The 141,019-nt window shown below is 38.6% G+C and overlaps 1 protein-coding gene across 1 annotated transcript; it reads left to right on the forward strand.

The window, feature by feature from the left end:
• The first annotated feature begins 60,025 nt into the window (after positions 1-60,025).
• RORB (RAR related orphan receptor B) lies at positions 60,026-106,462 on the forward strand. Its single transcript, XM_077134902.1, has 8 exons — positions 60,026-60,053; positions 68,946-69,347; positions 87,180-87,301; positions 88,638-88,770; positions 91,829-91,936; positions 93,449-93,559; positions 96,752-96,864; positions 106,055-106,462. The coding sequence occupies exons 1-8, from the start codon at positions 60,041-60,043 to the stop codon at positions 106,208-106,210; spliced, it is 1,158 nt and encodes a 385-aa protein (XP_076991017.1). The 5' UTR covers positions 60,026-60,040; the 3' UTR covers positions 106,211-106,462.
• Positions 106,463-141,019: the final 34,557 nt, after the last annotated feature.

Here is a 141,019-nt window from a genome sequence, read left to right on the forward strand (position 1 = left end):
CCATTTGCAAAAGTTTCCATAAAAGTACTTCATGCATTGTGATCCAAATCTCAAGCATTAACAGAGTATTAAGGGAAAAGACCATAGTCATCTGTATTTTTCACCATTGAGTCAGATAGAATAGTACCCCATCCAGACATAAACTACACCCCTTTCCTCTCTGTCTTCACCATCCCTGTCACCTCAACTATAAAAGGAGGAATGGGTGGGCCGCGGTGGCTCAGCGGGCAAAGTGCTTGCCTGCTATGCCGGAGGACCTCGGTTCGATTCCCGGCCCCAGCCCATGTAACAAAAACGGAGAAACAGAATACAATAAAACAAGAAAATGTTTAAAAATGTTTCCCTTTCTTCCTTCCTTCCTTCCTTCTATCCTTCCTTCCTTCTCTCTGTCTTTCCTTAAAAAAAAAAAAAAAAAAAAAAAAAAAAAAAAAAAAAAAGGAGGAATGAGGAAACTGGAAGTCCATTAGTCAAAATATTCTCTCCATTAATGTCTTTCATTGGAATGTTACAGCCCTTCAACATTGTTAGGCTTTATGAAAATGTTTAAAGTTAAAATATCAAAATAATCCTACCTCACATAATTGTTGGGAGGATTAAGTGAGACAGTTCATATTCATTTTTCTTATGTTTTCAAAGGATTTAATATCCTATTACTTTATTATCAGTATCATTTTTATTATCCAATCTATAGGACTATCGGACTATCAACAGTTTTGTATTTCTACAAGGGCTCCTTATATCATCCCCTCCCCCAAAAGAAATCTTCATCCTTTGTAAATCTTTAAAGTTTCCGAGAGTCCCTTCCTCAGTTAGCTGGAAGAAGTGGGAGAATGTAAGGCTAATAGACTCAATTAAATCAGGGAAGTAAAGAGCATTTCAATTATCAGCTTGATTCAAAAATCAGTCATCTGATATGACCTATATTTCTATGTGGGAATCCCAAGGAAAACCTAGAAGCATTTGCTTGAAGAAATTTGATCTGTGGATTGTTTTGGTTTCCCAAAAGCTGTTTCTTATTATTTTTTACTTGATGCAAGGCATGCCATCTATTCAAGAAGATCCTCAGGTCCTAGGGAAGCTTGGTTTGATGTCAAAGGTGGGAAAGCAGAGATTGGCTTGAGACAAAACAGATTTGGACCTTCATACTTCCTCCTTGGTTATTGAGCTCATGCAACCAAGACAGGAAAAGGGGAGGAATTCAGAGCCGGTGCCCTGGGAAGGACTATAAGGTAGAATCCCCCAGGCATGGCTTTCGGGCCCAGAAGCATGGTGAGCCTGGGGCCTTGGAGGATGACAGTGAGGAGCTCCTCGGACTATAGTTTGGAGGGCACCATCATTCCCAAAGCAATGTCACATATCAAATTTAGTTCAGCACGATATCCTCCCCTCATTCTGGAGCTCTGCTTTTAGTTTTAAGGAAAATTGTACCTCTCATGAAGAATAAAGACACAGCAGTCCTATTTTCAATCCTCTGAAACAGCATATTCCTCTCCCTGGGTGCATTGGTGCTTTTATTAAAATGCATTGCAAATATCTGTGTGTCCTTTGCAATGGAAGTGCCACAGAAGAAACACATTTTGACCAATTACAGAGCAAATGAGATGACTTGTCACAGGGCTTTTCAAGCCATTGTCATTTTATTTGTACAATCCAGGTTTTTAGTGACTCAGAAGGCTTTCAATATATTCATTAAACAAAAATGCTCTAATTTAAAGGGACAAATTCTACCTCTTTAATAATCCAACACATCATTTCTATTAAGGATTTTCCATTTCTTCTTACTCTCAATACTCTTTAACTGGAATCCAAATCTTCCAAACTCTTGTCACACCTTTTGCATGCTAAAATAGCTCAGTTTTGCTGAACAAAACAAAATAAAATAAAATTCAGCACTGGACAGCACTCTCCAACGCTACATGATTCAGGTGAAAAGCATTCCCTTTCCAAATGGCCTGCAGCATGTATTTATGTAAATTTTCTGAAAATAGAATGCCAACGAGATTACTGTGGGGTTTTTTTAGGTCATTATATCAGAAATAGGGAGAAATCACCCAATGATGATGAAAATTAGCAAAATGAATCTATGAAAGTAATGAACATTTTTTTCCTTAAGAAAATACAGTGTATTAAAAACGTTAGAGTAGTTTCAATGAGGATGATTTCCTAGACTTACTGAACTTTTAAAATCTAAATCTAAAATTTCATTTAGAAATATAAATACATATTTTAAATATTTGTGGTTTCCTCAGGATATTTACAGTGTCACAATTCTGTAGCTACAAAACATCATTTTGTCAAATATTAAAGATCATAAAGCTCAAAAAGTTCCTGCTATTACAGAAACCCTCCTCAAAGAACACATAAGATATCTCTCCCAGTTAGAGACATTACAGTGAGTGCACCGATATTCAGGTTTTTTGTGAAATGAAAATGTTGTTCCCAGGATGTATATATAACCAAGAGCTGTTGTATGAATAAAGTGTGTATCAACTACTACAATCACAATACTAGAAGCAGAAAATATCTCAATAGACCATTATAAAATGAAATATTATTTAAGTCCTATTTTTCTTGATTTTATTAATAGAAACAATAGCATGTTTGTCAACGTTTCAAGCTTCTAATATTTCTTATAAACCTTGTATTTTCCTCAGTTTTTCAGAATATGTGAGATCTATTTTACAACTTTTTATGATTGCTAAAAAGACTGTAGGCAGTGGGCGGTGTGATGATGGCTAGTGGCAGGATTCTTGCCTGCCATGCGGGAGACCCAGGTTTGATTCCCGGTGACTGCCCATGCCAAAAAAAAAAGACTGTATGCAGTGACATTAGGAATGAGTGTATATAGATTAGTTAAGTAAAAAGCTTTGTGTAGCCATAGGCAACGTTTATTAGAAATGTCAATGCTGTTTTAGCTAAAATAGTCATTGCAATGACTATTTACAAAGTGAGACCAATTCAAGAGTGTTAATTACATGTTAAAAAGTAATAAATAAATAAAAAAAAAAAAAAGTAATAAATATTTGCATTGTACTTTACGATCTCTGCAGATAAGTTAAATTCATAAGTTTGATGTATTACATTGACTAATATGTATAAAGAGACCATTCACAGATACTTGCCCCAAAATGTTTGCTATTTTTATAAGCCCCTACTCACTCTTGAAACAACCTGATGACTTCGAAAGTTATCTACAAAATTGAGAAATGTTAACTTTTTCTTTATAAATCATTGGAAAATATATCAGAGAAGTTACAAAGAAAAAAATTATATGCTGCATTTTTCAATAAATGAGACACTTTCAAAACTATAATGCAAATGCAAATTTCTCTTTCCTTGGCTATATATAAATAAAGTAAAACATCCAGCATAGTTGGCTGTATGTTTTCTTTGCCAAATGTTTAAATATTTGGAAATATTTGAAATTTGTATTCTACTTTTTCAGATCTCATGAAAGTATTTGATTAAGATCATCTTTTTTCGTTCTACTTGCCCCTACCCTATACGCTTTAAAGAGGAACAACATGTCATTTCAATAAAATAAAACTGCAATTGGTTTCTTTTCTGACTAATAAAATGGTGTTAACCTTATCACACTAAAATCTTTTCTTCCCAACATCTTTTTTGGAAATAATATAGAGAATAACAAACAAAATAAATACATTCCCTTAGGAGTTAGAATTATTTTGATGAAAGCTTTTGTCAGATAGTTTTATTCCTTCCACATCTTCTCACTTTCATACTTGTATCATTACATGCCATTATTTCTTAAATTAATAGAATCCTGCATACAGGCATATATGTGCTGAATGTGTAAATGAATATGTATTTGTCATCTCCACTGTATTTAAATTTGGATGATGCAGCCATAAAAAGCCTCCAGCATATTTGCATAATTAAGCATAATATTATGATAAACCATTTCGAAGAAAAAAGTTGGTCTTACAATCACAATATGTTTATTTTTTTAACCCCTAGAGTATATCTGTGAAAAAACCTGATTGGCTTTGCCTTCATGGAGGTGAAATGTTATTTTAATTAATCCTGTATTATGCCAAAAAAGAAGTAATAATATAATACATAAATATTAAACATGACTTCACAATTTGGGAGAGCAAGTATTTGCTATTCTGTCTAGTTTTTCATTCTGAAAAGAATTCCAAAGGGTGATATTTATTGTTACTCCAAAGTGTAAGTGACTACAGCTCATCATTTGTGGGCATACGTGTATATACACGTATATTTGTGTGTGTGTGTGTGTGTGCGTGCGTGTGTGTGTGAGAGGCAGAGAGAGAGAGAGAATTACAAATCTGTCTGTTTCCCAGGCTTAACCGTGGTTTGAGACATACATTTCAGTACATATTCCTTGATTAAATCTTATTTTCCCATCTAATTCTATCATCATGATTGTGATGGCTCTAAGCAAAAGGATCTTTTGAAAGGATATTACTTCAATTTTTTTATTTAATATTTAAAAAATAAACTTAGAAATGTATAAATTCTAAGAATCACAGTATAGTTGTAATTCAGAGATTCATAGCGAATGTTTGTTAGTTTTGAGAATTGAAAGAAAATTCATGAACAAAATCGAAAATAATTCAAGCTATAGAAAAACGTGTGCCTCCCAGTTCCTTCCCCAAGGTGATCCTGTAGTTACTGGTGCCATCGTGTGGCCGAGGTTGAAATCGACTGCAAAGTCAGCAAGTTTCCTAAAAGCAGCTCAATTACTGTTCAGCCAAATAAATAATTTTAAATATATATTGTCTAAATTAAACTAAATTCGAGACAAGCAATTTCACCAGTACTCAGGCTAATCATGTTTTCCTCAAGTTACAGACCTCTTTTAGAGTGATGATCTGTGCAGACAGATGCTCAAGAGAAATAATGAGTTACAACACTACACGGCAGCAATTACGCAGGGGGCAGGTTTTTTTTTATTTTTTCCTGTCCACTACGACGCTTGCTCCTTTCCTTAAAACAAACAAACAAAAAAAGGAACTAGCATTTCTAATCCCTAGAATTGGTGAATTTAGGTAGGCCAAAATGATGGCTCTACTATAATCTTCTCTTATGAGTAGCTGCTCTTTTCAAAGAGGGTGGATTTCTCTATTCATCATCTCACAACTGTATTTGAAAATATTACCAATGTTAAAAGCACTAAAAAGACTACATTTTATCCTATTTTTTAATTTAAATTGCCAATTATATTTTAATCAAATATCAAGTTTAGAGACCACCTGATATCACCCAGAGTTGACAAGTGTTTTGTCATTATTCCCTTTTCAGCTCACAGGAGTGAAAAAGTGAATTCATTCAACAACAACTTTGAATTTAAAGCAAAATGTTTTAAGAGAGTGCCTGCCTCTAGGACGGTAACGGTGACTTCTAAAATGCTGTGTTCCTGTGATTTGATAAAATGGAGATTTCTCCTAGAAAGGCTGAAGTGCCGAGTTTTTAGGGTAGGGGTGGTTGATGTTTACTAAGCCTCCTCCTTCATAGGAGAACTCAGAGGTATCTTCCAGTCAACACTGCAGGTCCCCACCTCTCCCTCCAGCTGTGGCTCTTACCTGGTCTTCACCTTTTAATATGTTGCACATTGCAGAGCCCTCTAGGGGACCTTCATTCCCTACCTAAGGACAGATTCCTAAATTCTAACATATCTCCACCTGGGATATCAGGGTTTAGTTAAAGCAGGTGTCCTAGAGGAACTCTTACTGTGCCCTGTGATACTATATGAAAAGCGCTCTCGCTCTCTATCGCTCCTTAATTCAGGCAGCCAAATTCAGTGGGATGGGGAACCACAGACAACATTATTTATATCAGTAATAGCCACCGGTTTTAAAGGACAGTGAGATTAAGGGAAATATTATTGTCAGATATGTTTCAAGATCAAAAATCACAGGAAATACACTCTTTATATAACTACAAAAGTGTCCTAAAGAAAGCACAGGCATGAAAACTATTTTTTTCTGAGCTTGGATGACTGAGGAAATCTGGGATGTGCCTGGCACTGCAGTACAGGCTATTTTTGGAGAGAGCCAAGTTACCTCTCATCGAGACAGATGCCCCACAGCGATAGCCGGTTATTGAACTGTTGGCATTGACAATTGATGAGGCGATGCTATCACCGCTTAAATACAGGTCACAGGAGGAAAAAAGGGTGATCTTGGGGGCAGCAAGATACAAACCCATCGGAATCACACTGCCATCGCCCCATAGTTAAATTAAAACCTGTAAGGAAAAACCCTTTGGAATATTTTTCCTTCTGTACTTAAGGGCAGTCTTGGGACTAATTAAGTTCAGCTGAAATCCCCTCCTTTCTAAGTACTTTGCACTTAATTACTTCATACATACCTTCATCCTTGTGTAACATGACAACATAAAGTCCCAAAATATATTCCCAATTTCCCTCTCAGGTATGTGGCACAAGGGATGGGAACATCTTGAATGAGGGGAAATGGCTTATTGAATCACTGTTCAAAAATTAGCAAATTGTAGCTGAATTTGAAAGAGCAGCTTTCACCCATCAGAATCTTTTAAAATATTTGTATTGTGATATCTTCATGTACCACACAGTCCATCCAAAATATATAATCAGTGGCTCACAATATCATCACATAGTGCTGTATTCATCACCGTCATCATTTTTAGAACATTTGCCACTTCAGAATCTTTTAATTTTAGATTACCAAGATCTCATGTCTTTTGTATTACATTGTTTTGCTGACTCAATCGGAAGCCCCACTTCCACAGCTTACAAAATGTATTAACTTGAGATAAGAGTATTGAAAATTGCACACGTTTCGATCACTGAGGAGGTTGGCAAGTTATTTTTTTTTTTGATGTGCTTTTTCCATATCTTAACTCTATTGGTCATACTTTTTTGAAGAAAGAATACGGTGCCATTTTGGACACAGTATTAACAGGGACAGTTTGCAAGGAATTTAAGCGTGACCTGTACCCATTTTGAAGAGTTGCACATCAGATGCCTGCGTGGGGCCAGTCAGCGCCTATGCATATAGGTCACGCCTGAATGGTACAAATGGATTTCCCCAGTAGTTTTTTGTTCTACTCAAAATGTCCTCAGTGCTTGAATTTATTCCACAGAAAGACAGGAAGACCCCTGAGCTTGAGGTGACAATCTTCAACCAAAGCCAAGCTTTTGTTGCTTTAAAAAGAAAAATGGACCTGGTAATTGCAGCAAATAGGGATAGAATATTCTCAGCGTGCTCTATATGACTGTGAGTGTTGACCTTAAAGCAAATTCAGTTAGCACAGGCTTGCTAATGACTTACCCTGGTTTAAAAGCTAGCAAAGGCAAAGCACTTGGCCAAAAAAAAAAAAAAAAAAAGAAACTGCCCAGTTATAGTCTGTTTTCCCCCTTCTTTTGGTGGCTTTTCTGAGCGGTACCCAACTGCCGGATTGATTGTCTCCATAGATTAACGTTAAAGAACTTGACTAACGAAACCCTTGACAGCTTCTGTGTGGGATGCGCAGGAAAGGGTAGGGAAGGCAGAGGAATTTCTGTCCTCGGGTGCTCTTGAAGCAATTTCTAAAACCACTGTGGAGTACAGCGAAAGAAACAGCAACTGCATCCCTAGGGGATAACTTGCCTGGACAGGGTATCAAAGCCGCAAGGGGAAATAAGGTCTGTGCTCAGTATAGGGTTTCAGTAAAGCTAGAGGCATCCTCTCAGAATGCGTGGGAGGCCCAGCCAGTATCCGAGCAGCATTTTAAGGGAACAGAGAAACCTTTATGATACCCACACCACCCCAGCAAGATGAAGACAATGTCCATTCTAGATTTTCACAGCTCTGATTGACTGCCTCCCCATTGTTCCTTTCCTGATCATCTGGCACCTCATTATCATACCCGAGGTGCCTCCTCCCCCAAAAGGGGCAAAGGCAGCTTTGATTCACATAGACATTTTTTGGCATGGGCAGGCAACGGGAATCGAACCCGGGTCTCCAGCATGGTAGGCAAGAACTCTGCCTCTGAGCCACCGTCACACCACTGTACACAGACTCTTTACACTTTCCTATATACTCTTTAACCTTGCAAAGAAACCCAGCACTGCCTCAGTTTCAGGAGTCCTCAGTAAGCACATGTTGAATAAAGAAAATACAACCTTATTTAGAGAGTTTATAAGGAAAAACCACAGACCAATATTCTGCCATGTTGTTTATGTCCATTTTAATATTTCCAGCTGGTTTCCTTGAATGCGTATCCTCAAATTACGTGCTCTCTTCCACTTCATAGCACAGACATTAGTCCTTTCATATTCTTATCTTTATTAATTTAAATGTACTGTTGTTACCAATTGCAAAAAAGTGGCAGTAAAGAGCTCCAAAAGAGAAATAAAAGTAAGCATGATATTGTGATAACCTGTATATTTGTTTAAACGTGAGGCATATAACGTTATCCACACTGTAGGGCGATGAGATTATTATAAAACAACAAAGCCTTACAAAGTCAGAGTTGGGCAACAATCTTCAGCTCTCTTGAACCTTGTGGCTTTCAGTAACTGAGACGTAGATTTATCATGTAAGACAGGAACTCAAAAGGAATGCAAGAATATTCCAAACTAGTCATACTCCTGACAACCCAAGCCAACAGTGATGTGCTTTTGACATAAAAGAGAGAAAGAAATCTTAAAATTCTAGTGATCCCTGAAATTATAAACAAGGGGAAGGAGATGGGGGACTCAATTGTTGTCAAGGAGCGTTGGCCTTACGGAGAGCCAAGCCACTGATTAGGGCTACGCACAGGTGGGAGTGAAGCCTGGGATTGGAGGGAGTGTAGGAATATGTGTTTACGAGGAGGAACGCTGAAGTAAACAACCCTAAGGAATTCAAATGACTCTAAGTATGTCCCTGGCCCTGTGAAAAATGGTTGAGTTGTGTCGAAATGAGTCTGGACCCCTCAACAAGCTGCAATGGCACAGAAGAATTAAAGTCTGTCTCAGTAACAAAAAGAACAACAAATCGAAACTACCTTTTTTATGCCTCTAAAAGAATCACTTTATTTATTTACAATAACCCCATAAAATAGAACTTATTATCCTCCCTTTACAAATGTGGGAACCGAGGTCAGCCACCGGGGGTGTTCCAGATATCTCAGCAGAAAACTCTTCCACTTGGAGGAGGCAGTTAGAAGATCAAGGAAGTCCCAGGACCTGTCAGAGCTGCATTTGCTTAGCAGCCACACTATTTGCTGGTGTTGGATGTGTATTAACAAATTAGCAGAGAAGTTGAGAAACTTCTTCGAAGTCAGCCAGGTCATACAGTACGCGGTAGAGCCTCAGTGGTCTAAGTGTGGGTCTGCCTGACATCAAAGCCTGGGATCTTTACCATTGTTTAAATTGTCTACAAAATTTTCTATCAGTAATCACTTTCATTTCCTATTTCAGCCTCCAGAAACGATTGTACATGCCTGGACATTTACTCAAGAGCAGAATAACTATGCCGAAAGGCCCAGTTTTTAAAAGTCTGGCTGTGGCAGCCCACTGGCAGTTGACACAGGAAAAAATAGAAGTCACAGTTTTTTGTCTACAAGTTAGGGTTTTACCTATTGCGATTTTGCATAGAATGAGAGTCAGAAGAAGAAGGGATAAAGAACAGACTCCCCCGTAGAACTGCACAAGGAATATCATATTCCACACAGTAGAAAGGACAAATTAGACAGAATTTGTAAGGATCAAATGAGATAATATATGGAAAAGCACTTTGTAAATGAAAATGCACTGTGAAATGTAAGCTGTCACAATAACATCGTCACCTAGGATTTCTGTGCCTCCATTCTTACTGAAATAATGGGTCTTCAAGGTCCCTCGAAGACAAACCAAAGGAGTGGGCTTCCAGAGAAATGAAATGTAAAGCTAATTGTGGCTGTTCAATAAATATTAAACAGGCTTTGTATTTGTGGGAAGCTCCAAGAACATGATTAAGTTGCAGGTGATGGTAAAGGAAACCAGCATGATCTTTAATTATAAAATACTTGTTAGATTTGATTCCAGTAAAATGCAATTACCTTGAGACTTCTGGTTATATCTCACAAGAGGTTATGTTCTCAAGATGAAAGCTTTTGTGGATGGATGTTAGACTCCATTGTTGAGACCATCTCTACTGTCCCGGCTCCTGTCTGTGACAGCTAATCACCATTAACTTGGCAAGCTTTGCAGGAATTCCCAGTTGTATGCCAGCCATTCTGTGGCCTGCCTTGAAGTATGGAAACATCACAGAAGTGGGGATAAGGGCAGCAGAGGCAGACCATAGTGTTAGCTAGGCTTAGGGAGGACAGGACTTAAAGGGAGTGCAAGATTTCATAATGGACAAAAGAGAGCTCAGTAGGAGGGGAAAAAAGTGGAATTGTCCTTGAATGTGTCTCCATGATTATAATGCAAGCATATTTTTTAAAGACTATCAAGGAAACCTCTGGACTTCACTTTGGAAAAGCCATCCATCAGTCTATAGAGCTTCATCTTAAATTGAAATTTTAAATCAGTGTATTTTTTTTTGAAACTGACTGTGGAAGCAATTTGTGGGCTAAGAAAATGTTATTTTGAAAGCCTTTCTTAGTTTCATGCTGGTAGAATTCCAAAAGCTTTTTATTAAGAACATTCTTATATAATAATAATGGCTAACACTTAACTACTATGTACCACATGACAAGTACTGACAAGTGCTTTATATATACAAACTCAATTCATCCATATAATAAACCCTTGGGGAAACTGAGGTACAGTCATGCTAAATAACTTGTCTATGGTTATTCAGCTTACAGTGCTAAGAATCAGGTTTTGTGTCTTGGACGCAGAATCCATACTCTTATCCACTGCACCTTTTTACCTCCCATTTTAGGATTTTAGAGGTTTCAGGTGTAGGTAGGTGACGAGAAACGTTGTGTGTGCGTTTCTATATATTCTGCCTAGGTAGGATGCTCGAGATGAAAGTATTTACACTGTAAAGCTACTGTTTGTGCCTTCTCACACACTGAAGCAATAGAACTTTGCTGGTTTCTTGCTCTCTGTGTTCTTTGGATTCTTCCTGTTCAGTTGGTTCTATAAATTGGATTTAGTTTCCTCTCTAATGTCTGTATGGTCTTGAAGAGTTGCATCTTCCTTTTAAGAATGACTGTGATGTCTTTTCCTTTGTCTTCCAAATTATGACTACCTTAAGTTATTATCAGTCTAAAGGGTTTAAATGCAAGATGACCATCGGTCTATTCTTAGGTATCTATCTGCCTGGTTTTATTTGCCTCCCCCTAAATTTGCTCCAGGGAGCAGTACCAGACATCACAGGGCATGAATCTTTAAGTGGAAAATTCTTCTCAATAGGCAAAGTAGTGTGCCTATTTCTATTTAGGAGAAGTTATGTGCTATGGACAAGACAATTGACCTTCCAAGTCAAAGCAAAACACTTCCTCTGGGAAGTTCTTTTAAAAGGTGGCACATATTCTGGATGTAAAGTGAGGTGGAGCCAACCCTCCGAAACCAAACAAATCTGGTTGAAGTTCTAGTTATCCTACTCTCCAGTTCTTTAACCTTAATGATCCTCAGTTTCCAAACCACAGGTGCAATGACACTGACTTTGCAGGTTTGTTGCAGAAACAGAATTAAAACCTGTATAAAGTCCCTGGTGTATGGTGATTGACTAATTAAAGTGCCAGGTAATAATTGGTCTCTGGACTGAGTGGACCCCTGTGACCCTTGCTGGGAGATGGCTCTGCAGCTCCCCAAACTCAACTCAAAGAACCTCAGGTAGCAGAACTGAAAGAAATCCCAAAATAGTATATGCCTAGCCAAATAAGGTACCAACCCCTCCCCCTCCCCAGTAATACAGATTATGAAACTGAGGACCTGAGAGGGTAAGTGTCTTGCTCTAGATCGAACATCTACAAGCAATGAAGATAGAACTGGTCCTTCTGAGGCTGTTTTTCTTTGTACTGCTCCTCTTTGTTCTGAATGTCTTATGCTCGTAGGGGTCAGCCAAGAGTAATCTGCCTTCTAAAGTTTTAAAACTTGTTTTCCAATCGCCACCAGAATTTTAAGATAAGTTACAGATTCTAAAAAGAGCCAGAAATCATCGAGGATGAGCACAGTTAAATTCATAGAGTATGACTAAGATACGAAGTGAACTTGTATGGGGCTCCTTTCTCTGCATTACTTAGTAAGGTATGTTCAGGTGCAGGGTGCAAAGGACTCTGGGAAGTCAGATTTGGCAACCAAGTGAACCAGATATATTACCGAATAGATTCTTGTAATTGTGTGCACCATAAAATTCTGTAAAAAAAAGGAAAAGAAAAAAAAAGAGCTAATTTTAAAGCTTTATTTGAAGTAGCAGATACTCTTGAAGATACCCTATCAATGCCATGTAAAACAGAGTTAGCTAAAATGGTGTAAGCCAGGGGTCCTTTCTATGCCATTTTCTTGCAGATTCTATTATGGCTGATTTTGGGGCTCTATCTTCTCCCCAAAGCATGCCCAACTCATTTGCATGAGTTCTGATGCCAATCAGCTCTTTTCTGGTTGATGTTCTGTTTCAGTGTGTCCTTCCTTATCCCTTTCCTTCTGCAGGTTCTGCCCCGCCTTTGGCTCACCAATCAGCAGTTGTTTGCATATGGACAGAGAGAGCTCACTGACCTTGGTTTTATCTATATGAATCATCCAGTTTATACACTGTATTCATTATATGTATATGTGTGTGTGCACAGATGTCATATGGCTGTTTAGATATTAAGTTTTTCTCTTTTGTGATTTTCTAATATTTATTCCATTATTTTTCATCTAATTTAATAAATAAATTCGCACTTAGTAAATAATAATTTTTAGTCTTACAAGAAATTTTCAATTTCTGAGGACTTTGGTAATTCAGATGTGGACATAGAACTTGAAACTGGGCTAATACGAAATGCTGGACAAAAGCACAGCTACTATTTATTTATTTAGACATCAATAATGATTTGCATATGCAGAGTGTACTTCACATGCTTTCCTTTTTTTAAAGTTCTTTCTGCTTCTTTTGTTTATTTGTTTTAAGTTGCTGGCAGCAACATTGAGCATTTTAAAAGAGCTGAATTTCCAAAGGCTCTCCTGGCTAAATCATAGACCAACCAAAATGAGCTGGAGAAGGTGGGTCATTCCTTTCCATGTGGTCTTATTAAAAGCAACAGTGTTACCATGCACAAAAAAATGGGTTGACATGCAAGATTAAAATATTGACGATAAATAAAACTTTTGGAAGAGAAGCTCCATTTGCCGAAGAATGTAAGTTACAATCCTTAATTTGAGCAACACTTTCATTGACTTTGTTTCCTACACATGTTACACTCACCTCTATGAAAGAGAATAACTTATAAAGCATGAACTGTAAGAATGGAAAGTACTAGATTTTTACTTCAATTTTTGCCGATCTTCTTTGGCCCTCTTCTATCAGTGGACAGCTATGTGTGTTCCCTTTGGGAAGCTTTATTTGTCCAGAGAACACTGGAGGACGTTTCAGAATCATTTTACAATGTTTTTATTTAGGAGGAGGGAGAATTCAGAAATGGCAAAGAAATGACAAAGAAATGACAAAAAGGAGTAGCCTTCAGCAAGTGTGTAACTGGAGTGGTAAGGAAGTCATCAGCAAGCTTACAACACAAAGAATTTCCAACTTACGCATGAAATACACTTTGAAGTTTTTCCTATGGCAATCTGCTAAGCTGCTGCTACGTCTTGCCAAGATTTACATGAATATTCCAGAAAGGGAAATTATTCTGGTGGTCTTCCTCCTTGATTAAGATTCAGAATCAGATTTCCAAGAATTACTGCTCAGCAAACATTGTCCTGGAGTATAACACCAAGACAGAAGTCTTTCTGGTCTCCTAATTCGTAGTAGCTATGGAAGATTGGAGAAAGAGTATTACCTCTCTTTTCTGTCACTGAAGCTCCCCCCAAATAATTCCATAAGGATTTATAAGGAATAAACCATTTTTCCAGGAAAGGAATCAAGACTACCAAAATACATTTATCAGGGATGACAGGTCCAGCAGCTAGTTGTATCTTTCTTTGCAGAATTGAGGAAATTGTTGGTCCCAAACGTTTCATAGAAAGCAGCCCAATCAAATGGAAAGAACATTCTGTTTATCAGTGTGCCCTTACCTTGGAGAACATACTGAAGTAAACCATTATTCAGTTACTTTGATTCTATAGTGGGAGTTTCTTTAATAGCACAAGTAGTAGAGAGGAAATTTTCTCTGTTAAGTCCACAAATAAGTAATGGAAAGGTGTGACTTTTTTGGAATCAGACACTCTATTGAATCTCCAGACGTGAAGTTTTGCCCCATCCAGCTGCTGAGAGGAGCTGAAGTGCAGATGAGGGAAGAGGCCTGACCCCTTCACTCTGCACTAAGGGCTGATTCCTGAGTAGTCTCTGGCCTTGGTAAGCACAGAACCTCAAAGACCCTGCGTAACTCCTCTGGGTCCCTAAGTGGAAGGATGTATTTACTAGCTTCTCTGTTCCTTATAAAAATTCACTGGCATCTTGAAAACCTCAGCCCATACTTTCTTTAAGATCCAGAACTCCTGAGAAAGGCTCCATGTGATCTCAGGCATTAAAAATATTTCCGTGACATGTAAAATGGGTACTGATAAAAGACTGGGGTCATGAAATCGGATCCAGGTCCACTTTTTCTTGAGCTGTAAACAAACATTTTCTATGTGCTCCACTCCTACGTCAGCTGATTAATAAAACTGAGCCTGGTTTCAGAGGGAATAGGGAAAGTGATCATTTACTAAGAAAACCAGGTTTGTTTTGTTTTTCATCCCTTATCCCAAGATCTTAAGACTGAAGGAAGGCTTCTATTAGCAAGTGAGATTTGCCAGAAATGAATTGATTGCCTTCCCAACCTCACCAAAATGATAGGAAATATTCTATCTGCTCAAGAGGGGAAAGTTTACAGACCTTAAGCCAAAATGCAAATGAATAAAGGTCATTAGCCATAAAACCTGAACCTAAATCCTCCTCATCAGGTAGTCCTCTCTCCCTACCAGTGTCGGATATCTGCTTCAGTGTATTCAAAGGCCCCAGTCTATGTAAATCTGCAATGAAATTCTGTCTTAATGAAGTGGTTTCCCCACTGAGAGCCAAAAGCCATTTGATATTGAATTCCTGCCTACCAGTAGGCTTTAGAACATGGGGCATTCCTCTGACGGATTATTCGATTATATGTTTTATGCCACTGTTTCTCTAGAGCTTTAGAATCTCAAAAGCACCTGCTCTATACTTTATACATGTGTAGATTGTTCTTTTACATTTTAAAAAATAGCGTTGTTATTTTAGTTCTTGGAGTCTGTACCCAAGAAGTGAAATAAAGCATTCTCACCCTTCAAAGAAAACTCTTGATTCCTTGGGTTTGTAGTGACAATATAAATATTCTATCATCTATTTCTGTGTCTATTTATATCGCTTCTTGAGCTTAACAGCATGGATGAAATATTGCATTCCATCAGAAGAAATAAAATCCAAAATATCATTATTCTTTCAGTGGAATGGGGGAAGTTTGTAACTGATGTGCTTAGTTAGTTAGGCTGTGACATTAATTTAGCCCTAAAATTAAGAACCTGTTAGCCATTCTAAGGTAATTTACCCCTTATTTGTCTCTAATATCAACTTCCAACAGATTTTTTCCTTTGTGTATAAAAAAAGAACTAACCAAGAGAGTAAATGGACCAGAGGAAGCCATCATCAATGTTAGCAAAATGGCTCAGAGCCCACGCCCCAGTAATAAGTAGTAAGGGCTGTCAGTGTCAATTAAAAATGTGAACAAATTATTAAAAATAAAGAATACCCAACAGAGGTTATATACTGGCAGCCTTCAGTACTAATATTCCTCAAAATAGTCTTTTGTTGGCCCTTACAGTGCTTTAAAAACACTTTGAATTAATTACCAACATTAAAAAATGGAAAGATATCACACAAAAATCTGGGTTCCCACTTGGGTTTTACATTCCTGCTTAGCAACAATCAGCTGGATCTGACGAGTCACTTTCAGGGGAGAGAGCATGTGCTTACAGGCTTACAACACCCCACAACACCCCACAAAACCCCATTGTCTTGTGCTTATCTCCCTGTGCCTTACCTGCTTATGCCACAGAAGGTACTTGAGCTTGCTACCCCCAAAATTTTCTATATGCATAGGATAAGTATTTGCAGTTACCATTTGAAAACATTCGTACTCGTTTGTTAATATCAAAATTAGCTTTGAAAGAAGGATAGAATTATGAGTACTGCTCTATGAAGGCATGAGAGCTTGTACCACCATTCCTCTCTTACAGCGAACTCTGCACGGGATGGATTATCTGTCCTAAAGGCTCTAACCACGTGTAAGACAGTAGTGAAGACCACAGTCTTGGCCCTAGTGTGACAAATGCGAGGGTGAGGGATGCATCTCTCCCTCTTGCCCCTCAGACTCTCTCTCCAGAAGCCTGAGAGGCCTGACATTCCAAGGGCCAACACCAACCTATTCCTAGATGTGAACCTAGGGTTCAGTTAAGTGCTTCTCTTTACAAATGTACTGTCGCTTCAGCAGCTGGTTTCTAAAGCAGCTCTTGGACTGAAGAGGACCTGACATACTCTAGGCCAGGTAATTCCAAAAGCTGCATATGGGTCAAGCATCTTCCCAGAGCATCCAGACAGAGCCTGAAAAGTCATTAGCTCGGTTTCCCCTATTCACTCATGGTAATTCTTCAGAACAGATGCTAATTTTACTCCCTTTCCAGAATTATTTGTGATCTTTTATTTGGGTCATGAATTCTACAAGAAATTATTTACTTTCTAAGAAATTGATTTTTTTTTCTAGGAAGCATTTTCAATCAAACAGACTTCCAAAAGTTACCCCCAAAGTTGATGTTCTATCAGTTATAGAAGATGATGAAACAAAACTACAAACCAGCTTTAACCCTCCTTCAGAACTCAGGTTGGAGTAAAGGCATTCGGTATGCCAGAAACATAGCATGTAAATAACAGATACGATTCCGCACTAAACCTCTCAACTTTCTGAGTCTCCCATGGGGGAATCTAGACACACCTAGCCATCTTTAGTACTGTGGGCCAGCTGCAAGTTAGAGATGCCTCTTCCTCTCTAAGGCAGAATTCAGCCTTAGCACAAACAGGTAGTGAACTCATTAGACAGCAGTTTTGATGGTGTGGCTCAAGTTTATGTAAATGTTGTCTTTACATTGACCTAGTACAAAATGAAACTTTCATGTCAGGACTCTACTGATGGTGAGGTAACATTTCAGTGGATTTAGCTTTTGCTTTCCCTCTATGTGCCAGTCTTGATTGTCATAAAGTTCTCTCCAATCTTGAAAACTTGACTGCACAGGTGGAGAGTTAAATAACTTTAATACCATTTAAATGGATCATTACTGATTGACTCAGTAGTGTGAATCGTGGAGATTATTTTTTCCCTATCCTTTGTGCAGTTTTACCAATTATGTCAGATTTGTTTTATTTGTTTTAGAATACAGCTGTGTCATTTCAGCAGCACTTGTGGACAGTCTTAGGGAGTGATTGAGAGGTTATTTTTTGCAGTCAGTCTGTCTGTGTTTATACCGGCTATATGACCTTGAACAAAATATGTATCCTCCCTGGACCTCCGTTTCCTCAGTCAACATGGGTATTATAATATAACAACTTCTAAAGTTGTTGTGAGGATTAAACGAGACAATTCGGGAAACAGAGTTTACTAGAGTTCTTGGCACATCATAAGCACTCATTTTAATGTTAGCTCTTATTATTTCTTCAGGAAGCATCTTAGTGTATGTCAGGCTGCTACAACAAATACCACACAATAGGTTGGCTTAAACAACAAGCATTTATTGTCTCAAGGTTTTGGAAGCTAAAAGTTGAAAATCAAGGCATTGTCAAGGCTATTCTTTCTTCCCAAATTCTGCAGCATTCTGGTGCTGGATCGCTGCAGTCCTTGGGGCTCCTTGGCTTGTATCTTTGTCTCCTGTCACATGGAGCTCTCTCTCTTATGTCTGCTTTTCTAATTTCTGCTGATTTGAGGCTTCTGTCTCCTCCCTGAGGCTTTCTCTGACTGCACCCTAATTTCTTCTACTTATGAGAGACTCTAGCAATAATTAAGGCCCACCCTGATTCAGTTGGGCCACATCTTAATTGAGAATAACATCTTTAAAAGGTCCTATTTGCACATGAGTTCACACCCATAGGAACATGGTATAAGGTGAAAAATATGTCTTTTCTTGGGGTACATAATTCAACCTATTACTGCGGTGTGCTTGGCTTTAAAGAGCACACTGGGACTCTCACAGTGCCGTCTATCACTTCGGAGAGGTAATCTATTGATTCCCTGTGTCAGGAGCCTACTGTTCTCCACATCAACTCAGTATTGCAGAGATCAGAAACCATTAAGAACACACTAAGCTAATCATTAGTTTATTCTATTTAAAGACATCACTCATTGGTAAAGAAGACAGATGGTGTGCAACAGCTCCAGTTTTCTCTTCAGCATTTACTTTCATAGACCCTCAAACCAACGGAATTAGAGCAAAAGCAGTTTAATGAGTCTGAGTGATGCCTTCAGAGTGGAATGACAGGTTGATGCCAATGAAAGCTTCTGGCACTGGGACTGGCTATCAATTGACGTAAAGTTGGGTTGTTTGGTATGAAACAGCCATGCACGAACTAATGTTATGAAAGCATTGAACATGATGATATACCAAGTGCTCTGGTGGATGGGGTCTCTGTTCCCTCTTCAAAACTCAGCGCTAATGCAGTGGTCCAATCGGAGACCTTCAGGATAACGAGAAATTCACCCACTGTCTATGCACCAGACATTTTGTGAAGGCTAATAAATATTATTTCGTTTAGGTATGTGACCATTTTATGCCCCCGCAAACAATCAATCAATCAATCAATAAATAAATAAATAAATAAAACAATATCCAGGATGTTGGCTACCAGATTTTCAACAAGGTCATAAATTATTCTGAGTTTACCAAGCTGAAGGTGTGTTACCTTTCAGTATTCTTCATATGTCTTCTCTTTCTTTTCTGAATTCTAAGTATTAGTGGGAGTGCAGGGAACAGCCATAGTCTACCCTTTGCCTTTTCTTAAACATTAGATTATGAAGAAGAATAGTCTCTTAGGTACTATATTGTCAATTAGTTCCTTCTTTTTACCTTAAGACGCTATTTGCATTTAGTTTTCAACTAAACTTTTAGCTTGTTATTATCATTCAATTTTCTCTACCCTAATATCCTCTCATGAGCATTTAGATATTTGACAAAAATCTACACAGCACTGTTTTCACAGAAAATATCAGCATTGATGGTGAACATGACTTACCAAAGTGTTAATGATCTACAAATGCCAATAGAATATAAAATTCTAGAAGTATCCGATAATATAGTATAAAGAACTGCACTTCATCTGTTGTGTTTGTATTACTGTTTCAGGAAAAATAAAATTGCATTTGAATAAATGTCTACAGATGGGGGTAGCAGGGAGTGGTATGATTCTTTGTGAAAGAAAAGGAAATATATTCGGATAGATTATGGTGGTGAAGACATGACTATTTACTTAGGTTAGATTGTATGCTGTGCGAATAAAACTATTTAAAAATGAAAAAAATTGTTTATGAAAGAACATGCCTGAGATTGTAGGGGCGTGTATGTTTTAGAATGTTTTATTTGGGGGATCTTTATTCCTAATTCTGTGCTCTACCACTCAACCTGGATGAAGTTGGAATCTTTTCTTTGAACTTGGCAAATGTTTTTATTCATGCTTTGACCATATAGTTGAATTTAAGAGTAGAGAAAAGATTGAGAGAGCTTCTCTAGTAATCTGTGCCAGTATCTCAGGAAGTTGGTCAGATTGAATAAAAATTTCAAATTTGGTTTAATCCTACAATTAACTGCATAGCCCACTCCTGTCCATGTCATGTAGGTGTGTCACTCAGTTTCTTTACCCTGTGCACCATACTAAAGGTCATGCACGATACCCAGTGAGCTCCTAACTAATCTGTCCAGTCTCTTGATACTAATGTTAGCCAGTACTGATGCGAGCTGGCAGATTGTTTAAATTTGGGTTTGAAGTTTTCCCATCAATAAAGTGAGCAATGACTTTATCTAAACAGGTAGTGGTGTGGTAAATGATAGGGATTCTTATAAATTAATAAAGATCAAATAATTAAAGAAGTCCGCTCAAAGTTGATTCACAGTGTTCTGAATCAGTGGTTTCAGGGTTGGGTGGGTGTTGATTGGAGCTTCAATGCTCAAATCAAATATTTCTCATATCATCTCTTTCCTGAACGCCTCCTAATGGAATTGACCAAATTTCATATTAAAAGTCACTATGGTGGGAGGTGCCACGATGGCTCAGTGGCAGAATTCTCACTGCTACTCTGGAGACCCAGGTTCAATTTCCCGTGTTTGCCCATGCAAAAAAAAAAAAAAAAAAGTAGCTATGTTATGAGAACTACTACTTCTTATCAAATGAGAGAATTTGGGTAGTTTTTCTTTTTTGAATGATTCAATAATTGCCAGACCATGGATGAAGCTTGAATCTCCTTCTGCCTATTTTGTGTGATGTTCTCTAGTTTTCAAGCCTATGCTTCAACTCCATCTTAATGCTAAGTATAGCAATTAGCCTACAGCCTAACAAACTACACCAAAATGTTGGGACTTTTTAAAAAACAAACAAACATGTATTATTTATCATGATTCCGTGAGTCAGCTAGGTGGTTCTTCTGGGCTGAGCCAGTTTGGCTCGGCTGGGGATGCCCGGTCCAGGAAAGCCTTACTCACATTACTGGAAGTTGGCAGGATGGCTGGTCAAGGACGCCTCAGCTGGGATGGCTTATCCTTCAGTAGACTAGCCGGGCCCCATCGCATATGGTCTTAGGAGTCCAAAGAGCAAGAAGGTTTAGGAGACAACTTTGAAAATATGTAATACAGTCAGGGTCTAAAGTAGCAAGATCTATACCAGACCTAAGCAGATCTTTCCTGCTAGCATAATGTGGGCAAGTCTCTCACTTTCAGTGAGACTCAATTTCCTCACCTGAAAATTGAGGGATTTGGGCTAAGCTCCCACCTGGCTTTATCATTCCATAACTTTGAAACATCCAAGACATGTATCAATACAAAAATTGATTCTATGTTTCAGTAAACTTATGGATATATTGCCCTAAGAGAAAAATATTGACCTTGCTGAGCTCAGGTCAATCAATTTTGATGTTTGCCTCAAAGAAATTTTCTCTACACTGAAAATAATGCTTTTAAGAGCCAAAGCTAGTGATGGAAATGAGTCTACCCTCCCTCTTAATAAGTGCCATTATATGCAGTATAATGTTATTACAGATCATCATTCATTATGGTTGGGTATTCTTTGATTTAGAACAAGGGAATTATACTCTTAATCCATCATTCAGTTAACTCTTATTCTGAGGAAAGATAAAAAACATTTCTCATTCTTTTCAGCCCATTAGTACATGAAATAGTATATTCATTACATAAGACTGAGCTTTTAAGCTATCAATGGAATCTTGTTTGGCCAGCTAAAGTACATGTATTACCTGGTTGTATGGGTACAATGTGACTCCAGGCAAGATATCTTTTAATTCTCGGAGGAAAGCAGTTGTATATTTCTCTGGCCTGCTTCCACTGTTAACGTTTCTTATTTCTTTTTGTTTTCCTCTGCATTTGGCTCTGTCTGTTAGATTAAATTTTTTTAAAAAAGGGATCCAGAAAGAAGTGAAGGCTTTCTGTGCATTCTTGGCAAAAGAATGGTTCTAGCCATAGTTTTCCTTTAAGTTGAAATAGGATGTTAATATTTATAGAGCAATACAGCTAAGACTTGTTGAGCATCCAATTACGGAGCACCTCAAAAACATCATTGTCAAAAACTTGTCCATGTTTGAGGTCACAGTATTCCTTGGAATCATTTAGATTCAATCTAAGGATTTGGCAATTTTTCAAATCAACATGAAGAACAGTAAATGAAATTAAGAACATGGGAAATTTCAGTGGTGTAATGAAAGAATCTGCTAGCCCAACAAAACTCTGACTGGCTTTCTCTGTCTCTCTCTACTATTTCTTGCATTACTGAAATACAACTATACAGGTTTTCTCCCCATGGCTTAGAGTTCTCTCCTCAAGCACAGTCCCCAAGATTCAGTGATAAGAGCCCAGATCTGGAACTGGATTCAAATTCTAGCCCTGTCACTTACTTATTATGGGATCTTGGGCAAGTCACTTTGTAGGCCTCACTTTTCTCATTCTTAAAATGGTGTCAAGTCCTATCCTACCAGACATTCATGAGAATCAAAAGTCATGTATGGTAAAAAAAAAAGTCATGTATGGTACAGAATGCATCTAGCCAAGTGCCGAGTGCTCGGTAAGTACTAGTTTTCCTTTTCGTGCATTTCTTTTTCATTTCCACATCTATAAAAACCAAATTTAGGCGGGCCGCGGTGGCTCAGCGGGCAAAGTGCTTGCCTGCTATGCCGGAGGACCTCGGTTCGATTCCCGGCCCCAGCCCATGTACCAAAAACGGAGAAACAGAATATAATAAAACAAGAAAATGTTTAAAATGATGTTTCCCTTTCTTCCTTCCTTCCTTCCTTCTATCCTTCCTTCCTTCTCTCTGTCTTTCCTTTAAAAAAAAAAAAAAAAAAAAAAAAAACCAAATTTAAAAAGGAAAGGCAGGGTGGGCAGGGTAGGGCAGGGCAAGGCAAGGAACATAGGAAGAAAGTCTCACAAGGGTCTTCTTTCATGCCCTCGTGCATCCCCTGCTCTCTCCTACCTCAAGAACTGGCTCAGCCGCACTCCTCCCCATATGGCAACAGCGGACGTTCCACAGATAGATATTTGCTAACTGCCGAGACTAACTTGGGTCTTCAGCTGTACACTCCCTATCCCTTTTTGCCACAATGTGTGCACTTGCTATTAATTCATTCATTATAATTATTGGCTTCCTGTAGCAGATAAAAACATGAATTTTGGATGCCAACTGCCTAAATTTGAACTCCACCTCCTCCACTTCCTACCTGTGTAAGCTTGGGCAATTTAATAACTCAAATCACTTAATGCCTGAGTTTCTTTAACTGAAACACGAGGATAACAACAGCACTTACCTCAATGGAGCAATATCTATAAAGTATTTTAAATAATGCCTGGCACATAGTAAGCTCTAAGCAGTAGGAGTAGCAACTGTGATAGTAGTCATAGTAGTAGTAGTGGTGGTGGTGGTGGGAGCAGTAGTAATAATAGCAGTAGTAATAGTTGTGGTAGTAGCAGTAATAATAGTAGTAGTAATAGTTACGGTAGTAGTAATAGCAGCGGTAATAGTTGTGGTAGTAGCAGTAATAATGGTAGTAATAATAGTTGTGGTAGTAGCAGTAATAGTTGTGGTAATAGTCAGAGTAGTAGAAGTCATAGTACAGCAGTCCCTGTTGGACTGACAAGCATATCTCTTTTGATCAGCCGTCTGTCCCCAGTGCCTAGGTTTGCACCTGACACCTAGGAAGCTTTCAGATCTATTGTTGACAAGCTGATTACTTTTTGAATCAATTATCTGAGTTGTTCCAAAATGAAATATAAATTATTTCAGCAGTGATATACAATAGTATCTGCCAATTGCCTGAGTTCTATCCTGTGAGCCGGAATGGTTAGGAGTGTGTACGGATTCTACATGCTGTGTGACTTCGGGAACTTTACTCAACCTTTGTAACCTCCTACTTCCTCACGTGTGAAATGGAACTTGTCTTGAGGATTAAACATGATAATATATATAAAATGCTAAGTCTACTAATTGCACATATTTCCATGATTTACTGTCGTGTCAAGGAGACCGTTGGCCCATCCAGTTCAGTGTTCTGTCCTTCAGGGGGCTAATAAAGAGTGTTTTGTGGGAGTGTGTTATTTCTCTTTAGGAATTATTCATATTTTAAGTTTGGAAAGCTTCCTAATCTGAGCAATTTGACTGTTTTCAAGGAAATTTCAGAGTCCCCAGTAAAAATGGGGAACAATGAAAATGCCTTCTACCAAACATTAGCACTTTCTGGCTCCACTGAATTCTTGTAAAATGAACTTCTCAGATTCAGCCATCCTTACATTGCCTTTAGACAAGTGGCGTCCACCATGAACTGGGACCATGACCCCGTCCACATGTGAGTGAAGGGCTTTCCACTGTGTAGTCAGTGTCTATTCAGCAGGTGGTCTCTTCCTTCCTCCCTTCTTTAAGCTGGAGTCCCTTAGCTTAAAACTATCTTGGAAGAAAATACGAGTTCCACCCACTCTAGTGACAAAGACAAGAGAACTCCAGATTTATGTCAAATAACCTAAAGAAAACCATGCCATTGTAATTTACGTGGATTTAACATGACAGCTGATACTGAAGTGGACATAGATCATAACGTCCTGCTGACTTCTCTGATTATTCATTTCACTCCCCTAATGTGGTGTAGTTGAGATAATAAATATGTGCTTTCATGGACTTTGAAATTGCTTTTCACATAAAACATGCTTTTCTCAAAGCTGGATTTATCTCAATTCACTGACAGCTGGAAGCCAAATGTATTCACATTAAATTGTTTACATCATAGTAGATAGATTAAGTTCATTTCATTTATTTATGTACATCAAGTAGGAGGGACCCTGACTCCCATCTTTAATCAAATATGTTTCTGATCATGTCTAGTGCTTAAAATGTTACTAAGACACTATGTGTATTTGTGTGTGTGCACATGTCTGACCGTCATGTTTATCTGCTTTGACATTGTATCTTTTTTTTTTTGTATTTTATGTTTGGGTTTGTTAATTAGGAAGTGGATTACCATCTACAATGGACTGTATTTTGACATTTCTGAAACCGTCCATTGCCATCCCTGTTTGGTTTCCCTGGAGCCCTTGATCTCCTGCTTCAGCACTTATACGCAACTAGACAATAAATGGTGGCAAAACCCCAAGAATGACAAGGCAAGGACTCATTTTCTTGCTACAGAAAATATATTACCTGGAGTAGGAGCTTCAGCCTCACCTGGAAGCTAATTAGAAATGCAACTTTCAGGCCCCACCAAATACCTTCTGAATCAGAATCTGCATTTTACAAAGTGATTTATTTATACATTAAGGTTTGGAAGGCACTGACTTAGGAGGTTCCCCACAGCACCGGCCAGCTCCAATCCTCAGGCTCTTTGTAGTATCCACAGAGCATTATTGCAGAATTGGAGAGTGAAGAACAATATAGGGAAAAGCTTATTCTTTTATCACTCATTCCCTGGACCAAATTTCTGGGAATAGATGACAAAGACTGGTGGAAAATGGAGGGCCTCAAAGGGGAAAATGCTAACTACCTTTATATAACCTGAGAAACCAGACCAAGTGATGGTCAACAATGTGTCTCAACCAACAATGAATGTAGGAGGAGGCACTGCAAACCTATCGAGGACCTTCCAGAAGCCACAATTCAGGAATGAGGGGAGGTAGGAAACTAGAGAATACTATCAGAGACAGGCCTGAAAGGAACTTGGTGAACTTTGCTTTCTGTAGACTGTTTCCTGGGCTGATGGCATTCATAGTAGCTTTCTATCCAAGGTATCTTCAAAAGCCCACCCAACCTCTTGCTGTGACCAAATATAACCCTTTATCAATCCATAAGAACTCTCTGGCAATGTCATCATCCCATAAATACATCAGACACTTAGTTTAATTAAATTTAACAAAGATTTATTGATTGCAAGTGTCAAGCTCATAACCACTACTCAATTTAAAGAGGAAGAGGAGGAGGAGAAGAAGGAGAAGAACCTTCAAATAGCCAAAATAGGTGACTAAGTTCATTACTAAAGCCTTCCACATAGAATCAGGCTGGGCCTATTTTTATTTATGTAATCATTTCACTTTACATGGAATTCTAGCAAGCTTGGTTATCTGGTTTCCAACTCATTGTAACAAGAATTGATTCGGAGTGGATGGGAAGGAAGGAATAGGAGAGTGAGTATTTTTGCTAGAGGAAAATATGCTGATCCTGCCAGAGAGTCATAGGTTGTCAGCAAAGAAAGGTATAGAGACCTACAAATAAAGACTCAAGAACTCAAAAACCATACCTATCTGGAGCCTTTTTTTTGGGTAATACCAGCTTTTTTATATACCTCAAAACACCTGAGAGCCTGGATAAATTATGTCAAGGTAATGGGTCCCTGAAAGGGTGTTGAGCCTTCATGAAAAAGTTAAGTCATGTTTACAGTCTTAGATCTAAGGACTGTAAGTTATAAAAATGATTTAATATATTTTAGAGAAGACTCTCCATGCAAAGAGTCTCTAGTAGAAAAATCATGCTGCTTGAAAGAACAACCACAGCACTTTCAGGGAGTTCTCAAAAACCCAATCTCTCAAACATTTGGATAACTGAAGCTTTAGTGTGATTTTTAAAAGTATAAAATTTACTTGGTATAATGTGAACAGACTTAAAAAAAACACTATGATGGGCTCTAATTTATTTATTTATGTTTTTGTTTCTGTTTTTGCATGAGTGAGGCTTTGACACATTTATGAACGTTGAACAGCAGCTTGCTGTGACAAATCTAAGCACTCAAAGACCTCCATGCATACTTCTCATACTTCAGTCTCCCATTTTTAGGTTCTTGATTATCGCAATCAAATTTCAAGGAAGTTTCAAAGAAAAGAATCATGATCGTTATTTGCCTGATTCTTGAGGAATATTTTTAGATGGGGATATCAGGGTAAAATGTCTCATGGAAATTATACCTTGAGTGTATATATTATATGTATGTTGATATTATCACCCATATATCCTAGAGAGAGAGAGAGCATTTGGAATACAAATGAAAAAAGGCTCATAAAAATATACTGTAAACTTTTATAGTAAAAAAAGGAAATAGAATTTTTCTGTAGGAAATAGAATTACTTGTACCTTTACTTTCCCTTTATTTTCTCAACATTCTATGAAGTTTTTGCAAAGGTCATGTTCATGCTCATGCTCATATATGTATATATAATCCCAGTGTTTCTATTTGGGTGGGGACATAGGAGGGAGGGAACCAAGGAAGGAAGAAAGTGAAGAGTGAGGAAGGAAGAAAAGAAGGAAAGGAGGGAAGGACTGGGAGAAAGAAGAAAGTTGACTGTTGATCTCCCAGTTGCCATGTAGCCTGTCAACTTCGCTTCATTCCCCCCACACCAGCATCTCTTGCCCTTTTTATTTATAAAGGACTTCCCTGTCATTGCTGCTGATTATTCTACACACCTGGTCTCAGATGATGTCCTTTGGGGGTAGAAGATAAAAACCCAGATACTCAGGATGAAAATTAGTCTGAAGCCTCAAAGCTAACCCTGGGTACAGTTGAAGAATGAAGACCCTCCAGTGGTTGGGTCACTCCACTCCACTGGCAACCTAAGGCACCCTGTGTCTCTCTTCTGCTCCACAGTGCATTTCAGGTGACCTTCCCATTCGGAAACATGTCTAAGAACCAAAAACCAAGTCTCCTTGACTCGGAATGATGGTCACCCTTCCATCAGTTGGTACAAATTAGGACAAGCTGGAGAAAGAGACGGCTTTGGATACAGGTGAACTCTTGTCTGAGAAACCTTCCCCACAGCCCATTGCTCACCAAAGTGGGAAGGGTATGAGTCACCTAAGGCAGCAGTTTTAATTTTTTCTCTTCTCAATGTGCCCTTTCTTCGTATGCTGTTTAAGACTAAACTGTATGAAATGAGATTGACATTATGTAATTACTTGCCTTTTACACTGTGCTAACTTAATTTGCTTTTCATTCCCAGGTATTTAAGGGACCATTATTTTCCCATCAGGCTCTACTTTCTGCCAATTAAAGTATTAGATCGATGAGGTGGAGAGAGAATCTTGTTCGGCAACGTTTCAGGTGGTCATATTGAAAGCAATAGCTTTGAAGCCCTTTCCTTTTATTGAAGACAGAATTATTTTGCCACTTTACCAGTTTACGTAATGCCTTCTGAACATACATTTGCAAATAAAAATGGCTTAGCCATTATATAAGTTTTAGTTTACGTCTAACTACAAAGTAAATTTCTTCCTCGGGTAGATGGGGATTCAGGAGTTGGAGTTGTTTTGAAGATGTGTTAGCACTCTTGGGTGGACCTAAGTTACAATTAAAGCTTATTGTGAGGGGTTGGCCACAGTCCCACAGAGCTGTGCTGTTCCTCTGATTAGTCAGGAAAATGTCACCAGGCACCACATCCAAGCCCCATGGAGACTACTTCAATTGCATGATCAAAGATGATTCGAGTCCAGGTACACATGGGGTTTGAGTTGGCTTAGGGTGTGGTACTATGGCACTGAGGTCCTTCCATCTTATATCCTGAAATCCAGTCATTTCTTTTTCTGTCTGCCATTGTGGAAAACGTCTGTTCTTTAGAAGCGCAGGAAATCATAGCAATTGCCCAAGAACTATAGAAGGAGAAAGAGCCCAGGGCAAAGATAGAGGCATTTGTCAGCTCCAGAAGGCAATTTTTTTTTTAGAAAAGAGAAAGAATGAATCAAAAAAAGGACACCATAAGCAAAACCAGATAGCCTGTACCATTAAAAAATTAATAGACTCAAGTTCTGATAGCTCTGGAGCCAATGGATAGAGAGCTGCTTGTGCAATCATTGATTACAAAATATAATTATTGTCCATTATGGCTTTGTCAGACTTCATGGTTCTGCTTCTGGTCTGGAAAAGTTATCCCATGGGTCTTGAGCAGCGAGCGTACCACATGTTGTTTTACTTCTTTTCTTTTGGCATGGGCAGGCTCTGGGAATAGAACCCAGATCTCCAGCACAGGAAGCAAAAATTCTGCCTCTGAGCCACCATTGCACTGCAAACTAGGTTGTTTTGATTACCTTAATCCTGAGCTTGGAACACACAATGGCTCAAATGAATCCTTCTCCTCAGTGTTCTGAAAGAGTAGCCCTAGAGAATACAGAGCTGTTGCCTCTGAGAGTCTGCATCAGCGGTGAGCCCAAACTCACTCCAGGTCTGGATTTTTTACCCCCTCCCAGTTACCCGACCCCCCCATGCTTCCCCTGCCTGTTTGTAAGAGAAGTTAACTGTATAGCAGCTAGCCACATGTGGCTAAATTTAAGTTTAAAATAATTAAAATTAAACAAAATTGCAAACTTAGCGCTTCATTTGCATTAGCCATATTTTAAGTGGTCAAAGCCACATATGGGGCATGCAATGGTGGCACACTGGCAGAGTTCTCGCCAGCCATGCCAGAGACTGTGTTCGGTTCCCGGTGCCTGGCCATGTAAATAAAAAAATTAAAAAGAAACCGCTTGTGGCTACCATATTGGACACTGAAGATATAGAACATTTCCATCAATGCAGAAAGTTCTATTGGCCAACACCATAGAATTAGAAGCTGTTACTCTCTTGATATCTTCCCATCCATTTCCTTCCCCTCCCCCCCCAAAAAAATGCCCTAAGAACATGTGACCACTTTTTGACTTACAGTTGTGATTCTCAAACTTTATCACACATCAGAATCATCTGGAGAGCTTGTTCGTCATTTTTAAAGATGCATGCTTGATACCTTTTGGCACTATGTATTATTTTAGATAAAAGCAGCACAGGTAGGAATGCTGGTGGTGAGAGAATGACTTCTGGACTTGTGCTAGAGAAAGATTTGATGAAGTGTTTGGCCCTAAAGTGCTAATGATCACAGGGTACTCACCAGGAAGCCCAGTGGTGGTCTGCTCTTTGCAGCTGACCTTACTAACAGACTGCTCCATCCCAAAGTTATTTTGTGGGAACTGAGCCATGTACACAAAGGGGAAAAATATTAATGGTCCTCGAGTTATATAACACTTTTTTTATCTGAGGAACTCCTGTTTAATCAGCAATTCTTTTCCTTGTATCTGATTGTTTAATGCCTTGCCTTCTGTTTTGTTGAGAAGTTCTTTATGATGTTAATTGGTTACCTTTGTGCATGGTGGACATTTTTAAATTAAGAAAGTTATAGTGCTGTATCTATATAAAGCATTATTATTTACAACTATCATTGCTGATATAATTTAGTATACAAACAATAATATTTATAATGTTCTCCCCAAATAACAGGCAACTTGTTAGCTGGATAAGTAAGAAGTGTAAATGAGCACTGAGCCAGGCATTTAGTATGTGTCGGATAAGAGTTTATTGCTGAATTGGTCAGTAGGCATAATTTTCCCTGTCATGGAATTAAAGGGGGTAAGAACGAACTTGGGCGATATGGAGGAATTCCTGGCTTGTGGGACAGCTCATCTTGACACATGATCTGCCAAATCATCACAGTCTCAGGTATCCAACCCCTAAACTTGGGTGTCCCCAGTGGTGGTTCCCTGGGAGGACTCCAACCTCCAAGGATACGGAGAAGACGGGCAGCCAGGCAGCCTGAGGTTGTGGCTGTCTTCTGGCGTGTCGGCAGCAAACACAGTTACAGGCTGGACAGTTTTCATGCTTAGTAATGATTACCGTGTGCTAACAGCCTTCCGGGTTCCAAGCATGAGCTAACAATCACTTTAGAAAGACCATAGGATTTTATCTCGGTTTTACAGCAGCCCCATGAAGTGGGGATCACCAGTTTAACAGAAAGGGAAACTAAGATGCAGAGGGCTCAATGATTTGGGCGAGGGCTCACGTTTCTTAAGTGGACTGCTCAGAGCAGCACAGGTCCAAGGACCATGCTCCAAACCAGTGTTTCTCAGAGTGTGATCCCCAGCCCCCCGGGAGGCTGGCGAATTCCACCAGGCAAGCCTTTCACTAATTATTTCAGGTTCCCTTTTCAGTTTTTATAGTACATAGGTGAATGACAGTTCCAGAGATACGTTTTTACATAAGACTAAGGACTACTTCACTAGTACCTTACTTAGTGGATTGCCAGGAGTTATTAAAATGTTGGCATTCACTAACTAAAACTAACATGTCATAAAGAGCTTACAGGTGATTCTAATTCTCATTCTACTAAGATTTCAGGCTAGCACATCACACTGTTAAGTGGTACATGTGCAGGTACAGAGAGCTGTAAATCCATCAGAAAGTGGGAATGAGTGGGGTAGGAAGACCGTGAGGTTTTTTGCCTTGCTTTAGCGAGAGAAGAGTTTATTTCTTTGCCTGTGGACACAGCCAGAGCAGGCTGATATTAAGCCCAAAATGTTATTTTGTTTTACTCATATCCCTATAATTTACTTCGGATGAGATCCTTAAAAAAAAGTGCCCTGCCATTATTTTCTGAACCAATAATCTAGAATCTCAAATGAGGCAGGACATAGCCAATGCTGATGATTTTCTCTGTCTTAATTCTCCCATCATGTTTTGAGTAAATATTTGCATCCTTGCTGCTTTTAAGGCATTCTAATGGTTCTGCCTTTTTTCACGCCCTAAGCAATAGAAACTCAGCAAGGTCATTTAGTCTCCCTTCAGAAAATCAGAATAAGCACTTTCTGAAACATACCTAAGGCGGCTTGTCTTCCAGCACATCACCCATCAACCGCTTTTAGCAAACAAGAGATCATTTTTAGATTCCAAACATTAACTATTCTTGGACCCATTAGTTGCAAGGGCATGGGCAAATTGGGTTTTCACTCTATGAGCATTTCTGTCACTGAATCAAAAATATGTATTGCCCTTTATGTATTGAAATGTTCCTTCAGCATTCATGCCCTGCTCATCTAACATTTCAATGAGAGACAGCTCTTAAATTTCCACCACGTGACAATAATTCAAAGTTTATTTCTCCAAATCATCGAAAGTATCATTTGTCAGTAAACATGGTGGTGTTAAATAGCTATTATTTCTACTTGGTAATTTTATCTCAGCCCCTAGAAAAAAAAAAGTTGTCTAAATAGGGTAAAAAGAAAAGTCTTTTCTGACATTTATCACTGAAAATTCCCCAGGCTTGGTTGACGACCCAAAGCAGCTATATTTTGATAATGCTTTTCAAGCAGTTTGAAATAACTTTAATTTACCACTTAATAGTGCTTAAGACAGCAACTTAAACACCTCATAAGTACATAAACAAAATGTAAGTTAAATAGAAGTGCAGATGCCACTGCATTCACTAAATTATTTCCAAATTCAATAGTTTACCCTTTGTTCTGACAAAATAGGGTAAGGTCTCCAAGTTTGATATAGTAACCCTTTAATCCTAGGAGGCAAGGGAGAGAAATCAACATGAACATGTAGTTCTCTTTGTTCCTCCTGTCTCTCTTCAGGGAGCCCGAAGAGTTTAAATCTTTCATTCATTCCTGAAGTAATGATATTCAGCATGAAGTATAGCATAAGTATTAACAAATAAAAATAATAAGGATGAAAATACTCACCCAACCCAATGCCCAGGACCAAAAAATAGAAGGAGGGAATCCATGACAATTCTTTTCTCATCCAGAGATGCTGGTTTATGACAAATAATCAAATTTCATGAGGCTTAGGAGGATCATATATAGATTGTAGAACCAAAGACTCTGAACCTTTTAGTCAGTGCCCTCCTACAGACCAGCAGTGCCCCCAAGAGGAATGTTCTGGTGAATTGTAACCCCCATGACTGACATGCTCTGCTTTCCACAGTACGGGCAGCCTGTCCACCAAGGTAAACTCAGAATTGCCTCTAACAAGGAGATAACCCAGTGTCTGTCTGCTTCTTAGAAATAAAGAAGGGCTTGCTTAAGATCTGGTTTATTTTGGGTCGCAGAGATCATTGAGCCCTACTGAAATACCAGAACTGGAAACACAATAAGGAATACTTAGTGTTTAAACAGTAAAAAAAAAGTATGACTTTCTTGAAATATGTACTAATATCACTCACACTGGTGAACAAATCTATATATTTGTTCACACTGGTGAACAAATCTATATATTAAGAGCAATGGGCTTAAGTGACAAAACAGGCATGGATCCAACATTGGTAATTGTGTGCTCTAAGCCATGGTTCTCAGTCGTTAGTAGGCATTTGAATCAGCTGGCGGGATTCTTAAAACATAGATGATTATAATGTCCACCCCTAGAGTTTCTGATTTAGGAGGTCAGCGTGGACCAGAGAATTTGCATTTCTAACAAGTGCCAGGAGGAGGCGCTGCTGTTGCTGCTGCCCTTCCATGGGCCACTGTTGGGGAACCACTGCTCTAAGGTTCTGTTCCCTAATCCTTCTGTGCCTCAGTTTCTTCACTGATTACTTGACATAGAAGTACTAGACAATGCATTTAAAACGCTTAGACACAGTGCCTGATGCTTACTAAGTTCTCAAGCCACACTCTGTTATCAATGTTTAACTTGATGGACCTTGGAGCCTTCTGAAAACGAAAACTGGACAGCGCGTGACTTGATATTTTTGCTTTTGGTTGCTCCTTTGGATTTTCTGCCCTTAAATTTAAGTCAGACAGAACTTCTCTTTTTCACTCGACTTAGAAATGAAAGATTTTGCTCTTCGAGGATGCTAAATTTACATTTATTTCGGCAACGTGGGTATTCATTCTTCATTGGTTTCTCATTCTCTTCAATAAAATATTCAAGTTGTTGGCCGGCTGACTGTGCTGTAAGATGTCCTGGGATGAGTGAGGAAAAAGAACTGTACATGGTTCTACCTTGTAAGACACTTCAGGGACAACTATTTTGTTTTGTTTTGTTTCTTCCTTGCCACTGCAATTCTTGGGCTTCACACAGAGATAGTGCTGGCATTCTTGGATTTTTCTACATTTTTAAGTAAATTTACTGTATCTAGTGGTTAAGTAATCTCTTGGTGAATATATCCTAGGAAGATACAATTTAAGAAACTCAACTCTTGCTAGTTTTGGAGCAACGCCAAGTTGGTTTAGTGGTAATGAGACTGTACCTGAATTGTTTTTAACAGGATTGCCTGGTTCTCATGTAAATGAGAACCGGGAGACTGTACAGAAAGCAAAAACCAAAAACAAAGCAGACAGGAATCTAAGCAATAGTAATAAAAGAACAGATCCTAGAGATCTAGGGTTAAAAATCACTGATGTTTATGCTAGAGACCCAGGTTCAATTCCTGGTGCCTATTCATGCAAAAAAAAAAAAAATTGCTGATGATTATAAAAAGAAGCAGCTATTCTTTTTCTTGATGACCACAATGGAAAAAGATCAGGCTCTTGGGAGGTGGGAGTGGTTTTGCTAGATGCACTGGAGCTAGCATGGGTGAAGACTTTTTTGTTTGTTGGTTTTCCAGATTAATAGGTCATTTATTTCCTTTCTGGGGTCAGTAAATGGTTGGCTTCTCCTCATCCTTTGGTTTGACAATTTTCTCCAAGTTGCTGTTGCTGATATGACAAAACCCAGCATGGAAAGACCTCAGGTCCAGCACCATGGCCTTGACCTCCCTACAGACCGCCACATCCTGGTAGCACACAAGGTCCAGTAACTCATTACTTGGGACTCCTTGGAGACCTTGGTCACAGCACCCCTGTGTTCTGGGATACACATGGGTGTATAAAAACATAGGTCCCATGTGCAACTGCTTATAGCCATGTGTATTCTGATGTGAGACAGTAAAATGTATCCTGTAATGTTGCATATACAGCAACATGCAAACTTACTGCCATCTCCCATGGCCAGATAATAACTAGTAGCCTTCAACGCACACATCCTTCGAGAGGCGCTTATCCAGGGTCAACTTTCAAGTTAAGATCCTTTAGGAAAAAATTATTATGGCAGCTATCTCTGCATATGTTTTAAGAATGATGCCTCTGTCACTCTAGAGAATGATGTTCGTACTGGAAAGGGGTAGAGCAAGAGTCATTGAGAGAGAATTGAGGAGAGGGTTATTAGAGTGTAGCTTGCCACTTTAAATGAGCTCAAGTCTCCAGATGAGTGATGGACTCAGGGTCTACAGATGTTTCTTCTTTGAGGGCAATCTTTGATATTTCTGGAGAACTTGAAAAGCTTCCAGAAGTTTATAAATAAGAGAATGTCCCACATCGAAAAACAGGCAGACACTACAACACATTATTTACTATAACTAGAGCCACAGGACCCGGGAGGGAAAATGGTGTCACTGGTCATCTCGAGCTCACCAGAAGTTGAATAATGAAAACGAACCATACTTTTTGTTTGTTTTTTTTTATATAGGGTTTACTATACTGATAAGATCAATGGAACAACACATGCAGGGTATTTTCATTTAGGGAGGGCATATGTGCATACAGCAGCCATGTGGGCTGAGGGAATCATAATCAGTTCATCAGCAGGGAAATACTATGGTGAATCTGATGGTTTTGCAAAGTGCTAAACTTCCCATCATTGCACGTCGCCAAGCAGATGGTGAATGAGAACCAAGGAAATCTCTTCCTAAACAGGATTACCTGCCAGAAATTCCGTGAGGGGAGGTGCTTAATTCATTTCCTAGATTATTGTGTGCACTTAATAAATATGTACTTACTGAATGAAAGAATGCATGAATGTCAAAATTAAGGAAATGATTGGGTTTCATTCATTTCCCAATTTTATATCTTTTTTTTCTTAAATAGTTGGTATTTCTACTGAGTTAGGGTATGTTTAATATCAAGAATACTCAACAAACTTTTTATGCAAATTAAAAATTACTTATTCCTAGAAATCTATCTTATGTGTTTTATCTAATATGTCATAGGATGGAAGAAATCTATTTCATATGATTCTGTGAAGTCATCACTTTCATTTCTTTAAGGTTTAAAATCTTAAGTGTTGGAAGGTGATTAGGGAATGTGTTAGTAAATGAGCAAACAGGAGTCAGGATTTCTGCCACTTGAATTTGGGTTCTCCCTAGTAATGTCATATAATAAGAAAATTGCTAGGTTTCTTCCCATTCTATTGTCTATATAGCTTTCTCTTACAAACACCAAAAAATAGGAGCCCTATAGGGAAAATGCTTGGAAATGTGAATCGTTTTTATAATATGGGTTTGAACCAAAGTTAAAATATTTACAAACTCAGTCACCAGAATAATTGAGCTACTGATTAGAGAAAAATCACTGCTCTACACTGCACCAAAATTAACTGCTAAGGTTTCTTAATCACTGGTACAAGATAAGCTCTCAATAACAGAAATGATGCGTTCACAAAACTGCAAATAGTACAAACCAGTCTGTTAGCTTTCTGGAGATACTCTTTTGTATAAGTGTGACCATATTAAATATATATTTAATTTGACTCAGTGCCGTTCAAATATCTCATTTTTCAGGTACAGTTTTGACAAGACAGAAATGAAGTCATGATTAGAGAAACCTTCTCAGTGCTTATTTTTAAATTTTTTTATTAGAGAAGTTGTGTATTTACAGAACAATCATGCATAAGATGCAGGATTCCGTTATATTCCCCTGCCACGAACACCTTGCACTGTTGTGGTATATATATTTGTTGCAGTTGATGAAAGCACATTTTTGTGATTGTACAATTAACTACAACCCACGGTTTAACTTAGGGTTCAGTTCGTGTTGTGTAATTCCATGAATTTTTTTTTTAATTTTTATTCTAGTACCATATATATCATCTGAAATTTCCCCTTTTAACCACTTTCAAATATATAATTCAGTGCTGGTAATTATGTTCACAATAATGTGTTACCATCACCATCATCCATTATAAAAACTTTCCATCATCCCAAGTAGAAACACTGTACCTTTTAAGCCTTAATTCCCTTGCATATTATGCTAGTTTGAATCTGTTATGTTCCCCAGGAAAGACCATGTTCTTTTAATTAATTCTTGTGGGAGCAGACCTATTGTGGGTGGGACCTTTTGGTTGGGCTATTTCAGTTGAGATATGACCCAGTCCATTAAGGTGGGACTTAATCCTTTATTAAATTCCTTCATGAAAGGATAAAAGGCAATAAAAGCCCAGAGAGCTGAGAGAGAAATGTCCTGGGAGAAACAAGCAAAGACCCACAAGAGTTGAGAGAGAAAACCACTGAAACCAGAACTCAGAACCTAGGAGAGAAGGACCAACAGACCTCGCCATGTGCCTTCCCATGTGACAGAGGAATCCCAGATACCCTCAGCCTTTCTTCAGAGAAGGTATCCTCTGGTTGATGCCTTAATTTGGACATTTTTTCATGCCCTTAGAATTGTAATTTGTAACCTAATAAATCCCCAATGTTAAAAGCCAGTCCATTTCTGGTATATTGCATTTTGGCAGCTTTAGCAAACCGAAACACATAGTAATTTTGTTGATAATGCCTTGCAAAATCAAAGGCCATGAGAACAGGGAATATGTCCCCCTCATATCCCACTGTGCTCTCATCTTCCATAATTTCAGGCAATTAAATGTTTGTTGCAAGTATACTGTATACCAGAATTTTGGCTTAAATGTTTTCACCTACTTTATTTGATTTAATCCTCATAAAAGTACATAAAATAGTAACTATTTTTCTTATTTTACAAATAAGAAAATAGTGGTTCTGAGTGGTTAAGCTACGTGATAAAATTGCACAGCTAGAGAAGCTTGGAAACAGAATCCTGTTCCAATTCTGACATGCCCTTGCTCTTTTCTCTGTCTCATACTCCAGCTGTAGATGCTAAGGTATTTATAAGCATTTGGTTATTCTGATTCTTTACTCAAATGATAAAGTGATGAAGGAATATACAGCTGCTACTTAAAGACTTTAGGAGAATCGTTTTCCCAGTGGTTTGGAATCAAAATACAACTACTGGTGCATATGTAAATAATAGCTAACATTTACTGAATATTTGCCTTGCCCCAGACCCTCAGGGCTTCATATGCATTTCCTCATTTATTTCTCAAACAGCTAAACAGAATTCTACAAGATGTCCTCATCTCAATTTCACAAGAAGAGAGGGAACTGAAGCACAGGGGCGTTAAGTAACTTGCCCTAAATCATTATACTTTATAAATAGTAAAGCTCAGGTTTGTGTTCATGCACTAAAACTCTGAAATAGTGGTTGTTGCCTGGAAGCTGTTTAGTCCTCCAGGGGATATTTGGAAACCTTTTTGGTTGTCACTGATGTGGGTTGCTGCTGGTACCTAGCGGGTAGAGGCCAAGGATACTCACCGTGTACAGAACAGTTTCCCACAAACAAGAATTATCTGCTCCAAATGTCGATGAGAAACCTTCTCTGGAACTTACCTTTTAGCACTTCTCTATACTTTCCTATCATTGAATTTGGGCAAGGTCATGGAAATAATGAATATTACATCTGGCTTTATTGATGATTAATTCTCAGCTGAATTTAACCTCACACTTCTCTCTCGTAGCAACAATGATTATAATATTCTGACAACAGTATATGATACTGCACATCAGAATCATCTGGGAATCTTCTGCAAAATAAAAACTGCCTAGGTCTCAGCCCCACCCCCAAAATATTACTGAATTGGTGTGGAGTAAATATAGGTCATGAGATGTTTTCTTAAAAGCTCCCCAAGTGAATTTAGTGTTCACTCAGATTTTGAGAAATGTGTAAGGAAAAAGAGCAGAAATTTTAAAAGTATGCCTTTCATTGTCCACTAAAGTAATATCATAATAATGGCTGGCAATTATTGCACGCTTATTCTATGCCCAGGTCTAGGATGAATACCTTACAACAGATATCGCACTTTAAATCCTTCAACACTTTTATCAGGTAGGTTTTATTAGCACTATTTTATAGATGACAAAACTGAGACAGCAGAAACAACTTGATTAGCACCTTACAGCCAGTGTGTGGCCCAGCAGCAATTATACCTAGTTCTTGCTCCTTCTGATTAGAAAGCCTGTGTGCAGAGCAGTGGTTCTCAAACATGAGTGTGCATTAGAGCCACTTAGGAGGCTCATGGAAACCCAGGTTGTTGGGCCCCACCCCGAGTTTTCGACTCAGGAGGTGTAGGGTGTGACCTGAGAATCTTTGTTTCTCACAAGTTCTTAGGTGATGCTACTAAAGTTCCTGGTCAGAGGCCCATACTTTGAGAACCACTGTGTTAGCATGGGATGATTTCCTTTATAGGAATCAAGCTAATTCTTTTTAATGGTGTGTCTTTTTTTTTGTATGCTGTATGGCGGGACCACATTTCATTCTTTTTCCATGCGAGTACCCCATTATTGCAGCACCATGTGTTGAATTTTTGTTTGTTTGTTGTCTTTTTTGGGGGGGGTGGGAGGGAAGTGCATGGACCGGAATCCAACTCAGGTCTGCTACGTGACAGGCAAGAATTCTACCACTGAATTACCCTTGTACCCCCTATAGCATGTTTTTTGATTAAAGAGTTTCCTCCTGCATTTCCCCCTGAATCTTTGGGGTAATTTTAGAGTCTTCCTGTCCCACTAACTTAATGTCTGGGGAACAGACCTAAGCACCGTGCTGGTGTGAAAAGGACCCAATAACTACTGCCCGCAGTGGAGTGGCACCAAGGGAGAGCCACGGGGGACAGAGATCAAGTCCCTTTTCACCTCGAAGCAGAAGGTATCTATCAGCAGGACAGAGAAAAGACCCAAACCAATGCAGCAATGAACAAAGGGCTGACAGAGACGTAATGTACTGAGGGAAAACAGGAGACCATGAGAAGTTGTGCTTATATTTAGAACCAGCTATAATTAAGTAAAGAACAGGAGCTTCTCTTCCTAACCTACCCCTCGTCTCCACTAAGGAGCAGCAACAAGCAAGCACACTGCAAAGATGGCCTTTCAATGTGAAACACAATTTAGAGGAAACAGTGGGAGAAGGCAATAAGATTTATTTAAGTTTCCCCAGAGTTGCAATCAATCAACCCTTGATAGATTCCAGGCATTTTATTGAACCCCTGTACTGGACAATGGGAGACATATGAAGAGGTGGTTTTATCCCTAAGAAGCTTACATCAAGGTGAAAAGTGAGCATAGAAATGAGATTAGTGAAGAACACCAGGACCAAAAGAAAAATAGGGACCCAGAGTAAGCAGAAATCAGTGTGAGCAAGGACAGCTTTGGGGAAGATTGAGAGGAAGCGGTCAGGGGATGCTTTGCAGAGGTAGGGGATGTTGAGTCGAGCAAGTGTTCAAGAATCAATAGGATGTGAGTAGTTGGAGCTCATTGGAGTGAGGACTTCAGGAGAAACAGAGAGGAGGGAACAGTGGCATGAGAAATGAAAAGACGTGGGTTGGCTAAAGTGAATGGATCACTTTGGCCTTGGATCACAGGATAAGTGCCTGAAGACAGAGGGGATAGATTGGGAGAAACCAGCCCAAGGAAGAGTTTGGATTTATCTCATGGTTGCTGGAGAGCTGAGTTCATGATAAGGAAAGTGATATGTTAAAAGTAAAGTTCTAGAAAAATCTCAAGAGAAGATCTCTTTCTTTCCTGAACATAAGCCAGATTCTCCTCATCTATGCATTCCTATTTCAAAACCTGCCCTTTGTTTTTAGGGTGATGAGTGTGCTTTGTGCATGAGGATGCTGCTAATTCTCATTTGGTTCCTATATCCTGGTCGGTCAGAGCAGGAGCTGGAATTTTTCCAAGGCTCAGGAAGCATGAAGAGCTGTAAGAGTCTGCCCTGAGATTTGGTTTTCAGCTCCTTATGAATTGTTCCTATAAATTCTGTTCCACACAAGTTAAATTTAATAATTTTTAAATAGTTCTCAGAGATCAATGCTGTCTCCGCATTTCAACTCTACCACATGAAACATTTGGTCTCCCCCAGATCTGTTTACTTCCTGCCTAAGGAAGTAAAAAAATGAGCTCATAAATGGCTTTCTTACTCACCCTTATTATCAAACGGTCTCCTAAGAATATTATTTCTAATAATATACAGAAAACTAACAATTACAGCAGAATGATATAAACTGGATTAAATCCATAGTTTTAAATACACACTGGACTGTGAGATGCATCATATTTAGTTCTAGTGCCTAGGACAAATAATAATTGTATTGTTATTAATTAATATAATTATTAATTAAGTATTAATTAATTAAATATCAACTAAATGGATGGATAATAAAGAGTCAACAGCCAAAATGCATGTCCAGTGGATAATCAAGGGCAGGCAAATTCCCGTTCAGCTGTATTGACTGAACTCCCAATATGAACCAGACCCTGTGCTGAGTACTTTTACATTTAATCCTCATACAACTCTAGTGGTTCGGCGTGATGATCTTCTTTTAGAAGTGGGCAACCTAAGGCACAGGAAAAGTTCGGTAACGTGCCCAAGAACTTGCACAGCAAATGGAGAGCGGTGCATGGATTCACAACCCGGTGAAACATTCCTCCAGTTTTCCTCAAAGTTATCCAATCATAAGAATTATCTGAGTGCGTATTACTATAGCTTCTCAGGCCCTCCTCTGAAAATTCTGCCTCAGTCAGTGGGGATCAGAAATCTGTATATTTAACTTTTGACTCGGGTGATTGTGAGAAACACTTGATGGGTTTTCAGTCTTAGCTGCCCCTTAGAACACTTCAGAGATGTTTAAAAATAGAGAGACCTTAGCCCCACGCAAGACAAATAAGCAAGGCTGGCAGGAGTCAATAGGCATCCGTATTTTTAAGCTCTCCAGCTTATTCCACTGGGTGTGAGTGCTGACAACGCTATGTCACCACCAGCCCTTCCCTTTGCCCTTCTCCCCATTGAAAGGCAGTCCTGTTGTAATGTAGGCCAGGAAAACGCGGAGACTTCTGCAAGAAGAAAGGAGTGAAAGGGAAGGAGATCAAGGACGCCTTCATGACAAAAGATTAATGAGAAGAAACCCGGAGCTGCTGAGGGTAGGGAAAGGTGAGGAGGTGAGGGGAAAGGTTCGGGATTCATCACTGAGGCACTTTATTAACTCTAAGCGAAAGCTAAATAAAGCTGACGCTCACGTGAGCATTTCACACTCACATAAAGGGCATCTTTCTACAACTTTCTATAGAAATCAAAGCAATTTTCATGTATTCTTATATTTATCCTTCGTAGTCGTGAGGGTCAAGGACCCAGAATTTCTCTCTGTGTGTCTTCATCACTCCCTGTTTTACAAGTGAGAACACTGAGGTACGCCGAGACTTCAGGTTTGGGGCCAGGGGACCTGCCTGGCATTAGGTCCCCAAACCGGCTCTGAGGTTTTTGCACCACTCCTGCTGTAAAGCCTTTCTGTTCTCTTTCCCTCTCTGAACTGTCCATGTGCTCTCTTCATTACTTCACAGACGGCTGTGATCCAGTATTTGAAAGAGCAGAAACATGGTAATATGGCATGCACTCTTTCATCACTGGGTCTCAGTAGAAGGGTCCTTTACAAATACTAAAGAAAAATTCTATTGTAATCACAGGGATGACTCTTGTTACGTGCTATCCGCATGTTGGATCTGTTTTCCCAACAGGATGAAAACAGAGAAATTTAAGTGCAGAAATGATCTACGCCTGTATTATTCTGGGGGAAAAGGCAAATGATGTGTGTGTGTGATTTAACAAATGCTGTATGCTTTAGTGACTCCACGGTAGCAAAAAGAACAAAAAAATTCACCCTCCTGTCTGCTTTGCCTGAGCAGTCTTTCACCCTTACTTAATGAAATGGAACAGTTGATGCCTTTAACTCCTCTTTCATTTAATCTCATTAATGCAGTCTGTTGGGATTCTGGTTGTGGGATAGCATAGGGCAGTCATCAGTTCTCTAGTGAAAAGAGTCACATTTTCCGGTTAGGACTTTTCCCTGCTACGTCAAAATGTGTGAGACCCAGCTCAAAACTAAAGCTGACGCCACTGGTGAGTTTTGCATTTTCTTTTCTCTTCTGACGTTTAGCTAGTATGAACTCCCCTCCAGGCAAGAAAAGAAGTGTTTACAAGCTCTTAGCAAAACAAATCAATGGTGAGGTATGGGGACAATAAAATATTTTCTAATGTGGAAATGCATATAATAAACAAGGCATTCAGGCTTAATTTTACACCAGAGAACATATTTAAATATAAATATCCATATCCTGATGTAACTCACCAGATGCATAAGTTTTTGAGATTAAATTCAAGTAAACATCCACCACATCACACAAATGTTAGGTTAAGAGTGTAGACATCCGTGTTGCAATTTTGTAGCTTTGATTTTAGTCACGGGCATTGCTATGATTATAATTAGTTAACCTTTATAATCTTAAAATAATGCAATTAGTTCATAAAATATTTTACCTGATATTTTTCACATGTAAGAAATTTATTTCCCACCAAAAATTATATTTGGTGGAATAATTATCAATGATGAAGTGAATTATGCTTGAGTTTTTCTTCTAAATATTTAATAAGTGGCATAGTTCCTAAACACCCATTGTCTCATAATATAGGCAGGTTTTGAACATTTGTCTTAAAAATACTTCAGTGTAAAATGGTGTATAATTTATTGTCATTCTTTGCTAATACAAGATAGCAAGGCATAACTGTTGGAAATCATTAAAATATGAGTTACCATAATTATTTCAGTTTCAAATACACTTATAATTTTTCACAAAATGTTTTTAATCAAACCCAAAAACCCTTCAAGTGTTATATAAAATCACAATTATATCCCTCCACAATGCTTAGAGATTCCTGATGCTTTATTTTAGAAAAGAATAGATGTCATTTCTAGAGAAGCTTATTCACCTATTTGAAAATATATGTTTTTAAAAACTTTATTGGTGAAATAAGCAATTACCAGCAGATTGCAGTTTTGACGTCAATGGAGTCTTTAAATAATTATTTGAACTAACTACTGACAGATTTACTCAAGGTATAGTGGCTATTGTTGTTTAGTAATTAATAACAACAGGCATCTTAACATCGATGCACTTAATCCTACTTCGGTCTGAATCGCGATTAGCAGAGACTCACAGGTGACTAAAAATGTTCCTTTCTCCCCTCATTTGATGTACAAAAATCCACACACTACACACACACACACAGACCCCATGAAATTATCTTCTGTTGTAAAATCACATAAAACACAGTGATTATAGAGACTTGAACAAACACCCATACACAACTCATTTTTTAAACGAACCTATGTTAACAATTTGCAAAGAGAGCAAGATATCTTTCTTTTCCTCTTAAATTTTAGTGGAATCCGGTGTAACCGTGTGATTATGAAAACCTTGTGATGACACTTCCTTTATCCAGTGTATGAACAGATGAGTAATAGAATAAAGAGAGAAAACAAATAAATAACAGGGAGGTACGGGGTTTTGGATGTTTTTTTATTTCTTATTTTTATTTTATTTATTCTTATTTTTTTTTTTGGAGTAATGAAAATGTTCAAAAACTGACTATGGTGATGAATGCACAACCATACGATGATACTGCAAACCATTAATTGTGCCCTTTGGATGATTGTATGGTATGGGAATATATCTCAATAAAATTTCATTAAAAACTTTTAGTGGAATTAAAAGGAATATTCTAAATTAAGGCTGAGGCCTTTTTTATTTGTTTGTTTCTGCAATAGAACACGTGGTGCTGTGCTTAGCAATTTCTGGCTTTCAGCAATGTCTTTTCCTCGAATATTTTCCTATAAATACAGCTCGGTTGCTTTAGAAGTAATCCAGACCTCTGAACAAATGACCCAAAAAAAGGCTTTTTTCTACCAATTCGATCCACCTGGCAGCATCAGAATGCCTTTGGTGCAAATCGGTATATAAGAAACATCTAAACCGATGCAAATGTACTATGATGATCATACATCTATGTGATGATATTAAGAATTACTGATTGCATATGTAGAATGGAATGATTTCTAAATGTTGTGTTAGTTAACTTTTTTTAATTAATAAAAAAAAAAAGAAACACAGCTAACAAATGGGTCAGTCATGAGCATGTCCATTCAAAAAGTTTCTGTAGATAGTTAAAAAGCAATTGTGAATGGTCCATGGTACACAAGCCGGTTCAAAAAGGAAGAAACTTGTTAAGATGGAATTTGAAAAACACTATATCTGCCCTTACTAATATTTATGGCAATTGTACAGAGAGCATTGCGGGCCGCATTGTTGGTAGAACTCCTTCCCCAGCTTACATAAACACTGAATAAAGCTGTTAGGGCTTACGTGCAGCATGCTGGATCTGATGAGCTCAAAAATAAGATAGCTCGGGTCCTATAATATTTAGGATTACTCTCATAATCTCTTTAGGGAAAGTGTGCAGTATCAGCAGAACAGGCGCTTCTTTCTTTGTGGAAGCTGTGCACTAATAATTCCGTATGTGTTAAGTGGCCAAGCCTCTGCCTCAGTCCCATTTTGATAAAGAGCCTTTGTGACATTCGGCATAAGGGTGACATTACAAAAGAGAGCTTCTAGAACTGACACCCTGAACTATCATTACACCGTAAAGTATTGTCTGATGCTGCTTGCAGATGAGAATATTTTTCTTTAAATTCTAGATGTGTCCATGTGTGTAGAAATGAACTAAATCCCAACATGCTTTTTTTGACCTCTGAATTGTTCATCTCTCTAGAGATGAAATAAGAACTAATTCAATTCTATAGTTTCTATTCATGTCAAGATTTAATGCAGGGCGGGCCACAGTGGCTCAGCAGGCAGAGTTCTCGCTTGCCATGCCAGAGACCCGGGTTCGATTCCAGGTACCTGCCCATGCAAAAAAAAAAAAAAAACATTTAATTCAGAAACCTTGGGAGTTGAATGACAAGTTTGCTAGAACATAGATGATATAATAATGTATTCCTCAGTGGAGAAACTGGGAGTATATTTGGTCATTGTGGTATCAAACATATATATATATAAACATATATATATATGTATCTATCTCAAAGTTTTTCCCGATAATCCAGAAAATTAGTTTCTAAGATCTGAGTTCTTATGGAAAGACCACTGGTTGCATTTAATGGCCAAGGTGTTCTCCTATACCTGGAAACTCCTTCATGTCATGCTTGTCTGTTTATACAAATTTTTCCCTAGGTCAACTCTCTGGTGACAAAGGAAGTCTTTGGGGCTTTGGTAATGCTTCCTTTTTTTCAATTACATAGCTTACTCTCTTTTTCTCTCCCTCCTCCCACGCCCCCCCCCACACACAGAGGAAATGTGCAGATATCTCACATATATCCTATAGTTTGTACATAATTATTTGCTAGATCAACAGATAAGGGCATATTAAAAATGAAAGCATTAATAAACATGACAAGTGACAACTAATCCTAATATTCAGTCCTTGGTCACCGGGGCAAATTTTAGGATGTGGTTTTAAGCATTTATTTGATGCCATGGTAGTTACTAGTGAGCTTGTTAAATGAAGTTTTTGTTCGATTAAGAAGAGAAGTGGTAATACAGCACTGATCTTATGTGGGCGTCTACTCAGTGTGGGGCAAAAATCCACCCAAATTTCTCCAGAAAATACGACACCTATCACTTTTGTTTTACAAGGCTTTTTTTTCAAAAGCAAAAGCATTGAAAATCAGATTCTGAGTTTTATATCTGAGAATATATCCTCACCCTTCTCCCTGTAGTCCTAACATCTCTCTTTTATAACACACTTACTTCAAGAGATTTAATGTTTTTTTATCCCCCACTAACTAGAAAGAAAGACACATGTTTTTTCTCATTTTCAAAGTTGCCGAACAAGTACTGAGAACTTCAGGCATGGTCTCTATAGCTTCTACCAGTGAAGCAAACAAGATATAGTATTGTGTGATCTCCCAAATAGTCAGGGTTTACTGTATGTGTGTATGCACACATTAATCAGTGCCCCAAACTTTTTGTTATTTAAATCCAAATGTGTGACTTACCGGATTTATTTTCATATTAATTGGGCATGTCTCTATGTTTTCAAGTATTCTTGATACACATAGTATCAGGAATTAATCTTAGAGCCCATCAAACAATAATACTAACCACATGAAATCACCAATATTGACTATTTTCATACAGTAAAAAATGGCAATTTCCTATTGCTCTACCTAACATATAAGGAGCATGGTGGTGTGATAACTCTAAAAGCATTCCACCATTACTTACTTTTCATTTAATCCCATCATCTAAATTCCCAAAATAAGTTTAGAGACCTAATCTGGAATTTTACTCCCACAAATTGGATTTCCTCTTTCAATATTCAGCACCCACGTTAAGCCTGCCCTCTTCCTGCATATTGACTACCTGAAGCTCTGCTCCCTTTGCCACCTCATCTACCAAACCTTCCCAGCCTGCCTCAGTTGAAATGAACATCCTCTTCTTCTGGCATCACTTAGTGTCAGGACAGTCTGTCTTGTATTCGGGCTACTTAGACGTGTGTGAAGGGCTGTCCGTCACTGTACTTTTTCCCCCTTTGGCATGGGCAGGCGCGGGAATTGAACCCAGGTCTCTGACATGGCAGGCAAAAACTGCCTGCTGAGCATGCCCTGTATTTATTTTGAAGACAGAAACTTTGGTTTGGTTTTTATCTGCGTGTTAAAGCAAATAAATGTTTGCTGAATCAAATTCGCTTGTTTTTAAAAGTACTACTTAACTTGCCTTTCTTGGGCTGTCTCGTATGCGCCTTCCTACCTCTATTAAAAAAGTAAACTTTGTGCCATTTGATTTTTTTTCTTTTTTACACGAGCAGGCACTGGCAATTGAACCCAGGTCTCTGGTATGGCAGGCAAGAACTCTGCCTGCTAATCCACCGTGGCCCCCATTTGATTTTTTAAACAGAAAAGCCTTGTTATTTTTTTCATCTTCCCCAACAAAATTTTTTTTCTCTCCTTTTGGATTTTTCGTACGGAAGTGAACTGTGCCTGGTCTCTCTGAGTCCTCCATGTGACCTGGTTTCTGGAGTTCCTGCCCCCACCTGTCCTTCAGCACAGGTGCTCAGACACAGGCACCAACTTCCTTTTGGAAGTTTTCACCGAAGGGAGTCTAAAGAAAGAGACTCAGAAAAAACTACCAAGGAACTAAAGCAAGACAAGGTTTCTTCACCAGAGCAAAACAACTGCTGTTTTTTCTTTGCCTAACTGGAAATATCAGCTATCAAATAGATGACACGGTTTCTCTTTTTATATAAAGTTCTTTTCACAGAGAGTTGGGGTTTGGAGGTAGACAATCTGAGAGTTATATTATATGGCAGATTGTCTTGTCTCTCTCTCTCTCTACCAGAACTTCTCGAACTTTGCCATGTGTTTGAATCACTGGGATATTGCTACAATGCAGATTTGAATTCTGTAGGTCTCAGATGGGACCTAACAGTCTGCATTTCTGCCAAGTGCCAGGTCATGCAGACACTTCTGGTGGTGGGATGACATTTAGAGTAGCAAGGAGCTCATTTCTGTTTCAAAACTGGCCAGACATCCCTACCTCCACCAAATGAAGTAAATTTTGTGCGGTTTGAGATGTATTTTTCTTTTCCTTTTTTTACTACACCCAGAAGAGGCTTTTTTACACTGAATATCCAGAGTGTAGCGGGGGCAACCTCAAGATTATGTCTTGGGTTTGAAGAAGGGAAAGGATGCACTCCCACGAGTGCTAGAAAGAGAAGAAGATACAGGCACTGCTGACAATCGTTAAATCTCCAAAGGAAACCTGGTACACTGGGTGTTAATTACAGTAATGCAAGATGTTTCTGGGAATACAGTGGCTTCTCTTTCTTCTGCCTTGTCAATTAATGACCAGAGTTTTTTGTTACTAACCCTTCAATGGTCCAACTGCTGTTTGAACAAAAGAAGATTGCCTAAAAGGAAACAGCAGAAACTACTCTTACAGAATCCAGCGAAGTTCTTATCTTCATGCCAGGGAAATTAAAAATTCCATCGGTTCTCAGAGTAGCCACAACTGTGAATGCCTCGTCATCACGGAACACTGCTTCATAAGCTTGGGTCTGGGCGAATGACTAAGGAATTTGTTAAAAAGTAAATGCGGCTTCACTTGGTCTTGGATGAGAGCTCATATTCTGCATTTTTAACATGCTCCCAGGTGATGGAGATGCTGCTGGCCTCTGGACCACCCTTTGGGTGGCGGTCACGGAAGGCAACGCTATCAACCTGCATGATGTCAGCTCCTACACACACATTATCTCATTATAATCAAACCTAGGCAAGACAAAATGCAATTAATAGGAATCCATTCATAAATTATGAATTAATGGTACTATGATTTATAAAAATGATTTACTAGGCTTCTGAGAGGGATAATTAACTTATTATCAGTAATTACTATTAATTATTACATTAATTGCTATCATTGTTACTTGTCGGTCTCATCCTCGGTTGTTCCATTACTCTGTAGAGAAGCAACTCCGTGGGGTTAACTGTTCATGTGTAAAAAATAAGCAAACTACTTTCATGAAAATCATACAAAATACGCTTTTGAAAAAATCTTTTTTTGCGATTATGGTATGGTAGTAAATCTTGTCTTACTCTAGGTCTCAATGATATATGGTTCAGGGAATTATTGTAATATAAAGTTCAATATTATCTTTGGAAAGTATCTATCAACTGAATGGAAAAGAAGTCCATCATCTGGAATATTACTGAGAAGCATTTGAGGCTGGAGGGAGCCCCAGATGCTAATAAATGTGTAGGCATTTGGTAGGAATTAGAGTACACTGAATTTCATGACAATATTTAGGTTTAGACAGGAAGCTGGGGTTAAGATGCTGTCTGCCCTGATGAGATATATTTGGATGCAAACCTGATTCAGTGTCAGAAATCTTTTAGAATCACAATTTAGCCTGATAGAGAGGCAAAAGCCTAAACTTACTTTTTTCCTGAGGGTCTCATTTTTCCACGCTTGAATCCCATCTTGGGGCAATTGCCTGACAAATCAAACTTACAGTGGAAGTAGGTCTCAAGAATCCCTGCTTCATCATAGGCCTTTATGTCTGCTGTTACATGACATTGGAAATTTTTTTCCTAATAGGAGAATATAATTATCAGTCTGCCAGTAAAAGAGGGAAAGAGTGCAAATGGGGATTTTAACAGGGATTTGTCACAGATGGTAAATGAGATACAATTTGGGTAGATGAGCTACAACTTGGGCTACTGAGACAATCTGCAAAAGGATTTAAAACCAAAATAGTTGCCTTTATTAGAAAGTCCTATATGTGTAAATTGTGCTTCACTCAGACAGGAGCTTTTCTTGATTGCCCACTTTTAGCATAACTGTAAAATCCTGGGAAACATAGGCCAACCAGGCAAGCCCGGTGCCCAGGAATCAGAGCTGCCGTACACTAAGAAGATGCTTCTTATTTCTTAGGGCAAAAAAAAAAAAAAAAAGTTGGAAAATAAAAGACATGAAAGTATAGCCCCAAGCCAAAGATCAGTAAGCATTGACAAAATTACTGCTCACACTAGGTATTTTCAGACCTAGCTTTGTCCCAGGGTTTTATTTCCTTTGCAGGTGGTTTACTGATACAGAGAATTCCTAGTAATACCTTGAGTCATTTAATTGCCTGATGTATTCTCTCTATCCCATATGAGGGAAGTCACTATGGCTTAAAGTCCCTTTTTCTAAATGGGAGTATGATCTCATGGCTATACTGAAAGAGAAAAGAAACAAAAGTTTACAATGATTGCTTTAAGAAGTTATAAGAATTCTCTAGTTAGCACCATAGAAAATATTTTGAAAAGAAGTATGGCAAAGGGGGTGCAAGGGTAGTTCAGCGGTAGAATTCTCGCCTGCATATGGGAGAGCCTGGTTCAATTCCTGGCCCATGCACTTCCCAAAACAAGCAAACAAACAAAAATTCAACAAATGGTGCTGCAATAATGGGATACTCACATGGAAAAAGAATGAAATGTAACCCTCACCATGCAGCATACAAAACAATAAAAAAAGAAATACTTCATGGTTCCTGTGTGGAAGGTACTTAAAACGTCCATAGTCGAAAACTGGCGAGATTGAGGTGAAGAATTAGAATCATGGGATAAGAGCCACGAAACAAAGTAAAAATATTTCCTCCAACCACAAAGCGCCTGCAAGCTCTGTTATTACTCTCATATTTTGAAGAGCTAAGGTATTTTAATGGATCAAAGCGATACATTTTCTAGTTAACTCATTAGTTTAGATTAGATTAGTTTATCTAACCTTAATACCCGCTGTCACCAGCAGGACTCTCAGGGAGCAGAACTAAAGATGTGTAGGTTTAGATAAGCAGGATGAATTGAAAATACGGTGGTGGCTTCCTGGGAAGTTGCGGCAAGAGACTCTAAGCAAGAGAGTAGGGAGAGAATTGCCAAGTAAAGGGAAACAAATTTTGACTACTCCCAAATTGTTGAATAGGACTTGCCTCTCTGCTATTAAATTAGCTGCATTTTTTAAATTCTTCTAATAGAAAATCAAAAATCAAATTATTTTAACTCTTTCATGACACTTTTTGACATTGTGAGAAGGCTCCTTCCTCCCATAGGCCACCCATACCCTTGCTTTCATAAACAAAATATTTCATCAGTACATAGAAGTTTAATTATAGTCTCCACAAAGGATTACCAGCAGAAAAGTGACAGGAATATATAAGATATTGAAAAAATGAGCACATCTCAAGCCATCTCTCGTTGTCTCCCAGAGAATGCCATTGTTGAATTAGTCCATGAGTCGAGTAAAAGTACAAATTTGAGCTCCCCTACTCAGTTTTTTTTTTCCCTGTCACCTTCGTTGTCACAGCTGGTAGAGCCCAAGGACAAAGCCTCCCTCGATGTTCAGTTTGAAGCCATGAGAAATAACATGTCACTAGATCTGTATTCTCCGCAAGACAGGTCCGTAGGAGGCTTTCACAGGTATAATGGCAGGACATTTAGAAATGGCAAATACTGGAGCAATATTGTGACCTTGTGTCCTAATCAGTGTCTGATACACTCTGTCTTGAAGATACGCTTTATGAAACACATAGTATGAACAAGACAATTGCAACTCAGTAACGGTTTGTTTTAAATGAGAGAAAAGGAGAAACTTGGTACTTCATTTCAGTTTGTCTTCAGCTATAGTAAACCTCAGACTATCTATTCTGCCATAATAGGTAAAAATCATCACAGGTCTTTCAAACCGAGAATCCCCTTCCACGCACAGTAACACACATATACCTTTCAAAAAAGAACAGGCAAGAATGAATTTGGGTCAAAGTTATATGCACTAGAGAAGAGAGAGACCTGAAAGCTCCTGTGATAGACAGAGAGAGACCAGAGACTATCACAGTGCTAGGGAGAGAGAGGATTCAAACTCCCCATGTACCCTTTTAAATGCTTTCTTTCTCTTTAAAAATGTTTATAGTTCTTCAGGATTCCATGTTGAGCTAGGATTATAAATATGTATAAATATGCAGATGTTCTGTCAAATCATTCCTTATCCCATTTGTATTTCCAAAGTTGTGTAAGATAACCTTTGTGGCTTTCAAAAACATCTTCTCACACCCCAGGGGTCAAATTACCTCTATTTTCATTTCCTTTAGAGTTAGATCATTTTATAATTAAGAACTTATTGAAGCAGATTCTCCCCACGTGTAAGCTACTCCCTGGGGAGTAATTTATGCAAAGAGAGACTCTGAGTTAATATCATATAAGCCTACAAACTGTACAATGAATACCTGGAATGTTTAGTTAATTTTGTAATCATTATAAACAACCCACTGTTTGAAAGGTTATCACTAAAATAATCCCTATACCTGATGGTGTCATTCATTAGGTTATTTTTTTTTTTTTTTTAAAGGAAAGACAGAGAGAAGGAAGGAAGGATAGAAGGAAGGAAGGGAGGAAGAAAGGGAAACATCTTTTAAACATTTTCTTGTTTTTTATTGTATTTTGTTTCTCCGTTTTTGTTACATGGGCTGGGGCCGGGAATCGAACCGAGGTCCTCCGGCATAGCAGGCAAGCACTTTGCCCGCTGAGCCACCGCGGCCCGCCCCATTAGGTTATTTTTAAAAGAGCTTTAGTGAAGAGATAATGTGGCTTGTCACAATCGTTGTCCAAGAGCTTTAGAGATATCAGTCGAAAATGACGTTTGATGATTATCATGATGAAGATTATTAAGACTGACATTTTGTAACAGGCATAGCTCTTTACTATTTACAAATACGCCTACAAAAAAATGTCTCATTTCATCCTCATAAATCTGAGGTTTGTCAGCTAAGCTTTATAAACCAGAAAACAAAAGATGAGAGATTTTAGCTTGGCCACCATAGGTGGATGCCAGATCTCAGATTTCCCCCATATCACAAAATCTTGCTAATAAGATTCATATCATCTTTTTTTCTTGTATGCTGTATAGTGGGGGTCACATTTCATTCTTTTTCCATGTGAGTATCCCGATATTGCGGCACCTTTTGTTTAATTTTGTTCTTTCCTTCTTTTCTTCTTTCTTTTGTTTTGCTTGATTGTTTGTTTTCGGGAAGTGCATGGACCGGGAACTAAACCCGGGTCTCCCACACAGCAGGCGAGAATTCTACCACTGAACTACCCTTTGCACCCCGCAAGAGTCATATAATCTTAAAGCTAAAAGAAACAGAAGCAAATAGAAATAGTTAGTCTAATAAGTTTTTCAGTTGATTTTTTTCTTGTCTCCAAAGGTTTTTTTTTAATCATTATCTCTTTAACTTGTGCTATTGAAATAAATTAATGATACAATGTCTTAGTTTTCCAGGCTGCTTTCATAAACACTAAATGATGAGTTGACTTACACAGCAGGAATGTATTCACTTGGGAATGCAGAGAATAAAAGTCCCAATCAAAGCACAGACCAGAAAGTTCCTTCCTTCCGGGTGGTGTATTTCTAGCTGATTGGTAATTCTTGAGTTCTTGGGCTTTCCAGCTGCATAGTGATGATGGTTCCTGCTGACTTCTGGCTTTTGGCTCCTCCCTTTAATTTCTCTTTTTACAAGGCCTCCAGTAAGACCCCTTCTAATTCAGTTGGCCCCACCTTAACAAAAATAACGTCTTAGAAAGGTTCTATTTACAATGGGTCACACCCACAGGAAATGTATTAAGAAAAGGTTTTTTTCTGGCGTACATAATTCAGCCTGCAAAATTGCATTCTGTTCTTTGCAAGAGGCAGAGAAAGGGTGACGGAATGAAGTATCAGCAAAGTTGGGTAATTTCTGATTTTACCATTTCCCAACTCAAATCAAGAGTATAATGAACCACCTGGATCCGCAGTTTTCTCATATGAAAAATAACAACATGGGACTGAGTGTTTTTTGCTTATAAAGGTGACTTGAAACTCCTGTGAAATATTTAACTCTCAAAAATTTTAAGTGCTACCCTGAAGCTAAGCATTATCTTTTTTATACAAGTAAAACCATGATAAAAAGAGAGTAATACCCTCATTTATTTATTTGATGTGTTCAAGGGTGAGAAACTGTACAAAGGCATCCAAGAAGAAGGTGTGATATATAAAGCATTTTAAAGTATATTTTGCACTTTTATCTTAAAATTGGGGAAGGGAATGCCAGATCTCTCTTATGTAGATAATTTTAACAACTCATACAATACTATCAGAGACACAATAATTACTACATTTTGAAATACATTTTATCTCAAGGGTTCATCCATAACCTGTATGCTGAAGACTTAAAATCATTCTTCTGAAAGGTTCCTTATGTAGGTGCCTGCAGAACGTCTTTGTCTAGATCTCATACAAAATTCACACGTGCAAAATGGAAATCTCATGCTCCACCATATTCCATCAAGTGGTTCCCTTACCAGCATCCTCATTTTTATGTTGTAATCTCACTCTCAAGGATAGGAAGCCATCAATCATCAATTTCCACCTCTGTATCTGTTTCATCGTATCTTCTCCTTTCTTCTTTTGAACCACCTTTCTATTTGCCTCTTCCTCTCCATTTACCCTGCCACCAGTGTAATCCCTGTTTTCATCTTCTGCTACCCGAGACAGGAAGATTGTTTTAGTTGGTCTTCCAGACTTATTTCTGGTAGCCTACCAAATTCATCTTTCTAGTGTACCCCTGAACACCTCTGTACTCGTTTCTTCACCTCTGATTCCTCATGGCCAGTCCGATCAGGTGCAAAGTCCTCAGCCTAACTCCCAGAAGCTGCCTCATCTAGCATCTACCCCCTGTATACAATTATATGGCTCAAATTTGCAAACTCACACCTTCCATTTAAACGGGATGCTTGCCTCAAGTATTGCAAAAGCCTCAATAATTGCAGATCTCCAGGTTTTTCTAGCACACATGCTTTTTCCATTCACCTCTGCCTGACCAAACCCTATCCAATCTTCAGAATCAATCCAATGAAACTATTTCGGTTCCTATTGACTTCATAGTTAGTGCCCACATAATTAATCATTTTTCTCTTATTTCTTCGCATATTCATTTTATTTCTTTAATGAGGTCATTGGTGCTATTAACATATCCCATGCCAGCAGCCTTTGTTAGTATAGTGGGCTCATAGAGCATGCATAGCAAATATTGTCATTTTCAAAGGTAAATATCCAGTCAGATGAATGTGTAGTCATCTGTTCCCTGTTTCGCCTTATTTGTCTTACTTAAACTCTTACTGAAATAAGGAAATGCCATAGCTCTCAGTAACTTGCTCCAAGTCCAATAGAAGAAAACAAAGCCACAGGTTCAAGGGGTTTTTTGAGTCATACTCTTTCCAAGCCAAATTTTAAACAGAGAAAGCAGTGGTGTCAGGAGTTGAAAAAAATTCTGGTCCTCGGTTACAAATTTTTCAGTTTGAAATAAACAAAACAAATGATGACAGATGGATGCCCTTTCACCAAGAAGACTTAGGAAAGTCATTCAAACTGCAATGATGCATCCACTCTAACCCCAGAGTCTTCAAACACTAACAGCAAGACAGTGGATAGAAGGGGAGGCAGATAGGAAGGGGGCTAGGGAGAAGAAAATTCTGCAAGCTCAAAATGTTTGTTTTCCCCTTTCAGCACAAATTGAAGTGATACCATGCAAGATTTGTGGCGATAAGTCCTCGGGGATCCACTACGGAGTCATCACGTGTGAAGGCTGCAAGGTATGAACTTGACCGCAGCGCCGCCCCTAGCGTCCGTGCTTGCCTCAGGCATCAGTGGACGTCACATGGTGATGCCTTTTAAAAGGAGGGCTGCTGAGGGTTCTTGTGCCTGCTGCTGACGCTCAGGAATTTTTGCTTGGTGGGTAGGTGGGTGGTGGTTAGATTTTCTCCTCTTTTACCTTTCACCTTTAATTGTCTAACTGATCTGCAGCTTCTTAAAAAAAAAGTCTTATTTAAAAGATTAAATTATTTTAATATATTTAATTATTTGAATATATGGATTCTTATTTAAGAGCTTAAATTACTTGAACCCAGGTGACTTTGAATAATAATATTATTATTCAAATAATTTAAGATTGACTCTAGCTGTTTTAGCAGGATTATGTCCAGTAAATTCCAGGGCATTTATTACAATACAAAAGAACTGAAGGTTAAAAGATTATAAGCTAATAGGCATAAATATTTATGCCTGATTGCAAAAGAGGAAGTCAAGGTAATCGTTGCAAAATGTGTATTGTCATCCCTTATCCTCACATTCCAGACAAAGAAAAGAAAATTGGAAGCAAAGAATGTTGGAAGAGGACCAGATAATCTAAATCAATTTAGAAATCATTGGCTCAACCTACTTATTTTACGAACCAGGTTCTAAGGCCTAAACAAGATTATGCCATTTGGTCAAAATCACTGATGTTGTTGGCGAGAGAACGTGGCTTGAAATGTGTTTTGTTTTCTGTTTGTTTGTCCCTGGTTCAAAGTTTCCTTCCAATTCAGATTCTATGAATCCTTCCAAGGACAAACTAATTCCTGTGGACAAATTGCCCTTAAATTACAAAGTCAGGCGAACAGCAATTAACATAGATCTAATCTGAAATAAGAGAAATTTACAATTGAATAGTAAACTTTAAAAATTAATCCTTAAAAGGAAAGAGTGCAAGATTAAACATCCAGGGGAAATAAGAATACTTCTACCACTAATTTTAAAGGGCAATTTGTAACCAAAATAAACAAAATGCAGCTAGAATCTGGGAGGGAAAAGGTTATATTCTGGCACAGTTGTTGGCAACAGAACTTTTTAATGGAAATGCAGACAAATTAAATCATTAACTTTATGTCAGGAAACTGAAGGAGAAGTTGTACAGTCATGGATTCAAAGCTCCAATATTAATCTTGAAACATTCAAATACAAGTGAAACAAATCATGCTGTAACTGTCAAATAGTGATGCTCTGTGAAAAATTGACAGTGTTTTCATAATAGTCTCAAAAAGTATGATTCCTGAAATTGAAACTCAGGGAAGAAAAGAAAAAGAATGAAATGAGAACAAAGTGGGAGATAGGTGTGGAGAGCAGAGAATAACATAAATGCATGTACTGACCCATCAACATACTGAAAACCTGCACTCAATGTTCCTTTACAGACCTGCAGTTAAGAAATAAATTACCCACCTTTTTCAACTCAAGAAGAAGAAACAATAGAGCAAAATTACAAGTCAGCTACTTTTTAAATGTCCTAAAATAAGTTATTACTTCCTCTGAGCAGGCAGGCAAACAGATTTCTTTGTAATTATTAATAATTTTGTCATTAGAACCCTCCCCTGTGAAAGCATTTCCCCTCATCCACTACCTTGTTATACAATTTTAAGAGCTCAGGTCTAGTTCACATAATATATACTAAAAATGTTTTTTAGAGCAATGTCAGAGTGGAGATGTTTTGTAGCTCGTTGCATAATGGAAAAAAAGTTGGTTTGTAAAAATGAATATATGTTCATGTTAAGCAGCTAAATATTTTCAAAAGTCATTTCCAAAAGCTCATGTAATCCACCTCTTCTGTAATAGCCAGGAATAAGAGCTCAGGCTTCTGTCATCTATAACTTTCTATTTAAAGGAGGACTCCACAATCAAGGAAATTCTGCTGCTATTATAAAACGAATTCTGAAGTTTTAGTTAAAATGACATTGTACACCATGCTTTTTTTTAACCCACATTTATAAACATGCTACATTTTTCTCCAAACAGAAAGCTTAATAAATTCTGTTAAGAATAAGGTGGCAAAATCAGCACATTCAATATCAACCTCAGAATTTTCATAACATTGTTCTCAAGTCAACATAAACAACTCATTTTTAAATAACATCAGTTCTGCTTCTGCATTTATTCAAATCCCTATTCAGTCAATAAATGTTGAGACAGAATCTCTTTTTCATGCCAAAAAGCTCATTTGCAATAATGAGCAACAGATAAGCAAGAAGTGCTTCACAACTAATGCCAAATTGGCCTTAAATTAGGGCTATGGCTGTGACATCAAAAAAAATTTTCCTGTCAATTCTTTTGCTAAGTGGCACTTGAGTATCCAAAGATTAAAAACATGCAATACCTCCTTAAAATGTAAGTCTCAAGTCATCTTTAATCAAGACTGATAGGCTGAGGTTATACTTTCCGAGGGTATATGAAACACATCATTGCAATCTCTGGGGCTTGAGTGTGATCTCTCTTTTAAGTGTCTCCATGAATTCAGTCCAGCCTGGCAATCAGATATCGCCTTCTGCTACTATTAGTCCTAAATAAATAGTACACATCAGTATATAGGACAAACTAGTCTTTTTGTTGTCGAATAGCATCGGGCTTAGAGCTGCAAAATATATTATGACTCTTTTTCTAAGGAGATACTTGGCAACACATCCATTTCTGAAATGCCACCCAGGATGGTCAAGCTCTCTTTACAGTACCATGCAGTGCCATACTGGAGGCTCAGGCAAAAGGAAAAGGCAGTACTATTGATCCTATTTTAATTTTAAATTCTTGATTTTTTTTTGCACAAATGTTGATTTTTAGCCTATTGCCTTAAAATATTATGTATCTAGATTTCTGACTTTTTTGGCCACCTTAAAATTTTGCATCCAAGGTGATTGCCTCACTACCCTCACCCTAGTTCCAGCCCTTCTTTATCCTCCTGTTGATACTTAGAGACACAGCTGTTTGAAGCCAGTGACAAAATGGATATTGGGCTTGCTATTTCCGATAGTAGGATGTTGTGAGTTATCTTTTCTTAAAAGTTCTCTTGGCAAGGACAAATGTAGACCTTCACTTTGCTCTTGACATTTTGCACTTCAGCTGTATTGCCTTAGGAAGTTCAAGAGCAAACAGAGATTAGGGAAATTGGTTAAATAGATGAATAAATGGATGATACTTTCATATCCCCAGACAGCATTTTTATTTTCCCCAACAGGGTTTTCTATAAGATATCTGGGGAAATGGGAGGAGTAGAGAGGGGGAGGGAAGTGAGTGAGGAAGCAACCTGAAAAAATTTTTAAATAACAAATTTGAGCTTTATTTAGAAGGATGGTGTATAGTCTATGGCCACTCATTTTGTAGCATAAGGACCCAAGCTTACTTGCATGAAGACCTCCTATCACCTGCTGCCTGAGGCAAGTCAAGACCATTAGTTTGGCTCTTACTAATTACCACTTTTTATTTATTTTTTATTTTTTTAATTACTAATTATCATTTTTTATCGAACAGTTCATATACCATATTTCCTTTATGCAAAAAAATGTGGTTGATTACAAGTTTCATCGTTAGTTTAGAAACAATTTTCCAGATGCATCCTGGCCAAATTCAGAAATTTGAAATGGAGAAAAAAAATGCATCTCGGAAACTAGATAAATAGTACACATGTTAAGCACATACTCCCCATTGCTACTAATACCCCCAAATCCCTAACACCACAGCACCTTACACAAACCTGGGTTATTGTCCCCATCAATTTTTTTCATCATTGGTCTATAGGAGATACAGTCCTTCACCACCTGTCACCACTGCTCTTTGGGGACAGGAATCCCTGTTTTTTTTTCTGTGCACAGAACAGTACAACCCACAAATATCCATAGGAAGCATTGATTGAGTAAATGAATGAATGATACTTTCATATATCTAGAGATAATACATGTATCCTCCAATAGAAGCACTTGTATGCTACTCGAGGAGAGGTAGACAAAGAATTTAAAAATTGAACTCAGTTGCATTCACTGTAGAAAATGTAGCAAATGAATATGTTAATGTTATCTTTGCTTCCCTTCTTATAAATCTATTTCCCTCTGATCTTTTCCCCCCTCCCAGGGATTCTTTAGGAGGAGCCAGCAAAACAATGCCTCTTATTCCTGCCCTAGGCAGAGAAACTGTTTAATTGACAGAACCAACAGAAACCGTTGCCAACACTGCCGACTGCAGAAGTGTCTTGCCCTTGGAATGTCAAGAGATGGTAAGACACTGGCTTTCTATTTTTTTATTTAAATGCTTTCAGATGAAAGCTTTGCCAGTCTATTCAAGCCCTGGTACAATTCTAGACAAGGGAATTAGCAAGAAGTTGAGAAGTAAACCATAGTACTGATAGTATATTAAGAGGAAAAGACAGAATATATAAAAATATAGTACTGTATATGAATTAATATGAAAAGAAAGACTTTCCTGTAACTCATGGTGCTCCCTGTGCTAACCAAGTAAAGTGAAAGCCTTGTAGGCTCAGGCTATGGGTGTGTCCCACCATTCTGGTGTGTCTGCAGATGGGTGGTTTCTTCTTTTTTTTTCTGTTTTATTGAAATTGGCCATTCTGGTGGGTGTGAGATGATATCTCTTTGTGGTTTTGATTTGCATTTCTCTAATAGCCAGGGAAGTTGAGCATCTCTTCATGTGCCTTTTGGCCATTTGTATTTCCTCTTCTGAGAAGTGTCTGTTCAAGTCTTTTGCCCTTTTGTAATTGGGTTGGCCATCTTTTTGTTGTTGAGTTAAACAATCTCTTTATAAATTCTGCATATTAGACCTTTATCTGATATGTCATTTCCAAATATTGTCTCCCATTCTGTAGACTTTTACTTTCTTGATGAAATTCTTTGATGTGCAAAAGTGTTTAATTTTGAGGAGTTCCCATTTATTTATTTATTTCTTCAATGCTCTTGCTTTGGGTGTAAGGTCTAGAAAACTGCCTCCAAGTATAAGATTTATAAGATATTTCTCTACATTTTCTTCTAACAGTTTTATGGTCTCAGATCTAATGTTTAGGTCTTTGATCCATTTTGAGTTAACTTTTGTATAGGGTGTGAGATACAGGTCCTCTCTCATTCTTTTGCATATGGATATCCAGTTCTCCAGGCACCATTTATTGAAGAGACTGTTCTGTCCCAGGTGAATTGGCTTGATTGCCTCATCAAAGGTCAATTGTCCATAGATGGAAGGGTCTATATCTGAGCACTCTATTCAATTCCATTGGTCAATATATCTATCTTTATGCCAGTACCATGCTGTTTTGACCACTGTAGCTTCATAATACTATATGATGGTTTCTTGTGACATAAAACTTCCAGCATAAATATGGGGAAAATCCCAAGCAAACCAGAACACGTTAATTTGGATTTCTGACTTTTTTGGCCACCTTTAAATTTTGCATCCAAAGTGATTACCTCACTATCAGGTAGGCGTTCTGGGTGCACAAGTTGTGATGACGCTATGGAGCAGAAAATGCTTCTATAGGAAATGCAGAAGCTCCATTGGCTGGTCAATGCTACCTAGATAAGGATTTGGATTTATCAGAGCCCATACTGATGATTGCAAATGCCATAGCAAAAGTTCAAGTCTTAGAAGGGCAGGTGGGTGAAGTGTCCTACTCAGAACATGATGCACCTATGCACTCCATCTTCACCCACAGCCCAAGCACACAGTTTGGCTCCCCAGTAGAAATGTCTTAGATTAATGGAAGAGAACAAATAAATTCAATCAAGATGAACAATTAGTCTCACCTAGGTTTGACTCCATTTTTAGGCATTCATCTGGACTGTTCCCCACTGACATTGGCCACAGCCCTCCTGCCCCAAATTTTAAGCAGCCGGGTGTTTGGGCTCTCTCTGCCTTGTTCCCACTGCATCCTCAGAGCTGGGTCTAAAACAGGCTCCTGAATGTTTGTTGACTGAACCATGGAATTCTTCTATACCAAAGACCTGGAAAAGACAATGCCTGTGACACTGTGCCCTCTTTCTATAAATCACTGTGGATTTTGTGCTCTGGTTAAATTTCCTCTGGTGAAGTTCAAGGCAATGTGAACCAATTTTTTTTTTCAATCTAGGTTTTAAAGAACTGTATTTAATCAGCATGTACTGCTGAGTATATAAAGGGATTTTGCTAGTTATTAATTGAAACATGAAGCCTTTTTGCCATTTGGATAAATTCAGCTTGGCATAAATCCTGAGACCCAAACATACAAACTACTTACTTCTTAGCTTACCTCTTCCAAATAATTATACTCTGAATTTTTGCTTACCTTTTCTCAAGTTCTCAATCTATCTAGTCTAAATGTGTCTTTATACAAGAGTACACCAATAAGAAAAGTTTGACAAAAAGAAAGACTCCTACCTTGAGCCCTTCAGCTCATAGGTAGTTTCTAAAATTATGGAGTGGTATGTTTCCATAACTTTCCATTCATTAACTAACTGGGGTTTTTTTGTTTGTTTGTTTGTTGGTCTAAGCTTGCTAATCACACAGATTTACTCCTAGGATAAATTTATAGCACTCTGCACTTCCACATAACTAAGGCATAGAAAGTAAAGGGTGGGGGTTAAGTGGTTTTCCCTAGGATTTATTTAGTGAAATCACATGAGAATTTGAGTTGATGGTTATGTATTTCATATCTGCCATATAAAGGCAGCATATCAATTGACAGCATCTGAAAAGCCCCATTAATAATTGTGTAAAAAGAATAAGCCATTGGGTATTTCTTTTTGTGATTTATTCCTACAACAAAAGGAAGTATCTCTTCTGGATGGGTAGGTCTTATGGGTCTATGCCAGTAAACAGGATCAGTAGGCAAGGGATGGGTATAGGGGCTGTTTTAGTTTGCTAGCTGCTGGAATGCAACACACCAGAGATGGATTGGCTTATAATAAAAGGGGATTTATTTTGTTAGTTCTTCAGAGGAAAGGCAGCTAACTTTCCACTGAGGTTCTTTCTTATGTGGAAGGCACAGGATGGTCTCTCCTGGTCTTCTCTCCAGGCCCCTGGGTTCCAACATCTTTCCCCGGGGTGAATTCTTTCTGCATCTCCAAAGGCCTCGGCTGAGCTGCAAATGCTGAGATGAGGAATGCCGAGCTGCTTAGCTGTGCTACGTTGTTGCGATCTCTCATTTAAGCACCAGCCAATCAAGTCAAACGTCACTCATTGCAACAGACACGCCTCCTAGCTGACTGCATATGTAATTGGCAACAGATGAGGTTCACATACCACTGGCTTATGATCGCAGCAACAAGACTAGGTATGCTCACCTGGCCAAGTTGACAACTGAATCTAACTAACACAGGGGCCAAGGCAGACTCACCAGATCTGGTGCCATCGACTAACTAGGAGATTGTAAAAATCCCATGACACAAATATGTTGGAATGGGGGTGGGCACTTAATGGTTAGACCCACATTCTACTTTCAGCGGGGGGGAATGGGTGTAGACTAACTAGGAGATTGTAAAAATCCCATGACACAAATATGTTGGAATGGGGGTGGGCACTTAATGGTTAGACCCACATTCTACTTTCAGCGGGGGGGAATGGGTGTAGAAATACACTGCAACACCTAAATCTCTATGCCAATAAAAGCACTACTGTGTCTAAAGACAGAGGATTAAGGATACTGATCCATCTTAACTTTAGGTCCAGAGACAATCCTGAGGATCCCGGGAACATCTTCCAAAATGCTTCCTAAGCATGTCTCATGTCAAATAATGAGGAGGAGAAATGATTGGGGGTGGGAGTAGTGGTTGAGAATAAGGAGAAGAAGGGATCCAAGCAGAAGAAAGGAATGACTCTTTCTTAGTGGAGGGGATGGAAGCATCTTCTCCCTGTGTCATACGGAGGGATATTGATCTGAAACTGGATTTTAAAGGGCAGCTTATATCAAATAAGCCATATTAATACCAGAAATGCTGAATTGGTTTTGTGTCCTATCGATAAGTAATACCCAGTATGCAGTATTGAAGGATTCAAGAGTCCTGAAGTTATGATTGATCAGCTATATCTAGTAAGCACTCAAGAATGGGAGGTGGGTGTTTTTTTTGTTGTTGTTGCATATTTATGATCACTACCTTCGATCGATAAAGCAAATATTCTCAAAGTGTTTTAGCAGCAATACTAGTAGCTAAGATAAGAAGTCCCTACACCTAAATCCTTTTTACTATTCACCCCTCCCTTAGGGATAAATGGCATCTTCATTTTGATATTTGCATTTGTTCTCTGTTAGTTAATCCTGGCTCCAAGAATGTTTCTTTCACCAAGGCTGGTCACTGAAACAACACAGCTATTCGAAAATAGCTTGACCTGACTTCTGAAATCCTTGAACGTTCATTCTGTCCTGAATTTCTATTTCTATAGTGTTTTTAGCAATGGCATATATACGAGTAGACAAACTTGGCAATAGCAAAGTTATTAAAATTTGGCTTAGGCAAAGAACCAAAAATCAAATCTACTTGCAACACATAACGTGGTGGTTTATGTGTATTAAAAGGTGAAGGTGTGCATATCTCTGTGTGTATGTGAGTTTATTGCAAGGACATACCCACTGAATCTTCTTCTGCCTTCTTATTTATTATCCTTTTAATTGGACCCTTCACAAATGTTAGGTTCAGTCTCTGCATTGAAGGGATCTTCAGTGTATACTGTTTCCAATTGTGCCTCTGTAAACTGAAAGTTCAGGAAAGGGTTCAGCATCAATAGGAAGAAATTGGATCCCATACACTAAGCTTGAAAAATATGATATGTGTCCTTACAAGTATTTTATCTCTGAAGGATTGGAAACTGCCCTCCAAGGACAGGTTTTGCAAATTAGACTTCTTCTGTTAAGAACTTGTACTATCTAGTATATTATCCACTAGCCACTACTTAAGTTAAAATTAAAATTAAGTAAAATTTAATACATTTTAATATTCAGTTTTTTAGTTACACTAACTGTATTTCAGTTCCTCAGTAACTGCTTGTGGCTTGTGGTGACCACACTGTAAAGCACAGAGGACATTTCCTCATCTCAGAAAGCTCTATTGGACAAAAAGTTAGAGGAAGTGAGAGATAAGATTTTAAAATAATGAAGAACAGGATTAAATAGGTTGAATCAGATTTCTTTAACAGAACTGCGAGCACTAAAAAAAAAGCGGGGGGGGACATCTTCAAAGTTGAAAGGAGTTAAATTTTAAGACCAGTTTCATTAGTAGAGAGTAAAACATAAATATAAAGAATGGTACAAGTAAAGATAGTGAAATAAAATAATCTCTAAAATGTTTTATTAAAAGTCATAGATGATTGTTATACAATCGGGTTATTTTGAAGCCAAAAATACATGCTGGGTGTCATGTAAGTGGAAATCTTTGAAGAGGCAATAAGTTTGTTTTTTAAGTATTTACTCTGAAAACTTCCATTCCATTTAGAATCTCACAATCCAAATACATACGAAATGGTTTCCAATACTTTTGTTTAAAATCATTCTTTGCTAGTATGGAATCAAAACGCAGGTTAAGAGCATATCATAAGCAAATGCCATCACCATTGAATATTTGTAAAGCACTTGGAACGTGGACAGAATTGCGGTAATTTCTTTGAGCACTAGCAGTTTAACAAGAGGCTTTCTCTATACGCAAGTGACTCTCAGTAACAGAATAATTCAAGTTTGAGAGTGATAAAAACTTAAAATATGTGCCATCTGTTTAACGGATAGTGGTAAGAAGAATGCTAATAATTGAAAATACAATAGTAGCGTAGCCTCTGATAAAATAGGCCTATCAATACAACAAATGTATTCCCAAATAGGGACTTATTTATACGTCAGGAAAGTTCAGTAGAAAGTTTCTCGACGTTCACTGGGGCAGAGGTCCCATCAGCATACTTAATTGACGTTGTTAGCTTTGATTATGAGGTCAAGGGTTAACGGCAGAATTCTGAACCTAAAATTGTTAAGTTCAGAGTTTTGGCTGAGGTCCTTCATGCATCTGCCACCAGCTGTGAGTCACTGCTGTGGCTCTGCTGATCTTAGAAGCACCTTGCCTGGGGGCGTCTGTGGTGGCTCAGCTCTGCTTCAACCATCTCATCCTCCAGTAAGTCAGCTCAGGCATGTCGTGTCCTTGTCATGGAGAGAAGCCCAACCACACAGCAAGATGTCAACCCTCTGCTGTATCACATTTGTCAATATACCATTGGCCCATAGCAGGTCACATGACCTGGGTAAGAAAAGTGAGGCAGGATGCCCCACAGAATGAAATAGTCCTGCAGAGTTACCTGGCAAAGAGCATGGAAATAGGGGAAAGAAGCCAGGATCGTTAATGCAATCAATCCACCACAAGGTATAGTTAACCTAAACATAGAGCAGGCAGTGCACAGAAATCTAAAGTAAAGATTAAATGGAAAGGGATTTAAAAAGAGATACAACATCTCTGCCTCCATGGTAAAAAATATCTCTCATTCTCAATTCCTTCTCCCTATAAATTGTAAACAATTAAATGCAAAACTATTCAATTAAAATAAATCAGAAAAATATATCTACCCCTGCCAAAACAAAAATTGCAATCTATTAAGCTCTATTAAGCGTAAATGCAGATTTTATATTCACCTCCATAGCTCTGCAACAAAGAACTAATCTAAATCTGCATGAATGCAAAGGAAAGGGGGTCAGCAAATAAAAAAGCATGCCACATTACTTTCTTGCAGGGAAAAAAAAATCTCTTTCTGAATCAAAATATATCATGGTTTATTTCTTCTTAGACAGAAAGTAATTCTTCCTAGAAAATGATATATAGTAAATTATTTGAAAAGATGTAATAATAGAGGTACAAGGAAAACTTTCCACTAGCAGTTATCTATAGAATTCTGTGCATGAGCAAACTGGAAATATCACTGTAATTAATAAAAATAGAAATCTGTCTTGAGAAAGAGTATCTAATATAGACAGTGTCTCTGCAAACAAGGTTATATGCAATGAACCAAATGATTCAAGACCCTATAAAAATGACAGCTAAGTTGGAAAAGGGAATTTGGTCTGAATTAACCAGATTGCCTGCCTTCATTCAGAAAAAATGATTGAATAATTACCACTTCATTTTCCTGCTTAGGCAGTGTCAGGATGCCAGACATAGGATTTTAAGAAAAACCAAAGGGGAATAGGAAGAGTTTGCAGTGCTCCAAGTCCAACCCTCACATCCACACTCGCAGCAAGGAGGAAACTGGCACGCCTCAGCCTTAATGGATGCTTCCCAGATGTGTATCCAGCACCGCTGTTTTCTTCCTGTTAACCATATAATCGCATAACTACAGCTGGCCACAGTCTCTATTCTGAACAGCCTGTGTGCAGACAAAATGTGGTGGCTCTATAACCAGAGGAAGAAGAGGAAAATGAATATTGGAGGAAGAGAAGGGGTCGAATGGCAGTCTCTTTCACAGCAAGAATTTCCTCTATGGGTACCACCTTCTGGACAGTTCTTAAGCACCTCACTGCTTAGCTGTGTTCAGAAAAGCACTAACCCTGGTGACAGGAATCGAACCACTTTCTATCCTCCACTTCTTCCTTTCTACATTCTTTGAACTCCCAGCACCAGTAAGTGATATTAACTTTGTTGCAAAATAAAAGAGAAAAGAAACTTTGATGGGAACTTCCAAGTTTATCATAGTCACCACCATTAACATCTGAAAAACATAGGGCTTGGTGAATCAGACAAGGTGACTTCTTGACTCAGGGTGTGCACTGCCTGACACCATAGCTGACAGCTTGGGAGGGAAAATGTCAGTATTCATAAAAGAGTTCAGGAGGTTAAGCCCCCTAAGTTAGAAAGCCCCACATTCAAGAGAAAGCCTCTTTATACTACTCGGTGACCACTTGCAGAGCTTTTTCTCTTTTTTTCCCTCCAAATGGCCAAAGAAAAACTTGTGTGTTTGTGTGTGTGTGTTGGGGATGGGGTGTTAAATGAGAGCAAGGGCTTACTATTGGCTCATTTTCTGGACATTGAATGTACAAAATTGCTATTTTCCAAAGATTCTTTTCATCTGATCCCTAAAGCCAGTTGAAGGCAAAAAATAACGACATAGTTTACTTAAACTGTGCTTATCAGCCTTGCCCACACTCTTGGTTTCAGCCAACAAACTATTTAGAAAATAGGTCTGCAAGTGAGTACACTGAAATGTGATGATGATAGGATTCTGACGACCTAGTAATCCCAATGTTTAGGGGGGAATTACAGAAAGCTAATAATAGTGAGTGTTGGTTGACATTTCAATAGCACATACAATTTGGTAGTCTTGTTGTCTGTTTTTTTTTCAACAGTTATGGAGAACAAGGAAACATGCCTTCTTCCTTCAAGGAAACAAATGCGTACATAAGTTTTTACCTCTTCCTTGCTTAGGTTCAATTCTCACTATGAACATAAACTAATACAGGTAATGTTTCAGTTTGTAAATCTGCCAGAATACAATATACTAAAGATGAAACAGCTTTTTAAAAGGGAATTTATTAAGTTGCAAGTTTACAGTTGTAAGGCTATAAAAAGGTATCCAGGAAAAGATACCTTGGCTCAAGAAAGACCAGCGGGTCCGGAACAGCTCGTCAGCTGTGAAGGCACATGACTGGCATCTACCAAGGTCTTTGGCTTCTGGTTTCAAACAGCTCCCCCAGGGATGTTTCTTTTCTGCATCTCCAAATGTCTGCCTGGGTCAGCTCTGAAATGCCTGTTCTCCAAGTGTCTGCATCTGAGGCTTCTCCAAAGTGTTTCCCCTTTTAAAGGACTCCAGTAAACTAATCATGATCCACCTTGAATGAGTGAAGTCACATCTCCATCTAATCAAAAGCCAACACCCATAATTGGGCTTGTCACATCTCCATGGAGTAATCCAATCAGAGTCTCCCCACAAGACTGAATCAGGATTAAAACATGACTATTCTGATATGAAACATAATAGTTTCAAACCAGCACGGGTACCCACAAAATATAACCTTTTGTCAAAAGGTCAATGAATGGACTCTTGGGTTATAAGGTTGAGAGTTTGTGCATTTCCTGTCAAGGTGGGCAACCATCCTTGACCTTGGCGATTTGAGATGGCTCTTGAAACCAATAACCACAAGTGTTGTTTTCTGCTTTTCTCTCCAACCCAGCTGTGAAGTTCGGGAGGATGTCCAAGAAGCAGCGGGACAGCCTCTATGCCGAAGTGCAGAAGCACCAGCAACGGCTGCAGGAGCAGCGGCAGCAGCAGAGCGGGGAGGCAGAGGCGCTGGCCAGGGTGTACAGCAGCAGCCTCAGCAACGGCCTGAGCAGCCTGAGCAACGAGACCAGCGGCACTTACGCCAACGGGCACGTCATCGACCTGCCCAAGTCGGAGGGTTATTACAACGTGGATTCGGGCCAGCCGTCGCCCGATCAGTCGGGACTTGACATGACTGGAATCAAACAGATAAAGCAGGAACCCCTCTATGACCTCACATCCGTACCCAACTTGTTTACCTATAGCTCATTCAACAACGGGCAGTTAGCGCCAGGGGTCACAATGACGGAAATCGGTAAGTGGAACGCTCTTCCCAGTTCATTTCTGAAAATTCTGTTTTGAAGTTGCCCTGGCCCTATTTCCTAGGGTCATTTGCTTAGGTCTAAGATGAATTACTTGGCATCCGTAGCTTCTCATGAGATAAATGATTTTAGAATACATTTTAGTAATAATACTGTGGTCGTCCCATCCTATGAAATGTATTTCAAATAAAGGAAGAAAAAACAAATGATAAATAGGAAGATGTCATCCGTTGAATTTGGGTTTACCACTGAAGGAAAAATGTTAATGATAAAATCTAGGATAGTTCAGCAAGGATTCAAAGTGATGCTATTCAAAGTGAAATACCTAAGGCGTATAGATACTGTTTGGTACGACTGAATGAACAGGGTTCCAGCTCTCCCTCTCAGACAACTGAGGACAAACCGTAAGCACACTGTACCTCAGTTTCCTTCTTTGTAAAGGTGATGAGTACAGCAGAAGACTGCTGAGGGTGAATTCAAGAAGTCTACATGTGAATAGAGTCTGAATTATTGGCAGTGAAAAGAGTGTAGTCTGGAATATTACAGGGCATAAGAGAAGCACATAAACTCCTATGAGTAGGGACCAATCGCAGGCATGATTGCATCGACATCCCGACCCCATTGTCTGGAATGTCCTCCCCTTCCTCAGGAGTGGTCTTCAAGGGTGCCTGGGCATTGCCTCTTTAACCTATCACAACTCTGTTTTACCCTGTTAAATTCAGGAGTTTGCTTAATCTCATTAACTAGATGCAGTAAAAACACTGACGCAGGCTTAACACGTTACCCTCCTGGGTAGCAGAATTGTATGGAGTATGGAAAAAGCTACCCAAACAGAGGCTATGCCAGGCTTTCCTGTAGAATTTAGTGTACTGGAAGAGAAAGCTCCAAACCTTTGGGGTCTCCTCACATCCTTCTCTGAAAGGTGGCACAGAAGTGTGGCTAAAAATCAGGCCACAGGAGTCAAATCTTACCTCTGTGGCAAATTATTTCAGCTGGAGCAAGTTTCTAAATCCCAGTTCGTTCATCTTTAAAAAGGGGGAAATATTAGTATGTAGCTCATAGGTTGTTGTAAGAATTAAATGAGTTAATAACTATAAAGCAGAGCAATGTTTGGTACCCGACTGATGCTCGGTAGCTGTTAGCTGTTATTTTTTGTATACCACATACTCGGGTCACCTTCTTAGTCTATCCTGGAAATAGGAGGCTAAAGCTTGCAGGTGTGTTAAATTAAGTGAATGCGAACACTTAAGGAAAATCATGGACATATTCTTGTCTGCTTGTACAATCTGGTTGAGGAAGAAGAAATGTAACACAGTTATAAACCCAATATGTTATTTCTTTCTTTTAGCAAGCAAGTAATAGCGAGTAAAAAAATTGTTGATAAAGCATCTGTCATAACATCCGCAGTGGAGACATAGAAGACTAACCATCACAGAAATATTCATTAATATTGTTATTCTTAATTAAGTTTTGTACTATATCACACGCACTTCACACACATTTACTTTTCACCAACATTTTATAAGTGAAATTATTAATCCCATTGTACAGATGCACAAACAGAGGCTTAAAGGTGTCACTAAAAATGGTCCAATGGTTGCTAAATGATAAAGCCAGGCTCCAGTGCAGGCAGCCTAGTTCCAGAATCCTTGTGCTCAGCCTTCTATCTGATTTTGGTTTAGTTTCTACAAGCCGTATTGCCAACCAATAGGAAAGATTTTTGTTGTCATTCAGTCTTTCCAAAACGGCATGTAAAAAAAATAGGCACCGGTTTCTGCTTTTATCTTATTTAAAATCTAAGTGCCCGATTCTACTATTGATTTGGAACATGTTTAAGTCCTGGTAAAACAAAAATTAAGTTGGAATTGTCGGGCAATCATCCATCTCTAGATCCAAAAGGAAAGTCTTCTATGGGTTCAGAAATCAGTTCTTTGTGGTTTAGCATCAGTAGATGGTATTGTAGAGAGACAACTTCAGCCAAACTATCAGATACGAGTTATCCTTTTCTTCTCTGGCTCTCGGTTTACTTAACTATGAACTGACGCATTTGGACCAGATAATTGCAAAAGTCATGCAGATTTTCTAAACAGGCAATGACACCCCAACTGAAATAGAATGCATTTTTCTTAATTATTTCAAGTTACGTTTAGTCTTTGGAGATTTTTAGATATGCTCTAAATGGTGATGGCCTCTTCCATCAGACTTTTAGGGATGCTCCCAAATTTGGCAGACTCTGGAGCCAAAATATTGGCTTGGCACATGTTATGTTAAAACAGCAACGCCATCTAGTGGACATGAACTCCTTCTGTGGGTTTCTTGAATCTAGGTTATTTATGATGAGCCGCAGTCATGCAATACACTATTATTTCCCACACCATCCGAAAAACTGCCACTCATTTCACTAAAACACTGAGTTCCTATGGCTAGCATTGAGCAGGAAAGCCTCAGTGGCATGGCATGGTGGTTAAGCACTCTTGTTTCTGGAGTCGAACAACTTGCATGACTTCTCTGAGGCTCAGTTGTAAACCTGGGCAAGAATAGTCTCTACGTTCATTACTAGATAAGTTGCTATTTATAAGTTCTTAGGGCAGTGGCTGGCATGCATAAGCCTCATCATTATTAATATTAATGCAATTGCTATCACAATGCTACCAATCTCATTAGTTGTTCATTAATAATAACATTACAGGTCATATAATTACCTTTTATTGAGCATGTACTCTGTGCCAGTGCTGCCCTAAGCATTTAACCTCACTGTTATTTAGCCTCTATAACAATCCTCCTATGCCTGTTTTGTAAGCATCTGTATCCCCATTCTACAGATGAAAAAATGGAGGCTCAGAAAATTATATAACTTGTAAAAAGCAAAATGAGGCCTGGTCTAAGGAACTTCAAAGCCCATTCTTTTAACCACTACACTAAATTCCCTCTTGTCAAACAAAGGGAGCCCCTCAAAAACTATCTAGCATTATCATAACAAATACTTGTTTGGTGCTTGCTGCCTATCTGATGTCCTTGTGTGTTCTACACAAACGTGAGCTTTCAGAGTTTTCAGGCTGACTTTTTTTTTTTACTTGATTTAACTAATGGGCATCTATATCAAGCTGGTGGCAAGCTGTCCTAGAAAGAATCCCGTACAGGCAAAACAGTAAATCTGATTTTAGCCACCTTCTGACTCTATGCGTGCATTCAAGGCTGTATCATACCAAGTAATGTTTAACATCACTCTTGCCTATGAGAAGGACTAATCTACTCTCCTGGCTTCTGAGGGAACAATGAAATACATGCAACCAGATAATTTCTCTGAGGTTAGGTCATCTTAAAAGCAAATTATTTTTTTAGCCAGTTTTTGGATCAGCCGATGTAGAATAAGATCTTAGAGTTTTGACGTTTTTAATAAAATCACATGTTTAAGAACCATAAAACAACTGTATCTGCAACTGCGTGCAAATCCCAAAAAGTCAATTACATGGACATTATCAGGGTTAGGAAATGATCAACTGAGTGTAAGTGGGAATGCCCCCCAGAAAAATCAAACTTATCTTTCTAAAAGTGCCCCTAAGGAGCTATAAACTTCCTAGGTTAAAGATGCTAATAACACTTTATGTATAGAAATGCAGAAAGTTCCTTCATGCATATGAGTCCATTTCAGCCTCACATCAGCAGCTTCAGGCAGGCAGTGAACAGACTATCCCCATTGTGCAAATGAAAAAAAAATGAAATTAAGGTTCAGAAACTGGGAGTGAATTTCCTGGGACACAAAATTAGGTGATAAAACTCAGGCCATTCCACTCCTTCTACTCCCAGTCATTCTTTCAAGAGCATAGCTTTGAAATGTGCCAATCTCAGGACAAGCAGACGTGCTTCCTGCCCTCACCGTCTGGTTGACTCACATGAAAATAAATCATTTATATTCAGCATGTTATGTCTTATAAGGCCTGGGCGTGCTGGTAACGCAAACTCTCCGCAAGGTGGGGAAGAGTCCTCCTCCCAGCCACGTCTCTTATCAGGGATGCTTTATTCCCACGATTGGGAATAAAAAACAAAGTGAGGGTGAACAAATAGAAAAACACAAAGCATTTCAGGAATTACATCCTTGCTTTATCAAATCCCAGAGGAGGAAAAAGGTCACGAAATAAGGGAAGGGCAAAAGTCAGGTGCAAATTAATATTTAGATAGCAATATTAACTGGAGGTTAGTTGGAATATTGCTTCAAACTGGCACAATGGATGTGTGTGTCTTTGGGAATAAATATTTTCGATGGTGAGCACAGGGAAAGGAAGAATACCTTAAAGAATAGCAGACAAAGGCCACGTGGAGCCTCTCGGTTTTGCTCTCCCACCTTAGCTCTCAGATGGGCTGAATAGTTTCCCAAGACTCTCAATTCTGTGGAACTAATAATCTTTTTTTTTTTCCACATGGGCAGGCACCGGGAATCGAACCCGGGTCCTCAGGCATGGCAGGCGAGCATTCTTACCTGCTGAGCCACCGTGGCCCGCCCGACTAATAGTCTTAATGCAAGGTATTCATGTAAACTGAAAGATGATTGACATTTTGTCTATGAGGTAACAGACAATTCAGTCAATCAAACAACACACTTAAATTAAAAAAAAAAAAAAGAAGAAAAAATCTTCCAATCATCTATGATGCAAAAGGAATCAGTTGTCTTTTATACACATCACCTGAACCAGCGGCTCTACTTAGTAACTTTCTCCCCAGATAAAGACAATGGAATGAGAATTCATTGCTCCCTTCCTGTATGGTCTTAAACATAGATTTAGTTATATGTACCTTTGCGTTCTATTTATAGAGCTCAGAATTTTAAGCATCAAAAAGAGAAATAAACCTCCTTCTTAAATTCTCGTACCACAGAAGCTGAGTATTAATAGTGAGAGGAGATTACAACAAGGAATGTGCCTGTATGTTATCTAGTCTCTGAATATGCTACCTTATTCTGTCAAGGCAACAGAGAAACGTGGAAGATATCATGGGTGTTGGTTTACTTTGGGGGATTATATAAAAGTTGGTGGCGTTTCAATTATTACTTATTGAGAACCTCAGGCAAGAAAAAGCAATCAGACTTCATCTAGAACTATGAATGAAGCTCACTGGATAGGATGAAGGTAAATCAAAATACTGGGTAAAAGGATGATATGGTCTGTATTTTCAAACTTCGACATCTGTGGGAGACCAAAGGGAGAGATGTTTATGTGGTGCAAAATTTATATTTTAGGTAGCACATTATCTAATTTAACTTATTTGGTCAGTTTACTTGAACACCGTAATTACATGAAATCTTGAATTGGATGTGAGATCATGTTGGTTTGTACAGATTAGTGTGATGCCCAGTATATCCCTGGGAGTCCTGTTCCATGTTGCCAGGGAGATTTATACTCCTGAGAGTCATGTGCTATGTAGTGGGGAGTAATTTGGGCACTGAATAAAAAGTATTTGCAAAGTCCCCTTGGGGGACTGGGGCGAAAGAAGGAAATATTTAATGTCCCTGTTTGGGGAATGCCTGATATTCTCTTAAGCAGTGAGGACAAACAATTCAATAGGCTGAGCCCTCAAGCTTGTGGCTCACCCCTATGAAACATATTCCTAAAAAGAAGAAGCTAAACTGATAATTATGCCTAAGAGTCACCCCCAGAGAGCCTCTTTTGTTGTTCAGGTGTGGCCTCTCTCTCTCTCTCTAAGCCAACTTGGCAGGGGAACTCACCACTCTCCCCCCTACATAGGACATGACTCCCAGGGCTATAACTCTCCCTGGAAACATGGGACAGGACTCCTAGGGATGAGCCAGGACATGGCATCACGGGAATGAGAAAGCCTTCTTGACCAAAATGGGCAAGAGAGAAATGGCACAAAATAAAGTCTCAGTGGCTGAGAGATTGCAAATAGAGTCAAGACGTTATCCTGGACGTTATTCTTATGCATTACATAGATATCCCTTTTTAGTTTATGGTGTATTGAAGTGGCTGGAGGGAAGTACCTGAAACTGTTAACTGTGTTCCGGTAGCCCTGATTCTTGAAGAAGTCTGTATAACTGTATAGATTTTACAGTGTGACTGTGTGATTGTGAAAATCTTGTGTCTGATGCTCCTTTTCTTCAGGGTATGAACAGATGAGTAAAAAATAAATAAATAATAGGGGGAGAAAAAGAATAAAAATTGGGTAGATTGAAATACTCCAGGTCAATGAAAGGAATGTGTAAGGGGTATGGGATGTATGAGTTCTTTTTTCTTCTTTTTATTTCTTTTTTTTGAAGTGATGCAAATGTTCTAAAAATGGTTGTGGTGAAGAATACACAACTATGTGATGATATTGTGAGCCATTGATTGTATAATATGGTTGGACTGTATTGTGTGGATATTTCTCAATAAAACTATTCAAAAAAATAAAAACACTAACATGCTTTAAGCCAAAAAAAAAAAGAATCCAAACAAATAATTCAGTCTTAAGGCTATATGCTTTCATGGATAAATATTTTATAACTGCTTAAATGTATTATGCATATTTTAACTACCCATCCAGAAATTGTGCCAAGAATAGAAATTAACTACTTACTATGTATTTCCTCTAATAGTACCTGCATCAAAATGTAGATTGCATTCAAATTTGGGGCAACTGTCCTTAAAACAGATAGAAGTAGTTTAAACTCATGAGAAAAAAACATTCAAATAGTATGGGGAAAGGAAAATCCAGTGTCTTTAGTTCTTCTCTTCTTGCCTTCAGAGAAAACATTTTGTGAGCTTCCGTTGCCATCTGACCCTCCCACACCTGCACGCCAACCACACACCCTTTGCAGGCAGTATATGGGAAGTGCTTTGAAATTGGGAGTCCTGACTCTGCATTTTCTAACTACAAGAACTTGCTCAAATTTAACTCATTCGAGTAATTTGAAAAGACAAATTTGAAAGATAAGGGGTTTGACTAAATGTCCCTCAGCTGGATTAAATGGCATGTCTACAAAAGCACTCTCTAACCAGCCAGGCTCTAAATGTAAAGATTATTTGTATTATCTACTCAATTCAAGGACTTTTAAAAATATTTATCTATTTATAGTACCTGTATGCATATTAGTCCTTACATTCTTATACATGTTAATACAGCTTTCCTAATGTACCAGCATTTATTAGATTAGTAAATCTTCTAAAGCATCTCTTCTGAGTTGAAATTGTGCAAAATTGATCTTTCCTAGTGGACTTCCCTGGAGATACTAGTTTGGGATTAATTTTTTACTCCAAATTCATATCTTCATAAGAAGATTCTAAAATCTACCAGCCAAAAAAAGTGTCATTGAGAAGCTAGCAGAAAGCTAGTTCCACTTGACACACTCAATTTCTAAAGCCGTTGTGGCTATGATATATTCTGCTGTAAGGAAGAGGAAAGGAGATTTCCTGAGGTTTTCCCTGTGACTTCTAGGAGCAGGAACGTTTATATTTATAAGGTGACCTCTGAAACAGCCACCACTGGCAATTTCCACATTGAATCGTATTTTAAGCTGTTATGTTGTAGGCAGGTCATCCTTTGAAGACATTCCAAGCCTTGACATTGGCTTTCATTAGGAGCTCTGAGTTTCTTTTACCACTGATTGGGTTGGGAACTGGATTAACCATTTTCTAGCGCCCATTTTGGAGAAAGCCCATTAGGATGAAAATGTCACATGGGCCTTTGGAGCATTGCTTGCCACGTTGATGGAGGTCACCATACTTTGGTGCCATTAGCATGATCTACAACCAACTTAACAGATACTCTCTTTCAACCAGTATAGGATTTATTTCCATAATATTTACAAATGCAGTTTTGTTTTGTTTTTGTTGTTCTTTTTTTTTATTGTTGATTTAGGCTTCCTTTTCACCCTCAATATTGAGGAGAAAAGATTTACTATTTAAGTCTGAGCCATACTTATGAGACTTATCAGGTCCCTGCCATTTGGTTTTCAGACAGGTATTCTGGAACAATTTGGTGCTGGACTACTTCGAAAATACTTCTTTTAAAACATCAGTCCGTTAAATTCAGTATTTAAATAATTAAATTACTTTTAAAAATTTGGGTTTAAATGTTTGAAACTGTAAACATGGTCTCTAAAGATTATCTTTGAATTAGATCGTCCTAAAAGTAAAAACTTCCCAAAAGTAGAGGCCAAGGGAGGGGGGTGCTTCTGCAGAAATGAATAATCAATCCATGTGTCAACAAAACACACATAGTACAAATCATTCCTAATTATGGCCCTGAGCAATTTTCATAATTAGGTCTTCATCATTTGTGACCCACTAATTGTCCTCTGAGTAAGTGTGGAGGTGCAGTTTTTAAAGGAGAGCGAGGGAAGATTTTAGTGGACTCTGGATGGTATTGTTTTTGTTTGTTCTATCCGAGGCTGTTCAAGCGCTTTTAAGACTGTGAGCTGTGCTCTTACCCCCACTAAGACTTCTCTGTAAGACTACATGACTTCTTCCTCATGAGTCAATACAAAGGGTAATTCTCATATGGCCCTCAGACTCATAGTCCTTAGAAAATGTCGCTGCTGCCAAATCCTTCTAGAGATAGAGGACCAAACCCAAAGACTTTAAGAGTGTAAGTGATGTCCCAAAGCACCAATGACAAGTCTGAAAGGGCCCATGTTGTCTTCTTTCCCCTCAGCTGATAACTTCCTTGAAACTTCCAATTCCTGGGCGTTCAAGTAGGTTGATATTCTCTTATTGTTTCTGTGAAGGAAGTCTTTTACTATGCAAGTTAACTTTGAAATGTAATGTTTTCGTAATAGATGCTTTCTCAATTTTGTTAAACTCATTTCAAGGAAGAAGACTGCAATTTCCCAAAAATTAGACAATGCACTATTTCAATAAAACAAAACACTTGTAATCCAAAACAGCTTTCTGTTATTAAAATTTTAAAACAGCACCCTCTTAGATAGTTAATTTGTTTTGGCTGCTTGTAAAAATTTTTTTCCCTTTGAGTCTATTCTGCTTAAATACGAATGCTCTGTAGGTTCTTTCAGTTTTGATTCCTGCTTTATTTTCTGCTTTCTTACCTTCTGTTAAGATGTTATCTGACATGAGCTTCCTGAAATTTAGAAAACATTAACCATTTTATTATCCTGCTTATTCAATCTTTGCCTGATAGTATCCAAATTTTTCATTATGCTTTTTCTTTGTCTGTTTTTCAATGAATTATGTTTTATCACATTTTCATCATTTTAAAAGATTAATGACAACATAATCTTATGTTTTATAGATGTCTTTTCTTTAAAGAACTAAGAACCTATTGCTTCAAGTCTGTGTGAAGTAAAAATCAATTATGTCATTCTCTGATATAAAGGCTGGCAATAGAATTTGTATGAAAAGGATACTGGTAGCTATTCTGATTGCTTGGTGACAAAATAATGAGCAATTGGGCCACAAAACTGAGCCAATAAATGAGTTGTAAGATATTTATGCCCCCAAATCTTCTTAAAATAATTTGAGGTACTTAAATGCAAAATATGCTACTTTTCTTTGAAAGCTCCTTATCACTAATATGTCACTATGTTAAGCCTAAATGCTTCTGATGGTTTCATTCTGACAGCACAATTCTGTTTTTTTTTAAATATGATGATCTCACAGGTGCATGGGTGGTTCAGTGGTTAGAATGCCCGCTTTCCATGTGGGAGACCCTCGTTTGATTCCCAGACCATGCACCTCCCCCCCCCAAAAAAAAATATATATATACATATATATGATGATCTCTAGTTAGAAGTTAGAAAAATCAGAAAGGTCTTTAATCTGACATTGTCTTTTCTGTTCACACTTTATAGGTAGCAAATGAGTAGATATGTTCTAATTAATGATGGGAAACTTGTCAAACATGTGGTCTGTTATCAAAAAGCAAAATGAGCATTTGATTAAATGTTTCACCTTTCAACCATCTATTCCAATATATTATAGTTACCACTTCAGACAGTGGATTCTAATGAGTTTTGATATTATGAAAACTTAATGCAGGTACTTAAAACATGCCTTGAGCAAGTCCATAGAGCTATCCTGGCATTAATTTAAAGTCAGTCCCCTAAGAATTTGTCACACTGGTGGTATAAACTAAACAGAGGATTCAGCAGTTCTCTAGATCCTTAAGGCAAGAGGCAAATTAAAAATTCATTAATCATTTTAAGTGAGGCTGAGATATAGTGTTTTCAGAAGAATTTATCCAAGTTAAAAAAAAAGTCTTTCGTGGAAGAAAATGAATAGGAGGTATAGTACACCAAGACGAAACCATCTTTTCTCATGAGAAAAAAAAAAAGGAAAAGAAAGAATGAAGATCAGATGCAGTACCCTCTAGTGCTATCGATAGCTTTGAGTCTCAGCTTTCTGGCCTGGGTATGGTTGAACCATGGGCGCCCTTGCTATTGACACTGAAAACAGCAGTTTTGAAAGATGTATTCAACTCTCTCCATTCCCAAGATGTGGGATTCTAATGAAACTATCGGTGTAATCCTTGTCTGAGACACTCTATCATTTGGAAGGCGCTGTTGGCTGAAACATACAGTGAGTGCTAAAATAAGCCGCTTTGGTGGAAAACCCCACTGAGTGGTGGAGGTCAGAGCTACAGAAGGTCGCTTGCTATTTTAGTAGCTGCGAGCTGGACTTCATTTTATAACATCACAGTTATAAACAAGAAGTTGTCACTTTGCCTGTTGGTTTACTGATTCCTCATTAAAATAAATGAATTTAGCTTTTTTCTTACATGGAAATAATGTGGATGACTTGTTTCCGAACTTTGCTTTAATGTGTGGCTCAATATGTAGCTTAAAAGAAAGAGTTCCTTTGCATATATTTCTTCAAGCATCACTTCAAAATATTATTTTTACTTCTGATATGATTAACCTTTTAAAACGCTATCTGTCTATGTGAAGTTTATCACATATGCTTTGAACACTATAAGGATGAACTTCCTTTCAATTTTGATTCATTCAGTAGATCACAATTAAGGGTAATGGGGGGGGAAGAGGAGGGGAAAAAGAGGAGACACAACTGCTTTTAGAATTATTTAGATACAGTCTTTGGAAATGGAGGAAGGAGTTTGGTTCCAGCCTCAGGGCTATATAGTTATTGCATACACTTCTGAGAATTATGATCAATTTTTATTATACTCTTCCCTTCAAAAATTTAATTTCTCTCTTTTTATTGCTTGCATCCTAAGTGGAGTCAAGATTACTTCTCGGGAATGTGACAATTTTAACAATATATATTATTTTTCAATAAAAAGTGACAAAGAAGTGTATTTGCCTACATCAATTATTATAAAGCTTTCCAGGATTATTGTTCCATTTTGAATCACACATTGTCATTTCTATCCCACAAAGTTACTTAATAAAATTACACATTCTATTAATTGGATAAAAGTCTTGGGTTTCAATAAATCCTTCTCCTTACTTTACAGAAAAGTAAAATGGAAATAACAATTTTTATGAAAAAAATATGTATGTCTGTACATATGGGGAAAATAAAACGAGACAAAGAGTGAAAAGAAAGAGAAAGTGAGAGCAAGCTATTTTTCATAAAATTAACAAATATAAAATAAGGAGGATGGACTTAATATTAGCCCATAACTATATACCTGATTTTCTCTTGCCAGCATCAATGTTTACATTTTACATTTTACCTCATCATAATTTTTTATTTTACCTCATTCATGTATTCAGTGACTGGACTGAATACATGAAGTTGTTTTTCTTCTTCCTTGTCATTTTATTGAGCTAAGTATCACAGCAGCCCATATGCCCGCTTAGTGAACTGGGCAAACCTCTGTTTCACTGAACACATGTACAGAATCTTAACTACTGGGGAGAAGTAGCAACAGGTTCCCTTTCACATTCACTTAAGAAATAATGAAGATATCACCTTTTTAGTTAAGGCATAACAGAGAGGCTGGAGGGAAGTGCCTGAAAATGTAGAGCTGTGTTCCAGTAGCCATGTTTCTTGAAGATGATTGTATAATGATATAGCTTTCGCAGTGTGACTGTGTGATTGTGAAACCCTTGAGTCGGATGCTTCTTTTATATACCTTATGGACAGATGAATAAAACATATGGATTAAAAAAAAAAAGAAAGAAAGAACGAGGCTTCTGCTTCGTCTCAGGAAGAGCAGGGAGTAAAACCCACTGGCATGACCGCTGAGGGTGGTTGAATTTCCTCTGTCAGTGAGCATCTGAATCGTATTCTTCCTTGTTGGACTCAAAATCCCAGCACAGCGTGTTCCAGCTCCTTCTTCAACGTGCACCATTTGCAGCCCAAGCAGGTTAAAGAGTCCAGCACAAACTGGGCTCTGAGAAGCAGCTGCAATCCAAGTCAGGGGGACGGATGAAGGGTGTGTGATTGCACAGAAAGATTCCACATCCTCTGTTCTTTTACCTCACTCTTTTTGTCTGGACTTGCTCATGGGGTTGGTCCCGGGAGAGGACTTCATTTTCTATTACCTTTTCTACTTTTTCCAGACAAGAACTCTTGAAAGTTCCTTTAGTCCCATCGGGAAATTTGCATACTGTATTCATTGTCTCTGTCTTTGTCTCTTCTTTATGAGTCCCTCTCCCCTTTTCATGACTGCAGACTCTCAGTCCAAGCAAACCATCTCTTCTGATTTTCATCCATCTTTCTGGTCACCAGAATGGACCCCCAGGCCCTGCTCCCAGGAGACCTAACTTTACCTTGTGCTTTATCAACCTGGGCCTTAGAAGGGCGAGTCAATTTTTGCACCTAGCTCACTCACCTTTGAACTGCAGCTTAATGGAAGAGAGTACAGGAGGACTGCTTCTGCAACCTGCTACTGTGCCTTTACCTTCAGTGCTGTTCATAGGTTTTAAGAGCTATGCCTTTTATTTCTCATCAAAAATGCATAGTAAATACGTGTGTGTGCTTAATGTTTCACTTAAAATTCACTCTGAGGACTTAGGCTTTAAGATCATCAAACAAATGGGCAGTCTTGGCTTTTTCAAATCCTTTGTGAAATAATGCAGATGATGGAAGGATGAATAGATGGGTTGGTAGAGGGTTGGATGGTATCTGACCAGACAAACAGTTTTAACGTGAGCTTTAACAAATGCAACATTGAATGAGCATCTATTATATAATCTCTCTCTCTCTCTCTTTTTTCTCTCTCCACACAGCATCTATTGGTCCTATGCATCTGCCTTCAGAATTGTCCCTGAATCAAGCCCTTTTGCTCCTACCATTTTCACCTAGTCCAGGCTTCCTCATGTCTTGCTTGGATTTTCATGAGAGCCTGATTAATCTCACCTATTTCCTAGTACCACCTCATCTTCTTTGACAGTGCCAGGATTATCTTTCTAACGCACACAAAAAAGTGGTTATGTCCTTCTCTTGCTGCACAACTTCTACTTGCCTACAAGATAAAATCTAAATTCCTTGGGCTGACTTACTCAGTCGTTCATGCTCCAGTCACAATTTCTGTTCCTTATCTCATTTCTCACCATTCACCTTGTGCAGGCTACATTACAAACATACCTGATTTCTTGTCAGAAAATGTAGACTTGATTTCATAACTCCATTGCCTAGCTCTGTAAAAAATTTTCTAGAGTCATTCATTCTTTTTGAACCTTACTTTCCTCTTCAGTAGAAAGGATATTATAATTGCCAAAGTGGAAGAGAAAGTACAGATGTAAGATATAATGTAGGAAATTACCTAGCCCACAGCTGACTTTCTATCTGTGCCTTTGTAATATCATTCCTTCTACTTAAGGTACAGTTTTATCTTCTCCATGTGGCCAACTCCTACTCATCCTTCAAGACCCAAGTCAACAGGCATATCCTCCATGGTTCTTTTTCAGCCTTCCTCAGACTGACTGTAATACTTTCTTCTGTGGGCTCCCACAATAACTCATAACATCATAACAGAGTATAAGGTGGGATAGGACAGGATGTGACATATGGAAAGATTATAAGATCCTTGAAAACAAAGGCAATGTGTTTTATTTTTAATCAGTATCAGGACTGGGAGCATATAGCTTCTCAAACAATACTTGTTGAATGAATATATGAAGGCACTACTAGGCTCTGCTGCTCAGATCCTGAAGGCCTCACCATCTGAAGTGGAACAAACAGATCCATATAAATAACCCAATATAAGGCTGACTGGAGTAAGAGCTAAATTGCAGGTAGAATCAAAATGTAATGGCAGATTTTCAAATCTCAACCTCTGTGGAAGACCAAAGGGAGAGATGTTTATTTGGTGTTAAATTTATATTTTGGGTAGCATATTATCTAATTTAACTTATTTGGTCGGTTTACTTGAACACAATAATTACATGGAATCTTGAATGGGGAGTGATATCTTATTGGTTTGTACTGGTTAATGTAATGCCCCAATATATCCCAGAGTAATTGGGGCAGAGAATAGAAAAATATTTGCAAAGTCCCCTTGGAGGACTGGAGAGAAAGGAGGAACTATTCAACTTTCCCATCTGGGAAATTCCAGATATTCTCTCAAACACTGGGGACAAACAATTCAATAGGCTGAGCCCTCAATCTTGTGGCTCACCCCTATGAAGATTATTTCTGCAAAGAAGAAGCTAAGCCTACTGATAATTATACCTAAGAGTCACCCCTGAACTCTTTTATTATTCATATGTGGCCTCTCTCTCTCTCTCTAAGCCAGCTCAGCAAGTGGACTCACTACCCTCCCCCCTACATAGGACATGACTCCCAGTGGTGTAAATCTTCCTGGCAACATGGAGCAGGACTCCTGGAGATGAGCTGGAACCCGGTATCTTGGCAATGAGAAAGCCTTCTTGACCAAAAGGGGAAAGAGAGAAATGAGAAAAAATAAAGTCTCAGTGGCTGAGAAATTTATGAGTTAGGAGGTTATCCTGGAAGTTATTCTTGTGCATTATATAGATATCCCTTTTTAGTTTATGGTGCATTGGAGTGGCTAGAGGGAAGTACCTGAAACTGTTGAACTGTTCCAGTAGCCTTGATTCTTGAAGAAGACTATATAACTATGTAGTTTTTACAATGTGACTGTGTGATTGTGAAAACCTTGTGTCTAATGCTCTTTTTATCCAGATGAGTAAAAAACTAATGATATAATTAATCAAGAGTAATTAATTAAGGGAGAAAAAAGATAAAAATTGGGTAGATTAAAATACTGCAGGTCAATAAGAGGGAGGGGTAAGAGGTATGGAATATATGAGTTCTTTTTGTTTTTTTCTTTTCCTTTCTTTTTCGGGAGTGATGCAAATGATCATGATGAAGAATATACAACTATGTGATGATATTGTGAGCCACTGATTGTATAATATGGTTGGACTGTATTGTGTGGAAATTTCTCAATAAAAATATAAAGAAAAAGAAAAAAATGTAATGACAGCTGCCTCTCCTGCCTGACGACAGAGGAAAGCAGGGGAGTCCTCACCAGGAATGGGCATCTGAGCTAAGTCCTGAAATATGCATTTGTTGATTTAATCTTCAGTTTCACCTAACCTGCCCATGTGTTTACCTTGTCCAGCCTTCCTCAAACTCTTTGGAACCCTAAGCTTTGGTAGCAGAAGGCCAGAGAGTTCTTAGATTTTGATCAACAATTCCAAGAGGATGTCATAAAGAAACACAGAGTTTTTCATAATACAATTTTGAGTGGGGCAATTGTAGTTTTGCTTATAAACCCTAAAGCTTGTAAATTACTGACAAATCAGCGTATCTTTGAAGATGAAAACAACCTATACCAGGAAGATAGAGGTTTGAAAGCTATAGAGCTGTAAAAATCTTGTGTTTTCATTATATACCTACCAGAGAACAGATATGTTTTTTAGATTCTAAGTAATTAGACCGCCCCAGTGAAATTGAAAAATGATGAACCGTGACATACCAATCTATTTTAATATGATGAATAGAGTAATTCTGCCCTTTTTTACAACATTGGAGGATATTCAATAAAAACTTTGAATATAGGTTTTTTGTTTAAAAGAATGGCTTTTGTAATATGATAAGCAATGAAAGTCTAGAAATGATGAACCCAACAGAGTATAACAAAAATCATAAGTTAGCAGTTTGTAGGGTCTTCTATATCTATCGTGTATAGTTCTGATTGAAAAATTCTAGTATTGAAATATCTTCTTTCCATAACACTAATTGCAAAATTAAATGTCTCTGTTTTGTTTCCATTGTAGTCATCACACTGCTTCCTTGATGACAAACTGCATAAAATACACTAATAATAATTACTGTGGCGCCCATTTATTGCGTGTTTCTAATGTGCCACGAAATGGGTTATAAGAGATTTTATTTTCTCGTTGTTGTGATGCCCAGCCCGTTAATTCATCAGAGGTAGCAAAATGATATTCCAATTCTGTCATTCTTGCTTTGTTTATTAAAGTAGACGTTTCTATAAAAATAAATTTCCCTTCACCAACTATTTGGTTACTCTGAGGTATAGTTCCTATAAGAAAGCTTGTTTCCCTTTATTTATCAGTTTTCAATGAGTTGGTTTTATTATCACCCTCAAAAACATGACCTTTTAAAAATATCATTATGCATTGTGGATTTAACATATTTTATGTGTTTCAATCTATTGCAAGTATCATCCCTATTGATATTCAAATTGTCCCTTCTTTGGCCGATCAAAGCCAAAGTTGTCTCCTCAGTCCTTTTGGCACAATCCTAAAAGTCTTTCATTTCTGATATTGCAAAAGTTCATTTTATATCTTCTTGTCCCAGACTTGGAACCCACTGTTTCTCCAAAGGTAATGTCACTTAGAGAGCAAGATCTAGGCATGAGGGGTGGGTTTCTCCTTTGGCCTTTTCAATAGACACAGTGAGGAAATACAATTTTTAAAAAAGATAAAATAGCTTATACGTTTATGGGGATCCTTACAGTCAAAATTCAGGATAAAAGGGTTTTTACTTGAGCCCTTTGGTCTTGCCTCAGTCTCTCCTTTCTCCCCTCCTGGAAAACCCCCGTGTCAATAATACCAACATAAATAATTATTGCTGTTTATCACAATGCATGTCACAGCATAAGGACAGTAGTACCAATGTTAACGGTACTGTATGATGCTGAAACAGGATTTAACATCGTTTTTGAAATTTTTTTCTCTCAGATATATTCCACAGACAGAACGTTATAAGGTGCTTGGAATAGATCCTTTCTCTGTGAAACCTAATGCAATACTTAAGCCTGCTTATTTCATTTTTCTTTATAGGTTTTCAGAATTTTTTAAAATTTAATTCAATTTTATAATTATGTAAAATATTTATATGATTTTAAAGTCAAATAATAGCATCAGAAAAGTCCAGATTCTATTCCTCTCCCTCCACTCCCTTCCTTCTCTATAGAAAATGATTCCTTTTTTTAGTTTATTGTTTAATCCTCCCTCTTTAAATATAAGCAAGTATATGTATATTTTAATCCCCGTTTTCTAGGATAAACAAAAGACTATAGCGATTTTCAAAATATTTTAAAGTATTTCAGATATATAAGTGCCAAGGATGTTGGGGGACTATTAGGCCACAAAGCAAGAGATTTGATAATCTTTCACTTAATTTTTTTAATGATAATTATTTGAAGGCTTTAAAACTTGTAAGATCTCACAGTTGTGATCAAAAAAAAGGGAGCAAAATTAAAAAGGCAGTAAATTTTTATTAAAAGACTGAACATTGACCAAAAAAGACAATACATACATAGCTGATCTAGAGATTTTAAGATAGAGAGTAATGTGAGACACCAGTATAATTGGAGTGTCTCCAGAAGGCATTCCTATAAGATACCTATTCAAAGCAAACATCTTTGAGAAGAGTGATTTTATTCACCAACCCTTGAACCAATATTCTTTCTCATAGATCGAATTGCACAAAACATCATTAAATCCCACTTGGAGACGTGTCAGTACACCATGGAGGAACTGCACCAGCTGGCGTGGCAGACACACACCTACGAAGAAATCAAAGCGTATCAAAGCAAGGTACTCTGGGAAACTATAAGGTCGTTTTTCTGTGATTACCCTATTTCTGGGTTTCCCAATCTTGCATTAATAATATCGTGGGTCAAATCATTCTTTGTGTGGGGCTGACCTGGGCACTGCAGGATGCTTGGTTTCTACCACTGGATGTCAATAGCACCCTCTTCACACACAATTGCCATGACCAAAAAAGGTCTCCAGACATTACCAAAAGTTCATAGAGGGGCCAAATGAGCCTGGGTTGAAAACCACTGCCCTCTTCGAAAAAAAAAAAGTTGGAAAGACTCCACACCTACATCAGATTATTGTAGGATATCTCAGGGTGGCTTCTTGGGGCCAGGCGAGGAGCAACTAAGTAGTCACAGAGTTGCAAACTTACACAACAAAAATATAGAACAATCCTTCTAAAATGTTTTTTCTTGCCCACATCAAAAAAAGACCAAAGAAAAAGAGAAACAACACACCCCCACCTTTTGTCATCATCATCAATATTATTATTCTTATTTTCATTATATCTTTGTGACAATCAGAAGTGTTTTGAATAGAAAGAATTTGTCATTGTTGTTCTTTACTCATATTACTTTACTTTGGGACTGAAATTCTCAATTACAAGATCTACTAGTAGGTACAGTTTTAATAAAATATGTAAATGCGTGTGTCTAAATATATGATGACACCATACTGATTTTTCTCTACTGGAACATACATAAATGAGGAGACAAAGCATAAGTATTACTCTAGTCAATAAACAGCAGAATTAACCCACACTGAATTTACGTTTCTCATTCCAAAAGAATTAATCCAAGAATCAAAATATATTTCTGGGGTTCTATATTACTTAAGAAAGTGGTTTGGTTTGATTTGATGTGATACATTTTCCCTTGAAATTCCTTTCAGACCCTAAGTTACAGTTTAGTGTCCATCAGATGCATGTGAAAATAACAGTATGGACACCTGTGGCTTCATTCTCTATCCTTCAATGCAAGAGTTTGTTTTACACCAAGAGCTTGCATTTGTTTAGGTGAAGATAAGAAAAGGAGGAAAAGGAAGGAAAAGAAGATTTTAAAAAGTAACTAAAGGAAACTATCTTTGCATACTACATGCAATGCTCCCATTATTTCAGCCTCATTAATACTTTGAAATAGCCATAGCGTATTGAGGTTCAAACAGATCAAAATGATGTTGTAGAACATTTGGCCTACCTTTTTGAAAGGAATCAGAGAAACTCCTATCCTGGACCCCAAGTGGCAGCTAAGTACAAATAAAGCAACCCCGAGTATTTTATTGACTTTAGAAGGAGTTCTTTGCTCTGTTTCCATTCTGTGCTTTCTCTCTAAAGTCCAGGGAAGCGCTGTGGCAGCAGTGTGCCATCCAGATCACTCACGCCATCCAATACGTGGTAGAGTTTGCAAAGCGGATAACAGGCTTCATGGAGCTCTGTCAGAATGATCAGATTCTCCTTCTGAAGTCAGGTGAGCAAAGAGACGGGTCATGGGGTGGGCGGCACCTATTTTGGGCCAGGTTGTGGTGGACCCTTAGCTCTGTGCTGGGTCTAGAAAACCCACCTTCCAAGATGCAGCTCATTTTTTTTTACCACCCACCTGGTCAGTCAATTCCCAAAGGAAACGCTCAGTAATAAAAACATCCTGAGTATCATTCAGTTCGCCTTTGATGTCAAATACAATTTTGCTTATTGAAAGTAGAGCTATTAATTGCGGAGGTTGAGATGCCCAGCTTGACAGGCAGTGCAAGTAATTAACGTGTTAAGGTGGTTGAATTGCTGAGCTGGTGCTCAAACGCACTCTTTGCCTTTTGTGGGGAGAAAAAAGTCCAGGCTAGCTGAGCTCTGCCTCTGTGGTCATTTCCAATCATTTTAATGAGGACAGCCTGCAACCAGGACACCAGGAGGAGCTCCATTTTGCTCAAATCATCCCCTCCTCCTTCCCTCACATATACTCTCTGAGACACACACAGTCACGTAGGAAGAACGTCAAGAAACTGTGCATATGACTGATTTTGCAGATGCTCTTACCCAAAGAGGGAAATAAAAAAAGGTGTCTTTCTTGACCTCCTTTCAAAATAGAAAATAAGAACCACTGTGGTGGATGTATTTGTTAATGTTTACCTCTGATATCTCATTCAATCTTGTGAGATCAATATTATGATTTCCATCTTATAGAGAAGGTAAAGACTCAAAGAGGTGGAAGGATCATATTCAATGCTACAAAGCCAAAACTTGACAAAGTTGGCACCTGAGCCAGGGTCAGATATGGTGGTAAGTTGCTGCTGCCTTTAACCAGATGATGCAAGTTGACACAAACCTTGACTCAAGCACTAACTTGATTCGTCAGTTATCGATTGCTGCATAAAAACAGTCTCCCAAACTTAGTTAAAACAATCCTTTATTGTTGCTATCAACAATACAGTTTGGAAAGTGCTCAGGAAGGACAGCTTGTCTCTGCTTCCTGTGGCATCCACTTAAATGAACATGCCTGGGAGTGGAAGGATCCACTTTCAAATTGGCTCACTTGCATGGCTGCGGCGTTGCACTGGTTGACAGCCTGGGGCTTAGCCAAGGCTCTGGGCTGGGGGCCTCAGTTTCTTTCCATATGAGTCTCTCCACAGACTGCTTGAACTTCCTTACAGCATAGTTGTTGGGTTCCAAGAGCCAACATTCCAAGAGAACAAGGCATAAGGGAATAGCATTTTTCTGACAGCCTCAGAATTCCCAGAGTTCAACTTCCTCCATGCTCATCCAGTTTCAGTGGGAGGAGATATGGAATCTATAGCTTGCTGGAGTATGGCAAGGTTCTAGAAAAGCATGTAGGATGGGAGATATTTTTGTGGCCATCTTTGAAAATTGAAATCTGCCACACATGATATGTGACCTGGATCTAGTCTCTCTAAATGACAGCTTTCTCATTTGTAAAATAAATAAGTGGGGCGGTGCAATGGTGGCTCAGTTTCAGAATTCTTGCCTGCCATACCAGAGACCCAGGTTCAATTCCCAGTGCCTGCCCATGCAAACAAACAAACAAACAAATAAAGGGACTAAAAACAATAATTTCCAAACTTGGAATAAGAAATAAGCAGCATCTTTGAGCTTATTGACAGGGCAGAGTCTTGAGCACCAACCTAGACCCAGAGATTCAGAATTTCCTGGAAGGGAACCCAGTTTTCAGTATTTGCAAATAACTCTCAGATAAAACCAGTAGTAGTGGGCTGACCTTTGGGACACCCTGGGCCACATAATCTTTAATATTTTTTCCCTTTGTAAAAAGCCTCCTTAAGCTCTTTAAGCCTCCTGTAATTCATCTTTAAATAGAAGTAATAAAATTCACGTGATATGGTTATTGCAAAGAGAAAATGTGAAAATTAATATAAGGATCTAAGAGAGTGCCTGGCACAGAGTAGATATTTAGTAGTAGGTATCCATCACCACTTGTACTGGAAAGTTATAGTTTCAATTAATCTTTGCAAATCCCCTCTATGTATAAGAACCTATACGAGGTGACATGTGCTAGGAAAAGGAAAGAGAAATCAGCACAGCAAATGAGATAAAATATAGATATAAAGTGGCGACATAAGAAAGATGCCAGAGATATGGCCATATCACAATTTGGATGTTCTCATGCACATTTGTAGCTTCTGAGTCTGGCTGAGGATGTCATAAATGTTCACAGGGAAAATAAAGGTAATAAATTAATTCACTCACAATAAATAAATATTTATTAAGCACCTACTATGTGCCAGGAATTTTCTAGGTTCAGAGATGCAAACATGAACAAAATAGTCACATCCGCCCATGGTTGCAAACAAGATTCCTGCCCTCATTGGGCTTACAGGGAACTCAGAGAAATTCTAGATTCATCAATGTTGACAGGCTTCTTCATGCCAGGACTTCTCACAGCCTCTGATGTGCAAATGTTGATGGTAACACTCTGCAGAAGGTTAATATGCAGTCTTTTGCTGAAACCCATTTGACCAAGAAACCCTCTTTTCAAAGAGCATCAGATGCAAATGGTGTCCCAAGAAACATGCTGGAATCCCTATCCAAAGCCATCTGTGTTGAAATTGCATGGACTATGTTAAATACTCCATGTAGCAGGTGAAGCTGAAAGCTAGTTTTCCCAAGAGCAAAACTTCTGCAAATATTAACAGACCAGGCTGGTTGTTTTTGAAGCTCCTTTTTGAGCCATTTTTCATCAGTTATGTATTAAAAAACAGAAAGTGATTTTAAGATTAGTCAAAATAAAAACAAATTTATGCTCCCCCTCTGATTAAAATATTGCTGTTCTGTGATTAAGCCATCTTGAAATGTATTTAATCTTTAATTCTTCATATAAGTATCAAAGAAGCTTTATTTCTAATACCGTTATTTTTTTTCACCTGGGAGAGAAACTTGAGGAGTTTTTGTAAGTGTCTGTATGCATCTATATGTGTGTTTGAAGTCCTTGAAATCTCTTTACCTTTCTTTCTGCTGTAATAACCTCTTTATTACTGTAATTTTTTATTTATTTTTACTCATAGGTTGCTTGGAAGTGGTTTTAGTGAGAATGTGCCGTGCCTTCAACCCACTAAACAACACTGTTCTGTTTGAAGGAAAATATGGAGGAATGCAAATGTTCAAAGCCTTAGGTAAATCTCTTTGTTGATGACACAGTTTATTAGGTGCCATCAATTTCTCCACTTAGACTGGCATAAAAAGTGAAATTCCTTGATTCTTTCACACGAACAAGCATTTCATTATTCAGTGAGAGTTGAACTAAGTCAGTCTCCAGTGTTTCTTCTAACTCAATTGCCATTCCTAATATGAAAGGAAGAAGAGAAATATTGAAATTATTGAGACCTACCATACCTCATTTGGAAATAAATGAAGACTGCTTCACTAAAAGCTGGGATGTGTTACAGGGCATTCTTATAGAATCAACTTTTGCCTTCTTGTTGACTGCTCCACAGAGTATTTTTTTTATGTAAAGCCCTGGTAGTCCATGGAGATGACCTATTGAGTTTCTTATAGAAATTAATAATTATTAGTTAAGATGTGTAATTAAAAGAGGAATTCCTTCATTTGTTTCTCACCCAGAGCAATGACTTTATCCCATTTAATCCATCAAGTTCTGCAGGCACAGGTTGAGTTAGAGCTGACCTGGCCAAATTGATTTACAGGCCATTCTTGTTGGAGGGCATGGACAACGTCTGTTTTCCTTTGGAAGGCATATCCCTCACATCCAGTCCCCAGTGCACATGCATGGATAAGAAGAACATTAGCAAAGATGGGCTGATGCCAGGAAAGGTTTTAACGATTGATAGTGCCATTTGTTCCATATCCTGCCCACTAGCCTTTCACCTCTTGTGCTGTTAGTTGATATGATAGCCAAAAGCAAGTCCATCAGGAGTGGCAGTATTTCCCTCCTGCATTTGATACACATCCATGTCAATTCCAAGGCTAGATTTTCAAGAAGGAAAAGAACCTTGGCAATCAACATCAGTATATTTCCATCCTCATAAAATAAACATTTACCAAGGATTGGTGTAGGTCTGAGGCATTATTTTGCCAAAATTCGCAATGTCTAATGAATTTACCTGAAAGTCCTCCATTAGGAGGTAAAAATAAATGAACCCTGGTTCTCAGTCAAATGTCCTGGGAAGTTACCACATTGAAAGGTACCTGTCTCCACTTTCTAGGGAGTTTCTAGCATCTCATTTTGGAGTACCTGGATAACCTAGCCTCAAGTACCACTAAGACAGACAGCCCCCTGCCTCTTCTAGTTGAGTTTTAGGCTTTCTATGGAGGACAGGATCCCCCAGAGCACTTACTTAAAAAAAAAAAATTAATGGAAATAATTTCAAATTTATGGGATTAGATATACATTATGCATTCCCAGCCAGATATTACACTGGGAGGTGCACTGTGTCCATTTGCACCTCATTGATGATATTAATTTTGATTACCTGGTCAAAATTTTGCCCAATGTCCTCACTCTATCATTACATGTAAAGTCACTTCTTATGTATAGGAACTGGGAAATTTTTTCTCTAGGCATCTAGTATGCGAATCTTTGAATAACTTCCTAATGATGAGACTTTTCTTACTCCTGCCTCATTTCATTCAATTATTTTAATTTAATCTACCTTCTTCCTTTATAGGTTCTGATGACCTAGTGAATGAAGCATTTGACTTTGCAAAGAATTTGTGTTCCTTGCAGTTGACTGAGGAGGAGATTGCTTTGTTCTCATCTGCTGTTCTGATATCTCCAGGTAGGAAAGTCTAAGATCCCTTACCATTTTTTTAAAACATATTTTACTAACTTTGGCATTAACTCTTGACTCTCCTTAACCTCTTTTTTATTATCTTTGACATATCTTATGCTTTACCTAAAACAATGTGTTTAAGAGAAACTTTTAAAGAGCTATATTTTCCTTAGCAGGCTTACAATATTTTTAGACAATGCAATGGAAAAATAGCCTCAACTTAATTGAAATGACCAATTTTCTCCCAAAACCAAGAGTTGGACGTGTGACAGGGATCACTCCAGATTCAGATAAACAAAATTGTCCATTAACAGATAAATGAAAACAAATAGTAGCCTGAATTACAATTAAGTTCTATTTTAACTGTAAGAATTAAAGAAATAGATAAAAAAAAAATTCAAAAGGGTGAAGCTTAGTAGAAACATACCTAAATGACAGATCCAGCATGGGAGCCAAAATAACTCAAAAATACCTTTATCTTTAAATACTCCTTTCATTGGCTTTTCCACCCAAATTAATGTTCATATGATCACTGTAGAGAAATACTGGTCCCTCTTCTTTTAGCAATTGTACATGCTCTAAAAGGAGATGAGGCCAGCAGAGGGCTTCTACCAAAAGCTGCCTGGTGGAAGAGGAAAAATCTCAGAAGTGGAAGCAGAGTTTCTAGAACCTGCTCTGTCACCAGTGACCTATATGACTTTAAATGCGTGACCTCTAGGAGCTTTAGTTTCCTTATCTATAAAATAAGGGAGTTGGACCTCCATAATGGCTAAGACCTCTTGCTCTAAATTTAAATAAAGTGCCAAAAAGTTGTCAAAGTTAAAGTATGACAATGTTTCTGGATCAAACAGAACAATAGCAGTTGAAATACTTTTTCAAAGTATATGCCAACTCGAAATGAATAGAATCCTAACAAATATGTGACTCCCAATTCAATCAGAAAGAGGATTCAGAGTCATTCAGTTGTTCGTTCAGTGAGATTTTAGGTCAAGGGAAAGCATCACTGACAGCTCAATATATGAAAGAAGAAAACATTCCCATCTAATTTTTATGATCTAGAGACTCACTCATTCCATAATCCATTGATCTCTAGAGACTAGATCTCTCTTCTTATACCCTAACATATTTTTCAGTGAAGCCAGAAGAAATTACTTTCACCTATAATTGTGTACTTGGACATCTCATTCTAGCTATTTCTATTGTTAGTACAATACCAGTCTTTGCAATTTTACAATTACCTATATTATTCCTAATGTAATCTTTAGTAGATTTATGAGGTTTTTTTTTTTCTTATTTCTGTTTTTTTTAACAACTTGACAAAATTGGAAACTATTTATCACTTGGAATGTTATTACTAACAGTTTCTTTTATGGCCCTATCTAAAATAAAGCTGTTACGGCAGGCCTTTTTATTTTTTATTTATTTATTTACTTATGCATTTTCCAACACTAGAAATTTTCCCAGGCATGAAAGCACAAAGATAGATGGAAGTGACTGGAAATACTAATTCCTGATAACATTCACATGCCAAATAATGTGCATCCTACCATTTTCTCAAGTATTTGTTTCATTTGGGTGTAGTGTAACAATAATAAAAGAGGGCTAGTTCTAAGCTGTGGGTTTATGAGTGAGGGACTCCAGCTTGCTCAAAGGAAATGTTGTAAAGACTCATTCTTCTTTTTGCTTATGTTAGTGACAAGTCAGTAAATTCATATATATATGAATACATATATATTTTGATATGATATGAATACATATATCTATCACATATATATATTGCCTTAAATAGTCATGCTAGTGTCTGAAATTCCACCATCAGCACCGCCTCCCTTGTCCCTATGAGACTTGATTTCCTGTTCTGGGACAGGTCTCCTGGGTATACAAGTGTGAATTTTCTCCTTTGAGCAGCAACACCAAAAAGATGGAATTACAACATCTCTCTCTGGGCCCTGACCCTACAACTTCCCTTCTTCTTTCCCAAGGGCTCTTAGCAGCATATACTTAAGACATGATGTATCAAACTTTATTCATTGTAACTCAAACCCAGACAATTTAGGGAGCTCTGAACAATCTGTGAAGGTGGACTGCCCCAGAAGGAAATCAAGCCATTTCCTGATGAGTTAGAAATCAGCTGAGCTGTGTATCCGTTTTTCTAGAAAGGATTTGCTAAGGTCGGGTAGCAAATTCTGCTGAATTTTGGAAGCATGTCATTTGTACCACTGTACCCAGTGAGGCATCTTCCATCCCCACATTCAGAGGCTTCAGCAGCTCCAATTACCTAATTGACCACCCTGGCCTACTGCCATATTCCAAAAAGGAAGGAATACAGATTTCCCACCTGTGGAGGCCCCATCTTGAGTCAGGCTCTACCCTTCCCTCATGTTCTTAGCAAATAGTCACTGTCTAGTCGGTTCCAGACAGCTTAGGGGAAGAAGAAGGACAGAAATTTAATTTATTCTGGTTGATAATTGTCACTGAAGGCTTTTGTGCTCACTTACGTAAGTTCAGCTCACTTGCTGAACTGTTGGCTGGACCTGTCCTTGTCCTGTCTAAGATTACAGAATCAAGTTTCTCACCTGACCTGAACTGTGTTCAGGAGGTTTATATCCAACTTCTTTTCCATGCATATTTGTTCAGCATTTGGAGAGTCTAGTTGCCTCTTCACTGAAGGTCCAGCCTCAGGCATTGATTCTGGACTGCATTTTATCACCCTGGTCTACAAAGCCTCCAGGAAAAAAGAAAAAAAAAAAAAAAAGGAAAGAAGGGAGGGAAATAGGGCTTATTCTAACCACCATTTAAAACTCCAATATAGGGTAGGCCACAGTGGCTCAGCAGGCAGAGTTCTCTCCTGCCATGCTGGAGACCTGGGTTCGTTACCTACAATAGATTTTCTTCACAAATCATTTACATCCACTTTGAAGAAAAACATCTAGGCATATGTCCAGAGAAAGAGTAAGGATGTAAAGTGTCAGAGACAATAAAAAATACGAAGTTTGTTTGAACCAATGCATCCTTAACTCCACCCTGATTTTTGATATGAATATATTATATATTATTGTCAAAGCTGCCTTAAGAAACAGTTTATAGCTAAGCCACATTAAATGGCTTTGAAAGTCAGCACTAAAATATCTGTAGATTTATATCATATTCAAAGTTCATGTTCCCTCCCGCTCTTGACAATTCTTTTTCTTTTGTCAGACCGAGCCTGGCTTATAGAACCAAGGAAAGTTCAGAAGCTTCAGGAAAAAATTTATTTTGCACTTCAACATGTGATTCAGAAGAATCACTTGGATGATGAAACCTTGGCAAAGGTAGGTCCCCAGATCTCAGAAGCCCAGTTATAAAGCAAGGGAAATTTTCCAGCTGCAACAGTTTCTGAAAACTACCAAAAGCTGCATAAATTTTGAGTGCACATTTTAAAAGGGAGACTAGTGAATAGTACTAAATTGAGAGGAGGATGACTAGAGAAGGATAATATTGACAGATCTGAGCCCAAGGCATAGGAGAACAGATCAAAGGAACTAAAGGTGTTTCATCTGAAGAAGAAAAACTTGAAGCAAGGAAACAGGAAACAAGGATGTAAGTCTTTAAAACACACATGTAAAGAACAGGGAACTTCATGCCACTTCAGGAGTCAAGTCTGGAGAGAAGTTAAGAGGAGGTACATTTTTATTCACAAGAAGGAAAAGCTGTTAAAGGAAGAGAATTATTGAACAGAGGGATGAACTTTTGTGTGAAGTAGTGAGCTCCCCATCACTGGTCATGTTCTAGTAGACCCTGTCCAGTCACCTCTCAGGCACCTTTCAAAAGATAGTCCCACCCAGGGTGGAAGATTAGATTGAATGACTTTTTCTCTTTCCCTTCAACTCTATTCTTGTCATGCACAATTTAAAAAATAAATTTGAAGGACCCTAGATATTTCAAAATGAAATAACCCAGCAACAAAATGCATTAACATGCCATCAGTTTCTTGATTCACCTTAACTAAGAATGGTGATCTTTAAGAAGAGAAAAGTTGTTTACCAAAGTAAAATGATCATAAAAGGTGGTGCACGGGTGGTTTAGTGCTAGAATGCCCGCTTTCCATGCAGGAGACCTGGGTTCGAATCCCGGACCATACACCAAAAAAAAAATCAGGAAAGGAAGTAATTTGCTAATGATTGACAGTCAACATTAGCCTACATTTTAGAGTATCCTGGATTTCTTAAGAGCTGGATTTTTTAAGAGGGTTAAAAGACTAGGAAATGGAGCTTATTCTTGGTTAAAGATGATAGACATCCTACTCTTTATATTTTTATCATTAAAACCCTCCCACTCTGCCCTTGAAGTTCTTTATTTTTAAAAAAGGGCGGGAGGGTAGAGACTATTTGGAGCACATATCAGATTTTACTTTGCACATACAGAGTACTGCTATAAAAAACCTCCGTGAGTTAAATATACTGCTTCATTATGGTAACATTTTGTTAAAATTAACACATCACTAGGAAGAACATTTCCACACTGTAGAGTGATAGCTCTTTTTGGCATAACTTCTCACTTATTAACAGTGTGGTCAAGGGCAAAAAGCCTTGCTCTCTGCACCTGAAGTTTCTCCCAGTCGAAAGCAAAACTTCAAAATGCTTTCAGATTTGCAGGTCGGAGAAGATGGTAATGCAAATATATCCACTGCTCTCTATGTTTCCCAGTAGCATAAATAGATCTGATTTACTAATGTGGAGGGATGTTTCCTGCATTTAGGATCTTCAAAGACTTTGGACCTCATATTCACCAGCCTAAAATTAAGGTCTTGACAAAATCCAGAGTTACACAAAAGTTGTTCTTATTCTGCTTTGGTGGCTGTCGGATTGCCAGGAAACCCTGGCCTCATCCTCTCTGAAATGAGGAGTGTAATTTCTTGTCCCTGTACAGGTGTGCTATGAGATGCAAATGAGATATACACTGCATGAATTCTCACACTGTAAAACTGTGGTTGTTATTCCCTTGAGGAGAATAAAATGTTCATGCTTACACCACTTTCCATCTTTTTCAAAAGATGGAAATTTGGGATGCTTGGGAGGTGGAATGTGGCATTCCAAGTGATGGGGCAATGGCATGGAGGTAGGAAAGTATAATGTATAGCCAGGCTATAAATAATAGCTTGATTTGGCTGGATCCTGAATTTGAGAAGCCAGGAAATGAGATAACACTGGTCACTCTCCCTAACTCTCATGAAAATAAAATATATATAAAATAAATATACATATATATTTTTAAGCCCCATATGACTAGGGAAGGCAGCCCATCTGTTCTCTGGGCTTCACTTTCCTTGTCTGGGAAATGAGTGGGTTGGACTGGATGGACTTGAAGTTTCCTTCAGTGTACTAACATTCCGAAGGAGAAAAATACAGGTTCCTCTTGACATCTTCCTTTGCCCTCTGATGCTCAGTCCAGCATGATTTTGTAAAAGGCTCTTTAGATGCTTCACCATGACAATAAGTGAGTAAAAGACTGACTCTGCCAAGCTTGCGGATTCAAGTTAGTACTCTGTGCACTATAGAACTTCAGTCGAGGATGATACTTCAGCCCCAAAGCTGCAAAGCCTAAGTGTTTACAAAGCCTGCATCCAGAGGTCAGTGTTCGCACTAAGCCATCAAGTGAACTTCATCGCCATGTGCTCTGCATGCTGCATGACCCACTCTGAGATGTTTAGTTCCTAGGTGATGACCACTGTGGGTATTAAGAGCTGTGGTTATCTTCCTCCACTCAGCTGAGAGCAGCCAAAATCCTGCTGAGGGTCAGAGGGAAGGTGGAAGATAAAGCAGTGAATATCTGAACTGCCAATATCATTGATGATTCTGTTTTGTGGCCTGTAGGACCTCCTTTATTACAAGTCATTAAATCTGCCTTTCCTGTTGCCCTGGCTAGAGGAGAAGAGGGAGGAAGAGATGATGGAGGGGCCAACTCTACCCTTCTTTGGCAGCTTGGATGTGTTGGTCTTGTTCACATCTTGCTCTCAGGTGCATGTCTCTAGCCCTCTCCTAAGTGGATCCTCTAAACTGGGTCCTTCAATGGAGCTCTGTTTGATATAGGCCTTCTCCAGTCCAGCCCTCCTTCTGTATCCTGAGTAGAATCTCTTAGTATCTGAAGTCTCCTGAGTAGAATCACAGAATATTGTTAGGTAGCATATATATTTTGCAAATATATAAAATCCAGGAGGTATGCTCTTGCTCAACCCTCTCGAGAAGTTTAAAAATAGCAAACTCGATAGCAACGCTTATATCTAGAGGAAGTCAGGAGAACTGGTGTACCCCAGACTTCAAAGCCAACTCACCTCACTATAGGCAGAGCCTGCAAGGTGATTAGTTTTTCATTTGCCAACTGTAAAACTTTAGTAAGTCCATTGCCTTCAATCCACTTCTCAAAACAGTGATTCAGATGTTTTTGCCTTGCCATAGGCCATATGTGCTTCTTTAGACTCATATAATCTATATGGGTCTGTAAATAAATATAAATCTATATTTATAAGTCCTTTCTAATTCTTCTAGACAAGTTCATAGTTATTTTGCTAAAGGTCAGAATCTCTCACTCTTATTTCTTCTCTGGTTCTTGACTGGCCAGAAAGTCATAGCCTGTCCCCCACTGGGTTCTCTCTTTTCCAGTTAATCTTCCTAAGCTCTTCCTAAGAAGATGTTCAAACCACATCTCTTCATCCACAAGGTATTAGTCTAAGGTTATATTGTGCTAATAAACATGCAGTGGAGATCTAACGTTGGTGATGTAGAATGTCCTGGCCAGCAAGAGTGGCTGGGCCATGTGGCAACACACCTTTTCCTTCCAGGTTAACCTCCTTCCTGGATCTCTTCCTTGCTTCACTGCTATTGACAAGATGAGAGGCTTAGATATTCTTACTTTACAAGGTTAATAATTGAAATTTCATCAGAAAGGAACCAATCCTGGCCACTCATGTCACCTATTATTTTGATGCAGATTTAGAAAACACAGCTATGTTGATTCATGGATTGAGTCCACGGAGCAAACACTAATGGAGAGATCAATGAAAACTGCACAGCATGATTTATGTTGGTTTTCAATGTTTTCTCAGTGAGATAGAAATAGACTATGTCATGATTCGTAATGGACTGCTTATGCCTGAAGCCTGCTTATTCTTCTCTCAAGGTTTTAACTGCTTTATTAGAATTTCTAGTAGGAAGAACTAAGAAATGAGTTCAATTTAATCTTCAACAGCCTGGTCTGCCCAATCAGCACATGAGGATCTCTTGCTCAAGAGATGTAACTTTTTGGTCTGGCACCTTCCCATTCCTGCTTCCATTTGGTTAAGTATTTGTTTCATACCTTAACCTTTTTATACTTTCCTGAAAGTATAGCACATACTGAAAGGTCTTAAATAATATGGGTACAACTCAATGAATTATGACAAAGCTAACATACCCATATAGCCATCACCCAGGTAAAATCAGCACCCCAGGAGCCCCCCTCAGGCTTCCTCACAGTAGTCAATATACTTTAAAATAATGCAAGAATAGACAAATTATAGAAAACAGTTCAACATATCCCCCCAAGTTTTTACATTTCAAATCTCTGTTCAAGAAACCTAGCTTTCTCCAGGGACAGTTTCCTACTTCAACCACTTTCATCATGAGAATGGGTTCTGTGCCCGGTGAAGGGAGGAAATGGTGGCTACCAGGTGGTCTCTGGTCTTGAATGCTTTCCTTGAGGAATTTCTGTGAAAGGCGAGTATTTCAATCCATCTTAGCTGTTTACCATTTAGTATACTAAGCTTCCAATTCCCAGAAATTCCTGGGATTTCCTGTCAGACAAGTAACAGGAACTAACTCAAACCAGCTTAAGCCAAAAGAAAAGCATAAAATAAAATAATGGAGATTTGTCTCACATAACACTAGGGCAAGGATTCAGCCACCATTCAGGAAGGTGCTAGAACAAGGAATTGGGAAGCCTTCAGAATTGTCCATCTCATGGACATATCCCTCTCGGGGTGGCTACTAGATTGTTCTCCTCCTCTGAAGACCTGCTTTCTGTGCTTCTCTGGTCCTTGTGGTGAAATATGGCTCCCTCATAGCTCTTTAGGTTACTAGTAGTTCCTGCCACATTTAGAGAGTAACTTGCTGGTTCTCAGTCCCAATTTCAAATTTAAACCCCTGCTTGGGTGATACAATGGTGGCTCCGTGGTAGAATTCTTGCCTGCTGTGCCAGAGACCGGCTTCAATTCCTGGAGCCTGCCCATGCCAAAAAAAAAAAAAAAATTAAATTAAACCCATGCTAGAATCAAGTGTCCATTTCCACATAAGTTCATCATGACCAGGGAAGTGAGAACATGTAATGCAACATCAATCCCCAAGATAGGGTAGGGATGATGAAAGGAAGGCTTACAACCTGGGCAGATATCCTAAATTCAATAGTATTGCATTCTAACCCCAAGTTAACTCCAAGTGGGTTAAAAAAAAAAGTGAAATGGACAAATGAACTGAAAGTATTCAGCCTCAGTTTATGCCCCTATTTTTATCAATGCTCTTAAAGTTTCTTCAACTTTGATCAAAACATCACTGGTTTCCGGCTCCAGGTTGGAGGTCCTCTTGATGGCCAGGAAACCTACACAAACAAGGCCACTAGCTTTACCCTCTGTACCTTCCATTTTTCCAGTATCAAATGTACTAGTTATAAAATTGTGAGTTTTCTCATAAAATCTCCCTCTGGAGAGAAGCAATAGGATTATTATCTCTTCTGAAACAGCTGCTTTTTCTTCTTGTAGACCCCTGTAGGTATAAGCTAAAGCTTCCTTCCTAGAAGAAATGCATGTCCTAGGAAAGAAATGAGTGTAAAGATGCCTTTTTGTAAGATCTCTGTCTACTCCTGCTCTGGGAATTATTTAAACATGAAGGATTTTCATGATGATTTGAAATTGGCTACCCCCTCCATCTCTAAGTGCTTGTGGATCACCTCCCCAGCTGTTTGAAAAGTTGTTGAGCCATTAACTGCTGCTGAGGCTGCTCTGGGCTCCCTTTGAAATGGGGGTCCCCTGGCTGCAGTACATAATATTAATGAGCAATGAGTGGCTGCCTGCTGCTTCCTCCACCAGTCCCTTCTGGGCTCTGAGAAGTTCTGCCGATGCCTCTGCACAGCCTCCTGGCCCATCGGCCTTCAAAGTAACAGATGCTCCTGCCAGCAGTTCTGTTTACACAGCCAAGTCAAATCTATATCAGCCTCTTCCAAGAGCACTGAAGTTGGGGAAGCACTTTGCCTTTCTCAGGGTTCTTTTTATAAGTGGTCCCAGTGCTCTTTAACAAAAAGTCATCCTCACCAGTCATCCCATTCAGCAGATCAGCAACAGGGACTGGATCTAAATGCCAGAAAAAGAGGGAAGAGCTAGATCCTCAACCAGATGCTTCTCAAACCCCAACTTCTAGCAAGAGGCAAGAGTTTATGCTCATTTTCCCAAACCAGACCCTGGTGCAAATAAGCTGCTCTGGAGGGATTTTGGTCATTCTTTTACATATTTAATTTCCAACACCACTCCTTCACTAAAGGAACAGAAAGCTACTTTAAGATTTGTAGTATGAGGACCCTATTTTAAAAATCACAATTGATAAAATGAGAAACTTACTTTAATTGCTGCCAGAAAAGAAAATCAATTTAATTTTATTTTTTCATTCCAATAAAAGTAAATGGCTGATTTTCCCATGCATTAATGCTTGACATCCAGAGTCTCCATTTGTGGTGCTTGATTAAGGGCTAAACTGGTTTCTTGCCCTTGATGTCATTTAGCTGAACAAGCATGGCCTTGACTGCTTCTCTCTTTGAATATAAGTGTGATATTAACACTCATACTGTGGCTATGTGCCAGGCACTGCTGTGGAGAGTTTGTGTTAACTTACTCAATCCTCACAACAACCCTTAGAGGAAGGTCTCATTGCCATCTGACCAATAAAGAAGAGGAGAGGGTAAGAGACTTGCCCAAGGTCACTTAGCCATAGATGGCAGAGCCAGTATTCAAATCCAGGTAAAAAGCCTCTGAAGACCAAGCTTTTGGAAATAGACTAATTCTTCTTAGTAATATTGGTTGTGTCACAGGGAACTCAGGAATTTCATTACTTGTCTCCATACCAAAGTAGAAGAACTAAGTAACTGGAACCCTCCTTCTTTAGCTTTAACTTCCTTGTCTGCTTCCTAACAGGAGCTAACTTTACACTCATCTCCCAGGACTATTTCAAATACAATATAGAGCTTACTTTTAAACTTTGCAAAATAGTGGTAAATTTGCAAGATTTGAACTTAGGAAGCACTGTTCCTCAAAACCAACTCCATGGACCAATTACATTGGTATCTGCAGCTGATGCTTGTTTCAAACGTGGATTCTGAACTCTGCCCCAGCCCTACTGACACAGAATCTCTGGGAATAGGTCCCAATAAAATGCACTTTGAGGAAGTGCCCTAGTGATTCTTACGAAAATCATCATAGAGTTGCATCTGGATGTTTCAGGAGCTCTATGCATCAATTCAACTATGGGTGATCGTAGAAAGCTTTCAAAGCCTCTCTATATTCAATAGCTACTTCAGGGAAAATGGTAATGCAAGAAGTGTTCTTAGATTGTTGTAGTCCCCTTCTGAGTGAGCCGGCTTGTTTAGGATGTTTGAATAACTTCCCAAGGTTCTCCTGTGAAGAGGACATTTGTACAGTCTTTACCTAAGAAGATATAGAAAAGGCACAATCTTCCACCCTAGGTCCAAAATGAGCCTTTCAAATAGGATTCTAACAATCTTTCTTTTTTTGCTTAAACCCTTTCCAAAGACTTTACAGTGGACTACGAGGCCTTGCATAACCTGGCTTTGCCCAGTCTCCAGCATTATCAAACACATGCACCCTACGCTAGTGGCATTGAACTTCTTTCAGTTCTTCGAATGCACCAAGTGCAACCATATCTTTGTGTATGATCCTGGGGTATATTATGATCCCCTTGATCCCCAACACCCAGTTAGCTTCCGCTCGTCCTTTGGAGTTCAGTTTAATTGTCCGTTTTTCAGAAAAGTCTTCCTTGACGTGGTAGGAGTCAGGGCACCTAGTCCCTACCTCTCCTACCGCCATCCCTCCATAGCACTTACCATAGTTTTCAAGCTTGCCTTTGACTATGTGGTATCTTCATTCCAATCTCCTTCTCCAGTAGATTATAAGCAAGAATCCTAACTGCTTTGTGCATCGTTGTGTCTACAGAGTGCCTTCTATATAGTAGGCATGCATTTAATCATCATGGAATATCACGAATGAAGAAAATATATGTAATTCATAATGCTGGAGGAAAAGTCTTGCTTCTAAGTCTAAAATTTAATGTCCATTCTATAGCTAAAGATTCCATATCTTTCACTTCTGTTCCTATCTTTAAATAGCACTGGAGATGGTGAGGTTGGAAAGTCTGAACTCCCCAACTTTTTTATGTTTTCTAGATCCCTTTCAACAATATGTCAACAACTCTAATCCTGGTGCCATTTTTAAATTGCTCATTGCCCTGTTATATAGTCCTTATTTGTTCAAAGGAAAGCTGATGAAAAAGTGGCAATTTATAATTCTGAGAAACCACAAGTAACTAATTATCTATTTCTTCTTTTACTTCAAAGGGTGAAATGGATTCTTGCTATTAAATGGGTGAGGGAGCATGATGAGCCAAATTAGTGATCAGATGGGTTTTATTTTATTTGGTCATCGCTTTCAGTTGTATCTTTGGTCAGTTTATGAACCACCAAGTGTATCTCTCACAAAAGTGCTCACTATAATGTTAACAAGTCTTACTCCTCACAGTAATTTGATCACAGTGACATTTTGTTTTAGCTAATTTCACCACTATGTGATGGATTCTAAGTGTTCCTAAATTATGTTAAGGGCTGCAGTTTTTCATCTTCCAAGACCTATATAGCATTTTAGCAAACTGTGGACATTTAGAAGTATTGTATTCTAGGTATTTTGAGTCAGAAAATTAGATCCTACATGATTCATATATATTGCAACCTAGAGACTATAAGTGGATCTTGTCCCAGTTGGGTTTAAAACACCTCCCTAAGGTAGTTTAGTGATAGTGACTTCCCAGACTCTCTTGTGGGAAAACATAGGTTTCATTTTATGCATAACAGTGGAAAGAGATTAAAGATATGCAGCTGACCAAGTGGTCAGAAACCCCACTCTTTACTATTCCTAAACAAACCCCACTCTTTACTATTAAACTAGACTACCTTCCATACATACTTTATTTAAGAACAGTGAATCAAGAAGTATAGTCCAGCTTTCTTTCATTCTCCTTATTTTGCCTTTAGGGGATGTTGGGGAAGTGAGGGTTGTTTTGTTTTGTTCTGAGAAAGAACCTGAAAGTGAGCCTTCTTTCCGGACATCTTTTTCCAAAGCCATTTAACTTCACCCAGGGCCAAGAGGGGACACTGATTCAGAAGCCAGAGCACTAACGAGCTCCCCTCTTTGTCTCCCTCTGTGTCTCCATTCTGCAGTTAATAGCCAAGATACCAACCATCACCGCAGTTTGCAACTTGCACGGGGAGAAACTGCAGGTATTTAAACAATCTCACCCAGACATAGTGAATACACTGTTTCCTCCATTGTACAAGGAGCTCTTTAATCCTGACTGTGCCACGGTCTGCAAATGAAGGGATGAGCTCGTCGGCATGGAATGCATCACCATTAAGACGAAAGCAATGTGTTCACAGAGACTTAAGAAAAATGTCACTACTGCAACATTAGGAATGTCCTGCACTTAATAGAATTATTTTTCACCGCTACAGTTTGAAGAATGTAAATATGCACCTGCGTGGGGCCTCTTTTATTTGTTTGTTTGTTTTTGAAATGACCATAAATATACAAATATAGGACACTGGGTGTTATCTTTTTTTTTTTAATTTTATTCGGGTATGTTTTGGGGAGACAACTGTTTATAGAATTTTATTGTAGATATATTCAAGACAGAGCGGTACTTTACATGATTCCTTTTTCCTGTTGATTGTTCAACTATAATTTAAGAGAATTCCACTTAATAGGCTTACCTATTTCTATGTTTTTAGATAGTTGATGCATGTGTAAATTTGTAGCTGTCTTGGGAAGTACTGTGCATGTATGTAATAAGTATATAATATGTGAGAATATTATATATGACTATTACTTATACATGCATATGCGCTGTGGCTTAAAACACCATACCTACTAGCAAAGGCTCTCAAATATCATCCGCCTTCTGTGTTATATGTTACCTTTATGTCAGACAATCAGGATTTTGCTTTCCCGGCCAGAGTTTTCATCTATAGTCAATGGCAGAAAGGTACCAATTCAGAAATAAGACTACAAAGGAGTAAATATAATGCTCGGCCTCTGTATACACACCCTTTTTCTCTCAGTGGCATCAAAGCCTTGTCAAGATGGTACACATTGGAAAGAAATAAGCATTTGGAGCCATTTTCCTGTTTTAAGAATTAGGCCACAGATAGTATTGTGCAGTTCATGACATTTCCTATTTTTTACCTGAACACATAAGACTTTTTTTTTTCTTTTGGATTTCCAGTTGTGAAAGAGACTTGTTTTTGGTGCTTACTGTGTCTTCAAGAGAGAAATATAGTCTGTGGACTATGACCACCAGCAACTTTTTTCTAGTAAAATTAGAGTGAAAGAAGAAATCAAAACCCAGATCCCAATTGCATTCATGCAAAAATTTTCTCTATCACCATTATTTCATTCTTTCCTTCTTTTTTTTTGGCAGAGAAGAAGGAGAAAGAGAACATATAAAACAAAGAAGTTTTATACTCATTTTCTTTAAAAAGTTTGTTAAAAAAAGGCACGATTTTATGTCTTTCTAGTCTGGAGTCTCTAATTGTTTTTCAACTCCAAAATTCTGTGTTATAAGAATATATAGCAAGAACTTGACAGATTATAAAAAGAATTTCAATGATCCTAAGGAATTAAAACACACAAAGCCAAAAATTCTTAGTTGGTTTAACAGTGCATCATCCATCTAGCCTGGGACTATTTTTTTTAGCAACAGATACACAATGCAAGTGATGAGATCTGGATCAGAGAATTTAGACGTCTTTTGTACAAGTTTCCTCTACCTACTCTCAATTAAATCAATCGTCAGAAAAGTGTAAATTCCTAGGAGTCTGTCCTGCCCATGTTCCGGAGACTTTATGCCTTTTAGACTTACCTGATCCAAAATAAGATGAAAAGGAAGATAGCAGAGAGCTTCAGGGTACAAAACAATGAAAATTATAATTATATATGTTTAGCCCGGCACCATGTCATAAAGACCTGCCCTTTTCTCCTTTCAAACACGCATGTGCACACACACACCTGTTTTGTAAAGTTTCCATTAGTGGAAACTTTGATTTTTAAAAACAAAATTGTCTGCACTTCGGAAGTTCCATGGTTGGGAACCATCTCCAAGATGCCTCAGAACTCCTCACTGATGATCAAAACAGTGGTGTTGGTCTTAGAAAACAGAGCTTTTTCCCGCCTCATGATTGATGAATTCCAAACCAATGGGGAAAAACAAAAAGGCTTTAAAATAATGACTCTCTTTCTCAACTACTGTTATATTCAATTAATTTAACTACATTGAACCAAATTACCTTCAGTGTCTAAGAAGACAGCTGTAGACTGCTTATTATGCTGCTACAGGGACTCAATTCTTTTTGGTGTAAATGTCACTCCTGCTAGCTCTTTGTATAAAGAATTAATTCCAAGAGTCATATTTCCTTCTAATGGAAAGATTACTTTACTGATTGCTAGGAAAACAGGGTAATGGAAGGCACTCAATTAAACCAAGCCGTTTCCAAATGCAGTGTATGTTTTATGATTGGTTTGTGTAGGCGATGCTTAATGTGCCTACTTGGTGTTCCCCTTTGAGCTTTGAACTTATGTCAAACTTTGTTTTCATTGTTCTGATGGCCTGGTGTTTTCCATTGTCAGCCTGTAATTCCTGCTCAGTTGCGTAGGGAATCATTTGTTTCCTCCAATTTACCTTAGAGGATTTAAATTGGCTCAATTTATGAAGTGGCTGAGAAGTTTTTCCTCCCTTATCCCATGGGTGATGTAGGAAAAAGACTGTGCCCCCACAGTCGCCTTGGGGGGTACTGGTTTTGAATTTGTGTCGTTTCCACTAGTGCAAGCATTTCATTGGGACGGCATGAACCTTTTGAAGCCAGGGAGAGGAAGCAGAGCTAGTGATTGAACCATAACAAAACAGTGGAAACCAATACATGGTCTGCCCATTTCAGTTGAGGGAAGAGATTTCCGTTTTGGGCCACAGTTGCCGAATCTGTCCCTTAAAAAGAGACTGAAGTCATGTTTTCAATGGTAACAACACCTTATACAACTTCTCTTTGAACATCCTTATGACTGCATCTCCAGGTATTTTGAAACTTGGTAAGAACAGCTTTCTTTACCACCTACAATCCCAGCACTTCATCCCTTCACGATGAGGACCACAAGTGTTCACAACACATTCGTGATAAAGCATGCATGGGAAGAAAGAATCCAGAATCTGTACTTTTTCACTTCATGCTTCGTAAATGACAATCACTGCTTGATGGCAGATGTTGCACTGTATCCACTCAGGGATGTATCATTAAAAAAACAAGTACATCAAGAAGGAGTGGGGGGAAAAACAGGAAAATGACAACAAAAAGTAAATGTGCATATTAACATAAGTTAAATGTGCCAATGAGAAAACCTCTCTGACAAGGCTTTCAAACCAATAAGGAGTAGCTTCATGTTAACTGACTTTACTTTTACTATTTGAAATTGCTGAATATGGCACACATATATTTTCCTGAGTAAGGACAACATATCCTCATTTTCTAAAATCTGCAAAAGGACCAAATAGCCAGCTACTCCATTTATAAGCCTGTTTATGTCCCAGCAAACCCAGGCTTGATATACAAGTCCTGAGCAATACTGGCATCTGATTGGCATTTGATAAACCTGGGTAAGGGAAGCTGTATGAATTCAAACTGCATGGTATCAGTGTTCATAAATGAAAGACAAATTTTGTCAAAAAAAAAAAAAGAGGAGAATAAGGGATTCCAAATGTAGTTTGATATCCCACACGTATCCGTGACTTGGGTTGTCTCTGTATCTCTTTTTGTGTGGCTCTTTCATCCCCAATGGCTGAAAGCTTAGGGTAGAGATGTATTCCACAAAACACTCTTTCTGAACTTCTCTTGTTTTAATGACGTCTTCATGGCTCTGGACTAATGGATCACTGAGTAGGTAAACCGAAAGAATATGGTGACCCTTTAGTAATTGGATTTCTTTGACAGAATCCAAGAGACCTTAAGTCATTGAGAACTCTGGATGTTACCAAGAGGTACTAGGGAAGCATCAGTACGCGACCTGTCATAGCTGCCGCACTCAACACATAACTACACAACAGTCAAACTCAGCTGTGTGTGGACAACCACACACATGGAGTCAACTCATTCTCACTCCCTATAGTTCCAAATACAAAAATAATTCTTATGTCCCAAAAACAGTTTAAAATTTACTGGCTTTCTTCAAAAACATCAGACAGATGCAAATGTCAGTGTTGATCCTTGTTCTTTGTTTCCATTTATTATAGAAGCAAAGAAGCATACCAGTGCTCCTGGAAAGTAGACTAAATCATGTTTTCCTTGGACTCTTTTTCTCTATAAACTTTTGTTTCCAGTGAAGTCACTCCTCTTGACAGTACATTCAGGCATCACCATTCTGTATAACAGCAGTGTCTCTGAAGTGTGCGTCTGTAGTTAAACTTTACATACATCCTCTGGTTAAAGAGGAGAGAGCCCACCATCTGCTTTAGATGAAGAGCTGTTGTGTGGTCCATCTCCAAATGTTAGGACAAGCAACGACTAGTGTGATCGTGGGGTTGTTTCAGAAAAGAGCTGACACCCTTTTTCTTTTCGGGGTTTCTAAACCAGAGGTACATGTCCACTTACAGCAGGCCTTAAAAATTCAAAAGCCCGTCTGAAAAGGGACATCCTCTACTGAGCCAAAGCTGACTGTTACGAGAGCTTCTGATTTTTGTGAGTGAGGGCAGTTGATTCAGAACTTAATGCAAACAAATACATTTCTGGACAGAAGAGGGGCCACAGGCTGCCAATTTGCAGCCTCTGGTTTAAAACCAAATCACATGCCTGGAGCATGTCGGTCCAGATACAGCCCTGAAGGACATTTTAACATTAGAGTGCGGGGTGGGGGGTGGGGGGGACGGCAACTGGAATCTTCTGATACTTTATTTGGTTTCCACATGTGTCTATTATTACTAAAGAATACAGGGAGAGGTCAGCTGAAAAAATAGCAAACAGTGTAAAAATGAAAACAATTCGATTTAATGATGGCTTATAAAAGACGTTTCTATTTGTCTTGCCTGCATTCCCATTATCACAAAGTCAGGTGGCTAGATTTTCCGGCCACTTTTTTTTCTGAAAGTCAAATGCTCGACTTCTATGCTTTTGAGTCTAAATGCGCTTGTTTAAATGTGTGGCTTCAATATCTGAAACACGTTTTTTATTGTCTCCTAGTTGTATCTGAAGAATTTGTTCTATAGATATGGTAATGTAGTCCTCCGTTGTTCTTAGAAGTGCGGAGCGCCGATTCCTATGCAGCAGATGGAGGCTTGTCCGTTTGTGCACTTTTTTTTCTCAGCTGCTGAAATTCCTCCGAAGCGAATTGGCCATAGTAATCTTTGCTCTCTGCATGGCTGTAAGCACGGCCTCCAGTGGATCAGAGAAAGCAGCTCAGTGATTTTTCTCATGGCCAAAAATAAAGCACAAGGGTTTCCAGAATCGAGAAAGCCCAGTTTGGGGAAGCGCAGGGTGTCTCCACCCGGACTGGGCTGCGCGATGTATACATTAAACTCCGCTCTTCCGGCCGGGGCTGCTGGAGAGCATCCGCACACCTGGGTCACGACCATAGGCGGGCACACGGTAGGTGTCTAAAAAGCTACAGATCCCATCTCCAAGTTCAGTACCGTCTGCCTCATCTGATTAACACACACGCAGAATGAAAACGACACACACAGAAAACTGAGTATGTATTGTAGAAATGTAGAGGAAAAATTAAAATATTTTTTCAAATGTAATTACTTTTAATATATGCTTGTGGAAGGTCTAATATGATGTATGCTGTCTCTGTAATTTTTGCTGTAAATAACTGGAGACGGTGAATACACTGATTTTTCTATGTCTCTGTTTAAGCATAAGACTTTGTAACAATTTTTTTAGAGGGGGAAAAAACAACAAAGCAAATAAGTACTTGCTTCCTTTCTGAGTGTTATGTATTCTCAGTTTTTTGATGGAAACTGGTTGTAACAGTTTAAGCATCTTGACGGGTCATTGGCGTTAAGTGTATGTTTCTTTTTGTAATACAGCTGAGAAAGGGACAGGGCTGTCAATTAAATCTGCTCCAAAGAATCTGTACTGAAAATTGGCATAAGACCTGCAAACTCCATCTGAATGAGACTATTCGAAAAAAAAAAAAAAAAAAGGGAAGTTAAAAAAAATGTTGCCCGAATAAGTCATCTTACCTCTAGCAAACAGCTTTGCCCAAATCCTTTCTGCATGGAATAGATTAAAGAAAACAAACTCTGCTTTCTGATGAACAAAATATTTTTGTACGTGTTTATTTCTTATTAATAACCTGAGGTCAGACCACTCATTCCCTGAAGCCATAACTGACCTGCACCAAATAAATGTTGTAAAGAACCTGGGGGAGGGTTGGGGAGAGACGGAGAGGGAGGAAAATCTCAAGTGTCATGAGCGGTAGCAACCCAGCCAGGAGCAAGTCCAATGAACCTGATGCTTTTCCTGCATCCCAAATATGACTTTAAGTGGCTAGTATTTTATGATGAGCAATTTATAATAAAAAGATATTTAGATTTAAATGAGACTTTCCAATATTTTTGAAATCCCTGACAATGCTTCCTTCCTCTATACTTCCAACCTCCAGAGATTTAGTGTTTTTATCTTAGCTCCAGACCACATGTGTAAAGTGAAGAGCAACTTCTAAGTCCTCCAGCGATTGCAACCATGGGCTTGGCTGAAGCTTGACTGTCCCTGCTGACCACGGGTGCACTTGGCAGTGTGGTTGGGTTGTTTGCATCTCTTTTTAAGCATGCACGCCACTGTTGGCCACGCACAAAAGTTGCACTGCCGAAAGTATGTAAAAATAGAAGTATTTACTCTAAAAAAGCATATTAATTATACTTTTTTTTAAAAAAGAATAATGCCTCCTAGAGTCATCACTGATTTTTCTGGAGCTTAATTGCATTATTGCCATGTATTATTGGCCTATAGAGGCAAAGGCAAATCACATATAAACCCAGTGACAAACGTCCATAGTTTAAAAATCTACAGTTTTCTGATCTCTCTCCCTTGTTTAATATATAAGCCCTAATTTCTGTGTATGTGAGTAAAACTGCAGCCTGAGTCACTTAGGAAGTAAGCATTGAGGTTTTTTTATTATTATTATTATTATTATTATAAATATAATAGAGTACAACAGCACTCTCTAACAATTAAAAAGAAGTTTTATATTACTTTAGAATATAATAGGTTTTTTGTCCTTATTTTATGTCCTGTAAATTATTAGTTGAATACTGTTAGCATTCCCTGATAATGCACACATGATTTCTGAATGTTTTCTGTAAATGACAATCAATGTTTATGAAGTTCCCTCCTTTAATGCTGAACAAAATTAAAAGAAGAAAAAGAAAAAAAATCATGTTGCCTAATGGTTTTCTTTTCTCCACAGGGAACAAGGAGAAGGTAAAGGAGATAGGTTAGGCTTGGAAAACGTTATCCCATGAGACTTTACCTACAGAGTTGTCCTTTGTCCTCTAAGTAATCAGTAATTTTTGTTCTGGAGATTCTTGTGTCCTGGTGGCCTGGCCTGAGTTAGAAATGTTCATTGAGAAAAATTATAGACTTCATTCTAAGCCAAAGAGCTTACAAGTCACCATTAAAATGAGAGCCCAAAGATAGCTCTCCTAAGTAAGCACTTTCATAAAAGGAGCCAACAACAACCCGCCTGCAAACACCATGTTGAAACAGATTGCAGCCAGTAAGAAACAGATGTGGCAATCCCTACATCTGATCGAAGAGTTCTGAAAATAATTAATAATTAAGTCTCTAGGTCTCTCTCTCTCTTTTTTTTTTTTTAATAAAGTATCATCAAGCTGTTCCACTGCCAAAATCAATGCTCACCAACCCTTGAACAATCTGAATCTTATCTGAAGCTATACCAGTAAGCAGTTGAGGATTATCACAGACTCTTGGTGATGCTCAAAGGCACTGCTTTAAGAGAGGCCAGGAATGTTTCAAGGGCTTGGAAGTTGCTGCAGATTGGAGTCCCTAGAGTTGACATGCTCCAAGCATAGTGGCTTAAAATAAGATTTAATTGATTTTAAAATTCAAAGCACTGACCCAAACAACAGAACAGGCCTTAGAAATCATTCTGTAGTTTCTCCCAGCATCAGGCTTTGGAGCCAGGAAAAACCCTTGGAGTGGGTGGTGCGAAGGTGGCTCAGTGGCAGAATCTTTCCTGCCGTGCTGGAGACCTGGGTTCGATTTAGCCCATGCTAAAAAAATTTTAAAAATTAAAACTAAAAATACTCTTGGAGTATCTTTAAAGCAATATCTCTTACATAAAGACTCCCTTGTTGCCTTATTCTGAAGACACAGAGACAGGCACTTTGGAGGTTTCAACACTGCACCGATATTTTTGCTAGAGGTTATGCCCCTTGGTTTCTAATCAAGTCCTCAAGTGACTAATCTGAGATGACAAACACATTCTCGCAACCTATCCCAGGCTCATGTCAATTGTCACCAATAATTGATCCCAATACTTTTCATTGCAGTCATCTAAAAGATTTTTCAGAAACCCAGATCTAGGTAGCAGTGAAACGCAAGACAAAATTTACCATTTTTAAATTCAGGTTGGACCATAGGACATGATAATTATTAATCTTTGACTAGCATGACCAAAATCATGGATTGAGCCTTTTTTGTATGCAAAGCTTTGCTCCATTATAAATCCTCTTCTTTATTCAAGAGCAAGAGCTGGTAACATTTTCTCATCAATGACACCAGACTGGTGTGCATAAGACTCTTCAGGTATCAAAGTAGTAGACGGAGCTTGGCCCTCCTACCCCAAGTGGCCGCAGCTCTTCTGATCCAATTAAAGAAGGGGTAAAAGTGAAGCAAACTCTCTAATGCTGCCTTGGTGAGGAATGTCTCAGATTACCAAACCTATATGCTATGAAAATTTTCTCCCTTACGTTATCTTCTGAACTTCAACTCACCAGGGTTAAGTGGTTGAATAAATGTTATTCTAAGAGACTGTAGACCTCTTGACAACTGTAGACTGTCCCCCGTACTGCTAAATCCCCCAAGTTCATAGAGCAGGGCATGGTACAGTGTGGGCAGTCAATCAATGTGTCAGTTGCATGTACTGGAGTCCACTCTCCCTTTGTAATTTTGGCTGTGAAACAATCAATTGATGTCGTCTTGCTTGTTTTGCCCTTGAGCACATCGCCCTCCAGCAGAAGCACCAAATGTAGACATGATTTTCACCATAAACAATGAGAAGGAAAACAGCAGCCCACTGACAAAAGGCATTTAAAAAAATGTTCTTTCCCTTCTTCTCTCCACAAATTTAACCAAGAGCAATAAGAGAAGGAGCTCGGTGGTTCCCAGACCATAGACGTATTTGCTCAGATTCTCACAAAATACCCAGGTAGGCTGGAAACAAAAAACAGAGAAGTCAGGGAGCCTGATTGTAAAACAAATTTGACATCAAAGTGTGGTCTCTGTGTATCCCTCTCAAATCCCCCAGGCTGGTTTGCTCAACTCACAAAGTCTCACTCAAAAAGGAAGAAAACCTGGAGAACTGATTACTTCTTGAACTGTATCATTCAGGGTAAGAAATTTTAAAGAACAGCCTACTTTCTAAGAGATGGAAAACATTATGTCTGTGATCATTTCTTCCTGTCACAGCAGTCAAAACAGTGAACCAAATGTCATCTTAGATGTCATCATAGTCACTGGTTATTTGCGAGGGGCCAGCAGACGGAGGAAGCAAGAAAAGAGTGCAGAGGATTACACAGTAGGTCTTCATGAGCTGGGCCTGTCCACGTTCCACCATGGCACCACACAACAGCAAAGGGGGCTGTGTCCACAGGGAAAAGGAAACAGAGTTTAGAGAACACTCAGCAGTCCTGATACAAATGTGAAATAAATTCGAGTTTTAACTCCAATTTCCCATCAGAGGCTTCATCAACCATTTTTTCACCTATTTTTCAACAAATATTTACTGAGCAGCTTCTATATACCAAGGATTCAGCTGGCTGGGAATGCAACAATGAAATACAATAGAGACTCTAGTGTTATGGAATCTACTGTCTAGGTCCTAGAAAGGTAGGCATACCAGGAGACAAAACCATAACACAAATGATTATAAAGGATAAACCTAATTACAACTGTTATTCCTGCTGCAGAAATTTTACAGGCTGTCCCTACAAGTTGTCTTTTATCCTCTATTTAGTTCTACTCTTGAACTCATTATCACCTGCCTTAGTTTGCCAGGACTGCTATGACAAATACCTCAAACTGGTTCGCTTAAACAACTGAACTTTATTATCTCATAGTTCAGGAGGCTAGAAATCCAAGATCAAGGTGTCAGTAGGGCCATTCTGTCCCTGAAGTCTGTAGGATTCTGGTGGAGACTTGTCGGCAATCCATAATTCAATCTCTGCCTCCATCACATGGTCATTTAAATAAATCTTTCTGTCTCTTCCTCCACTATGTCTGGATTTCCTCTGATTTTAAGGTCTATAGTCATATTGGATTAAGGTCCTCCCTTGATTCACTTTGGCCCCAACTTTAATAAGATCTTCAAAAATCCTCTTTACAAATGAGTTCACACCCTCAGGACTGGGGTTAAAATTTGAACATGTCTTTGTGGAAGATATGATTCAATCTATACCATCATAGCCCATTCTGGCTTTTTTTATGCAGTGCTAATGGTTTAATTAATTTCTTAATAGGTCACTCTTCTCATATCTTTTACCCCTGTTTATACCTAGTCCTAAACAGGGCAAGTGTTTTTCCAAACCCATCTTTGTCACATCAATACTATAAATAAAATACTTTGTCCACTCTTCATTCCCTATCTTCTTTTTCACACACTAACATTTTCAGTTGCCTCAACCATTTCTGACAATTTAATCTGCACATAAAGATGTGTTTTGTTCATTTGAATAACTTGATTAGAACAGTCAGTAGCCCGGGGACCAATCAGGAGTCCCATCTTTGTCAGTGATGTCAAAGGTACATTCATTGCAGACTCCTGATTTGTACAATTTGACTTACAAAGAGAAAAATGCCTGGCCCCAAACCTTCAAATGAGAAAAAAAGCATCTTTTGGTCTGTTGTGGAAGGAAATGTTTTGAGATATTCTTCTGTGTTTTGCTATCTTGCCTTCCTGCGAATCTCATACCTAAGGCTTTTTGTAATTTCTTGCCTTAGCATAGAAAGCTGAGTCTCAGGTCCCTGAGGTTCCTCCTCCAGCAAAGATTTGTGTATCCCACACAGGGATCCGAAGGAAGAGAACCTTCTAACCTCAAGGCTTGAAGCATAAAGAAACAGCCAGTGACTGATTCCTCTAACCACAGGCCCTTAATCTCCTTTTCCAGACACCACAGAGGCTTCCTCTGTGAGAAGGCATCAGCTTTCGGTTTCATTTCACTCTCTGTTATTGAGTACCTACTGTGGCCAGACTATGTGCCAATTATTAGGAATAAAGTAATGATCAAACAGATGAGGCTCTTCCCCTCATATAGTGTGCCTTCTAGAGACATTCTATAATTCCCCACCCATTCAATGAGATAATGATCCTCCAAATGATTAGAGTGATTAAAAGAAAATAAAGATCCTCTCTGAGCATGTGAGCATTTAAACTGACAATCAATCAGATTTTGGTCTGGCCAAATCACACAGTTTGTTCCTAATGTAAAGGGGTGGAGTCAAAGCAGCTTCAGAAAAAAAAAAAAAAAAGACAGAGGGAAAGAAAAAAGATCTTTTGAAGAAAGCTATGAGAGGTAGTAGAGAGGTAAAAGGATTAAATGGGAATTTTGAAATTCATTCATGGCCAACCAATCTCAAACATCCCCTCGTCCTTCTAGGTGCTTTCCCCAAGGATCAAATGCTCCGCTTATATATTCAAATGTGAACTAAGAGGATTTCAGATACCCTCTTGCAGCTAGCTGAAAATATCTAACTAAGAGGATGGAGAAGGGAATTAATAATCCCTGTACATACATGGAATCTTGAATAAGGTGTGAGATCTTGTTAGTTTGTCCAGGTTAGTGTGATGCCCTGATATATCCCAGAGTGATTTGGACAGTGAATAAAGAAGTATTTGCAACGTCCTCTTAGGGAACTGGGGAGAAAGGAGGAAATATTCAGCTTTCCTATCTGGGGAATTCCTGATATTCTTGCAAGCAGTGGAGACAACCGTATCAATAGGCTGAGGCCTTGATCTTCGGGTTCACCCCTATTAAACTTATTCCTGCAAATGAGATGCTAAACCTACTTATGATTATGCCTAAGACCCATCCCCAGAGAACCTCTTTTGTTGCTCAGATGTGGCCTCTCTCTCTAAGCTAACTCGCCACTGCCCTCCCCCACTACATGAGATATGACTCCCAGGGGTGTAAATCTCCCTGGCAATGTGGGACATATCTCCCGGGATGAGCTGGAACTCTGAATGATGGGATTGAGAAAGCCTTCTTGACCAAAAGGGGGAAGAGAAAATGAGACAAAATAAAGTTTCAGTGACTCAGAGATTTCAAACAGAGTCGAGATGTTATCCTGGAGGTTATTCTTATGCATTACGTAGATATCCCCTTTTTAGTTTATGGTGTATTGGAGTGGCTGGAGGGAAGTACCTGAAACTGTTTAGCTGTGTTCCAGTAGCCTTGATTCTTGAAGAATCTTGAAGATTCTTGTACAAAGATAAAACTTTTACAATGTAACTGTCTGATTGTGAAAACCTAGTGTCTGATGCTCCTCTTATCCAGGGTATGGACAGATGAGTAAAAAAATATGGCTGAAAAATAAATAGATAATAGAGAGGTACAGGGTAAAATAAACGGGGTTGATTGAAATAATAGTGGCCAATGAGAGGGAGAGTTAGAGAGAAGGGACATCTGAGTTTTTTCTTCTTACTTTATCTTTTTCTGGAGTGATGCAAATTTTCCAAAAATGATCATGGTGATGAAATCACAACTGTGTGAACATACTGTGAGCCATTGATTGTACACCATGTAAGGACTGTACGCATGTGAAGATGTGTCAGTAAAAATATTTTAAATTTTTTAAAAATCCCTTTACAGATCCAAGTGGCCACAGAAGAGATTGACCAAATGACCAGAAGCGTGACCCATCCTTAGCCTCCATTCAGCATCATCTAGATTCTGTTAACTTCCTCACCAGTAATTTCCATCCTCACCACACTTTACAAGCCTACAATCCTACAGTCCTCAAACATGTGTACAGAAAATTTGGATTTGTCTTTGGAAGGATAAAACATTATTTTTAAGGTGGGATAGGGGCTGATGGAGGGTTGGGGGATAGCTAAGTGGGAAAGCAGAGTCAGGACAGTCGAGAAAGACTTTCACCAAACAAATAATAACTCTTGTGCCCTCCACTCTGCAGATGTGTCTCCTTTCCAAACCCCACGTTCACATCATTGGCCAGGAAATTCTTGTTCATTACACTGTGAAATTATCTGTGCACATACTAGACAAGCCAAAAGACATGAAGCATGTGGAAACTGTTTATTGTGTTGTCTTGTGCTTAAAGCCATTGAGCCTTAAGACATTTCCTGTCTTGCCAGCAAAAGTCATAATATTAGCTATTAAAATAATCCCTTGAAACACATCTTAGTTCTGCATCTTCCATATAAAACAAAATCTTCATCTTTATTGGTTTCCTTTTATTAAAATTATTTTAGGTTAAGAGGGCCATCTCTTCTCTCGCTAAATTCTTTCTAAAACACTATTCCTCCTTGAAATCAGGATTTGAATTTCTAAAAGTAATTTCATCTTAACTCATGAAGGCCTTGGCTCTCAGGTGGCTAGAATGCATTATTCTTTGGGAAATACTTGTGTGTCTCTTAGCAGAATTTAAATTGCTTATCCACACATGTTGAAGGTAGCAGTCAGATTGCTCTTTCGAATTCACCTCCCAGAGAGGCGTTGCCGACAGTATCCCGACAGTTCCATCCAACTTCCAGCTTTTATAGCACTCACACATTTCCCCTGCACCTTGGCAAAAACAAATGCCTGCCCAATGATCTTCCATGGACCGTGCAGTAAAATGAATTTAAAAATAGAATACGCTTCAAAGAAAGAGTCCCGATATTTGCTCAAAACAACCAGTACATTTTCATAGTTGTTTTTCACAAAGATTGTGTCGCCTGCTTTTCTGATTTTCCCAAAGGTTGGGGATGGCAGTTTCCAAAAGGCAGGCATTTTGACCAAGTGTAAGAGTGACTCAGAGAGGTCAAGTGCTAAGGAGACCTGACTTCAGGACTTCATCCCAGATCATGCCTGTTTCCTTCATCCTTTCTGCATTATTGTAATAGTGCTTACCACGTGCTAAGCATTATATCAGGTCCCCAAGAAAATTAGATGGTCGCCATGGTCCCTGCCCCTGAGCTTTCCATAGTATAGCAAAGCAAGGAGACAGGCAAACAAATACAGTGATACTTTTGAAAGAGGTATTTAAAGTAAGAGCTCTAGACCTGTAATAAAGGAGTGAGAAATTCTATTTGGCAATAGCTGCATGTGAGAATGGGGAAAACTACAGAAACAATGTCGTTTGAGCTGAGGTCTGAAGGATGACAAGGAGTTTATCAGAGGGAAAAGGAAGAGATGTAAACCTAGTAGTAGAAAAAGCACATGCAAAGAGAGAGGGATGTCAGAATCTGGAGCAATGACAGCTGCCTTCCAAATACCACCCCCACGCATGTTTTGTTTGGCTTACACTTAATGAGGAAATTTCATATAAAAAGTCAGAGTTTCCAGATTCTTTTGGAAAATAACAGATCTGGCACCTCTGTTCCCACAGGGAAAAACTGACGCGAACCCAGTCAAGGCTGTCCCTTTTATACCAAACACGTTTTTCTCTAGTTTTCTCCTTATTCATTTCCGACCTACCTGGCTCCTTAAGTACTTGAGTGAATGGGAGATGAGTGGAGAAGTCACAAAAGTTGATTGGTTAGGAAAAGTAGGCTGGAATGCCTACCTGAGAAGCTTATATTTAGCTCGAAGTTTCTCTCACAGAACTGGCCATCCACAGGCTGGATAAAATAATTTTGTTGTTCTTATAAATATTTTTTTTTCAAAGTTAAAACTGGTTGTCATTTGTCAATATGTATTGGCGCACTAGGAAAAAATATCCGTTATTTATAATCACAACCACCTGCTAAAGAAGACAGTTTCTACTAAATAGAAAGCCCAGCTGAGACTTGATGGCTTTGGCCTTGGAAATTTTAAAGAAGAAATCAGTTTTAAGGGCTCTCCAAGAGGGAGGAAGTATAAGAGGAAAAAGGGGCAAGAGCCACTAAGAAAGGAGTGGCGGCGTGGAATTATAGGTTAAGCTAGATTTCGTAGGACAAGAAAACCCTCACTAATAGGTTTATACTAGAATTTAAAACTGATGCCGGGGGTACAAGGGTAGTTCAGTGCTAGAATTCTCGCATGCCATGCAGGAGACCTGGGTTTGTTTCCTGGCCCATGCACTTCCCAAACAAACAAGCAAACAAACAAATGAAAAACCAAACAGATAAATATTCAGCAAATGGTGTTGCAATAACAGGAGACTCACATGGAAAAAGAATGAAATGTGACTCCCACCATACAACATACAAAACAAAAAACAAAAACAAAAGCAAAAAAAACTGATGCCATAAGATTTAAAACAACATGATTTATTAAATTATTTCATGATTAATAGCACTATTTGATAAGACTTTATTATTTTTCCATAAAGAACATGACTTCCAGGAGCTCTGACACCTGAACACATTTGAGGACCACCAGCTGGAGAAGACAGAAACTCTCCAGTTCTCTACTTGGGAGGTGGTTCATGGAACTCAACCTAGCAGAGACCAGAGGGTATCCTCTCCGAGGTTCCACTTGTTTCGTGGAAAGATAGTACCCTTGCAGACAGAGACTTTGACAAGGCCTATGCCAGCTTGCTGGACTGCACTTTGTGGATGAGCACAGCTCCACTTAGATTGAAATTGAAATGTGACGTCTCACCAGCTGGTGAAACAGCTTTGGTCCCTAATCCAATTCACCTCCCAGCCCTGGTCCTTGTGCCGATGGATGCAAAGCCCCAAGCTTCCTGTTCTCGTTGGTGCCTAGAGTAAACCTCACAGTAAATTAACTCATAATCCTGACCTCAGCTGGAATGAAATTATGTACCTGGGATTTCCCAATCTGGAAGCTCTTGCCAAGTCCACAAGGCCTGCCAGGTGGTGGGGGCTGGAGCAAGCCTCTTCTCAGCTTAGTATTTGACCAAAATGACCACTGGGCAGTGGAATCATTCATAAAAACAGAGTCCAAAGTCTGCCTTTAAAAGGAAACTGTGTGTTGTAAGTCTTCTCTAAATAATTTCCATATACCCACTGCATCCTTGGGCACAAGATCTCATACCGCCTTTGAAAAGGGCATAAATAACCAAAAAAGAAAATGTGTGGTAAAGGTAGACAAGTCAAGTATCAAACCAAAGGAACACACATTGTCTGAGAGCCGACTATAATAATATAATACGACTAACCATCGTAGAGTTCTTTGCATCTTACAATGGCTTTCACCTGCGTTCTTACAATGGTTTTCACCTGTGTTCTTTCATTTGACTATCACAACAGATGGGAATAATGGATATCACAGAAGATGATCGATATTTATAAGAGACACTTCCAAAATTCAGCTATAGAATACAATTTCCCACCATAAAATGAAGCATCACTGGAAAATGTAAGGAATCTCTTCAGATTTTCATGTTTGTGTAAATTCAAGATTAAGGCCATTTATGAAGTTATTAAAATAAATTATCCCATTATACCACATTATCTTATGCCCATAATAGTAGTAGCCCTTTCCTGCCTGCATCTGCAGGACCAAAAAAATACTTCTTAAAAGTTGTAAATGAAAATTTCTACCTAATAAGTTTGAGTTTAAATACATGTTACACAAGGATAGAGTCAAGGAGAAAAGATAACAGTTTTATTAATAAATGTCAAAAAGACATTGTTATTAATAATTCTAAGTAACATATGAATAGTCAAAAACAATGTATATCTGATGAAGAAAAGTAGATCATCAATGTAAATATTAGGAAAAAAGAAACAAAATCATCCTTTTTTTTAGTTTTAAATTTTTATTTATATCTTTACAGTTTTATAATCAGAGTATATATTTAGAAAAACAAAAACACTACATTTTTAAAAGTCCATTTAAATTAAAAAGATATTTCATTAGACTGCTGAATGGATGATAAATATGCAAAAATCTACATTTTAAAATACTGTGTCAGTGACAAATGAAATGGAAAAAAATCTCATTTGCTATTGAAATAAATACTATAAAATATTACTGAGGAAATCTAATAATAAAACTAAAGAACCTATATGAACAAAAGTATAAACTCATTGTGGACCACAGAATAAGAGCCAATTTATAGAAGAATATACTGCAATTATGGAAGGAAAAGGAGATAAAATGGTAAGAGAAGAGTAATATATGGAAAGTCTGTAGCAAATGATACAAAAATAAGCTTATACATATTTACAACAGATGTGTTAATTCCCCTTTTTAAGGGCAGAGCCTAAATCATATTTTTTAAATCTAAGTAAACAATGTTTTAAAAGAGAGTGTTATCAGATGTGGCCTCTCCTTCTAAGTCCAACTCTGCAAGTGAAGCCATTGCCCACCCCTCTACGTGGGACATGACATGCAGGGCTGAAAGTCTCCCTGGCGAGGTGGGAGATGACTCCCAGGGATGAATCCAGCCCTGGCGCCATGGGATCAGCAATGCCATCCTGACGAAAAGGGGGAAAAGAAGTGGAACAAATAAGGTATCCATGGCCGAGAAAGTTCAAATAGAGTCGAGAGGCTACTCTGGAGGTTGCTCTTATGAAAGCTTCAGTTAGACATTGTTACCTATCGTAACTTGCCAACCCCCAACCAAAACCATTTCTGGGCATTATATAAGATTCTACAAAGGTTCCACACACTAGGCACCTTTCCAGAAGCCTACAACCTCCAGATGGGTCCCTGGACCAGATAAGTCCTGAAATGCAGAGGGCCCAGCCTCTCCAGAACATCAGTTAGTTCCATCCCCCTACCCCATATTATCAATAGCCCCTTTCAACATGAAAAATTTTGAATGGGCATAGCCCAAATACCCTTAAAGAATGGGAGAAAGATCAAAGGTGATGGTAGAGTTATACAGAGAAGGTAGGGTTTAACAAATTAGTATGAGTGCTGAATCATTACATTGATATTTCTTTTAATCTCCAGTACCTTAGAGGAGCTAGAAGTAAAAAACTAAAATTGAGGAACTGGAACCCATACCAAACTCTGAAATCTGTTCTACAACTAATTGTTGTGATATAATTTGAAATTTATTGCTTTTTTGTATATATGTTATTTTTCAAAAAAAAAAAAAAAAAAGAAGGAGGGGTATAACTGAGAAGATAGGATTTAACAAATGAGTATGACTGCTGAATCATTATATTTTTTTTGGTCTCCAGTGTTTTGGAGCAGCTAGAAGAAAAAACGAAAAATCATGGAACTGCAACTCATACCAAACTTTAAAATCTGTTCTATAACTACTTGTTAAAATGTACTTGGAAATTTATTGCTTTTTTGTGTATATGTTATATTTCATAATTCAAAAACTGTTTTAAAAAACTGAAAATATATATATATAAATAAAATATTTACAAAGAAAAAAATAAAATAGAGCATTGAAACAAAATGACTCAGGAAAGTTGAAAATAAATAAATGGAAAAAAAGACCATAGATAAATATACCAAAAATATTTTCTAAGGATACAGAAATAGAAAATAATAGCATGCATGACTTAGTATTTAAAAAATTGCAAATCCACCAAAAATATTCAATAGTCACCTAATGTTTTACACATGTAACAATGTGGTTTCAAAATAATAAAAAGCAAAATCTGTTAGAGTTCCAAGGAGAAACTGAAAAAGCCACAATGGACAAGTATTATGCAGTTCTGGACTGGAGAAGATCAAATAGTTTCCTTTTTCAAGAAAATGTAGAGATTTTAATAGCGTGATAACAAGTTTGATCTAACAGATAAATATTTAAGTTCATACCCAACAAAGTTATGCATTATTTTCAAACACAGGGAACATTTAGAAAAATTGACTATGTATTGTGTCACAAAGAATAAATTCCTGAAAGAGCTTATAACAATGGAATAAAATCAGAAGTTAACAACAAAATAAAGACTCCCCCTCCAAAGAAGAAAAATCAAAGGAACTTGAAATTTAAAAGTAAACTTCTAAGTAATTCCTGTGTTAAAGAGAAAATCAAAATTAAAATTACAAATGACTTTGAAATAAAAGTAATACAAGTTCTAAATATTGATACTTATGGAATGTAACCTGTGCTGGTTTGAAATGATGTATGGACCCTAGAAAAGCCATGTTTTAATCCTAATCCCGTTTTGTGAAGGCAGCCGTTTCTTCTAATCCCTATTCAGTACTGTATGCTTGAAACTGTAATTAGATCATCTCCCTGGAGATGTGACTCAACCAAGAGTGATTGTTAAACTGGATTAAGTGGAGACATGTCTCCACCCATTCGGGTGGGTCTTGATCAGTTTACTGGAGTGCTATAAAAGAGGGAACACTTTGGAGAAAGTAGGAGATTCAGAGATAGCAGAGAATGCTGCAGCACAACCAAGCAGAGAATCCGCCCGCCAGTGATTTTTGGAGATGAAGAAGGAAAATGCCTCCCAGGGAATGGGAGAGAAAGCCAGCAGATGATACTGGTGTTCACCATGTGTTCCTCCAGCTAAGAGGAAAAACCCTGAACCTCATCCACCTTCTTGAATCAAGGTATCTTTCCTTGGATGTCTTAGATTGGACATTTCTATAGACTTGCTTTAATTGGGACATTTTCTCAGCCTCAGAATTGTAAACTTATAACTTATTAAATTCCGCTTTTTAAAAGCTGTTCCATTTCTAGTATGTGCCATTCTGACAGCTAGCAAACTAGAACATAGCTTAAGTGGCACTTAATGAATATGTAAATTCATAAGTTTTAGAAAAGAATAAATATTTAAAGTATGCTAGGCTGAAGAAATAAAAATAACAAAATAAAGCTAATAAAATTGAAAGAAATAGAGCTAAAAGCAAACAGTAATCAAGACTAGTAGAGTTGATCAACGAAAGAGAAAGTTGATACTTTAAAAAAAACTATAAAATGAACTAACTTCTTTCTGTCAGGTCAGATTATGGGAGGTGAAGGTACGGGGAGAACTATAAACAGGTATTAGCAATTGCTTTGAGAATTTACAGATACATCTGTATGCTAGTGTGATGGTTAGGTTCTGGTGTCAACTTGGCCATATTATACCCAGTTGTCTGGTCAGGCAACCACTGGCTGGCCATCGCTACAAGGATATTTCATGCCTGGTTGATTTCCTCTGTGGCTGTTTACAACTGAGATCAACTAAGGCATGTCACTTACGATAAGGTAATCCAATCAGTTGAAGACTTTTAAAGAAGAAGAGAGACTCTTTCACTGCTTCTTCAGCCAACGAGCCTCTTCTATAGAGTTCATCCAGACCCTTCATCAGAACCACTGGTTTCCCAGCCTGCCCTATGGGTTTTGGACTCTTCCTTTCCCATGGTTGCATGAGACATCTTTATAAATCTCATACTTACAGCTCTCTCTTGTTGGTTCTGTTTCTCTAGAGAACCCCGGCTGATACAGCTAGTTTGAAGCTGTAATGTACCCCGGAAAAGGACGTGCCCTTTTAATCTATTCTTGTGGGTGCTGACCTATATGGATGGGGCCTTTCTGATTAGATGATTTCAACTGAGATGTGATCTGCCTAATTTAAAGTGGACTTTAATCCTTTATATGAGGGTAAAAGCCCAGACAGCTCAGAGAAGCCCTGGAGAAGCTGAGGCAAGGATACAGCCACAGAAGTTGAGAGAGAAAGGCAGCACTGAAGCCAGAAGCTGAAGGCAATGAAACCTAGGAGAGATGGACCAGCGGATATTGGCCATATGCCTTCCCATGTGACAGAGGTGTCCCAGATGCCGGTGGCTTTTCTTACGAGAAGATATTTTCCTGCTGATGCCTTAATTGGGACATTTTCACAGACTTAGAATTGTAAATGTGTAAACTCATAAATCTCCATTGGAACAGTCAACCCATTTCTGACATATGGCATTCTGGCAGTTGTAGCAAACTAAAACAACAGGAGTAGGGTGCTGAGATGCAAATACCAAAAATGCTGGAACAGCTTTATAAATGGATAAAAGTAAGATTCTAGAAGAATTGTGAGGAGCTTCTTAGAAAAAGCCTAGATTTCTTTGAAAAGACTCTTGGTAGAAATATGGACACTAAACGTACTTCTAATGAGGTCTTAGCCAGAAATGATGAATGCGTCATTTCAAACTGGAAGAAAGGTGACCCTTGTTTTAAAGTGACAGAAAATTTGGAAAAAATGAGTCCTGGTGTCAGATACAAGACAGAATCTTAAAGTGACAAGCTGAAGAAATTTCCAAATGAAATGTGGAAAATGTAGCAGTGTCTTCTCCTGCAGCTTATAGTGAAATGTGAGAGGAAAAAGATAAGCTGAAAATTGAACTCTTGGGTACAAAGAAGCCAGAAATTGATAGTTTGGAAAATTCTGAATTTCCAGAAAGTGAGACCCTGGAGGATTGTGGTCCATGTGAGAATTTAACCAAATGTGGAACCAGTCAGCCATTTCTGTGCAAGTCAGGATTGGAGATAGAGTTGTCTAGAAAGGATTTGTGGAAAGTCTCATTCACTGATGGTTGTGATCCCTGTGTGCTGCATGTGAAAGCAAAACAATTTGTGATGTCCAATTTACCAATATCTTCCTCTTTGATTTCTGAGCAGGAAACCTTGTTTTATAATGATTCATCTGTTTTTCAGTTGAGGACATTCTAGAATCCACTAGCTCTTACTTATTTTCCTATCTCTGTAGACTTTGCTCCCTAGAACTGGGCTGCTTGAACCCTGCTTACTAACTCAGTGAGGGCCATCTATTGGACCAAGCCTCACCTTTGATAAGTGAGAATCAACACTCCCAGCAGCTAGTTCAGCCTTGACCCTAGGGTTCATCTGCCAGCATCCCTAGGCCAGAGTGCCCCCACTCACCAAAGATTGGGGTCCTGTGTTGCTCTTGCTCCTCTCCCTCCAAGCCCCCAACCACAAACATTAGATACCCCTGAGTTAGAAGTAACCACCACCAGACTCTCTAGCCCTAAGTGTCATGCTCAGGACTGCAGAAATTCAAATCCCTGGTTAACCAAACAAAAAAGAAAGAGAGAAAGAGAGAGAAACTTAAGAAGCACTTAGAGATGTAAGGAAAAGAGTGAAGAGATCAAAGTGGTGAGAAAAGAATAACTGGATACAAAGAACAAGTCATAGAGCTCTGGCCAATGAAGAAAGGAAACAGAGCAAGTTGCACAGGAGGAATTATCAAGGATAAACCAAAAAAGAGGGCCGGCCTGCTGTGCTTCAGGCAATTTACTAAAAGCAGATCCATGTTTAAATAATGCAGTAAATGTTTACATTTTGAAGTTAAAGAAAAAAATCTTCAGGCACCTGACCCACCAACCATTCCTGACTGCTCTTCCTTCAAAACTCTGCCTCTGCAGATTCCACCTACTTCTGCTCTGTCTCCAGCGCCCTGGCCCACACACTATCAGCTGTGCCCTTCACTGCTGAAATAATCTCCTAACTGAGCTCCCTGGCCCTGGCTCCCTAGAGACTCTTCTTCATAGAAAAACTTACAACCCAAGTTCTAACATGCTTTCCTCTGTTCAAACCCTTCAGGTGGCTTCTCATCTCTCTGAGACTAAAATCCAACACATACATAGATTTGCCTTGCCCCATTTGAACTTTTTTAACCTTCTCTCCTACCACTCACCACTTCCCCCTGACATTCACACCTTGCTCAACCCTCTTTAGCCAAGTGAGTCCTTGCTGCTCCTTCTCAAATGTGCTCCCGCCTCAGTGTTTTTGATCTTGCAGTTCCCTCTGCTTTCCTTGTGCTCCTCCGAATGTCTACAGGGCTGCCTCCCTCTCTTCCTTCAGGCCTGAAGAAAGGGCTCCCCTGATCACACTATCTACAGTAGAGAATACCCCACTTCCCTCTCTATCCCCCCTTACCCTGTTTGTTCTTCATGGCATTTGTTGTTTATCTATGGGGATATTGTCTTCCTTCTCCCATGCCAATAGATTATCATTTCCTTGCAGTTTGTGTCACTGCTATATATACTTAGAGCGTAGGTCTGTGTCTTGTACATGGAATCAACATAATAAATATTTTTTAATTTATTAATCCAAGAAGATAAAATAATTCACTGTCAAGGGACAAAAATTGCATGAACATTGGAAATAATAAACGTTTTTTTAGGGAAAAAATTAAAATCTATTATCCAAAAATACTATACCAACTTGTTGTTCCTGTGTGAAGATGTAAAAAAAAATCAAAATGTTACACTTTAAAAAAATCATATCAAAAATATGTGAAATTGCAAGGAATAGTAACTATATATCTGTTCTGGATAAAGAAAGAACATTTTTCAAAGACATTTATCAGAATAATGAAAATACAAAGAAGTGAAAAAAGAAGAACAGTTAATAGTGCTTGCTCTGCTATGAACTCTTCTAGGTGCTTACAATTATTTTTGTGCACCCAAGGAAACAGCTATCACTATTATTCCTACTTCCAGTGGAGAAACTGAGGCACAGAGAGGTGTACTGTTCTGTTTGAGATCATATAGCCCAAAAAGAAGTGATATTAGGAGAATTTCCCATCCTTAGCCCTTAGGCTATATTTCCTCTGATAAGACTTTAACTGTAATCACAAAAGTTAATGTCAATTAATCTAAATAATTACTGCCTATATTTTTACAAATGATTGGTGTGGAACCCCAGGATAAATTAAGGAAGACAAAGGACGTATAGGAACACATCTTTTAAGCAACAATGCTAAACTTCTCACTTATAAGCCATAAAAAATTATCAATTCAAACAAACAGAAAAAAAGCTAAATAAAAAAAGAAGTTGGTTTGATTTTGATATGATGATTGAATAAACAAAGGCTTAAAAATTTCTTTAAAAAAAAAGCTTTAGCGAGGGTGTGAAGGTAGTTCAGTGATAGAATTCTCACCTACCATGAGGGAGACCCAGTTTCGATTCCTGGTCCATGCACTTCCCCCCAAAAAAAACAAACAAATAAGACAAACAACCAAACAAACAAATTCAACAAATGGTGTTGCAGTAATAGGATACACACATGGAAAAATAATGAAATGTGACCCCATCATACAGAGTACAAAAAAAAAAGCTTTAATGTAACTATTTATAAAATGTTTAAAACGATATCTAGCTTCAAATCAAATTCATGAAAAATATGTAAAACTGCTGGGTACAAGATATAAAATGAAATAAAAAATGACTAGTTAGCAAATTATGCCTGAACAAAATCAGCTAAATAGAATGAAATAGAAATGGAACTAAAGACCTAGAAATCCGTCAAAGCAACAATGATTTATGACAATAAATACAATGAGTTTAAATTCCCCACTGAAAGTCACCACAGTCTCAGTTTCATTTTTGTTTTTTTTTTAACCATTCCACAAAAAGCAGGATTAAAAATAGAAAATGTAAGTAGATATTTAAGGGAAATACAAAGAGTAGTGCAATCCCTATAAATCCAGAAAAACTCAGTAGTGACAAAACATTAGCAAAATAAAATCAGAGACAAAGCACCCAACTGGGGAAGTAGATAAGGTTTCATAAAAGATGGTTTTGCTGCTTGCTTTCTGTTTGCTCACCCCACACCTTCCATTATCCACCCTTCACTGACCAGCACTGTGCTCCGGTGAGTGCCTCTATTAATTGAAATTTAAACCAATGGCTTTCAAACCCTCTTCAAACTCTTTTCACGTGCCATTGCCACCAGTACACCCACATGCGCACACACACACACCCATACCAATAACTTTAAAAAGTTTCACGAAGCTTATGTGACTCTTCAATACTTTTTTTTAATATTTTATCCTATTTCTTTCCCTTTTTACTTTGTTTTCTTTTAAATGCTATTTACAAGCAACTAAACTGAATTCATGACTCACTGATAGGCCAAACCTGCAGCTTTAAAAACATTGGTTTAAAGGAGAAATAAACCAATATGCACCAGAAAAGATATTTAACACTATTAGAAACCAGTGAAATGCAAGTTAAATTCCAATGTGATGCTACTACATACAGTATTCTTACCTAGGAATAAAAATGCATGAACTACTGATACTCACAACAGCATGGATAAATCTCAAATACATATTGAACAAAAAAGAGCCAGATACAAAAGAATATGTACTCTTTGGTTCCATTTATACCAAGTTCATGTACAGGCAAAAGTCATCTGTGAAGTAATAGAAACCTGATTAGTGGCAGGGGGTGGGGACTGACTGGAAAGAGGCACAAGAAAACTTTCTAGGGTGATGGAAATATTCTCTATCTTGACCTGGATGATGGTTACACTAGTGAATGCTGTCAAAATGCATCAATCTGTATGCTGAAGATGCGTGCATTTGACTATATAAATATTATATGGTAATAAAGTAGTATAAGCATTTTTAAAAGCTAAGTAAGACTTAGTCATCAAAGAGAGGGGTGAGGAAAAAGAACTCCAGCGAAGAGAAAGGAAGCATAAGGCAGAAAATAGCACGGCACGCATCTGGAGAGGTAAAGAGGACTAAAAAGCCATGCCAAGAAACTTAGACATTATCACAGGGGCTGATGAAATGTTGTAATTACATTGTTAGATTTGCATATCTGATAAATCAGCCTGGTATCAGTGTGGAAGATGAAGATAAGGCATCTGGGGAGCCCAATGGAGTGGCTACTGCAGTTGTCCAGGTGAGAAATCTTAAGGTTAAAAGAGGGACGGTGGCAGCAGGGCGGGAGAGGAGGAGAAGAGCCGAGGGACAGAAGTGAGCCAAGGCCAGCGGGGTGCAATGGTGGTTCTCCCGGCTGCCTTGAAGAAAGGAGGGAATTAGCTCCCTCCTCCCTGCCTAGGAAGCAATCATTTTTCATTACTTTGACACTTCTCTCTCTTACTTCGCTATGTGTATTTACATGTAAAGGATGTTGACGAGAGTCAATTAAAATGGCCTCTGACAAGTTGAAAGGAGGCTGATGATGAGTGCCTCGAACTTAAAGTATTTGGGAAGATCATGGGTTGGAGTCAAGGTCTGAGTACAAGTCCAGAACTGATTTTCATGCGTTTATTTATTATAAATGCCTCATTCAGAAAAAAAATTCGGAGTGCCATACAGAAATTCATAGAGTAACCCAAAATTTAAAAAATAAGTAAAAAAGAAAAAGAAATGGAAGGGAACACAAAGGCAAGAAAAATGACACGAAGCCCAGAAAAAGCAAATATCCCAAACCCATGTCCTGTCGTCTTGTACACTTGGTAGACAAGGGCTACCAAGGGTAAACATGGGCTACCAGGTAGCTGCATTGACTCTAGCTCCCATACAAATACGAAAAAGAAATCTAGGGCAATCTATGACTGGGTAAGTTATTTATTACATACTTTCAAGTTGGTGAAAAATTGACTTCTATAGTACCTAGCCACTCAAATGTTATTTCTTTCTTCTCACCGCTATCTACTTTTCTAAAACAGAAATCTCAGAGGTATCTGAAAGCCTCTGGCTCCTGACACCCCTATCCAATCGCTAAAATCTGCCCATGCACCCCCGAAGTAGACCTCAAATCTCTGTTCTTGAATCTGTGTCCTAGGTCAGGTCCTCCTTATCCACCTCTAAAGTACTCCAACAACTTTCTGATCAGGCTTGTGACCCCACCAGCCCAGCTCCAACAATGCTTTGCAAAGTCTGATCATATAACTTATTAGTGTAAAGTTTTATTTGGTTCCTCCCCTGGCCTACTCTGTCCTGGATAAAGTCCAGCCTCATGCCATCACACACAAACACCTTTACAACTTAGACTCCAAGTACCCCTGCAGTTTCCTCTCTTCCACATGTCCACGATAGGGTAGTTGAGAGTGTGGGCTCAGAAATCAGACTGCTCTTAGTAGGGGACTTTGGGCAGTGCTCTTATCCTTTCAGGACCCCAGTTTTCTCGTCAATAAGTGAAAACAACAGCACCTGTCTCATAGAATTGTTGAGTAAATCTATGTGCTTAGGTGTGTACCTGGCATATATTAATTAATACTAGCTTGAAACTATTGTTGCCCAAAATGCCAGTTACCGTGACCTAAGTATTTGACCTCAGACACACCACATCCTTTCAGTTCCATATGCCTTTCAAGTGGCTGTTCCTTTTGCATGCAGTGCCTTTTTGCTTCTTTCCCAAAGGCATCGTGCTATGAAAGATATGTCTGGGAAAGGATGGGCTGCTAAAAGTAGCTGAAATGTAGGATACGCAGTGAGGAGGTAGAAGTGCTGAGTCAAAAGAGCTGGTCACAATTACAAATGAACTGCATGCCATAAGAAGGAGTTTGATTATCCCAGTTGAATGAGTGAATGAATGAATAACTAAATGGCCATAACATTTGCAATTATTTGCTTAGAAATCTATCTCCCACATCGGACTGTTAATATTTCAAAGTTAGGAAGTGCATCTAATTCACTGCTCTACCCTCATTTCTGCAGATACTTAATGAGTTTGGTCCTAAGAAGGTTGTTTGAACCAATTTTCAGGACAGAGATGAAGGGTTTGCATTCTATTGCTCTACTTTCTGTGTAGTCCTTATTTATGCCTTCTAATCTTCAAAGCAGATTATTTTAATGTTCCAAAACAGGGAATTGGAGCCCAAGTCAATCCCATAATGCATTATGTTATTTATTAATTTCTACAGCATCTTTCCCAAAATGCATTAAGTATATGTTTGTGGAGGAGGTAGGGAGAAAAAAGACAAGCTGTTTACCGTAGCTGAAGTGAGAGATACAAAGTGAACGGGAGAAGTGTCAAGCCTAAAAGCTCAATCACAATTTTCATGAGGGGCCTATATGCCAGGGGAAGGCATGTGACATTACTTCAGTTGAATGAATGAGAAAAGCGTGAGAACTCACATTTACTGAGTACCTATGGTGTGCCAGGTTGTTGCTAGTTATTTTGTGTGAACGATCTTAATCACAAGGGCCCCGGGAGTGGATATTATTATCCCAACTTCACGGATGAAGTCAGAAAATGAAAGTGAATTTTCGAAGGTCAGTTCAAAAGGATTTGAACACAGGCCCATCTGGTTCTAAATTTCTGCTCTTTCAAAATCACCTCGCTGCCATCACAATTTTGAAGGATATAGGAGAATTTTGACAGTCATAAAAGGTGTGGCTTCATCAAAAATGTATATAAGAAAAAAAATTAAAAAAAAACAATGCATGTAAGCGGCAGGCGGACCAACGTTGGTAGTTATTGCAATAGTCCAGGAGAGCAACGATGGAGCTGGGGAGGGCGAAAAGTGACCATCCTCTGAATGCATTTTGCAGGTAGAGCTGGAAGGCATTGTGAATAAATTGGATATGGGAGTATGAGAACAGGAGGAATCAAGGATGACAGCTATTCACTGGGGCTCAGCAAGGAAAAGAATGGATTGCATTTAGCGGAGATGGGGAGAGGCTGTGGGAGAAGTATATTTTGGGGGAATATTATCTAAGATATTTTAGAATTCAAGTGGAGAAGTCAAGCAGTCATTTAGACATAGATATTCCAGAATAAAACAAAAACTCCATTTTTTGTTTAAATATGAGCACTCGGGTGTGTATGTCTTGAATGACTATGAGTATTTCCTTTTATAAAAATGGGATATTTTCCACACTGTTAGAACATTCAAATTTGCTTATATATGCTGTTGAAGGAATGAAGCTATCAATCAGTAATTTGCACATATGCAAAGAAAGGTATCTGGCAAATTGTCAATAACAGTGGGCTCTGGCTGGTGAGACAGTGAGTGATTTTTTACATTCTTCTTGGTTCTTCACTGAATTGTTTCAATTTTTTCCAGTGACCATTGGATTGCTTTCTCAAATGTGGTGATGCTATTTGCAAAGGATTTTAGAAGAAATCCATTTTACATATAACAAATCTTGAATGTAAATCTGACCCAGAAAGTGTAAAACACAGAAGCCTTAGCACTAGTCCTCCATTCCATATACAAAAAGAACTAGAGTGTGTATCTGCTGACATGAGTTTTAAACTTTACAAAATATCTGCTTTCAGTTTATGTCTGGACCAGGTGCCCTTGTACAACGGCAATACAAGTTGACGCTGAGCCTGTCTGTAGATGCACACGTGTGTCATGTGCATAGGTTTATATGAGCGTGTCTGTTATCTGCATAAGAACTTGGCTGGTACCTCCAGTTCCAGTGCTATAAGACCCCTTGAGAAAGAACACTGCCTTTTAATGAGTTTACCATTAAAAAAATTGGGACATTGCCTGGTTCCACGGTGTTAAATGAAAATAACATTCAGAGTTGAGTTAATCTGATTGCATGGGATCTATTTTCCCCTTTGCTGCAAATCAGAGCAGTTTTCAGCTAACAAGAAGGGGTGCCCCACTTGAACAGGCAGCAGGCATCACTGCTAGTCAGAGCGGCACTTAGCAGGGCTCTGCCATCGTTACATCCCCAAGTTCGAGGCAATGAAACTCCAGGAGTGGCTAAGTCAAATCAGTTCAATTGTCTGATTGTTCATACTCATAAAGTGGGGAAGCTGGCGGGGGTCCGGCATAAAACTTGGAGTTCTGCAGTGGAGCTCCTTTAAGGTAATTCATTGCCCTCTGCAGTAGCTTAAATCACAGGGGCCAGCGTGGTCACAGTAAACGCAGCTCCCCACACTGCTTAAGAGCAATATCGCAGATAGCCGGCTGCTATGCCAGATGTCAAAGGTGCACTAAAAGCACTTGGTTTTGATCTACCCCATTCGCAAGAAGCACAATGGATGGGCCTTTAAGCACTGCCATAAAAAAAAAAAAAAGATTGTGATTAATGAAGCAGCACAACTTAATAAACCAAGTTGACTCCCGCTTCCTTCTCCTAGGCATTTTCACTGTCCACAAAGCAGTTCTTTTACTTAGCAGCAGGGACATGTAAAATGTTAATCATCAATCTGTGGGCCATTAAAGAAGTTGCTTTCCCTTTCTCAACTTGAAAACCAAGGGGGAAAGATAATAGGTTTGGTTAACAGAGCTGTTCACATAATGGAGATTGCGGAGGAAAGCTTTGATGGAGTCCGTGTGGGAGCCCCGAGCACTAATCTGTCCTGCTCTCAGAACCACAAGTTCAAATCCTAGCTGGGGCTGGGAGGCTCGTGATGGAGGATGGGGTGAGTGTCTTCATTGCACTGGGAATAGGAGGTTGATGTACCTGAGTGAGGCCAAAAGTAAGGTGAAGGTATGGATGCTTTCTGGGTCAGCAGAGAGGGGCAGGGACTACGGGCCTCCATCCTTACAAACAGCGCCTTCCCAGGAAGGCCGGTGGCAGTGAGGGGAGTTCTGGGCAATAGAGGCCACCCTCACTCAGAGACCAACACCCACAGCTTTCAGCTAGTTCTGCAAAGCCTAACAAAATACTTTCTCTGTGGGACTCAGCGTTACGTCAGTAGACGCACAACTCGAAAATCTACACTGACTTAGGAATTGCTTTGGCAGGGATGGGGGTCAGGAGTCAGAGATCTGAGGCTCAGGCCCATTCCTACAAATGGATAGCAGGGCCTGTCTGGCAATAGGAAAAGAGAAACTACTGGAAGATGGCATCTGATTAGGGCATTTCCAGTGTTCACGGTGAGAAAAGGTGATGCTAAGATTAAGAACAGGTCACTGCATCTTTTTTCACCCTATTTGTTAAGCAACTGTCTCATCTTGGTAAAGAAAGCATAGACTGCACAGCATCCAAACCAAGGACATGGAAAGCCTCACACTCCTAGGAATAGAGTGTGGGTTTGATGACTCCAATGAGGGACGGGCCAACGGCCTGAGAAACCGTATCTGATGAGCTAAAATGCCACTTCTCAGCTAGAAAAGTTATTAATCGATTTGATTTTTCTTTGCTTGCTCTATGAATTAAATGAGGGCAAAGCCATTTTCTCTGTTTTAAAATTATGCACATTTATAGTCTTCACCGATTTTTTGTTTGTTTGTTTGTTTCTTGGGTTTCAGCATGCTTCAGTATCCCAGTTAAGACCCTGGGATTCAATGAAAATCACTCTCTTACCAACCCAGACAGACTCCACTTGGCCTGAGCGAAATCACCTGGACTCCTGGATCTATGCAACACTCAGCTTCTCAGATGGGGATGCACAGATCAGGAAAAGAAGTGCCAATGACCTTAAAAAAACATAGACCATGGTAGTAGAAATCTTTGGCAGTCTCTACTAGGGCCATGAGTGCCATTGTTTAATGAAGTTTCTTGGTATAAGACCGTGAAATTTTGGGAGCACCATTCTGAGTCAATTTTCTCCTATCACATCTTACTTGAATCCACTGGCTGGTTAGAAAGGAATTGATGTTGGTTAAATGAACCCAAAGATTTTCTTCAAAACCTTTTATTCATTGGGCAGGCCACGTTGGCTCAGCAGGCAAGGATGCTTGTCTGCCACGCCAGAGGACCCGGGTTCGATTCCCGGTGCCTGCCCATGTAAAAAAAGAAAACAAAAAAAAAACCTTTTATTCATCAAGGTGACCAAAATGTTCTCCCACCCTCAGCTTCCAATCTTGCCTCCACAGAGAGGCCTGAGCAGTTATTCAAAAACGCAAACCGCTGTTTGTTCCCTGGCATCGCCTCACCCCAAGTTCTGTAATGCCTTCTCATTCCCATGACTCAGCTCAGGTTTCAGCTCCTCCAGGAACCCTCCCCTCACCACACAGACCAACTTGCAGGTGAAGGGCCCACAGAAGAGCTTCTACATGTACCTTCCCTGTCTCAGCACTTACCACCCAGTGTTGTAACAGCTGGTTTGCACCTGGGTGTCCCTCAATACACACATATTAGAGCAACTCATCTCAGTGCACAGTAAAGCCTCTAATTCCTGGCTGCGCCAGAGTTCCTATAAAAGGCAGGCATGGGGAGGGAACAAAATCTGAAAGCGTCGGCTCAGAACTTTTTTGTTTGTATATTAGGTACATTGTTTTTACACAGGTTTTATGTTATAGGTTAATGAAAGAGCAGTTTTCTAAAGACACACAAGAAAAGACTGAGAAAATTTCCACTGGCCACATGAAAGATAATGATGATGTTGATATGAATTCATTTGGAAGAGGTTGATGATATGAGCAACTAAAGCCCTTTCATAAAACACCTTAGTGCTGTCTCTACTTGTTGTGATCACTTATTAAACTGTAAGTTCCTAATGAACAGTTTCAGTGACATATTCAGTGCTATACTGCCAAGGCCAAGTACTCTGCACTCAGTGCTTAAAACCTTCCCTAACTCCCCTGGCCAGTAGGATGAAACTCAAGCACTTAGAGTTCTGTGAAAGGCTTTATAAAAATTGTACCAAAATATTCTATCCAGCTTCATCTCCCACTATCACCTACCTTATCCCCATATGTGTCCTAGGAAGTAGATGCACAACTATTCACCACTCCCCAAGAAATGTTTCCATCTTTCTCATATGCTATTCCTTCTTCTAGGTAAACCCTTTCTTATCATTCACTGTGAAGTCATTCCTCCCCCTTCAGAGAGGGAGTCCCTGCTGCTCATGATTCAGTTCCCATTTTGCAAATGCCTCAACTGTAGCTTTTGGTGCCATGAGGTTGCTTTACACAATTGTCTTCCCACAGACGTATGGGCACCTCATGGGCAGGCATTCCACCTTGCTAATCTTGGCTAAGTGACTGGCAAATGCCAGGCACTAAATAAAATTTAGTTAAATCAATAAGCCGATGACCAGATCAATAAAATCACCAAGCAGCTATTGGGGAGTTATGAAAAGATCCAACACTCTGTCTATGTATACTCTCTCAGCCACGTTTCTTAGGGAGCTTAAAAAAGAGGAATATAGAGCTCCAGAAATGTCTTCAATTTTAAAATTTGATAAGTTGAAATACTTCACTAAAATGTTTTCAATTCTCTACCCACTTCCCTTCATGAAAAGATCCAAGATGATGCCTAAATATCATTTTCAGGCCTATGAATTGAAGCTTTAAAATCAGAGGACCTTTTAAGGTCTTCTCCTTTGTGGAAAACGTACATGATAATTAACCCTCTTCATAAAATTTAGTCCATTGCCATCTCTTGTGTATATCCAAGTTTCCCATCTCCATCTCAGCTCCTGCCATCGTGAAAATTTGCAGCGATCATGGCCACTCAGTGTAGGAAATTAATTAACATTCTCCACAGGACCCTCATTTGTATAGTATATTAATGGGCTCCTTATGTAAATTTTTACTCTTACCTCATAGCTTATTTGCCTGCTAGCTGGTTGTATGCAATTTAGAAAGGAGGGCAAGAAATGTTTGATTTCACATGATGTTGTTTAGAGTGATAGTGGAAGAGAAATGGGTGGGGACCAGGCAGCAAGAACAGAGTTACAATGAACATATTTTACAGCTGCTACCAAACTAACAGTACTCAATAAAGTCAACTCTCATTCTAATAAGATATTTCCTTTTGTGACCTATACATATTGTCATCATAAATGAATCATGGAAAAATAAAAGGGAAAATATCTGATAAGATTTCAAAGATGTCTGGGGCAAGAAGATATGGAGAGTTATTCAAAACTGTGCCACGCCCTAAAGGAAGGGAATTTCTTATCAAGCAGTTCTTTAGAAAGAAAAAAAGAAAACCACTCTCCAAAGAACATTCCACCTTCCAGAGCCACACTCAATCAAACGACGAATTAGACCACAGTAGATAATCCCTAAATCCTTCTAACAGAGATTGCTAGTTGTTCATCTAATCCTTTTTCTCTTTTTCTTGGACATAGCTAGACTGTGTTTTTTAACCTTCTTTGCAGGTGTGTGGCCTTGCAATTGGGTTCTGGCCAATGGTATGTGAACAAAATGACTAGTGCAACTTTTAGGGAGGGCCCATAAAACTCCCTATGTGATCTTCTCCGTGTTCTTTTCCCCTCTGGTGTCGGAGGTAGGGAATCCTCCAGGAAATCCTGAAATCCATTGGTCAAAGATGGCAGAACCACCATCCGGGACCACTGCCTGGATCCCTGAAAGACTATGAGGATTAGAGAACCCTGCCACTCACCACTGACTGCCCTGAACTAATTAAGTAAATAAGAAATCATGGTCCATTGCATTGTCATCACATTTGGGTGTCTATGTTATTGGTCCTGAGCCCACCTTCATTAATATAAGACCATTTTAATTTTGACCTTGTAGGAAAGATCTATGTCCTTAATTATAGCTCTTTCATTTGACAAGAAAAATAGAGTTGGAGATCCTTTTGGTGATGAAACAAAAAAAATCTTAACTAATTTTCCCTATCTCCAGGAATCTCCATTCTTTTTCAGCGTAGGCTTCCTCTGTCTCATCAGCAAACAAATTGATTTTCCAGAAGTCTGGGGTGGGAGGCAGTAATATGGGTGCCTTGCAACTTCTGCAGTAAGCCATTAATGTTCTGAGGCAAGGGTGCCCACCTACCTTCTCAGAATGGAGGACAGCAAGAAACACCAAGTTGTAAACTAATAGATTATCCTGCTATATGGAGATAGCAAACTGAGGTTCTGAGAGGTAAAACAAGTTGCCCAAGGTCACACACTATTTTGTAGCTAAGTTTCAGTTCAAATCTGAGTTCATCTGGCTTCAGGGTCTAGAGGAATTTTTACTATTCCATGCTGCCCCCTCTGGGAAAATTCAAAATACACCACAGGCCTAGGAGGCTTTTTATGACATTTTAAATCATTCTAAATGAAATGAACTATTAGAAACACTAACTGAAATCCAAGATTTACAGTGTTTTCACCTGGAATCTTCAACAGTTATCCCAAGCTTGGTATTCAAATAGCTGCTTTCTTATTACACAAACATGCATAAACATGTGCACACACAAACAAGAAAAGAGTCATTAAAATCATTAATTTGCGATATCATTTTGCAACTAGAGTTCTAAAGTCACCTAATGA

The sequence above is a fragment of the Tamandua tetradactyla genome, chromosome 2, assembly GCF_023851605.1.
Source record: "Tamandua tetradactyla isolate mTamTet1 chromosome 2, mTamTet1.pri, whole genome shotgun sequence".
NCBI classification, from domain to species: Eukaryota; Metazoa; Chordata; class Mammalia; order Pilosa; family Myrmecophagidae; genus Tamandua; species Tamandua tetradactyla.

What these genes read in the sequence shown, in the direction of transcription:
- RORB (XM_077134902.1), top strand. An exon ending in GCAAATGTTCAAAGCCTTAG is followed by an intron (nt 91,937 to 93,448) that starts GTAAATCTCTTT and finishes CTTCCTTTATAG; the next exon opens with GTTCTGATGACCTAGTGAAT. An exon ending in ATGATGAAACCTTGGCAAAG is followed by an intron (nt 96,865 to 106,054) that starts GTAGGTCCCCAG and finishes TCCATTCTGCAG; the next exon opens with TTAATAGCCAAGATACCAAC.